At 36.1% G+C, this 144,179-nt stretch overlaps 1 protein-coding gene and 1 pseudogene across 1 annotated transcript; one reads left to right on the forward strand and one right to left on the reverse strand.

The window, feature by feature from the left end:
* The first annotated feature begins 1,706 nt into the window (after positions 1-1,706).
* Positions 1,707-99,103, forward strand: LOC145127723 (chaperone protein dnaJ 10-like; annotated as a pseudogene).
* An 18,131-nt stretch (positions 99,104-117,234) lies between these two features.
* On the reverse strand, positions 117,235-120,985 carry LOC145126218 (uncharacterized). Its single transcript, XM_079061621.1, has 6 exons — positions 120,686-120,985; positions 120,031-120,100; positions 119,874-119,939; positions 119,626-119,667; positions 118,514-118,570; positions 117,235-117,723 (listed from the first exon to the last, which is right to left on the reverse strand). The coding sequence occupies exons 1-6, from the start codon at positions 120,883-120,885 to the stop codon at positions 117,631-117,633; spliced, it is 528 nt and encodes a 175-aa protein (XP_078917747.1). The 5' UTR covers positions 120,886-120,985; the 3' UTR covers positions 117,235-117,630.
* Between the last annotated feature and the right edge of the window lie 23,194 nt (positions 120,986-144,179).

Consider the following 144,179-nt stretch of genomic DNA (forward strand, 5'->3'; position numbering starts at 1 on the left):
ATGAGCCAAAGTAGATCATAGATTTTTTTTTCTTTTCTGAAACAACGATTTTATAAATAAACGGCGGCATGTCTAGGAGAAAAAAGTAGGAAAAAACCAAACAACAAACAAACAAACAATTAGAATTATTAAAAGGACAACAAACCCCAGTCCAAATATAACTGCCCAAATTACCCCTATAAAACAACTAATTAAACACGATGTTTATAATGTAGTCCGCGGTCATGGTAGGAGAAATGTGCTTCTTATTGAAAATTATATCATTAGATAATAGTAAGTGTTAAAAGTAGGTTTACTACAAACAATTATACGATAATAAAAAGCGTCTAAAATTAGGTTTCCCACAAACAACTTTTAAGACTGAAAACGATGGATGTTCTTTCCCATATGATGAATGTCTACCTCGGTCTACATGACATAACATAAAGCTCAACTTTAACGGTTCATGGAGTTAATTGAATATTGATCCCAATCGATCACCTGAAAACTACTAATGATCAAGACGCATTCATATGCGATGGACCAGCCCTTACTTTCTATGAGGACCATGTGGAAGGCAAAAGTTATTAGTACTTTTTAAGTAGTTTTTGAATTATTTTCTATTTTATTGTACTGGCCAAGTAGTCAACAGCCTAGATTAATTTATGGGCTCGTCATTAAAACCCAACAAAGTGGTTTTAAAATGTCCCAAACGCCTAAGCTATAGTTTGTGATCCACTACAAAATGTAAAAAAAAAAAAAAAAAAAAAAAAAAAAAAAAAAAAAAAAAAAAAACCGTTAAATGGCTTATAGAAGCCGGTTTGTTATGGGACAGGTCTTATGCGAAAAGTTTAATGGGGTCCCAGTTTTTCCATCCAGGTCATATGAACTTAATAAGACGGTTTTTCATGCATAAAATCGGGTTCTTTTGTGCAATTATATATACATATAATTGTGGAATGCCAAATGAAAAGTAACCTTTGAGATTTAAGACTTTGACCACAATAATTTTCCATATTGGCAGTTTTGCTCTCTGCTTTGAAGATTTTTCTATTTTTTGGAGGTCCTGGTCATGGTAATGGCTAGTAGTGGTGCCAATAACGTGTCTTCCACTCATGATACACCTCCTACAACGTGTCGCTCCACCGCTTCTGCATCCAATTGCTTTCCTTCACCTCTATACCCTTCTTTAAGAAAACTATCGATGTCCGTAGTTTCTCTCCATAAACGTTGCCTACCACCACCACTATCGTTCCGACTGCTATCTCTTAACCTAACTTGATTTCGTGCCCTAATACTCACTCTATTTCGTTTTGGCATTGCGAATCCTTGGATTTGCGTCTTCAGGTTTGATTTCATGGCCTATTCCTCACTTTGTGTCTTGATTTGGATTTGCTTCGATGGCGACCCACCGTTACCAGAAATTGAGTGGGAAGGAGAAAGACGAACAGAAAGACTGAGGGTGAGTCGAACAAACCAAATTATGATGAATCTTTAAGCCGTTTGAAATCTCATCGAACTTGATTCCAGGTGCTATGTTCATATCATTATTTGAATTCGATAAGTACTATGCTCGGCTCTAAAGTTAGATATTTTTAAGGAGTATTTATCCAATTTTCTCTTAGGGTACATTCATATTGCACAAACAACACCAACTATGCAAAGTTTGATGACATCATTCCTTTTCTTCTTTTTAGCAACTTTACAAGAGTTGTGATCGCTGAAATATGGGGAAAGACACATAATATTACGATATCTTGGGAGTCAGTACTGATACATCTGCATCCGATACTAAAAAGGCCTACTATGTCATGGTATGTTTGCTTCTTATATCTTCTTCCAAACAAAATGCTTAACATCATAAAGAAGATTTGTAATTCCCTCTACAAATCATGTCACAAAGTGATTATTAAAGATATAGTAATTCTAAAAAATTTGTTTGACCATAGATATATATGTGTTGGATCTATATGATTAGAATCATTATTAAGTAATGTTGCTAATGACAGATGATCCTATAGGGTCACACCTTAATCAAGTTGGTACTTAGTGAATATTTATTAAGTAATTTGTTATTAATAAATAAATTCAACTCTTGTATTTAATTAGAGAATACTTATTATTTTATAAAAATAAAAACAAAAGAAACATCAAACTAGTCATTATATTATATGGTATGATATAATAAGTCATGTATATAGTTTTGGACACTTTGGTTAACCATGGTTAGTTAGTTAATTGATCTTTGGCTAAGTTAACTAGTTAAGACATTTTGTATTCTTTCTTTTGACCTAGTGGCCGAAAATTAGAAGAGGGCATGGAGGTTGCTTGTCAACCTCCATGTCATGCATCCATGCCTTATGTCCCTTACACTTATGCTTTATAATACTTTAAAGTATTATAATTAGAAGGATTTACCTTTCATGAGATATAAAAGGAGACTCTTTGCATGAAAAACTAGTTATTTTTTGGTCTTGCATTTCTACTCTTTCTCTCTAAAACTCGTGAGCATCATAGAGCTTGGAGCTCTCTTCTTTTTTGGTGCTTCGCTTTGTGTCTTCCTTTAGTGCTTAGTTGTTTAAACATGAAAGGCTTAAAGAACAAAGCATATAAGAAGGAATCTAGCAATTCTTGGTACCTTGCTCTTGGTGGTGGATTACTTATAAATAAGTTCAAGCTACTTGTTTTTGACATCTATGTTAGATTAGGTGTCTAAGCTCATAATTATAATTGGTATAAACTTGAATTGATAGCAACACCGTCCTTTTGGGTTGCCCTCAAACCTAGCAACTGGACATGATGATTTTTGGAGAGAGAGGTTAGTTTATTATTTGATTAATAATCTGAAATGTATGATTTATTCATGTATTATGAAAATAATATATTAATTATAAATCATATTATTTAATTAATAATTAATCAGAAATTAGTTGGACTTAATTTTAGGATTAATTGAATTAATTAAAAGTGCAAGGGCTGTTTAGCTATTTATTGATAGTTGAAGGAAAAGGCTCTTGAACCCCCTTGGAAGAGGTTGGACGAAAACTTCTAGGAAGGGCCTAGAATTTTCGTCCAAGGGCTATTGGATGGGGGCTCATAAGTTCCTTGGTCACTAAGCAAAAGGATTAGGGTTTCCTCCTTAAACCCTAGCTTTGGCTCTAAGCTACCCCACATATATAAAGGGCATCAACCCCTCATACTTTTGACCATCCTTTCCTCCAGAGAAATTTGAAATTCTCCTCCCTCCTCTCTCCTCCTCATCTTCATTGCTAGCTTGGGTGTGAACCATTAGAGGCATGACACTTGTGGTGCTTGCTTCCAAGAGTTATTTCAAGATGGTTCTGATTAGTTATTTACTACAATAACTAAAAGGTATGTAAATCCTAACTTATATATGATTTTCGAAAATACACTAGGGTTCCTAGGGTTCTTGTTTTCATCTTCATTGTTATAGATTCAATAGAGAAATCATAGACCCTTATTAGGGTTACATGCATACTTAATAGTTTAAGTTTATTTGTTTTGTATAAAAATCATCAGTGGTATCAGAGCTTAGGGTTTGTTTTCAATTGAACTGACTATAATTATTGAATTTGATCAAATTAGGGTTTATGGCAATTAAACCCTATAGGATACAAAATTTTAAAATTTAGGGTTTCTTCTTCCCTAAGTTTCAAATTTTGGAAAGGGTTTGAAACCTTTACGTTGTCCCCTAAGTTTTGATTTTTAGGGCAAGGGTTGCCTTGCTCCCTAATATCTTGAAATTTAAGGTAAGGATTGAAATCCTTACCTTCCTCCCCAAGCTAGTATTTTCAAAAATTGGTAAGAGTGGTTAGGGTTTCCTAATTTTGGTAATTGTTAGTTTATCTAATTAAATATGATAATTATAAAATTAGATAAGTCCTACACCCATTTTTTCGATAATAAGGGGTGAGGATTAAATTAAATTAATTGATTAATTTAATTAGATAATCCTTCATGATTAATTAAATGTTTAATTAATAGATAATTATTTGGTTTAATTTTAAATTTTAAATTAATTATTTAATTTTCGAAATTTAAATATAAACCTAGTATTTTGAAAAATTTTAAAATACACCTTATACTATATGTAAAATTAAAAGTTTAATTATTACTATATGTATAAGACTAAGTCAGTCGAACCGCTAGTATGCCTCATTCACGAAGCCATATAAGGGAAGTTTAAGGAAGCGACCAAAAAAATGACAGCCATTGGGTCATTCTTACCCACCGCTCTCTTGTATGGTGGAGGGTCGTTAGCCAAACGGGTTTGATAGGACAAATTAATTCTCATTAAAAGTATAATGATATTAAAAGTAACTAAACCCTTTTATTTAAAATCTCAATCTTAGTTACTTTAGGAAAAATGTGAATTTGTATGCTAATCCACGAAATTGCACATTACACTTTATAAGTCGTTAGTAGAGCGTGTGAGGTTAACCATCACACTAATGGGGAAAAAATAAAGGGTGGTAGTGGGCGTCTCGAAAATTATCGTTTATTAATGGAGCGTGTGTGGTTAACCTGCACATTAAAACGAGATGATAAATGATATCGAGAGTGCCAAGCTAATTTTCATGGTTGTTCACATCTCGTTTGTGATCCTCGGCATCCCAGTCACAAAAGTGAGAGCATAATCTAAGATTAAACATGCCATTGATTAGATTCAATGAATCTCAAAAGATTTAGGAGTTTCATAAGATTGAAATTGATAAAAGCCTTACCTACGTAAGATATATTCGAATTTGATTACGGCATCCCTCTTCAAAGTTCGAATCGAAAATATGGATCCTAACCTTAATTTAAATTTATGGGTTAATAATAAGGATTAAAATCAACTAACTTGAATTCTCTTTTCTCCATTTATAGATGTCAAGTCAAGACAACAATGGGCTTCCTTATTCTTATGGAAATGGTTTTCCTCTTTCTTCAGAAGCTGATCTTCCACTTTCAGATCGAAGTGAAAGTGTTTTTCTTCTTCGGAAAATTATGGAACTGGACGTCATGCTTCTCCAACTTTTCGTCCTCCTCCTCCAATAACTCTCCCCACGTCACGTTTTCTTCAAGTTCAAAGATACGAGACTACTTAAACCCTATTGGCATGTAAGCATCGAGATGGAAATTATGTGTGTACGCATTATCTGAAAATGAAATCATACATTGAAAAATTGGATAGGTTGGGTGTCATTTTCCCAAGGGAGCAAGCCATTAATTTGGTTCTCCTTTCGCTTTTTGAGTCATATAGTCAGTTTATTGAGAACTTTTATATGAGCAACCACGACGTGACCCTAATTGATCTGACCTAAATGTTGATTGATGCTGAGGCAGAAATGCTTAAATCAAATATGATTGAAGGGTCTAATTCCAAAGTTTTCATGGACATTGACAATGGTGACAATGGTGGTCCAAAAAAGATTTCTCTTCCCAATGGAAAGGGATCGACCATGGTCAAACTGCTTGATTGTATGGTAAAGAGAAAGGCTAGTTATGAGATAGTTCCATGTGCTAATCCTAAAGAGTCCATATGTTTCTATTTCCAATTCAAGGGACATTTCTTGCGAAGCTGCCCAGACTACTTGAAAGATCTTAGAGATGGTAAAGTCAAGTCGTGTGACCCTACTTCAGGTACATCCATTATCCAACTCCATTATCCTAACAAGTTCCTATTATAGACTCTTAATACATTATATGATGATCACATTTTGATGTTTTGTAGGATATAAAAGAAAGAAGGAAGCTTAATGTAGGGTCGAAATATATTGTAAACAGTCGAAGTCTGTTTATTGTACTCTTCGTATGTTTTGTTCACTTCGTATATTCTGTTATGTATTTGCTAAGGTGTCTTTTGTACGAAGCTTAACGTCTAAGCCTTAGTATTTTTTGTACTTCCTGTTTCCTATAAATAGGAGTTGAGCATTAAGTAGATAGTAAGAGTCGGAGAGTGATTGTAAGAGTTCACCCTTTTAACTATCATTTTGTACTTGTGTTCGTTGGAAGTAATAGAGCTGAAACCAGATTATATTTACTTCTCGTGTTCAAATTACATTTGTTTTACTCTGATTCGTTTCATACTCGATTCATCACTTCATCAATTGGTATCAGAGCAGGAATCATAATCTGCGATCTGATTTTCACTCTGATTCAAAAGGTTTTTAAATCAAATTCTGGTTCAAAAAGTTTCCGCACCTTTTGAAGTGAAAAGTGTTCTTGATCTTCAGTTGTGACTCGATTCTGCAACTGATTTGTTGAATCGAGTGTTCTACTTGAGTTTTCTGTTCAATTCAGCAATTTGCTTTCAAATTCTCTTTGATTTCTCAGAAAAATTCAATCCGTACATCAATGGCGAACTTCAACTTAAACTCAATGACTTCATACTCTCATCTTCTAGGATCTTCAACTAAGATTCCTATGCTCATTCCGGAATACTATGATCAGTGGTCTGATCGTATGCAAGACTACTTGAATGGAATCGATGAAGAGCTTTGGTCATGCATCTCAGGGAGTGTTACTCTTCCGATAAATCTTCAACCAATTGGTTCTTCATCTGGAACTACGAGTGTTGATGCTCAATCTGATCGTATGAAGAAACTTGAAAAACGATGCATAAGAGAGTTACGTGGTGCATTGCCTCCAGTTGTGTATAACTATGTCAGAAGTTGTACAACTGCAAAAGAAATCTGGAATAATCTCAAAGAAAAGTATCAAGGTAGTGAGAAGATGAAAATTAATTCGGTTAAGAACTATTTGATTGTACTAAAAGATTTCAAGCAAAAAGATGGTGAATCAATTGAAAGGTACTATGATAGGCTGAATGAGTTGATCTATAAATGTAATCGTCATGTCATTACAAGGACGACAATGGAATTCAATTTGACGTTCATCATGGGTCTAAGAAAAGAATGGAGGAATATTACTTTAATGGTGAAAACACAACAGAGTTTCGACACATGATCATTGAATGATTTGTATAATTTGCTAAAGACTCACGAAGGCAAGGTAAATGAGATGGTTGATGAATCAAAATTAAGCTTGGGTGGACCATTGGCTTTTGTTTCGAAAGTTTCAGAAAAGGAACAGGTTGAAGAAGAGAATTCTGATGAAGAAGGGTTTTTAATGAATTTGGATGATGAGGCAGTAGCTTTTTACTCAAACAACAGAGTTAAAAAGTTTTTCAAGAAACCGTTTAATCCGAAGATGAAGCAGAGTGAGGGAAAAGGACGTTTCGTGAACAAGTCTGCAGGAGAAGAGAAGAAGAAGTTTGAAAAGAATGTTGAGAAGTTAACTGAGGTTAAAAACGAGAAGAAACTGAAACGAGATTCAGGTGTTGACTGTCATTATTGCAATGGAGCAAATCATCTAGCAAATGATTGCATGCTTCGTAAGAAGGAGGAGAAAAAGAATAGGATAAAGGACGAAGCGTATTATGTGGAGAGATTGGAAGAGGTGCGTTCGAAGGCAAAAAATTTATCATTGGTGGCTAGAGGTGAACAGGAGGAAGAGGGCACATATCAGATCTGGTCTTTCGGGTCCGATGATGAAGAGATGCGTAATCCTACGCATAGTGCCATGTTATCGAAGCTGGAGGAAGATTCTGACGAAGAGGTGACTGGTCATTGCTTCATGACCAAAAGTGCTGATAAATCTCCAATGACCACCAAGGTACGATCTATTCTTTAATCTTTTAATATTCCTTTAAGTGCATATGATTCTGAATTAATTGCTTTTGATGATACTGTTGCTTATTTCGATGCTTTGGTTATCTCTGCTAGCAATGAGGCTAAGAAATCAACTTCTCAGTTGATAGAAGTACAGAAGCAGTTAGATGCCAAGAAAATAAGAATTGAGAGTTTAGAACTGCAAATTACAAACATCATGTGTGATAGGGATTCTTTAAGCAGTGATGTTAAAATGTTGTTAGCTCAAAGAAATATATATTGTAATTATGCAAAGCGTTTGTATGCGAAATTGACTGCTTTACATCATTCGTCTGATATTAGCAAAGAACAACATAGGAAGTTATTACCTTTTCTTGCTTTCGAAAGACAGAAAATTGATAGCGTGTCTTATGATTGTGAGAAAACCATAGCAGAATTCGATAAAGTGCCTAATAATCGATTTGCTTATGGTATTGTTAAAATAGATGAATATTTGAATGCTGATGAGATTGTTGAAATTGTGAATGATACCTTAACCAAGAATGAACAAATCAAAATTTTGAAAAGAACTGAGAATTTGAAACTTGACTCTCAATCCAATTTTGCTGATGTCGATGATAATTCTGATAGTTTCAGCGAAATCAGTGAAATTGAGGAAGAGGAAAGTGTCGATTGTTCACAGTTGTCTATCATTAATGTCACATCTAAGTCTAAAGGAAAAGAAAAATGTAATGATTCGTTGGTTAAGAATGACACTGACAAACCCTCAACTTCGAAAGTTTATGATTCGACAATGTGAGTGTCAGAGATAGTCAAACAGATAGTAGTGATGATGAGGATAAAGCCCAAGTTTCGAATGAATCTAAGCCTGACAAATCTGTTTCAAATGAACCAATTATTCCACGTGTTGTTGTTGATCAAGTGTTTGGGGACACTGAAAATTTCGACAAAGTTCTGTCTGAAAAAGGAGCCCATTATTTGGAAACAAATCAAGTGGTGTATCCAAATTTCAAGTGTACAGATGATGTTGTTTTTCCAAATCAAGTGTTTGTCACTACTGGAAATGTTGAAAACATTAAACCAGAATTCAACAAAATGGTCGAAAATGACAACAAGAAAACAACAAACGAAGGATTCTTTTCAAATCAAAGCACTGTCGAAAATAATCTAACAAAGAATTCGTATGTTTTTCAAAGACAAAAACCTCAACGAAAATGGGTTGAAAAACAAAAAGCTGAGAAAGAATTTTCAAAACAAGTTGTTGTGGAAAATGAAAGTGTTGTCAAATTAAATTCAAAAGAATTTAAAGAACAAATAGAAAAGTTTTCAAAAGAAAATGAAATTTCAAAAAGACAAGCACGAAAGAAAATTTTCTGGCAAACTGTTGAGTCTCGAAAGAAACAAAACGGTTTGACATTGAAAACATCTGAAAAATCCCGCTCATAAAGACTAAATCTGTTGAGAACAAGTCTTCAAATTCAGCATCTTATTCAGACCAAAAGAAAAATCCCGCTCAATCAAACAACACAAAATCTGAATTTTATCCAAAAACAAATTCTTCGAAAGTTCAAAATACAACAACGTTTTCCACAAATATCAAAAATACTTCAAAGAGCTTTCAAAATCAACCCTCAACACAACGATTTTCTTCTAATCAACAACAAAGATTTTCTCAAAAACGAAAAATTTCACAATCGATTTTCTCAAAATACAAGCGTTGGAAATAATGTTGGAAGTCGATATGCCATGGCATTTCGTCCTAAATCAAATGTTTATTTCGTTCCACAAAAACCGAATTTTCCAAATCCGTCTAGGAAGCAGAATTCGAAAGTGTCATATACAAAGGGTTCGTCAAGTGTGAAGAATATCGATCATTGCCTTGAAGGACAAGGGAAGATGTTTCAATCTCGTCAGTATTCCCAACAACAGATTCACGAAGCATATGAGCAATATTTGAATGATTCTTCAAATGGAAGTTCTTCTTCCAAATAATCAAATATTCCTGTGAAAACATAGAAACCAGTTTCGAAAGATAAAACTGAGAACAAAAAGGCGAATGTCAGTGACAAATCTAAACCTTTGAAAACTTATGTTTCTGCTCCTTTACCTAATGATGTTAACTTAACTGACTCTTTCAAATCCAAAGTTTGTAATTGGGTTTTAGGTTCTTCATTTCATTCGGTTTTCAAAGCTAATAACCAAGGACCCAAACAGAGTTGGGTACCTAAATTCTTTCATTAATTGCAGGTTTTATGTGACGAGCGATATGATGAGAAATGGTACATTGATAGTGGTTGATCTCGTCACATGACTGACGAAAGGAGAATTTAAGAGATTATCGAAGTTTGGAAAATGCTGGAGTTGTGAAGTTCGGGAACAATCACAAGTGTCAGGTGAAAGGATATGGCAAAGTCACAAATGGAAAGTTCACTGTCAATCGTTTTGCTTATGTTGAAGGTCTTCAACATAACTTGATAAGTGTTTCACAACTTGTTGTGGGCACTGGAAATCAAGTGGTGTTTAACGAAGCAGGTAGCATCATTTCGAATGTTGAAACTAACGAAGTTTTGCTCAAATCCAAACGACATGGTGACATGTTTACGCTTGATATCAAACCAATCATCGGCAAACCCTCAGTGTGCTTACTTTCGAAAGCTTCCTCTAAAGTCAGCTGGCTATGGCATCGACGTTTATCACATTTAAACTTTCGAAATTTAAATAAATTGGTCGTTGATGATCTTGTTCGAGGTTTACCTATACTAAAGTTTGATAATGATACTTTGTGTGCAGCTTGTGAACAAGGAAAACAGCATCGCAAAGGTCATCCAATTGTCATAGATTCGAAAATTATTGAACCGTTGGAACTTCTTCGTATTGACCTTTGTGGACCATCAACTGTTGAAACCCTCAACAAGAAACGATACATTTTGGTTATAGTTGATGATTTTTCACGATTCACATGGGTGTATTTTCTCAGGTTAAAATCTGAAGTCGCTCAAACAATGATCGAATTTATCAAGAAAATTGAGTTGATTCTAAAGAAGAACGTTCGAAAAATCAAAAGTGATAATGGTTCGGAGTTTAAAAATAATATGCTCGATTCGTTCTTAACTGAAAAAGGAATTTCGCATAATTTTTCATCGCCATATACACCACAACAAAATGGTGTGGTTGAAAGGAGGAATATTTCACTTTGCGAAGAAGCAAGAACTATGTTGACATATGCGAATCTTCCTCAATATCTTTGGGCAGAAGCAGTTTCGACAACATGTTTCAGTCAAAATCGATCTTTTATTCATCGTCGATTTAATATCACTCCGTATGAAATCATCAATAACCAAAAACCTAATGTCAAATTCTTTCATGTTTTTGGTTGCAGGTGTTTTATCATGAATCTCAAAGATAATCTTTCGAAATTTCAAGCTAAGGCTGATGAAGGAATATTTTTGGGATATTCGACAAATTCGGTTGCATACAGAGTGTTAAATAAACGAACTCGTAAAGTAGAGGATACGTTTAATATGACTTTTGATGATTACTTCGTGAAACAAGTAGCAAAACAATTTGAACAAAAACCAATTCTTACTGAATCAAATGATGAGTCTGAAAGTTCTAATTCATCAGATTTTGATTATGATTTAATTTTTGGTGTTCCAGACAGGGCAGTTGATGCTGAAGTAAATGTTGCTGATAATAAAACTCCTGAATCTTCGAAACATACTTATGATTCGACAATAACAACCGATACAACTGCTGATGGCGAAAGCATGCGAGAAGCTCAAGTGGAGGGGGAGCACTTGAATATTCCTTCAAATGTTGAGGGGGAGCATCCTTTCGAGGGGGAGAAGAGCAGTTTGAATGATGTTGTCGAGGGGGAGCATCAGAATGACAATGACAATTATTTCGAGGGGGAGCATAATGAAACTGAAACAATAAATCTTGATCAAAATGATGAATTTCATGAATTTCATGATCTAAATGATAATGTTTCTGTTGCAGGATCTGAAAATGAAGAGATGTACGAAGATGCACCTTTGGACTTTGATCCAGCATATCCACCGTTAGAGAAATGGACAAGGAATCATCCGAAAGATCAAGTCATTGGGAATCCACAAGATGGAGTTTTGACTAGAGCTCAAATTCATGCAAAGAATGAGGTATTAAGTACTCATCAAGAATTTTGCATGTTTAATGTTTTCATCTCAAAAATTGAACCAAAGACAGTGAAGGTTGCAATGGAACACTCAGATTGGGTTGTTGCAATGCAATCTGAACTGGCTGAATTCGATAGAAACAAGGTTTGGAGATTAATTCCTAAACCTGAAAATGTTTCAATTGTCGGGTTAAAATGGATTTACAAAAACAAAACCGACAAGGATGGAAATATTGTACGAAATAAAGCACGATTAGTCGTAAAAGGATATTCGCAACAAGAAGGTATCGATTATGAAGAAACCTTTGCCCCTGTCGCAAGACTCGAAGCTGTTCGAATATTTTTGGCTTATGCAGCTCACAAAGATTTCGATGTTTATCAAATGGATGTGAAATGTGCTTTTCTCAATGGTAAACTCGAAGAAACAGTTTACGTTGAACAACCTCCAGGTTTCGTAAATGAAATGCATCCTAATCATGTGTACATTTTAGATAAAGTTGTATATGGGTTAAAACAAGCACCAAGAGCATGGTATGCAAATCTTACCAGTTTCTTAAAACAGTCGAAATTTAAACAAGGATCAATTGACGCCACATTATTTCGAAAGAAAGTAGGGAATCATCTAATGCTTGTTCAAATATATGTTGATGATATTATTTTTGGCTCTACTGACCCTGCTTTGTCTAGTGAATTCGAAAACTTGATGAAAAGCCAATTCGAAATGAGCATGATGGGTAAAATCAATAATTTTCTTGGCTTAAACATTTATCAAAGCAGAGAAGGCATTTTCATCAATCAGGAAAAATATACAAGGAATTTGCTCAAAAAATTTGGAATGAAAAATAGCACGAAGTTAAGAGTACCAATGGCGGTTGGAACAAGGCTAACACCTTCGTTAGAAACACCTGCGGTTGATCTTACCTTATACAGGAGTATGATAGGTTCATTGCTTTATCTTCCTGCAAGTATACCTGATATCATGTTTTTTGTATGTAATTGTGCTAGGTATCAAGCAAATCCACGAGAATCACACTTAACTGCTGTGAAAAATATCTTTCGTTATCTCAAGGGAACAATTTCGTTAGGATTGTGGTATCCTTCGAAATCAGGATTTTTTATTCAGGCATTTTCAGATGCAGATCTAGGAGGATGTACTTTGGATCGAAAAAGCACAAGTGGGGGATGTCAATTTCTGGATGGAAAGTTGGTTAGTTGGCAGTCGAAGAAGCAAACGTGTGTTTCGATTTCTACTGCTGAAGCTGAATATGTTGCAGATGTTGCTTGTACTTCACAAATTATTTGGATCCAGAGTCAGTTGCGAGATTATGCCACTAATATGAAAAAGATTCCATTGTACTGTGATTCACAAAGTGTTATACGTATTTGTCATAATCCAGTACAACATTCGAAAACAAAACATATTGCTCTTCGTTATCATTTTATCAAAGATCATGTTGAAGATGGCAACATTGAAGTCCATTTTGTAAAAACAACTAATCAGTTTGTTGATATTTTTACAAAAGCTTTGGATGAAAAATCATTTGTTCGAATTTTGACAGGTTTGGGAATGATCGAAGCAAGTTCAGTTCCAGGAATGATTTCGAATGTATGACAAAGAAGTGTTATACAAATGTGTCCATTCAGAGGCAATAATGGTTCATTCAGAGGCTGATAGTATTAACCATTCAGAGGTTACTGTTCACATTCAGCGCTTCGACACGCTTCGAATTCGACACATTGCGGATTTTGGTTTTGGGGTACAAATTTTTGTTAGTTTGTCAAATTTTCGTTAGTTTGTCAAATTTTCGTTAGTTTTTCAAATTTTCGTAAGTTTAACAAATTTTCGTTAGTTTTTCAAATTTTCGTTAGTTACTAAAATAGCTTTATTTTCGAAAAATCAAAAACTTTAAAAAGATTTTATTTTTGTTTTGTCGTTTTATTTTCGAAAAATCAAAAACTTCAAAAAAATTTTATTTTTGTTTTGTCGTTTTATTTTCGAAAAATCAAAAACTTCAAAAAGATTTTATTTTTGTTTTGTCATTTTATTTTCGAAAAATCAAAAATTCCAAAAAGATTTTCTTTTGTTAATTTTTTTCTTTTTCGAAAAAAACTTACAAAAATACAAAAATATTTTCTTTCTTTTCGAAAAATCAAAAATATCAAAAAGATTTTTGTTATTTTGTTCTTTGTCTTTCCTTTGTACAGATTTCACGAAAGGTTTACAAGGGTCATGCTTGCATTTCTATGGGAAGGTAAAAATTTCGACAACTTTGTACTAGTTAGACTGTCCCTAGAAGCATGCTGCAGCATGTCGACCCAAGCCTCTATTGACTCAATGTGTGATTTCGAAAGCCTTAATGAAATTTTTCGTACAAAAATTTCTTCCCAATCAGGCTTGCATTCACATTATTCTCCTGAGCTACCTTACTCTTCTCAAATGAGTTAAGTGTTGTCTGTTTGGTCCAATCATAACAGAGGTACAATTGATTTCGTGAACCAATCTTTTTCATCTCAATGTTCTAACACATTTCACACATAATGACATATGTCCGTGAGGTCATTGATCAAACCAATCATGACTTAGGCATATCAAACTTCTGTGTTAATGATCTAACATCATGAGACCATGATGAAAGTGAAACCCAATCTTACGAACTCATTTAAGGAATTGACGGGGAAATATATTCCAGCTTTAACGAAACAGTAGTTTATGTACCAATTTTCGAAACTCCAAATCATATTCAATTCGTTTGAGTGGTCTTGATCAAATATTCGAATCCCACAATATTTGTTACCCAACAAGATCCAACACACAAATTTTATTTTCTTGAATGTGATTTTCGTGTGAGTTTCATTTGCTTTCTAAGTCACATGCAAAATAATTCAAAGCATACTTATCACTGACTACAGTGGTCAAACAGGTAATTTCGGTTACACTTACTCACCTTATGTTTAGGTTGATATGTAACGAAATTGTAAACTACCCACGAAGCCTTACAAAAGAAGCCCTTCGATACTTCTCTATAAGTATTCGATTGAAATTCACGGGAACATACACAAGCAGTTGATTATCTCTCTTGATAATTAACGAAGCAACCTTTGCCCGGGGTTTATCTGCTTTTGTGTTGAAAATTTGTTTTTCGACATCACAGTTCCAAAATTTTCGTTAATTTGTTTCTTATCTTATCTTTGGCACACTACACTCACGAAATCCTTGAGGTTCTGAGTACTACCAACTCAGGCTGATAATTTTGAAAGTCTAGCAAATGACTTCGTTTCTAAACCCAAAGACAAAAGAGCTTTACCTCCATCTAAAGGTTTGTGGCGGTTACACTTCTATTGGGAGAAACGAACAGACTGTTTGACAAGACGTTTTGTATTCAGTCTAGGTTTCAAGGCGATGTGACAGTTACTTTTTGACGCATGACTACTTTATCGGCAGAGTGGTGCGAGTTTCAAGATGCCACGTCGGATCTCATTTAATGCTTATCCCGTGTTAAATTCAAATTCCAGGGATACATATAAAAGGGGATTCAAGGATTGTTTATCAGTTTACGCTCACAAAATAAAAATTCCCAAATTGTCTCTGTTCTTCAAAGCTTCAAAACCCTAATCATGGCTGCTCCTGCTGGTGTTGATTCTTCATCCCAAACAACTGAAGATATCACTTCCCAACCGATTATGAAGATTCAAAGCACTAATTATCAAGTTGAGGGGGATGTTTCACTGTATCCAGAAGAGTTGAAGATGTTGGTTGTCGCATTGAAAAACTCTGTTCTTTCTATTGCCATGTTCAACTCGTTTGCTGTTCCTCTATCCTGGTTGTCCATAGCAGGATCTAATGCATCATACAGCAAAGCTCTGGATGTTATTACGTTTAATCTGGTAAACGATAAGAAGGTTCGATTATCCAAGAAGTTATTATGTCAGATTCTTGAAATTCCTAATTCTCCACCGTACACTGATCTTTCGTTTGCTTAAGTCATAAATATGTTCAATGATATTCCAGTTGATTATTCTACTCAGATGTGGAAGGAATTTCAGAAAAGTGTGGAGAACACCAATGTGGTTCAAGGAATATCTTGTGCAAGATACTGGAGTTTGATTCTTCGTTATGTGTATGACAAAGAAGGGATTGAAGTACCAGCAGAAGAAGAAAAAGCTGAGTTTTTGAAGTATCACTTTCCAAAGGAGATTACAGATAATGCTGAAGAGTTTCCCAACATTGCTCGAATTCCTGATGCAATGTTAAAACGTGTTGATCCGCTGAATCCTGTTTTGATAGAATATTTGAAGACTATTAATCCTGATAACGAAACTGGAAAATTGTTATCAAAAGACGATGCTGGTCCTTCTAAGAAATCGAAACGTTCGAAGAAGGATGCAAAGGCTACTCCTGAGAAGCATGTGCAAGAACCTAAGCCAAAGGGAGAATGGAAGTGTATGCCATGGTTGCTGGTCTGTACTATGATATTCCAGTTGATTATTCTACTCAGATGTGGAAGGAATTTCAGAAAAGTGTGGAGAACACCAATGTGGTTCAAGGAATATCTTGTGCAAGATACTGGAGTTTGATTCTTCGTTATGTGTATGACAAAGAAGGGATTGAAGTACCAGCAGAAGAAGAAAAAGCTGAGTTTTTGAAGTATCACTTTCCAAAGGAGATTACAGATAATGCTGAAGAGTTTCCCAACATTGCTCGAATTCCTGATGCAATGTTAAAACGTGTTGATCCGCTGAATCCTGTTTTGATAGAATATTTGAAGACTATTAATCCTGATAATGAAACTGGAAAATTGTTATCAAAAGACGATGCTGGTCCTTCTAAGAAATCGAAACGTTCGAAGAAGGATGCAAAGGCTACTCCTGAGAAGCCTGTGTAAGAACCTAAGCCAAAGAAATCTCCAAAGAAACAGTCTACGACAGAGGAACAAGTTTCGCATGTTGTGACAAAGCCTGTTGAGCCTGTTTTTGATGATCAAGTTAAGGAAACAATTCCATTGAAGTCTGGTGTTTTTTGACGAATAAAGCAACAAGTTCGTGGTTCACGAAAGTCTACAGATGGATCTTCTAGGTTTTCTCCTACCATGGTTCATAAACCACATCTAAATCACCAAGGGGTCCTTATTCGTGAGGTTCCAGCTCCTGTTTCTCCTTCATCAAAGAAACGAAGAGCTGAAGATGTGGCCAAACATATTTCCAAGAAGAAGATTAAGAAAAGAAAGTTGGTTCTTCAAGAGGAATCGTCCGAAGGTGAGAAAGTTCCTGAAACACCTGAAGCTACTATTCTCAAACCAACATCGACTCCTGAGCAGACTGAGGTCATACCACCCGAAGTTTCGTTAACCAAGTCAGTTCCTGAGGAGGTTCGAACTTCAGACATCACTACACACGTATCTGATACGAATGTACATGTCAACATGGGTGAAGGAGATTCGCATAAAGAGGGTTCAATATCAGTTCAAGGTATTCCTATATTATCTTCTATGGATACTTCTGTTTCATTACCACCTTATATCATCCCTGTTTCAAACACAACAAACTCATCTACTTTTGAGCATGTTATCCAAAATCCATTTACCACACTTTTCTCATCCCAATCCACTGATCCACAGAATCTATCGAGGAACCTGAAACTGATACTGACGAAGGAGGTTTTTTTATGATTTGGAGTTTGATGATGAGGAAGAAAATTTTCCTGATCATATGTTAATGTCTATGAAGCAATTCAAGATTCTTAACAAGAAGTTGAATTCGATTATTCAATCTCAAGCTGATATGGGGGGAAGCAGTTCGGTGTCAAGTATGGAGGTTGATGGTCTGCTAAAAGCTGTCGAAGCCAGAATGATTTCCAAATGTTCTGGATTGATTAACGAATCTGAATTCCATCTCATGGAGAAGTTGGATCAGAATGATAAGAATAATGAGTTACGTGTGAAGTTTCAATCTTCGAATTTTCAGGGAGAAGTTAAAGATTTGAAGCGCATAGCTAAGGAACTACATGTTTTGTTCGTTCAAGATGTGAAGAAGGTCAGGGAGGATGTTAATTTGCAAATTCTAGAACTTTGTGAAGACACGATGAAAGAGATTGCTAGTGTTCAGAAAGACTATGCGTCTCTCAATCAGAAGATGGATATTATTTGTGATGCAGTCACAAAATTTGTCAAATTGTACGAAAGTTTGAGTCCTCAAATTACTCAACTTTCTACGAATGATAGTAAAAGCTTTGTGGAAGTTCTTTGTTTGTTAAAGGAGTTGAAAGAACTCGTGGTCAAGCCTGCTCCATCTTCGATCATTACTCCTGAGTTCCTGTCCCAGAAGTTTATTCAATTTGAAGTTGTTCTGCATAAACAATTGGCCCCATTGTCAAGAATTTCGAATTTATTACCAACAGATGCCCCGCCTGTTGTCACAGGGTTGCAAGGGGGAGAAAAGAAGGTTATTGATGGAGTTTCGCATGAAGAAGTGAAGGTTTTTGGAAAAGATTTCCCAACGAAAATTCCAACAACAAAGCCAACTGTTTCTACTGCTGCTCCGGTGACTTCGACAGTAGTAACTACAAAGCCAATTGCCAAAGGCATTGTGATTGATTCTTCTGGTGAAGGTGGTAGTAGTTCAAAACAAACGAAGGTTGTTTATGACTTTTCGAAACAAGACAAAGGGAAATCAATTGTTGTGGAGAAGTCAAAAGAAGAAAAGAAAGCAGAAGTCGAAGCTGAAATGGAGAAACAAAGGGTGATTCAGAGCATTATGAGACTTCGTGCAAGTGATCCACCAGGAATGAACAAGGGTGATCCAAGCAAGCATTACAACTATGAAACGATCGAAGTGAAAGTTGCATATAATCATATGTATGCCTTTCTGAAGAAGCCGAAACAAAGCTATGCTGTTGTTAATTCAGACATGAACCAACTGGATTTCCCTGTGAATGAGATGATGTTCATCATGGCTCAATACAGAATTGCTGAAAAGTTTGATAATGAAGATGAATACACGTATATGAAACTTAGGTTTCATGCTGTTCTTGGGAAACTTCCAGAGGAGATTTGGTCTTTGATAAAGATAAAGAAAGTGATCAGTATTACAAGGGATGTTTTATTCGAAAATATGATGCAAAATTTCCGCTTTCATGTTGCAAGGGCAAATGGTCAAATCTGCAATTTCTCTGTAGCAGATTTTCCTCTAATGAAGTTGTATGATCTTATACAAGTTGCATTACTTTTGAAAGATAAGAACGCTTCGCATCTTCAAGGAACGGACCCAAAAGTGTTTAGACTTGGTCTTGCCCACATCAAAATATTCATAGATAATTACTATGAGTGTTTGGCCCTAATTGATGTGGAGTTGGCTACTGCGAAGGGGTTGGAAGTGAAAGTTCTGATGGAAGTCTCAAAGACTCAAGCTGAGTTGAAAAAGTTTGTAGATTGGGAGATCTGCTTAAAGCCATTTGGAATGGTCTTCGCAGGAAAGGACAAAAATGGGAAGGCTAAAAGATTTTTGTTCCAGGAAAACGAAGTAGAGAGGTACACTACATCACAGTATACGAACTTTATTGTTCTTATGAACTACTGTTCGAAAAACAATCTTGGGGATAAGAAGGAGTTGAAGAAGATTATCTTATGGTATACGGAGATACAAAGAGTAATGTTGTTTGTTGCACAGATTCTCTCAACTTGAGAAGTTCGACTTGTTTACAAAGGGGGAGAATGTAGGGTCGAAATATATTGTAAACAGTCGAAGTCTGTTTGTTGTACTCTTCGTATGTTTTGTTCACTTCGTATATTCTATTATGTATTTGCTAAGGTGTCTTTTGTACGAAGCTTAACGTCTAAGCCTTAGTATTTTTTGTACTTCCTGTTTCCTAGAAATAGGAGCTGAGCATTAAGTAGATAGTAAGAGTCTGAGAGTGATTGTAAGAGTTCACCCTTTTTACTATCATTTTGTACTTGTGTTCATCGGAAGTAATAGAGCTGAAACCAGATTATATTTACTTCTCGTTTTCAAATTACATTTGTTTTACTCTGATTCGTTTCATACTCGCTTCATCACTTCATCACTTAAGAAGAATGAGCTGAATCTGATCGTGAGATATGGATTTCGGTTGCATGGTTTGATGATCAGATTTTGGAAGCTACTGCTTAGGAGTTATGATAATTTAATAGATTGGTTAGGAGATATCTAGAAACATAGTTTTCATTTTTGCATTGTAAGGACAAGTTCCAATTTTTCGTTTATTATTAATAAAAGTGAAATTTTGGTTTATCCAGTTGGTTTACTTGATATTTCCTTGAAATGGCACTTGTGAAAGTGTTGATTACATTTCTAATATTAGCAATATTAATTGTGGATTTGATTCTTGTTATATCTCTTGTGGTAATGTCATAATTTACTAAGTAATAAAGAATTCTCATCACCCAAGTTTCAATTGGATAGAAGGTGGGAGTCATGCAGTTTGAATTGCGTGATGTATGAGAATCTTGATCGTTGGAAGATTATAGCTAATTCTTTTATCACACGTTTATGTGAGTTAAGTGAAGGACTAATGGATCTAGTACATGTTAATATGGACTATTCATATCCACCACAAAGGATAATAACTTTCTTCGTTATAATATACTGATGTTTCAGTAAACATAGTTGTGTTTATAAGATTAAACATAATTCTGATACTTTGAAAAGTTTCAAAGAGTAGCAGAACGAATACGAAGAATCTATTATGCAGAAAGATAAAGGTTTCTCCAATATGAAAGGAAAGGAGAGTACTTAAGTATTGTGTTTTATGATCATCTTAATGATTGTGGAAATATGTCTCAATTAATCCTCGAAGAACATCTTAGTGCAATTGTTTGACTAAGAAGAGAAATTAGATATTGTTGAAATGGTTTAATCGAGAGATGGGTCATACTTCGTTTCTAATAAAGTTTTAGAGCAATGCTCTAGTTACTTCGAGTCGTATCTTGAAACTTATCTCATACTAAGTAGGTTTATAACACCTCAAGAAATGTGGAGTAATAATGTTTTCTTACTCTAGCACATTTGGAATTGGAAGTCGTGATGTTGTGGTTAAAACAAGGATGAACTAAGGCCAATTCCATGAAGTGTTTCTTGTCAAGAATCCACACTAACTTTTGAATATTTGTTTTGCTCATCAAGGAATGTTCCTTGAGAGAGAAACGTATATGTCAAGAAGTCAGTGGGAGTCTTAATGATCTTGAAGAGTTTCAGTAGTCAATCAAGAATATACATTTTAGTTATCTCTAGCACACGACCTGAGGTTGATAACCTATCGTGTTAAGTTGACACATTCTTGTTTCTGTGCACCTTCCAGTTGGGTTGGCAATGCTTATGAGTTCTATGGTTCTCATTTGACTACAAAAGGTGTTGGATTAATGTCTAAGTCCATAACTATATTTGGTATGTACTTGACCCGACCCGGCATGGTCCATTTGGGTTGCACTTCACCGGCACAATTTATATGGATAGTCTTTTGAGAATAGTATATTTATGATTTATATTAATATATTATAAGTTCTAATATATTAATATGGAATCATATTATTTAATTAGTATTGATCAAGAATTAATTTAGAATTAATTAAGTGATCAAAAAGAACTAATTAAATATGGACTCTTATATATATGGAATGGGCCAAGTTCATTTAGGTTGGGCTAAGCTTTCATGGATGGTCCATGGAGCTTTTAACCCATGGATCCTATGTAAATGAAAGGTCATGGGTATTAGGGTTTACATGGATGTAACCCTAATCCTCCATAATATATAAAAGGGTCCTTGGCTCACAAAATTGGCACAAGTGTGTGAAAATAAGAGTGGGCCGATTTTAGTGTGCATACATATTCTCTCAAGTTCTTCCAAGGTGTTTTGGTGATTTGTGATTCCATTTGAGGTTTCCACACTATTGGGGCTAAGCTCTTAAAGCTTGAAGACATCAAGCTACATCAAAAGGTATGTCATCTAACTAGAACTTTGTAGTATAGGTGCTTCATAATATGCTAGTTAGGATGAAACCTTGGAATAGTTAATATTTGCATGTATAATAGAGAAAACATAGATCCAAGGTTTATAGGGTTGCATGTACACCATAGGAGTGTTAGAATGCTCAAAACCCAACAAAAGGCAGAGCACGTTGGTTAGTGAAAGTACATTGATCAATATGGGTGAACTGCTTAACAACATGGAAGCACTGGTAGGCCCTTGTGCTACTAGATGGCAAGAAATTAAGAATAAGCAACGTTCAGTCCATGAAAGCTAAATTTCAATTTGGTTTTGTGATGAACCTTTTCTTATGATAGTAGGTTGGAAATGATAGATTCGCATGGATGGGAACATGTACACCATAAAATCTAGGTGGCAAAAGGTTTCACTCTAATTCATGAGAATGATTATGAGGAAACACTTTTGCTAGTAGATTTTAAAGATATGATAAATATCATTATGGTTAGTAGTTGTGTTAATTGCATTATCAAATTCGCAATATTGTTACAACATCCCTTTTCATAGTTCGAATTGTGATAGATGGAAAGGAATTATTTGAACTTTCAGGACATATAGCTGTAAGTTCTGAAAGGGTTTAAACACACACACATATGCTATCTAATGAAGGTGTATAAGCTTAAGAAGTCTAGTTGGAGACTTATCGAAGCATCACGTATCATAAATCTTCACTTTAGTAAGAAAGTCAAGAGAATTGATTTCTAGAAGTCTAGTTGATTTCTGGATACATGTCAAAGCCAGTGGGAGCATAATTGTTATGCAAGTGAGAGCATAAGTGTTATGCTAGTGGGAGCATAATGTTATGCTAAGTGTTGTAAGTTGTCAATAATATTTGTAGGAAACAAGTTTAAAAATTTGCAAGTTGCAAAGTTTGGAAATTGTTTCGGTATGGTTAGACTTAAGGGAGAGGGCACTCATACTTTGTTTCGAATCTAAAAGTTTAGATTGAAGGTTTTAATATAACTTAGTCATGGAAATATATGAATATCATGCTGAAATGATTCAACATAGGATATTCAATATATGGTAATATTATAGCAAGAGATACAAGGTCCTTATGTAAGACATAATGAATCGAGTCCCATATGCTTCAGATATAGGATCGATTATATATGCTATAATATTCACTTGTTCTGATTTTTCCAAATGCGTTGGGCATTGAGAGGGAAAAGGACTAGAAATTTATGTAACTAAAGTTGTTAAACAACTGTTAAGAACATTATGAGGTTATACCCTAAGATTGTTTGCTTACAGACAGTTGGAAGTATAGTATGGTTAGAAGGATCATGGTGACATATTGATATAATTCTGGATTGTGATGATTATTGATCAAAATTGATGGTCATATGGGAATATGGAAATGTTTCCATAGAGGTAATTAATTATTAAAATCTACATGTGAGTTGGAAACTTTAATGCAAGGAAGGTGTTCAAGGAGTGTACCTTGAATTTGAGACTTTGTTAACATGAAAATGTTTTTATTAACAAAGTTCCAATGGAACATTATATAATATCGTTGGCAAAGTCTCTGTGACTTTGAAGCCTCGACATCACAAACGCACCATGCATGTAAGGTTGGAATTCTAACACATTTTTAGTAATGACAATCATTTGGAATTGTGAAATGAGCATAATTGGAATAGCATCCAGTCGATCTATTCACAAAGGAAGGACCATAGAGAAACATAGTATGCATGTTTATAACATAACATGACTGATGTTTAATTCAAGTGTTTAGTTGATTACTCGCAACATTACACAATGAATAAAGTCTTATTAATATGGTGATTAAATAATAAGGGTTTTATTTATATTCAATAGTTTTGAGACCATAGTTAATTAGGTTATTATTGTGTTTCACTTCGCATGTTTTACTTCCTGAATAATTTGATTATTTGAAATTCCACAGTCACTCGTACTTTTGGAAGTAAGTAGTGAATTAAGACTGTCATGAACTGGATTGTAGATTGTCTAAAGAGTTTTAGACATAGTAATAGTTTTGATACAATGTTCATAAGTACTTTGAAAATGGGGATTTTGAGTATTGGATAAACCCACGCTCAGAGAATTAGTTCATGGATTTTATCCCGAGTAATTTTGAGACGATAATATCTTATATTCTAGAAACGGATATATATGAGTTGTTGTTTACAAGTCAGTTGTGCATTGATAATACGTAAACACATCAGTCTCTTGATGTTGTATAACGTATTGTTGTGCATGATTTGATGAGTAAATAGTACAAGCATATAAGTCAAAATTTATTCTTTCCTTTTGCCCTAACGGGAAAAAGAGATATCTTTGGCCCCCCTCCCCCCGGATGATTTGTTGTCGACATCTGAAGTGCTTGGCCAAGCCTGGACTGAATTGATGTGTTTAATTGGTAGTCTAATTTCAGTAGTCATAAATCAGAAATCGGAAAACAAAACTTGGACCATGAGATTGATTATAATCCATGTCTCATGTCTCTAAGATATCTTGTAGAATGGAGGAATATTTGATCACTTATCTTAGGACACGTACCTGACTAGGTCAAAGTTCGACAACGGATTTTGGAAGCTACAATTTGCTGATCAGTTTAAAAGATTATACTAGTAGTTATAGTTATAGATTTATCCAAGTGGGAGACTGTTGGATTAGGTGTTTAAGACAATAACTATAATTGGTATAAACTTGAATTGATAACAACACAGTCCTTTTGGGTTGCCCTCCAACCTAGCAACTGGACAGGATGATTTTTAGAGAGAGAGGTTAATTTATTATTTGATTAATAAATTAAAATGTTTGATTTATTAATGTATTATGAAAATAATATATTAATTAGAAATCATATTATTTAATTAATAATTAATCAGAAGTTAATTGGAATTAATTTTGGGATTAATTGAATTAATTAAAAGTGTAGGTGCTTTTTGGCTATTTATTGATAGTTGAAGGAAAAGGATTTTGAATCCCCTTAGAAGAGGCTGGACGAAAACTTCTAGGAAGGGCCTAGAATTTTCGTCCAAGGGATCTTGGATGGGGGCTCATGAGTTGCTTGGTCACCAAGCAAAGGGATTAGGGTTTCCTCCTTAAACCCTAGATTTTGCTCTAAGCCACCTCACTTATATAAAGGGCATTAACCCCTCATAATTTCGGCTATCCTTTCCTCAAGAGAAATCTGAAATTGTCCTCTCTCCTCTCTCATCCTCATCTTCATTTCTAGCTTGGGTGTGACCCATTAGAGGCACGACACTTGTGGTGCTTGCTTCCAAGAGTTATTTCAAGAAGGTTCTGATTAGTTATTTACTACAATAACTAAAAGGTATGTAAATCCTAACTTATATGTGATTTTCGAAAATACACTAGGGTTCCTAGGGTTCTTGTTTAGATGTTCACTGTTATAGACATAATAAAGAAAACATAGATCTTTATTAGGGTTACATGCACAATTAAGAGTTTAAATTTATTTGTTTTGCATAAAACCCATCAATCTACACCAAGACCCCAAATCCAAGAGGGTCCAAAGGCTTCAAAGGTTGTCATACTCAAACACCCTATGGTTGTTTTATATCATTCTAAACTCTTTAAAATGATCCTTAATCGTTTTGGTTTTGTTATATACTTGGAATTTATTATAAATTTTTAAAGTTTATGTTGTTGGTCTTTGTGAAAAACTCACCATTTTATGTATGAAAACCTATCAATGGTATTAGTGATGGGATTTACATATAATAACGCGGATAAATCCTTAACACTTAAGGGTACATGCAACCTCAATATCTAAATTCATAACACTATTGAAGTAACATTCTATTGAACAGCAAGAATCCTATGAACCCTATGCTAATTTTGAAAATCATAAAAAAGTTAGGGTTTACATACCTTTTAGTTCTGGTAGTAAATAACTAATCAAAACCTTCTTGAAATACTCTTGGAAGAAAGCACCACAAGTGTCGTGCCTCTAATGGTTCACACTCAAACCCTAGCAACCAAGGAGACTTGAAGACAGAAGAGAGAGGAGGTAGTTTTTGAATTTGAGGCTCTTGAAGTCATTAATCCGAAAATCTAAACCTTTAAGGGTTTATATAGATGACTAGGAAGGTATTGGATAAGGTAATTTCCAAAGATAAGCCTTTATCCATTTTCTTCCTCCCTAAGGTATCCAAGGCTGCTTAATGCCCAAGGAAAACCCCAAAAGACTTTCTAGAATTCTTCCCCCACCTAGGGAGGTTCTAGAATTGCTCAAGTTTCAACTTTCGAACATTGTCACCTTTAGTCCTTCTATTTTTTATTAATCAAATTAATCCAAAAATTAATTCTAATTAATTTATATTTAGTTGTTAATTAAATAATACTCTTTCTAATTAATATATTATTTTCATAATATATTAATAAATCATTTATTGCTATTTATTAATCATATAATAAATCAATAAATCAGTCTCTCTCTCTCTCTCTCTCTCTCTCTCTCTCTAAAAGTCATCATATTCACTTACTAGGTTTGAGTGAAGCCCAAAAGGACTTTGTTAATAATTCAAGTAGATACCAATTTAGTTATTGGCTTAGACACCTAATCCAATAGTCTCCCACTTGGATAAGTCTATAACTAGAATTTCCAGTATATCTTCTAAATTATTAACAAAGGGTGCTTCCCAGAGCAACTCCAAACTCTGATCTGATCAGACATTAGTCCTAAGATAAGTGATCAAATATTCCTTCATTCTACAAGATATCATATGGACACGAGACATGGATTAAAATCAATCTTATTATCCAAAATTTTGTTTCCTAATTTCCTTATTTATGACGGCTGAATTCAAACTACTAATTGAACACAACAATTAAGTTCAGGCTCGGCCAAGCACTTCAGATGTTGACATCAAATCATCGAGGGGCCCAAAGATATCTGTTTTCCCGTCATGGCAAAAGGAACAAATTAATTTCGACTTATATGCTTGTATTTTTTACTCATCAAATCATGCATGACACTACGTTTTATAACATCATGTTAGTGATGCGTTTACATAACAACAATGCATAATCGACTTGTAAATTACAATTCATATATATCCATTTCAAGAATATAAGTAATTATCGTCTCAGAATTACTCATGATAGAATCCATGAAGTATTTCTCTAAGCGTAGATTTATCCAATACTTAAAATCTCCATTTCTAAGTAATCATGAACATTGTAGCAATCTTATTGCAATGTCTAATCCTTATAGACAATCTTACAATTCAGTTCATGACAATGTTAATTCATTACTTACTTCCAAAAGTATGAGCGACTGTATGACATCCCCAAAATCTCGGCCAGAAAAAACCGGTTTCATTTATGCTTTTAAATAAAATCAGAGTAACTTCGTAAGAAAAGTATTGCGGAATTTGTTCCCAAAACAAAATATGATATAAATTTTATCAAAGCATTTCTTAAAGAAATGTATTTCCATTATATTACAAAAACTCGGGATGTCAATCATCGATACAGACCATAAGCATAAACTAAAAAGAAATAAACATCTTAGGCCACAAAACACTATCTGGCCTCAAATCCGTAATCTCCCGTCAAATTATCCAACTATGCTTTTGCCACTACCTGTAATACAAGAAACTGAGTGGGTCAGGCTGGGGAGCCTGGTGAGCATATAGGGTTTTCAACTCACAATAATAAGTTCATTATTTATTTTCATCAAATTACTAACCCGATTACCCGTTCCCGTTATCCTCACTTTACGTCCCTAGAGCATCTATTATAAGGGACCTATCCTAAGGAATTACATCGGGATGGACACTACTGCTAAGGGGGTTCCTCAGCCATATGTGTCCGTAAGGCAACCATGGGGGGATGGAGTACACCGGTGAACACTTCGTTCACAAACACCTACAGGTTGCGAGCCTGCTAGCGTTCCACTGGACTTCCTAGAAAAGTCTGTGGTCGTCATCCATACTCCGCTAGATGACTGGAACAACGTCAACATTGAGGTCTTTCATCATTTTATTTCACCACACACCAACTATTTTATCTACCCATCTTCTACCCAACATATTTGTAGATATAAAATACATACATGGTCCAGATCTGTAAAATAAAGCTTACATCTTTTATCCAGCATAACGTTTAAAGCATAAAATACATATATAGTCCAGATCTAAAAAACAATGTTTACATCCTTCATCCAACATAACTTTCAAAGGATAAAATATTTATACGGTCTAGATCTAAAGAAAAAGTTCAGATCTGAAGGAAAGAAGTTCAAATCTTTCATCCAACATAGATCTCAAAGTATACAGTTTAGATTTGAAGAAAAAGTTTAGATCTGAGATGAAAAGGTGTAGATCTGAAGGAAAAAGTTTCAGATCTGAAAGAAAGAAGTTCAGATCTTTCATCCAACATAGATCTCAAAGTATACAATTTAGATATGAAGAAAAAGTTTAGATCTGAGATGAGAAAGTGTAGATCTGAAGGAAAAAGTTTCAGATCTGAAAGAAAGAAGTATAGATCTTTCATCCAGCAAACATCTCAGGTAAACAGATAACATATATATACACATAGCACATAATTTATATAAAATACTTCATATCTATGTGTAAGATGAAAGTGACTATACAGTCACTTGATCAGAAGATGATCGGACAGCACTACGATTTGTAGAAGTAGTATTCTTCGGTAGATCTGGAAGATCTTCACAAAAACCGGGCTTCTCGCTGGCAGAGCTTCGGCTCAGGAATTGCACTTCTCGGGATCTTCGGGGCTTCGGGACTTGCTTCGGGGCTCGGGAATGATATCGGGGCTTCGGGGTATAAGTTGCATGCAAAACGAGGTAAAAACGCGAGAGAAAGAAAGAAATGAGCAATAGAACTCGGCTGCACTCGACATCTATTTATAGGGGGCTGAAACCCCGAATTACGTTGGACGTAAATTAAGTTACGTTGGGCGTAATGTGGATAAGATGGCTGACTCCCCCCTTTGGATAATATCGGGTATTATTATATATATATTAAAATTGTGGAACAAAAGAATAGTAAACTTGGCCTCCTTTGTCCACCTTTGGTCCCTTCATTTACATATCCGGCCCCTATACTTTTGTTTGTTTGATTAAAATCAATACGTTCAATTTATTCCATTTAGATTCGTAGGCTACAACTCCAGTGTTTGCATGCATGCCATGCCATACACATATAAACCATGACATGTGATTTTATTAATTATGTAAGAGAAAAATGTATAAATAGTAAATACGTATGGCTACCAAACCTATTATTGAAACAATTAAAAAATTACGATGAAAAAATAAAATATAGAGGCATTATATTGTATGCTTACTTTTACATACAAAAATAACAATAACTTTGACGGAAGTATTAATAAGATTAAATTACTTATAAAACTAATGTATGTTTAGTTGAGTTTTACTTTCATAAATATATAGAAATGAATGATAAAGTTGGGATACTTTGTCCAGGTTTGGTCCCTTGATTTACATATCCGGTCCCTATACTTCTTTAATTAATTTATTCATGTCTTTTTGTTTGTGTTCCATTCAACTTCCCATTTTTTTGGCAGAATTGGTCCCTGTATTATTGTTGGAAGTTAGGAATACTAAATTTGGATGTTTTTTGGCAGCTTTGGTCATTATTCTTTACCTACTTTGACACTTTTGGTCCTTGCAATCAATATTTTTACACTTTTTTGGAATCTTTTAATATTTAAAGTTTGGCCACAAAACTTTAACGGTTTGACAACTTTGATCCCTTTTCTAAAAAGTTGCTAATTCATACCCCTTTAATTCTTTAGCCATTTTCACACTTCTGGTCCTTCCAGTCAAAATTTTTACATTTTTTGTCCGGGGCAAAGCCCGGACTTTTCATCCTTGCATTTTCTATGTCTGTCATATTTATCAATTCGGAAACAACATTGAAAGCTTCTGGCCCCCGCGTAGCGGGGGTAACCTTTCTAGTTTATAATTAAATTTAATATTTTAATTATTTAATAAACTTCAAAAATTCATATCTTCCTCATACGAACTCCGTTTTCGACGTTCTTTATATCCCCGCGTAGGTGAGACTACGCTCTACAACTTTCATTTAGACTCCGTCGGCTAATTTTAAGTGTATTTTAATTATTTATTTTTAGTAGGCCGTGACAGGAAAACTCCGTTATAAATTCATAACTTCTTCATCTGACGTCCGTTTTCGTCTGTCTTTTTATCGTTTCACTACAATTAACGAGATCTTCGATTCTCGTTTAGATTGTTTCGGCTAAAAACCGTTCGGTCTCAAATCGAGTATTCGGGCTGCATACTACTAAGTTGAAACTTAGAAAAATCATAACTTCCTCATACGAAGTCAGATTTGGGCATTCTTTTTTTGCATGCTCTTGGTTTAACGTATTCTATGACTTTCGTTTAGATTACTAAGGCTAGATATCGCTCTATCTTAAATTCGTATTTTACGTCCTTAAGCGTCGTGTCGGTTCCGTCGCGAAACTTCGACAGGTCATAACTTCTTCGTTATAACTCGGATTTCAGCATTCTTTATATATTCGGAAACCTCGTCACGACTACTACAACATTATCCATAGATATCGGCTTTATCTAACATTTCATTTTGACGCTTATTTTTATTCTTAATTCAATTAAGACACACAATTAAGCACAAAACACATAATACTCCATTAATACACTTTTATTATTTCAAAATGAGTTACAAGGGTTAACCTAGACTTTTACAACAATATTAATGCCTAGCCCAGAAACACGGACGTTACAATTCTCCCCACCTTAGAATGATTTCGTCCCCGGAATCACACATCCACGAACAAATGCGGATAACGACTCATCATGTCACTCTCCGTTTCCCAGGTGAGATTTGGCCCATTCGTATGTTTCCATCGGACAAGCACTAATTCGACCATCTTGCGTCGTAACTTCTTAGTCTTTCGGTCAACGATTGCCTCCGGTTCTTCAATTAGCCTTTTGTTCTCATCAATTCTTAACTCAGAAATTGGAATTATATCGGGAACTTCTCCCGTGAATTTCCTCAAATAACACACATGAAAGGTGTTATGAATACCATCGAGTTCTTCAGGCAATTCCAGCTTGTAAGCTTGGTTCCCAATCTTTTGAAGAACTTTGAACGGTCCAATAAACCTTGGACTTAGCTTTCCTCGTTTCCCGAATCTTATAAGTCCCTTCCACGGTGAGACCTTAAGCAAAATCGAATCCCCGACTTCGTAGGTCATCGGTCGTCTTTTCTTGTCAGCATAGCTCTTCTGACGATCCTGAGCTGCTAACATCCTTTCCCTAATCACCTTCAGCTTCTCATCAGTCTCATGGACTATCTCGGGGCCCATAAACAGCTTTTCTCCAGCCTCAAGCCAACAAGAAGGCGTACGACACTTTTGTCCGTACAAAGCTTGATAGGGTGCCATCTTGATGCTCGAGTGGAAACTGTTGTTGTAGGAAAATTCTACCAAAGGTAAGTGCTCATCCCAGTTACCTTGGAACTCGAGGGTACATGCTCTCAACATATCTTCAAGCGTTTGAATCGTTCTTTCGCTCTGACCATCAGTCTGCGGATGGTAAGTTGTACTCTGACACAACTTCGTACCGAGTTCCTCTTGTAGACTCCTCCAAAACCTTGACGTGAAACAACTATCACGATCCGATACAATTGTTAGAGAAACACCGTGAAGTCTCACAATTTCCTTCACGTAAGCATTTGCAAGCTTATCCATAGACCACCTTTCGTTGGCAGCTATGAAGTGTGCACTCTTTGTGAAACGATCCATGACCACCCAAATCATGTTGTGACCATTCTTCGTCCTGGGTAGTTTAGTCACAAAATCCATGGTGATGTCTTCCCATTTACCCATCGGTACAGGTAAAGGTTCTAAACTCCCGTATGGTTTCTGATGTTGTGCCTTAACTCTTGCACATGTTACACACTCGGCCACATACTTTGCAACATCGAGCTCCATCGCCGGCCACCAGTAGTAGGGTTTTAGGTCCCTATACATTTTAGTGCTACCGGGATGAATCGAGTACATGGTCTTGTGAGCTTCTTCCATCAGAAGATCTCTTATTCCTCCTGACTTAGGTACCCAAATACGATCTTGGAATACCTTCAGTCCATGACCGTTTGTACCAAACACTAACGTCCTTCCCAAACGTTCTTCCTTTCGGTCATTCTTTTCTGAAGCTTCTTCTTGAGCTTTCTTGATACTTTCCACAATTGTCGAGACAACTTCTATTCTCAACGCCCTTGGCCTTTTTCTTTCAAGATTGACTTTTCGACTTAGAGCATCAGCAACAACATTTGCTTTACCGGGGTGGTAAAGTATCTCACAGTCGTAGTCCTTGAGTAACTCTTGCCAGCGTCGTTGCCTCATGTTCAACTCCTTCTGATTAAAGAGATACTGGAGACTCTTATGATCAGTGAAAAGTTTGCACTTCGTTCCATAGAGGTAATGCCTCCATATCTTTAGAGCAAAAACTACCGCTGCCAACTCCAAATCGTGAGTGGGGTAGTTCTTTTCGTGCTCCTTCAATTGTCGAGATGCGTATGCTATCACCTTTTCTCTTTGGGTCAGAACACAACCCAACCCGACTCCAGATGCGTCACTGTAGACCGCGAAGTCTTCAACTCCATCGAGTAGAGAAAGAATCGGTGCTTCACATAACTCCTTTTTTAGCATCTCGAATGCTTCTTCGTGCTTCTCACTCCATGTATAAGTAGCTCCTTTGTGGGTCAAAGCTGTCAACGGAGCAGCTATCGAAGAAAAGCCTTGGATAAATCGTCGGTAGTATCCGGCTAATCCCAAAAAGCTTCGGACCTCCGTGGGACTTTTTGGTTGTTCCCACTTCATCACAGCTTCGATCTTTGCTGGATCAACCATTATCCCTTCTTGGTTGACCACGTGACCCAAGAATTGGACTTCTCGGATCCAAAAATCACATTTGGAGAACTTAGCATACAACTTCTCCTTCTTCAAGACTTCTAACACTTCACGCAAGTGTCTGCCATTCTCCTCTTGGCTTTTCGAATAAATCAGAATGTCGTCTATGAACACTATCACAGATTTATCGAGGAACGGATTACAAACCCTGTTCATTAAATCCATGAATGCTGCTGGAGCATTGGTTAGTCCGAACGACATAACCAAAAACTCGTAGTGTCCATATCGTGTTGTGAATGCAGTCTTCTCTATATCCTGCTCTCTTACCTTCAGCTGATGATATCCTGACCTTAGGTCGATCTTTGAAAAATAACTTGAACCTTGTAGTTGATCGAACAGGTCATCAATCCTCGGTAATGGATATCTATTCTTTATCGTTGCCTTATTCAGCTCTCTATAATCGATGCACATTCTCATGCTTCCATCTTTCTTCTTCACGAATAACACCGGAGCTCCCCAGGGTGATGAACTAGGTCTTATGAAGCCTTTGTCCAATAACTCCTGAAGTTGCATCATTAGCTCCTTTATCTCCGTCGGTGCTAATCGGTAAGGTGCTTTTGCTATTGGCGTGGTTCCTGGTAACAAGTCAATACGAAATTCTACTTGTCGATCAGGCGGTAATCCGGGAAGATCTTCGGGAAATTCTTCCGGATAATCACACACCACCGGAATGTTCTGCACCTCCTTTTTCTCCTTCTTAGCATCGATCACGAATGCCAAATATGATGTACATCCTTTGGCCAAACACTTTCTGGCTTTCATTAGCGAAATGATTCCTGAATTTACTCTGCGTTTGTCCCCATACACCATAAATGACTTTTTCCCTGGCGGGTTTACTTTTACTATCTTCTTCTTGCATAAAACCGCGGCGTCATTGGCGCTAAGCCAATCCATTCCAAGCACAATGTCGAAACCGTTAAGTTCGATAGGCAATAATTCCTCGTGAAACTTATTCCCATTCAAGTCGATTAAGATGTTTTTCATACGATGGCTAACAGGTATAAACTTGCCACTAGCAACTTCGACTAATAGAGCATTATCTAGTCTATCAACAGGCAAAGCTAGTTTTCTACCAAATTCATGCGATATAAAGGAGTAGTTGGCTCCTGAATCAAATAAAATTTGGGCAGGCAAATTGTTTACGAGAAAGGTACCTGAAGCGACATCAGCTTCTTCCTTGGCAGCTTCCAGTTTCATCTGGAAGGCTCTTGCCTTCGGCTATGGCGGAATGTTGGGTTTTGCTGCCTTCTTCTTTTTCGGACAATCCCTCGAGATGTGCCCCTCCTCCCCACACCCATAACAGACTTTCTTGGTATGGGTGCATTCGTTGGCATAGTGCCCTGGCTTTCCACATTTGAAGCATGTGACTTCCCCGTCACATTTCCCATGATGCTTCTTCTTGCATTTTTCACACCACTTCGCTTCGCCTCCTCCTCCTCTCGAACTAGACTTCGAGAATTTCTTTTTCTTGTTGGACCCTGAAGGCCCATCCAACTTCCTCTTCTCACCAACCTCTGATCTCTCCAGACCCTTCTCCCTGATCTGAGTCTCAACATTCTTAGCAGCCCAGATGGCGGCTTTCAATGTGGTTGCTTGCTTAACCATTGGACCATAGTCCGCTGGTAGTCCGAGGGCAAACTTATTGACATTTGAGAGTTCTGTTGGAACTAGGTATGGGATAAGCTTCATCTTTTCTGTGAAACTTGCAGCGTATTCGGTAACGCTCAATTTTCCCTTCTTCAAATTCTGAAACTCATTATTGATTTCCAGAAGGTCCTGCTCAGAGCAGTATTGCAATTTGAGTTGCACCACGAAGTCTTCCCAAGACATTTTGCTCGCTTCTCCCTTGGGCATAGAGTCAGCTAACAGCTTCCACCAACTCAACACGCCAGATTTCAACAAAGGGATCGCAAGAGCGGTCTTCTGCCTTTTGCTGCATTCGCAACTTTCAAACATTGTCTCCATTTCGGAGATCCAGTCCATAACTTGCACCGGCATCGGGCTTCCAGAGAGACATGGTGGTTTAGATGCCATAAAATCCTTGTATTTACATCCTCTTCCATCATTTCCTCCATCACGATTGTTTTGCCTAACAATCGGTGGGTTGGCTTGACCAACAGTCCCACTGAAGTTTCCTCCTTCCAACGGCCCTCCATTCACTTCGGGCTCTTCAACTTGAATTGAAAGTTCTTCACGATTTTGTTGAAGCAGACGTCTAGTTTCTTCCATCTGACGATACAACATCGTCTGAATCATCAATTGTACACCAGCCATTGTCACCGGCTCAGGTGCAGCAGCTACAACAATAATTTGCTCGATTACAGGTGGTCGATTCCTGTTCTCGTTCGCGTTTCCAACTCTGCTTCTTGTTCTTGCCATTCTTGATCTATACACCGAATAAGGTGAATTTAGATCCTCAATCATGATAGAAATCAAATCGTCCTTATCACTCCGAAACGTTTATATGCTAGTTCTAATACCGTCGTTATACGCTTAGAATCCTAAACACATAAGGTTTCCAGATCCGGTTGGCAACAAACCATAGATCCGAACAATTAATATCACATATGGCAAACATATAACATTTATCACATAAAAGCATTTTAGGCAACTCTCCTAAAATAAACTAGTGCTCGTGTCTTAAATATGACAGACACACACCTCACGATCATCACTTAGCATTCTAAGTTTAAGTCTAGAAACCCTAAAAATTTCTAGTTCGCTTAAACTAATGCTCTGATACCAACTATGACATCCCCAAAATCTCGGCCAGAAAAGACCGGTTTCATTTATGCTTTTAAATAAAATCAGAGTAACTTCTTAAGAAAAGTATTGCGGAATTTGTTCCCAAAACAAAATATGATATAAATTTTATCAAAGCATTTCTTAAAGAAATGTATTTCCATTATATTACAAAACCTCGGGATGTCAATCATCGATACAGACCATAAGCATAAACTAAAAAGAAATAAACATCTTAGGCCACAAAACACTATCTGGCCTCAAATTCGTAATCTCTCGTCAAATTATCCAACTATGCTTTTGCCACTACCTGTAATACAAGAAACTGAGTGGGTCAGGCTGGGGAGCCTGGTGAGCATATAGGGTTTTCAACTCACAATAATAAGTTCATTATTTATTTTCATCAAATTACTAACCCGATTACCCGTTCTCGTTATCCTCACTTTACGTCCCTAGAGCATCTATTATAAGGGACCTATCCTAAGGAATTACATCGGGATGGACACTACTGCTAAGGGGGTTCCTCAGCCATATGTGTCCGTAAGGCAACCATGGGGGGATGGAGTACACCGGTGAACACTTCGTTCACAAACACCTACAGGTTGCGAGCCTGCTAGCGTTCCACTGGACTTCCTAGAAAAGTCCGTGGTCGTCATCCATACTCCGCTAGATGACTGGAACAACGTCAACATTGAGGTCTCTCATCATTTTATTTCACCACACACCAACTATTTTATCTACCCATCTTCTACCCAACATATTTGTAGATATAAAATACATACATGGTCCAGATCTGTAAAATAAAGCTTACATCTTTTATCCAGCATAACTTTTAAAGCATAAAATACATATATAGTCCAGATCGGAAAAACAATGTTTACATCCTTCATCCAACATAACTTTCAAAGCATAAAATATTTATACGGTCTAGATCTAAAGAAAAAGTTCAGATCTGAAGGAAAGAAGTTCAGATCTTTCATCCAACATAGATCTCAAAGTATACAGTTTAGATTTGAAGAAAAAGTTTAGATCTGAGATGAAAAGGTGTAGATCTGAAGGAAAAAGTTTCAGATCTGAAAGAAAGAAGTTCAGATCTTTCATCCAAGATAGATCTCAAAGTATACAGTTTAGATATGAAGAAAAAGTTTAGATCTGAGATGAGAAAGTGTAGATCTGAAGGAAAAATTTTCAGATCTGAAAGAAAGAAGTATAGATCTTTCATCCAGCAAACATCTCAGGTAAACAGATAACATATATATACACATAGCACATAATTTATATAAAATACTTCATATCTATGTGTAAGATGAAAGTGACTATACACTCACTTGATTAGAAGATGATCGGACAGCCCTACGACTTGTAGAAGTAGTATTCTTCGGTAGATCTGGAAGATCTTCACAAAAACCGGGCTTCTCGCGGGCAGAGCTTCGGCTCAGGATCTGCACTTCTCGGGATCTTCGGGGATTCGGGACTTGCTTCGTGGCTCGGGAATGATACCGGGGCTTCAGGGTATAAGTTGCACGCAAAACGAGGTAAAAACGCGAGAGAAAGAAAGAAATGAGCAATAGAACTCGGCTGCACTCGACATCTATTTATAGGGGGCTGAAACCCCGAATTACGTTGGGCGTAAATTTAGTTACGCTGGGCGTAATGTGGATAAGATCGCTGACTCTCCCCTTTGGATAATATCGGGTATTTATAATTAAATTTAATATTTTAATTATTTAATAAACTTCAAAAATTCAAATCTTCCTCATACGAACTCCGTTTTCGACGTTCTGTATATCCCCGCGTAGGTGAGACTACGCTCTACAACTTTCGTTTACACTCCGTCGGCTAATTTTGAATGTATTTTAATTATTTATTTTTAGTAGGCCGGGACAGGAAAACTCCGTTATAAATTCATAACTTCTTCATCTGACGTCCGTTTTCGTCTGTCTTTTTATCGTTTCACTACAATTAACGAGATCTTCGATTCTCGTTTAGATTGTTTCGGCTAAAAACCGCTCGGTCTCAAATCGAGTATTCGGGCTCCATACTACTAAGTTGAAACTTAGAAAAATCATAACTTTCTCATACGAAGTCAGATTTGGACATTCTTTTTATGCATGCTCTTGGTTTAACGTATTCTACGACTTTCGTTTAGATTACTAAGGCTAGATATCGCTCTATCTTAAATTCGTATTTTACGTCCTTCAGCGTCGTGCCGGTTCCGTCGCGAAACTTCGACAGGTCATAACTTCTTCGTTATAACTCGGATTTCAGCATTCTTTATACATTCGGAAACTTCGTCACGACTACTACAACATTATCCATAGATATCGGCTTTATCTAACATTTCATTTTGACGCTTATTTTTATTCTTAATTCTATTAAGACACACAATTAAGCACAAAACACATAATACTCAATTAATACACTTTTATTATTTCAAAATGAGTTACAAGGGTTAACTAGACTTTTACAACAATATTAATGCCTAGCCCAGAAACACGGACGTTACAATTCTCCCCACCTTAGAATGATTCCGTCGCCGGAATCACACGTCCACGAACAAATGCGGATAGCGACTCATCATGTCACTCTCCGTTTCCCAGGTGAGATTTGGCTCATTCGTATGTTTCCATCGGACAAGCACTAATTCGACCATCTTGCGTCATAACTTCTTAGTCTTTCGGTCAACGATTGCCTCCGGTTCTTCAATTGGCCTTTTGTTCTCATCAATTCTTAACTCAGAAATTGGAATTATATCGGGAACTCCTCCCGTGAATTTCCTCAAATAACACACATGGAAGGTGTTTTGAATACCATCGAGTTCTTCGGGCAATTCCAGCTTGTAAGCTTGGTTCCCAATCTTCTGAAGAACTTTGAACGGTCCAATAAACCTTGGACTTAGCTTTCCTCGTTTCCCGAATCTTGTAAGTCCCTTCCACGATGAGACCTTAAGCAAAACCGAATCCCCAACTTCGAAGGTCATCGGTCGTCTTTTCTTGTCAGCATAGCTCTTCTCACGATCCTGAGCTGCTAACATCCTTTCCCTAATCACCTTCAGCTTCTCAGCAGTCTCATGGACTATCTCGGGGCCCATAAACTGCTTTTCACCAGCCTCAAGCCAACAAGAAGGCGTACGACACTTTTGTCCGTACAAAGCTTGATAGGGTGCCATCTTGATGCTCAAGTGGAAACTTTTGTTGTAGGAAAATTCTACCAAAGGTAAGTGTTTATCCCAGTTACTTTGGAACTCGAGGGTACATGCTCTCAACATATCTTCAAGCGTTTGAATCGTTCTTTCGCTCTGACCATCAGTCTGCGGATGGTAAGCTGTACTCAGACACAACTTCGTACCCAGTTCCTCTTGTAGACTCCTCCAAAACCTTGACGTGAAACGACTATCACGATCCGATACAATTGTTAGAGGAACACCGTGAAGTCTCACAATTTCCTTCACGTAAGCATTTGCAAGCTTATCCATAGACCACCTTTCGTTGGCAGCTATGAAGTGTGCACTCTTTGTGAAACGATCCACGACCACCCAAATCATGTCATGACCGTTCTTCGTCCTGGGTAGTTTAGTCACAAAATCCATGGTGATGTCTTCCCATTTACCCATCGGTACAGGTAAAGGTTCTAAACTCCCGTATGGTTTCTGATGTTGTGCCTTAACTCTTGCACATGTTACACACTCGGCCACATACTTTGCAACATCGACCTTCATCGTCGGCCACCAGTAATAGGGTTTTAGGTCCCTATACATTTTAGTGCTACCGGGATGAATCGAGTACATGGAGTTGTGAGCTTCTTCCATCAGAAGATCTCTTATTCCTCCCGACTTAGGTACCCAAATACGATCTTGGAATACCTTCAGCCCATGACCGTTTGTACCAAACACCAACGTCCTTCCCAAACGTTCTTCCTTTTGGTCATTCTTTTCTGAAGCTTATTCTTGAGCTTTCTTGATACTTTCCACAATTGTCGAGACAACTTCTATTCTCAACGCCCTTGGCCTTTTTCTTTCAAGATTGACTTTTCGACTTAGAGCATCAGCAACAACATTTGCTTTACCGGGGTGTAAAGTATCTCACAGTCGTAGTCCTTGAGTAACTCTAGCCAGCGTCGTTGCGTCATGTTCAACTCCTTCTGATTAAAGAGATACTGGAGACTCTTGTGATCAGTGAAAAGTTTGCACTTCGTTCCATAGAGGTAATGCCTCCATATCTTTTGAGCAAAAACTACCGCTGCCAACTCCAAATCGTGAGTGGGGTAGTTCTTTTCGTGCTCCTTCAATTGTCGAGATGCGTATGCTATCACCTTTTTGTGACATCCGCCTAAAATGGATTCGGGTCAACCCAACCCAATTGGAAATTTAATAAACCCTACTCAAGATTACTTGACGCTAATAGGATCAAAACCCATACACTACGATATAAATTGACGTTAATAGCAACATAGTATAGTACAACGTTATAACTATAATCAAATTAAATTATGATACCATATTAAAATCAAATCAAAGTATAATGTTCTAATTAAATTAAAAGAATCAAACTTGAATGCTATAATTAAACTTCAAATCAAAGTAGATTGTTATAATCAAATGATAACCTATCTTTTATAAAACTCCATTTTTATAAACTTTACATTAAATTTTATAAAACTCTATTTTTATAAACTTTACTTTAAATTTTATAAAACTCTTATATTAATTATGTAAAAGATGTTTGTGTTAGTGGGAAATTATGAAGACCACCAAAAGCAAAAAGATTATTCCCATGGTCTCCCACTCACACCTCCCATCCACTTTCCTTCCTTTTTCTCCCAACACATTATTCTCTTCACCACTTAAACCTTCTCTATTCTTTCTCTCACTCTCAATCTCGAAATTCATCCAAGAAATACTCATATTCCAGCCAAGAACAATCTATTATACTCAAATCTTCATCCCTCTTGAAGCATTCATCAAGGTATGTTGTTAAAAGTTTCAAATTCATACAAGAAACAAATTAAATCCACCAAACTATCTAAAACTCATTTTATGCATAAACCTGATTTTTCTCAGAATCCCATCAATAAAATAAGAAGTTTTGGAAATTTTCAGAAAATAACTTATTTTTATTGAATTACTATAATTATTGCAATAAAGTAGGGCAATAATTCACATAAAATACTTTTTGCATTCAATAAATTCTGAGAAAATTCTGGGATGACCAATATATTGATTAAACATAATTTATGAAGTTTCATGCATTTATATTACTGTTTACTATTATTTATGATTTTATTGATTAATTAATAATGAAATATATAAAAAATACTTCCCATAGTCACAAATATCCGAAACTTATACAATGGGCTCTATATCATGTTATAAAACTATGGTTAATTTTACAGAATTTTTGGGAATCATTTATTATTTTTCCCGGATTTTGTTGTTGTTTAATCATTAAAGTATTAAATAAATACTAAAACAGTTCAGAAAAATATAAAACTTTTACAGTAATTAATATTGTATGAAATAATGATTTCCTAATAATTTCATAATTTTTCAATACTGTTTACTATTTAAAACCATTTTCCTAAGTATTTAAGCATGTAAATATGCATTTTAATGATTATTTCATATAAATAATTGTTAAAATCTGTAAATAATTATAATTGGGCAAGTTATTATTTTAATAAGAAATTATTAAAATCTGGCCTAAATTGAAAATATAAATTAATTATGCAAAGTAATTAATTCAATTTAAAATTCATTTAACAAATGAATATCTTAATATTCTAATCAAAATGAATTATTGTTAATTCATCTAATATAAGAATATGTGTTTAATTATTTGTATTAATACTCCATTCTCGTTTAGCAGTTCCTAAACCAAAACTATTAATTATATTAGGTTCTACGCCATTTTGACCCGAACCGTCTATCGTACGACACACGCATTTCGTTTTGGGACTAATGTGAGTAATCTACCCCATATTTTATAATTTTCAATACTTTGGGGTGTATCATGTGGTTCTAATATGTTCCAACTTCATTTTATTTTTTTATCACAATTGAGACATTGTTGGGACATTTATATGTGAGTCATTAATTGTATAACTATTGTTTGTTTACGCTACATGTACTTGTAGTGCATTATCATTTTTAGTCTAATCTCCATGACTATGCCCGTATTCTTGAGGTACGTTATGGACAATAATAGCGCTCTTGGGTTGACCACCCCGCCTTGGGACGCTAAGGTGATTGATCGCACGTGGTTGAGTGTGTTTGATGATTAGATGCTCCATCCTATATATATTTATATATATATATATATATATATATATATATATATATATATATATATATATATATATATATATAGGGTGAGGACTTATTGTTGTTGTTATCATTTGTTAATCAATTTTTGATTTATAAACCGTTATCTCAAATACAATTGTTTGCCGACTTCAAAAGAAAACAAATTTCAAATTATAAATGTTTCAACTTCACAATTTTCTCTACTAAAATTAGATTACTCACCAACTCTCGTAGTTGACCTGTTTTTACCCATGATGCAGATTTGAAGAATGAAGTTGATGAAAAATAGGTTGTGCCTTAGAAATCCACAAGACTATTTAAATTTGATGTAATAAATGTTGTTCGTATTTGGATTTGTATTTGTATGTTGTGGATCTTGTTTGCATACTTAGTACTTAATTGAATCTAATCATATTATAACATAGTTGTCATGAGACTTTGAACAATATATCACGCCTTGATCGATTCCGACAAGGATCGGGGTGTGACACTTTTCTCTTTGGGTCAGAACACAACCCAACCCGACTCCAGATGCGTCACTGTAGACCGCGAAGTCTTCAACTCCATCGGATAGAGAAAGAATCGGTGCTTCACATAACTTCTTCTTTATCTTCTCGAATGCTTCTTCGTGCTTCTCACTCCATGTATAAGTAGCTCCTTTGTGGGTCAAAGCTGTCAACGGAGCAGCTATCGAAGAAAAGCCTTGGATAAATCGTCGGTAGTATCTGGCTAATCCCAAAAAGCTTCGGACCTCCGTGGGACTTTTTGGTTGTTCCCACTTCATCACAGCTTCAATCTTTGCTGGATCAACCATTATCCCTTCTTGGTTGACCACGTGACCCAAGAATTGGACTTCTTGGATCCAAAAATCACATTTGGAGAACTTAGCATACAACTTCTCCTTCTTCAAGACTTCAAACACTTCGCGCAAGTGTCTGCCATGCTCCTCTTGGCTTTTCGAATAAATCAGAATGTCGTCTATGAACACTATCACAGATTTATCGAGGAACGGATTACAAACCATGTTCATTAAATCTATGAATGCTGCTGGAGCATTGCTTAGTCCGAACGACATAACCAAAAACTCGTAGTGTCCATATCGTGTTCTGAATGCAGTCTTCTCTATATCCTGCTCTCTTACCTTCAGCTGATGATATCCTGACCTTAGGTCGATCTTTGAAAAATAAATTGAACCTTGTAGTTGATCGAACAGGTCATCAATCCTCGGCAATGGATATCTATTCTTTATCGTTGCCTTATTCAGCTCTCTGTAATCGATGCACATTCTCATGCTTCCATCTTTCTTCTTCACGAATAACACTGGAGCTCCCCAGGGTGATGAACTAGGTCTTATGAAGGCTTTGTCCAATAACTCCTGAAGTTGCATCATTAGCTCCTTCATCTCCGTCGGTGCTAATCGGTAAGGTGCTTTTGCTATTGGCGTGGTTCCTGGTAACAAGTCAATACGGAATTCTACTTGTCGATCAGGCGGTAATCCGGGAAGATCTTCGGGAAATACTTCCGGATAATCACACACCACCGGAATGTTCTGCACCTCCTTTTTCTCCTTCTTAGCATCGATCACGAATTCCAAATATGATGTACATCCTTTGGCCAAACACTTTCTGGCTTTCATTAGCGAAATGATTCCAGAATTTACTCTGCGTTTGTCCCCATACACCATAAATGACTCTTTCTCTGGCGGGTTTACTTTTACTATCTTCTTCTTGCATAAAATCGCGGCGTCATTGGCGCTAAGCCAATCCATTCCAAGCACGATGTTGAAACCGTTAAGTTCGATAGGCAATAATTCCTCGTGAAACTTATTCCCATTCAAGTCGATTAAGATGTTTTTCATACGATGGCTAACAGGTATAAACTTGCCACTAGCAACTTCGACTAATAGAGCATTATCTAGTCTATCAACAGGCAAAGCTAGTTTTCTACCAAATTCATGCGATATAAAGGAGTAGTTGGCTCCTGAATCAAATAAAATTTGGGCAGGCAAATTGTTTACGAGAAAGGTACCTGAAGCGACATCAGCTTCTTCCTTGGCAGCTTCCAGTGTCATCTGGAAGGCTCTCGCCTTCGGCTTTGGCGGAATGTTGGGTTTTGCTGCCTCCTTCTTTTTCGGACAATCCCTCGAGATGTGCCCCTCCTCCCCACACCCATAACAGACTTTCTTGGTATGGGTGCATTCGTTGGCATAGTGCCCTGGCTTTCCACATTTGAAGCATGTGACTTCCCCGTCACATCTCCCATGATGCTTCTTCTTGCATTTGTCGCACCACTTCGCTTCGCCTCCTCCTCCTCTCGAACTAGACTTCAAGAATTTCTTTTTCTTGTTGGACCCTGAAGGCCTATCCAACTTCCTCTTCTCACCAACCTCTGATCTCTCCAGACCCTTCTCCCTGATCTGAGTCTCAACATTCTTAGCAGCCCAGATGGCGGCTTTCAATGTGGTTGCTTGCTTAACCATTGGACCATAGTCCGCTGGTAGTCCGAGGGCAAACTTATTGACCTTTGAGAGTTCTGTTGGAACTAGGTATGGGATAAGCTTCATCTTTTCTGTGAAACTTGCAGCGTATTCGGTAACGCTCAATTTTCCCTTCTTCAAATTCTGAAACTCATTATTGATTTCCAGAAGGTCCTGCTCAGAGCAGTATTGCAATTTGAGTTGCACCACGAAGTCTTCCCAAGACATTTTGCTCGCTTCTCCCTTGGGCATAGAGTCAGCTAACAGCTTCCACCAACTCAACACGCCAGATTTCAACAAAGGGATCGCAAGAGCGGTCTTCTGCCTGTTGCTGTATTCGCAACTTTCAAACATTGTCTCCATTTCGGAGATCCAGTCCATAACTTGCACCGGCGTCGGGCTTCCGGATAGACATGGTGGTTTAGATACCATAAAATCCTTGTATTTACATCCTCTTCCATCATTTCCTCCATCACGATTGTTTTGCCTAACAATCGGTGGGTTGGCTTGACCAACAGTCCCACTGAAGTTTCCTCCTTCTGACGGCCCTCCATTCACTTCGGGCTCTTCAACTTGAATTGAAAGTTCTTCACGATTTTGTTGAAGCAGACGTCTAGTTTCTTCCATCTGACGATCCAACATCGTATGAATCATCAATTGTACACCAGCCATTGTCACCGGCTCAGGTGCAGCAGCTACAACAGGTATTTGCTCGATTGCAGGTGGTCGATTCCTGTTCTCGTTCGCATTTCCAACTCCGCTTCTTGTTCATGCCATTCTTGATCTATACACCGAATAAGGTGAATTTAGATCCTCAATCACGATAGAAATCAAATTGTCCTTATCACTCCGAAACGTTTATATGCTAGTTCTAATACGGTCGTTATACGCTTAGAATCCTAAACACATAAGGTTTCCAGATCCGGTTGGCAACAAACCATAGATCCGAACAATTAATATCACATATGGCAAACATATAACATTTACCACATAAAAGCATTTTAGGCAACTCTCCTAAAATAAACTAGTGCTCGTGTCTTAAATATGACAGACACACACCTCACGATCATCACTTAGCATTCTAAGTTTAAGTCTAGAAACCCTAAAAATTTCTAGTTTGCTTAAACTAATGCTCTGATACCAACTATGACATCCCCAAAATCTCGGCCAGAAAAGACCGGTTTCATTTATGCTTTTAAATAAAATCAGAGTAACTTCTTAAGAAAAGTATTGCGGAATTTGTTCCCAAAACAAAATATGATATAAATTTTATCAAAGCATTTCTTAAAGAAATGTATTTCCATTATATTACAAAAACTCGGGATGTCAATCATCGATACAGACCATAACCATAAACTAAAAAGAAATAAACATCTTAGGCCACAAAACACTATCTGGCCTCAAATCCGTAATCTCTCGTCAAATTATCCAACTATGCTTTTGTCACTACCTGTAATACAAGAAACTGAGTGGGTCAGGCTGGGGAGCCTGGTGAGCATATAGGGTTTTCAACTCACAATAATAAGTTCATTATTTATTTTCATCAAATTACTAACCCGCTTACTCGTTCCCGTTATCCTCACTTTACATCCCTAGAGCATCTATTATAAGGGACCTATCCTAAGGAATTACATCGGGATGGACACTACTGCTAAGGGGGTTCCTCAGCCATATGTGTCCGTAAGGCAACCATGGGGGGGATGGAGTACACCGGTGAACACTTCGTTCACAAACACCTACAGGTTGCGAGCCTGCTAGCGTTCCACTGGACTTCCTAGAAAAGTCCGTGGTCGTCATCCATACTCCACTAGATGACTGGAACAACGTCAACATTGAGGCCTCTCATCATTTTATTTCACCACACACCAACTATTTTATCTACCCATGTTCTACCCAATATTTTTGTAGATATAAAATACATACATGGTCCAGATCTGTAAAATAAAGCTTACATCTTTTATCCAGCATAACTTTTAAAGCATAAAAGAAATATATAGTCCAGATCTGAAAAACAATGTTTACATCCTTCATCCAACATAACTTTCAAAGGATAAAATATTTATACGGTCTAGATCTAAAGAAAAAGTTCAGATCTGAAGGAAAGAAGTTCAGATCTTTCATCCAACATAGATCTCAAAGTATACAGTTTAGATCTGAAGAAAAAGTTTAGATCTGAGATGAAAAGGTGTAGATCTGAAGGAAAAAGTTTCAGATCTGAAAGAAAGAAGTTCAGATCTTTCATCCAACATAGATCTCAAAGTATACAGTTTAGATATGAAGAAAAAGTTTAGATCTGAGATGAGAAAGTGTAGATCTGAAGGAAAAAGTTTCAGATCTGAAAGAAAGAAGTATAGATCTTTCATCCAGCAAACATCTCAGGTAAACAGATAACATATATACACACATAGCACATAATTTATATAAAATACTTCATATCTATGTGTAAGATGAAAGTGAATATACACTCACTTGATCAGAAGATGATCGGACAGCACTACGACTTGTAGAAGTAGTATTCTTCGGTAGATCTGGAAGATCTTCACAAAAACCGGGCTTCTCGCGGGCAGAGCTTCGGCTCAGGAATTGCACTTCTCGGGATCTCCGGGGCTTCGGGACTTGCTTCGGGGCTCGGGAATGATACCGGGGCTTCGGGGAATAAGTTGCATGCAAAACGAGGTAAAAACGCGAGAGAAAGAAAGAAATGAGCAATAGAACTCGGCTGCACTCGACATCTATTTATAGGGGGCTGAAACCCCGAATTACGCTGGGCGTAATGTGGATAAGATCGCTGACTCCCCCCTTTGGATAATATCGGGTATTTATAATTAAATTTAATATTTTAATTATTTAATAAACTTCAAAAATTCATATCTTCCTCATACGAACTCCGTTTTCGACATTCTTTATATCCCCGCGTAGGTGAGACTACGCTCTACAACTTTCGTTTAGACTCCGTCGGCTAATTTTGAATTTATTTTTATTATTTATTTTTAGTAGGCCAGGAGAGGAAAACTCCGTTATAAATTCATAACTTCTTCATCTGACGTCCGTTTTCGTCTGTCTTTTTATCGTTTCACTACAATTAACGAGATCTTCAATTCTCGTTTAGATTGTTTCGGCTAAAAACTGCTCGGTCTCAAATCGAGTATTCGGGCTGCATACTGCTAAGCTGAAACTTAGAAAAATCATAACTTCCTCATACGAAGTCAGATTTGGGCATTCTTTTTATGCATGCTCTTGGTTTAACGTATTCTACGACTTTCGTTTAGTTTACTAAGGCTAAATATCGCTCTATCTTAAATTCGTATTTTACGTCCTTCAGCGTCGTGCCGGTTCCGTCGCGAAACTTCGACAGGTCATAACTTCTTCGTTATAACTCGGATTTCAGCATTCTTTATATATTCGGAAACCTCGTCACGACTACTACAACATTATCCATAGATATCGGCTTTATCTAACATTTCATTTTGACGCTTATTTTTATTCTTAATTCAATTAAGACACACAATTAAGCACAAAACACATGATACTCAATTAATACACTTTTATTATTTCAAAATGAGTTACAAGGGTTAACTACGAATTTATTCATTGTATAATGTTTCGAGTAATCAACTAACCACTTGAATTAAATAACATTAATTATGTCATGTTATGAGCATGCATACTATGCCTCTCGATGGTCCTTCCTTTGTGAATAGATCGACTACCAATGATGCTCATTTCACAATTCAAAGATCTTATCACTGTCTAAAATGTATTGTAATTCCAACCTTACATGCATTAACCTTCTGTGACGTCGAGGTTTTAAAGTCACCGAGACTGAGCCAACAATACTACAAAATATCCTATAGGAACTTTGTTCCTAGAAACATATCCATGGAAATGAAGATTCTAATTCAAGGTATACTCCTTGAACACTTCTCTTACATTAAAGTTTCCAACTCACATGTAGACTTTTCAAGTATCTCCTATTATGGAAACATTTCCATATTCTCATACGACCGTCAATTTTGACCAAGAATCATCTCAATCTAAAACATGTCACTATGGTCCATCCAAATAAACATCATACTTCTAACTGTACACAAGCTACCAGTCTTTTGGTATAACTTTTTAATGTTCTTGACAGTCCTTTAATAACTTTAATCATACAAAATTCTAGTCCTTTTCCTCTCAATAATCAAGGAAATCAAAAAAAATTAGAATACGTGAATATTACATCATATGCAGTTGATCCTATATTCGAAGTATATGAGACTCGATTCATTATATCTGATATCTTTTCAATCTCTTGCTATAATATTTTCATATATGGAATTTCCTATGTCGAACCATTTCAACATGATATTCATATATGTCTATGACTAAGTTCTATTAAGATATGCAATCTAAACCATTATATTTGAAAAGAATTATGTGTTCCCTCTCCTTTAGGCCTACTATAGCGAAACAATTCTCAAACATTGCAATTTGCAAATTTGGAAACATTGTTCCCTACGAACAGTATTGTCAACATGCAATACTAGCATAACAATTATGCTCCCACTAGCATAACAATTATGCTCCCACTAGCTTTGACATTTACCCAGAAATCAAATGGACTTCTAGAAATCAATACCCTTGACTTTGTTACTGAAGTATAAATTTTGGTTACGTGATGCTTTGATAAGCACATACACCTTGATGGATAGAATATATGTATTCTTAAACCCTTTCAAAACTTATAGATATACGTCATGAAAGTTCAAAAAATTTCTTGTCATTCCTCACAATTCGAAATATGAAGAGGGATGCCGTAATAATATTGTGAATTTGAGGATGCAATTAACACAATAAATATCCGTACTGATCTTTACCAGACCCTTTAAAATCTACTAGCAAAAGTGTTTCCTCATAATCATTCTCATGAATTAGAGTGAATCCTTTACCAACTAGATTTTATGGTGCATACATTCCTATCCATGTGAATCTATCATTTCTAACCTACAATAAAAAGACAAGCTTTAGGACAAAAATCCAAATTCAAATTTAGTTTTCCTACATGGACTGAACCTCGCCATTCTAAATTTCTTTCCCTCTGGCAGCTCAAGGCCTACAAATGCTTCCATGTTGTTAGCAGCTCAAACATATTGATCAATGCACTTTCACTGACCATCGTGATTTGCTTTTGTAGTTAAATGGAAAACATAGAACTCATAAGCATTTCCAAGGAACATTCCTTGACAAGCTAAAAAAATATTCAAAAGTTCATGTGGATTCCCGACAAGAAAACACTTTATAGAATTGGTCTCAGTTTATCTTTTGTTTCTTGATTAACGAAAACATCACAACTCCATTTCTATATGTGCTAGAGTAAGAAAACATTTTTTTACTCCACATATTCCGAGGTGTTTTTCAACCTTTTTGGTTATGAAAAGAGTTTCAAGATACGATTTGTACTTACTAGAGTAAGAATCTAAAACTTGATTTGAACAAAGTATGACTCATATGTTATTGACCCATTTCCAACAATGTTCGATTCCTCTTCTTAGTCATACAATTGCACTAAGAGGTTCTTCGAGGATTAATTGCGGTATAAAACCACAATCACTTAGATGATAATAAAACGTGATACTAAAGCATTCTCCTTTCTTATCAGATTTGAGAATCTTTTATCTTTCTGACCTAATAGATTCTTGTTAATTGTTCTGCTACTCTTTGAATCTTTTCAAAGTATTAGAATTATGCTTAATCTTATAAACAAAACCATATTTACTGAAACATCAGTAAATCATGACGAATATATTTATCGTCCTTTGTGGTGGATTTGAATAGTCCATATCAACATGTACTAGATCTATTAGTCCTTCACTTGACTCATATAAACATGTGATCAATGAATTAGTCACAATTTTACAATGAACAAGATTCTTATACACTATACAATGCGAATTGTATAACACCAAGTATTTGTTCAGTTGGTGATGAAATTTCCTTTAACTTGGTCAATTATGACAATATCACAAGCAATATCTTAAGAATGAAATCCACAATTAATATTGCTAATATCCCAAATGTAACCAACAATTTCATAAATGTCACTGCAAGGAAATATATAAAATGAGGCAACTAGATAAACCAAAATTTCACTTTTATTGAAAATAAACGAAAAATTGGAACTTGTCCTTTAGACACATAGCATGAAAACTATGTTTTAGACATCTCCGAAGAGTAATATCAATTTATTAAATTATCCTAACTCCTTAGTAGTAGCTCCAAATTCTAATCATTGAACCATGTGACCAAAGTCCATTTCTCATGATCAGATTTAGCTGACCATGCTCAAGATTCCTTCTTTCTCTTCGCTCCTTTAACACTATCAAAATGTGATCATCAGATCATGTATTAAGAGTTTAAGAATAGGAACCTATAAAACAATGGAGTTAGATAATGGATGTATATGATGTAGATTCACACGACTTGACTTTACTATCTCCAAGATCTTTTAGGTATTTTGGCCAGCTTTGTTTCTAATGTCCTTTCAATTAGTAGTAAAACAAAATGGATTCTTTGGGGTCAACACATGGAACGATCACAGAACTAGCCATTTCTCTTTACGGTACCATAGGATCAAACAGTTTGATCTTGGATAACCCATTTCAGTTAGGAAGAGAAATCTTTTCTGGACCACCATTGTCGCCAATGTCAATGTCCATGGAAACCTTGGAATTAGACCCAATAAGCATTTCTGCTTTAGACGTGTTCTTAAAAATTTATGCTTCAACATTTAGGCCATATCAATTAGGGTCATGTCTATATCCCTTATATAAAAGTTCTCAAAGAACTGATCATATGACTTTGGTAACAAGAGAAGAACCTAGTCAATGGCTTGCTCCTTAGGAAAACGACAGATAATCTATCCAACTTGTCAATGTACGATTTCTTTTCAGAACATGCGTACACACAAAATTTCCATCTTGATGTTTACATGCCAATAGGGATTGAGTTGTTTTATATCTTTTAAATTGCTAATAACGTGAAGTTGGGAGAGTAACGGGATGAGGAGGTGGAAGAGATGAAGAAGCATGATGTCCAGTTCCACCAATTCTTGAAGAAGGAAAAACATTTTACCGTGAGAAGAATATGGAAGATCATCTTTAGAAGGAAGAGGAAGACCATTTCTAAAATTAGGAGAAAAGAGGAGAATTCAAGTTAGTTGATTTTAATCCTTAATTATTAACCCATAAATTTAAAATAAGGCCAGGACCCATATTTTCGATTCAAACTTTGAAGAGGGATGTCGTAATCAATTTTGAATCTATTTTAGGTAGGTAAGGCTTTTACCATTTCCATTATTATGAAACTCCTAGATCTTTTGAGATTAATTGAATCTTATCAATGACATGTTTAATATCGAATTATGCTCTTACTTTTGTGACTGGGATGCCAAGGATCACAAACGAGATGTGACTAACCATGCAAACTGGCTTGGAAACCTCGATATCATTTATTATCTCACATTGATGTGCCGGTTAACCACACACCCTCCATCAACAACGATAATTCTCGAGATGCCCATCATATCTCTTTATAGTCCCTATTAGTATGTATGTTAACCACACACGGTGCACTAACAACATATAAAGCATGATGTGTGTTTTCATGGATTAGCATACTTTTCACATTTTCCTAAAGTAACTCGAGTGGGATTTTATAAAAGGTTTAGTTACTTTATGTCATTATACTTATTAATGAGATTATGTCTTATCAAATATGTTCGGCTGACGACACTCCACCATACAAGAGAGCGGTGGGTGAGAGTGGACACCCAATGACGGTCATTTTATAGGCCGCTTCCTTAAACTCTTCTTATAATATGGCTTCGTGAATGAGGCGTACTAGCGATTTGACTGACTGATTCTTATACATATAGTAATTAATCTTTATATATATATATATATATATATATATATATATATATATATATATATATATATATAAGGGTGTGTTTTAAAACATTTCAAAATACAAGGTTTAATATTTTATAAACTAAACATCATAATTTAATTGAATTTAAATCAATTTATGGATTTATTAATTATCTTTTAATTAATCATTTAATTAAATTAATAATAAAATCCATAAGGATAATATTAATTAATCGTATAATCAATCATTATCTAGTCTAAGAATATCTCCTAACATATAGGGTCTTATCTAATTATCTTTTAATTAATCATTTAATTAAATTAACTAATTCATAAGGATAATTCACAAATTCAAGATATAGGAAATCAAATTACGATGTTTAATATTCAGGTTTTAAACAATTAAAATAATATTAACTAGAGTAATTATTCTAATCAATTGTGAATTAAACAAACAAATTGTTGATCAGAGGTTCACTACATCGTGGCAATCAATTGCCACGTCATGGTAGAACGAAGAAACACGTGGATATGAAAATCACCACGACGTGGCGCAGTGACAGAATTTCGATTCTGTCTTTCCTACAAGTTGGGTTTTGTTTAAGTTAAATCAATGTACATTCAATTGTTAGACAACCATATGCTCTGATACCACTGATGGGATTTACATGTAATAACGTGGATAAATCCTTAACACTTAAGGGTACATGCATCCTAAAGATCTAAGTCATAACACTAATGAAGTAACATTCTATTGAACAAAAAGAACCCTATGAACCCTATGCTAATTTAGAAAATCATAAACAAGTTAGGGTTTACATACCTTTTAGTTATTGTAGTAAATAACTGTGACATCCCCAATTTCACGGCCAGAAAAGACCCATTTGTTTATGCTTTATCTGAAAATCAAAGTATACTTTTGAAGAAATATTTGTTGAGATTGTTCCAAAAAATATAATAAAGAATTTATCAAAGCATTTCTGAAGAAATTTATTTTCATTATATTAAAAACCTCGGGATGTCATTGTCAATACAGATCAAAAGCATAAACAGAAACAATATATGCCTTACAACATCTATTATTCTAATGGCCTATAATCCATTGATCTCTCATCAGATCATCAACCTGTGCTCTCTTGCCACTACCTGTATACAAGAAACTGAGTGGGTCAGGCTTGGAAGCCTGGTGAGCACATAGAGTTTTCAACCCACAATAATTAAGTTTATTAATTTCATCAATCAATCAACCCGATTACACGTTCCCGTTATCCTCACTTTCTGTACCTAAAGCATCTAATTCAAGGGACCTAGCCTAAGGGTTTTCATCGGGATGACAACACTGCTTTGGGGATTCCTCAGCAATATATCTCAAATAAGGCAACCACAGGGGGGTGGGATGGAGAACTGCTGGTGAACACTTAATTTAAAAACACCTACATGTTGCGATCCTGCTAGCGTTCCCCTACACTGTCTAGAATAGTCTGTGGTCGTCATCTATACTCCGCTAGATGACTGGATCATCTTAGACATCGAGGTCTCTCGTTATTTATTTAATCATCTATATCATCTACCCATCTTTACCCATCATAATTATATGTATAAAATACATATACAATTTAAATCAAGTAAAACATGTATATTTTGTTCATCCAACATAAATATCAAGTACACAGATAATATTCACACATAGCATGTAATTTATAATAAATACTTCATATCTATGTGTAAGATAAAAGTAACTATGCACTCACTTGTTAAAGGGATGGCTCCAAACTCGGGCAGCGCTTCGCTTCTAGCAATTTTATTTTCCTTCGACGAAACCTATTATTATTTCCACTAGATTTTAGTATAATATTTATTGCGACTATTTACGAGCAATATTGTTTTATAAGTGTTAAACAACACTCTTCAACCACTATGTACATACAAGGGTCAGACATGAAACATCGGAGGGTAGGACCATTTTGGCATTTAAGCTGTTCTGAAATCCAATAACCCTATGTGGCCCTTCAAACAAAATTCCTCTTACCGCGTGTAGTTAAAATATAGGGTAAATTACACGATTTGTACCTCGTGCAGGTGCAAAAAGACACGTTTAGTCCCTATTTCTAAAATTAACTCGGGTCGTCCCTCATATATTTAAAACTTGCAGGCTTCATCCCTCATTAGTTTGAATTTCCATGTTATATCCTTTGGCAGACATAAAAAGACTATTTTGTCCTCACTATTTTATTTTTAATTAAACTTGTATTAAAATAAAAATAAAATAAAATAAAATACCCCACCCCTTCCCTTTCCCTTTCTCCATTTCCTTCTTCATTCCCTGTAAATCACAATTCACCGGACCACCACCACTCTTTTCACCTCTGAGGTTCCCACCAGCACCTCTCTATTCACCTCCAACCACCACCACTCTAAACGTTGTCAGAGAAGAAAATCGAGAACCTACATGTCCCAGAGAAGAAAAAAGATTCAAATCGGAACACCGAACGCCACCAACACCTCACCGACTTCATCTTCCTCATGCGAACATCACCTCTTTGACCTCATCTTCCTCCGATGTGCATCAAAAACTATTCTCTTCTCTGAAACATCGACACCAGCACATAAACACAGACTCTCAATCTCCCTTAACTTCGCCGAACAACTCACATCGTTTTCACCTCCTAAACTCTCTATGATCCACCATCCTATCTCCCAAAATCAAACCCCATAACTTAAAGTTACACACAAACCCCACCACCCCATCGATGGTTTTGGTGGTTGTAGAATCCATTGGAAACCAACTCCATCTCCGTCGGAAACAAGCTCCTCCTTCCCTTTCCGGAGACAACATCTTCATCACCACCAACGTTATCATCTCTTGTCCCACCCCTTTTATCTATCCTTCTCTCTTTTAAACCAAATCTCCAAGACTACAACCTTAAGCTTTGTTATTCACAGTGACAATGATTGAAACATTGTAAATTTCCAAACCACAAATCGGACTAAGAAGAGGAGAGATCGGAGAAATTGAGTTCCAAACCACAAATAGACCTAAGGGGATCGACACTAACTACTTGTCGCCTTCGTGGGGGTGATTGTCGCCATCGACGACTCTATTTCTTCCGCACCAGCATACACAAATTGAGCATCGATGTGGATGGTTTGTTCAAGGGGATTTAATCTGAAATCGGTTTTCATTAGAGTTTAATCCACGTGATGTCGCTGCAATTTAAGGTTTGCTTAGGGTTTATTCCATGCGATTTAGGTTTGTTCCAGTGAAGCAACAGAAGTTGAGAGAAAGGAAGAGGTGCAGCGGCGGTAGAAGCTTCGATAGTAAGATGAAAATGTAGCCACATTAAGATGTCGCTAGTGGATCAAGATGATACTGATCCAAAATAGGGACTAAAAACAAAAGGGGAGTTGTAAGGGGTTGTCCACTTTTTTAACTTATTATTTTTAAGTCTAATTATTAAAAAATCTAAAAACTGATAAAGAAATAAAAAAATGAAAAAAGAAACTATTAAGGATAAAATAGTCATTACATGTCAATAGGGACTAAGCATGCAAGAAAAAATAAACACAGGGACTGTCTAAGTTAATTTTCGAAAATAGGGACTAAACGTGCGTTTTGGCACCTGCACGAGGGACAAATGGTGTAATTTATCCTAAAAGATATTATAATAACACTTTACATTTTATAATAATTATATTTTTATAGGTTCATAATAAGGATATTAAAATTAAACATAAGCTATACTTAAAGTAGGGTAAACATAACTCACTTATAAGGGGGTTTGGCTAGGAACCGGGCTCTGCGGGGGCAGAACTTCCGAGTCGAAAGCTCTTCTTTTCGGAGCCTTCTTGCGCTCCGGGACTCGCCTCTAACACTTAGGAAGTGCTAGGGAAGGGGAGGTATAGTTTTGGAGTATTGAGAGAGAAAGAAGAGTTTAGGTGTGAAGAAATGAGGGTGCCCTCACAACTATTTATAGGAGCTGGCTTCGGACTATGCTGGGCGTAGCTTTGGAGTACGCAACGCGTACGAGGGCCAGCTGTCGAGATCCGAATGGGAGACCATAGGGAGAAAGCAAGGGTCCGGATAGCGCCACGAGGAGAAAGCTGGGACCACGTATGCGAGTGTGCAGGACGTAATGCCAGCTGCGCGAGGCGTACACGTGTCACCCTCGCATCCATCCATAAATTAACAAGCTTCTAAATTCCATAACTTTCGCATACGAGATCTGTTTTTGACGTTCTTTATATCCAAGCGTAGGTGGCGACGTAATCTAGGACTTTCGTTTAGACTCCGTCGGCTAATTTCGACTTTATTTTTAAAGTTACATTTTAACAGGATTAGACATATAAAGTCCGTTAAAATTTCATAAATTTGTCATTCGACGTCTGTTTTTGTCTGTCTTTATATCGTTGAGTTCTTATTAACGAGATCTTCAATTCTCATTTAGATTGTGTCGGCTAAAAATCGATTGATCTAATATTTGAATTATAGGCTGTGCACTGTTATGCTAAATCTTAAAAAAATCGTAACTTCCTCATACGCAGTTAGATTTGGACGTTCTTTTTATACACGCTCTTGGTTTAACGTATACTACGACTTTCATTTAGATCGCTAAGGGTAAAAAGTATTTTATCGAAACTCACTTTTTACGATTCCCAGTGTCGTGCCGGTTTTGCCGCAATACTTCGACATGTCATAACTTCTTCGTTATAAGTCGGATTTCAGCGTTCCTTATATCCCTGAAATCCTTGTTACGACTACTTCAACTTTCTTCATAGATACTAAGTCTATCAATTATTTTATTTTTTACGCTTATTTTTTTATTATTTTATTACATTGTTAATAGCAAGTATATTGCACATAAAATCACATAATTCACATAATACTGAAATAATTCCTCTTTATTACTTCAAAATAGATTATAATTGTTGACCTAACTATTACATCATTATAATTCTTAGCCTAGAAAAACGGGCATTGCAATTCTCTACTCCTTAGGATGATTCCGTCTTGGAATCATGCATCAGCAAACAAATGTGGATAGCGACTCATCATGTCACTCTCTGTTTCCTAGGTGAGGTTCGGCCCATTCGTATGTTTCCATTGCACAAGCACCAAGTTGACCATCTTGGGTCATAATTTCTTGGTCTTACGGTCAATAATTTCATCAGGCTCTTCGATTAACCTTTTATTTTCATTCATCCTCAACTCCGAAAGTGGAATTATATAGGGAACTTATCCCTTACACTTCCTTAAGTAACAGACATGGAAAGTGCTATGAATACCATCTACTTATTCTGGCAATTCCAGCTTGTAAGCTTGGTTCCCAATCCTCTGAAGAATCTGTCACGCCCCCGAACCTAGACGGCGGAAACGTCTGGGGGTGGATGACTTCGTGTACAGTATCATAACAATTGAATATGAATGAAACATAGCAACCAAACATCATACATTGAAGATACACGCTTACATAGTTTACATATTGAATTTGTTCATCAGTTACACAAAAGTAAGAAAGTAAAATTTCTTGAAGTTGCACCACTTGACCTCCTAGTCGAACTTATTACCTGCTACTGGATCCCTGAGAATACAAGTCGTTTTGAAAAGCGTCAACTAAAAAGTTGGTGAGTTCATAAGCATTTTTGTATAAAATGGTTTTGTACTTGTTTAGAGTAGTTCTCTTAGTGTTTTTAGAAAATCCGATATTTTCTATAAAATAGTTTGTAAGTCTCGTTCTAAAACTGGGAATATATGCATGTATGACCTTTGTTATCTTTTGTTTGTAAAAGTAAAGCGAACGTTCCCAGAAAATCCGATATTTTCTAAAAATAAATGGTTTGAAATGTTTGTGTCCGTTCTTGTATTAATGCATGTGTGTTAATGTTTGCGAAAATAGAAAGAAAATGATTCCAAACAACCCGATGTTGTCTGCGTAAGAGAGTGCTGGAATCTCAACCCTCGTGGTTAAGTACCAGTGCGTATAGATTACCGTTTTATCAAAAAGAAGGTTTCCCGTTTTATCCAAAAAGAACATAGAATGGTTTCCCGTAAATTTTATAATGTTAAATCCTCTAAGTGAGCCGTTATAACCATACTAAATAATGACAATTTCGCCTGTCTTGGCGTCTTTGGGACGCCGACGGAACAAGGTACGGTTTGTCACCCTATACTGGCCTAGTCTAACTGTAGCGAACAGCTCAGGTGTGGGGCATCACCCCCGTATAGATTTATACACAAACTCACGCTCTCCATCCAAGAGACTCTAATTATAACTACAGGCTACGATCGCATACTCAATAGGTGTCAACCGACACGTCTCACTACATCCTTAATCAAATTTTACGCGGAAAAAGAAGAAAAACATATAAAACTCATTCCTAGGCCCAATGAACCATGTAATAGAACCATTAAGGCATCGCTAAACATGTAAGTCATTTGAAGGCCCGATAGGAATGAGATTATATAACATGGGCCCAAAATATATGTAAAAGGACCACTAAGGCCCATTTCACATGTAAGGTATTTATAGGCCCAAATAGCACGCAAATAGAATCCAAGGTCCGTCGCACATGTTAATGGGTCAGTGAGGCCCAATAAACATATAAATAGTATTCAGGACCTATCAAACATATTAATGGGTTACTAAGGCCCAATAAACATGAAAATAACCTAATTAGCCCGTTTGTTATTATATTGCTAGTTTTAGCTCGACTATTTACTAAATTGATATAAAAAGCCCACTTTTTGTAAAAATGACACTCTTGGCCCAATAAGCCACAAATTTTCAATTAAGGCCCAATATTAGTAAAAATAACACTTTAGTCCCCATTCTGTTCAAAACTTGTATTTATGGCTAGTTTTTGGTAAAAATAATATTTTAAACACATTATTGTCAAAAATATCATTTTTGACTTGATTTTTGTGAAAATACACATTTTTCTGGTTTTTGGCTTTTCTGACCCGGTTGTTGGAAATTTGTAGAAATATCATCGTACGTCGAAATTGGATCCGTAAATTCTGGAAGTTTGGAAATTTTGTCTACTTTGTTCACAATTTTTCTCATAATTTCTAATGGCCTCAAACAAGTGTGAAATTGTTCACCTTCACAGGCTGGTCCGAAATTATTTCAAATATGATAGGCAGTTTTGTAATATTCGCCAAAAATAGTAGAAAAACCGTATGAAAACGTGAGGGTAGTCATTTTAAAGGTATAAACCTGAACGTTTTGCATGTAATATAGTTTTGAAAAATATTATCATTAAGTTGATCAAAATAGTCCGAGATTGGACCAAAGCTTTTCTGTCAAGGGCTGATTTATGAGTTTAGTTTATAGATCTTTGAGCACAACACTCATTTTTGCTATTTTAAGTGTATAAATCCCAGATCTACAAGCTTACATGTAATATCTGTGATAACACATACTTTTCTCCAGGTTCTCATGTAGATCCAAGTGATAAACTTATTATTCTTAACATATTTTTAGATTTAGGAAGTAAATAATACATAATCAACAAATAAGTCATGAGAAACACACATATTCATGCATATACACATAGATCTACACATTTTACTTGTATTCTCCCCCAAAAATCATGTAAAAACCGAAAACAAAGGGGGTATGAACTCACCTTTTGGTTTTTGAGATGTTGAAGAAGATGAAGAAGACGCTTAAGTCTAGCTTGTGTTCTTGGTGAAACTTTTGAAATGATGGTTGTTCAAGGGATGGAAACTTGAATAAAAATCCTCTTGAAAACATACACACAACTCACGATTTTTGGGGTAGTGTAATGAAGGAATTCTTTGAGAATTGAGAGGAGATAAATGAACTTTGTAATGAAAAATGGTGGTGGGGGAGAGTGGTGAATTCGGCCAAGATAAGGAGGAGAGAGGGAGAGAAAATCATGGATGTTTGTTGGATAATATTACTAGCCTAGATTTATGTTAGATAATACATGGATATATGTTGTAGAATATTCAGGTGTCACAATGTTTATTCACCAACCTTAATCTTATATATATATATATATATATATATATATATATATATATATATATATATATATATATATATATATATGGGCTAACTGATTTTGGAGAGGTATTCGGCCCAAGGTTGGCCCAAGAGATTAATTCCGACTTTTGGTTAGCCCAAAAAAGGATTTTCGGCCCATCAAAGTTTAACAAATGGGTTTTGTTTTCAAAGGGCCCAAAAATAATAATTATCGGCCCAACTAAGGTCCTAGTATATGTTTTCGGCCCAAAAGGCCCAATAAGAATGTCTTGGTCCAATAAGGGTTTTAGGTTGAGAATTTATGGGTTAAGGCCCAAAAATGATTGGGCTTGGCTTATTGGATCGAGTTCTGGGCTTATACAAGGAGATTATATTGTTTAAGAATTCACATCTTGACCTAATTTTGCCAGTTGTGACATCATCCCCCCGTTAGAGGGAATTTCGTCCCGAAATTCGTTCTAAAGCAGCATCCCAAGTACTAAGGAAAAGGTGTAGGTATCTTGGTTCGCTTTTTTATGCTTTTCCAAAATGTAATATCACTTTCCAAATAGGGCTTTTAGTAGTACATGATCACTAACTTGGGATTCCAAGGACTTCTATCACTTACTTGCGTAGTTCTTTTGTCAATTTCTAGATGACTCTTGTCGTGCTTGAATTTGGGTAATCTCTTCGGTTGTCTCTCTGATGATTTCGGGGTTGGTGACAGCGTCGTAGGGTACTTGCCCTTTGGCTAACTGGGTGTTGATCATCTCAGCCCAACACAGAGGTATTCTGACCTTGCGTCCTGTATGGTGAAGTGAAAGGGGTGGTTATGTCTATTGATGATTTGTGTACTTGATGACCCAAAAGTAGTGTCTCTAAACCTTAAGGCGAACACTGTTGTCACCAAGTTAAGGTTATGTGCGGTATAGTTGGCCTCATACTTCTTAAGTTGGCATGGGAGTTTCTTACTACCTGATCCCGAACTAGTGGGAGGTCGGTATTTGCTTGTTCCTGAGGGCAGGTCGAGTAAGTCTTTGATTCGGGTTAGGGGATATCGATCCTTGAGGATGGTTTCGTTTGGTTCTTAGTAGTCAGTGGTCCTATGGACACTTAGCCTTTCCTATTTATGAGTTATATAGGCATTCCCTAAGGTTCAAGTCTTGGTTTGATAGCTCTCATACTTACTGGGTCGTTCCGTCGACCGGATACCTTCAATGTTTATGTTGGTGCTAAGTGGCCTTGGTGGTCTGGCTACGAGAATGGCTCCATGAGTTGAGTCGATCTCTGAACTCAACTTGGCATGTTGGTGATATTTCTGAAAGGGTTTTGGAAACATCTTAAGGGAGGTTATGAATCTCTAGGCTACCCTAGGTATCCTTTGCTCCTTGTTTCCTATCCCTATTAAGAGTTAGGAAACAGTGTGGTATTACTTGCACGGGTACCTAAGGGTCTAGATGTCCGAGATAGTTTGGGGATTGTCGTTACAAGTTGTAGGGGTTTTGTTAATTGACTGGTTAAGGCAAAAAACCTCGTTGGCACATGAATTTCATATGGTGAGGATCAACTCAACCCATGTCGATTGACACTGTTGGGCTCCTTATTGTAATAGATGTTGGATTGATATGAAAGGGATGGTTGTTCAAAATGATAGTGTGTTCTATGTACACGTTTGTAATGTTACCAGTTTCGTCCTCGGTATTGTTATTGTGGTTATTTCGTTTTGAATTTTTGGGTGTCCTAGCAATACGAGTACCTTGGTATAAACGATGTGATTTTGTAGTCTGATTTCTATTAGACCTCTCTATGATGGTTTGATGTAGTCTTGTCGTACATAATTTAAGATTGAAAAGATTGTAGACTGAGTGGTCATGTCCTAAATCCACAGCCAGCCAAGGAATAAGAATTAAGGCGGGTCCACGTACTCTAAGTTTGTAGAATATTAATTACACACGGCCTTACGTTTACACTAAGTTATCATAACTTTCGCAAGGATCTTTAGTTTTCCTACGAAGGATATGATTAGTTCGGGTGAGGGAGTACTTTATGATTATGATTTTTAATTGGCAAAAATTTTGTGAAAATGTGATGCTTAATTTTTGTTGTTTTGAAACGTACCGGTAATCCCAGTAGGGTTCCTTGTTGCTTCATCATGTCCTGTTGTTAAACCCCTTCCACTCCCCCGTCATTCCTCTCTGTTGGGCAATCTCTCTTGAAATGCCCTATTTCACTGCATGTGTGGCATACTGGACTCACTTCTGGGTTGGGGGTTGGAGTGATGCATGGGGACGGGGTCCTACAGTAATGGGAGGTGTGTCCCTTCTTGTTGCACCTTTTGCAATGCATTTCCTGACAGACTCCCTGATGATGGTAGTTGCACTTGCTGCAGGGCGGGAGGTTTCCACGATATGGTCTTCTCGGTGCTGAGGTAGGAGGGCTAGTGGGAGTATGGACTGCTACCGCTTGTTGTCTTTTGGTAGGCCCTTGAGTTGAACCGCTTCCTTTCTTGTTCCCTAGTTTTCGCTTCATCCTCTTAGGTTTGGAGTTTGAGGTGTCTTGACAAGTTGTCCCTCGTTGGTTTCCTTGGTTGTTACTACGGTTGGAATTGCTGACACCATTTCCATTTCCATTTGAGTTGTTGGCGTTGAGTTGTGCCATGACGGCTGTCACAGCAGCTGTTACAGCGGCTTGGAAAGTTGCAGGTTCCATCCGTAGAACTGGTGTTTCGTCGGCTAGCTGGTTGTTTCCATGGAAAGACATGATTCTGTTGTGTGATGAGAAACAGGTTCATGAGTAACTATGGTTATTTCTACTCATATCTCATCTATGATTATAGATATGAACTTATGCAAGTACGCGTATAAATCACATGTTTTTGTTGCACGATTCTCGTTGTTTCGACCTACATCCCTATGATGTATTAATGGTAGTATGTAGAAATAAGTATTGTACAAATGTTAGGTTACTCTAATAGATTATAGATATCAGATCCTTAAGTTGGCTTAGGTTACATGAGTTCTTGTAGGGCGTACCTCTCTTGATTTACTACTACTAGTTGTGACGAATTACATGGTAAACCTAGGACTTAATGAGAATAGTGTGATGACTCTCATATGCCTAAATAGCGTAAAGGTGTCCAACCATTTCGCTCATTTCACGAGTGGCCTCTTCCGCTCTCTACTCTGCTAAGGTTGCCCTAGCCTCGGATTTAATGAGTTGTTGCCTTAGGGTGGTCACCTCCACTTCTAAGGGGCGGAGATGATTGGTAAGGTCTTCCTGTTCTGCGTGTTGGTTTGGTATTGCTTCCGAGGGGTAAGGCTCGCTAAGGATCTCTCCGGCGCCTTCATCCATGTCTGACTCCTCATCAGAATCCTCTCCGTCGTGGTCCATCTCTTGGTATTCTTCAAGACCCATTTCTGGGTTCTCCCTTTGCACTTCCTCCGGTTCTCCCTCGATCCATTCGTTGGCTATTACCGTAGGGTAGTAAGGGTCTTCGGGGTGAAGCTCAGTCATGTTGTCTTCACGAGAGTAGAGGTATCAGATATATGTAGAAGATTTAAGTGTGGAGGTCATATGGTATTCTAAAATGCTACTATAGTGTTACATGTTTGATTCTAGGGCTTTCTGATATACGAAATCGATACTTTTTAGACTTTTTGTTATTGTTTAGTATCATAAAATACTCCTATAGTATTTTTTTAAACCTTAGGTTTGTCTCTAATGCTCCTTTACATGTAAGGTCGGTAAGTTTTAGACTCGTTGCAACGCTACCCTCACTCCCAAGCACATGTTGGTCGTATCTCGAATAAATACAGTTGATCAGGCTCTATTTATTCCAGATATGATTACATAACTGCCCAGGTTTGACTGTAGTGTTCAACATCTAAATACTTTTGTTTTGTTCTTATTATGATACGGTTCTAGCAAGAATGTATACTTTTAGAAGATACTTATATTCTTAAGGTATACTTTTAGTCAGAGTGTTTTTAGTCCCATTGTATTTATAGTTGTATATCTTGTATGGTTAGATATACTAGTTCACTATAAACAATGCTCTGATACCAACCTGTCACACCCCCGAACCTGGACGACGGAAACGTCCGGGGGAGGATGACTTCGTGTACAGTATCATAACAATTGAATATGAATGAAACATAGCAACCAAACATCATACATTGAAGATACACGCTTACATAGTTTCCATATTGAATTTGTTCATCAGTTACACAAAAGTAAGAAAGTAAAATTTCTTGAAGTTGCACCACTTGACCTCCTAGTCGAACTTATTACCTGCTACTGGATCCCTGAGAATACAAGTCGTTTTGAAAAGCGTCAACTAAAAAGTTGGTGAGTTCATAAGCATTTTTGTATAAAATGGTTTTGTACTTGTTTAGAGTAGTTCTCTTAGTGTTTTTAGAAAATCCTATATTTTCTATAAAATAGTTTGTAGGTCTCGTTCTAAAACTGGGAATATATGCATGTATGACCTTTGTTATCTTTTATTTGTAAAAGTAAAGCGAACGTTCCAGAAAATCCGATATATTCTAAAAAGAAATGGTTTGAAATGTTTGTATCCGCTCTTGTATTAATGCATGTGTGTTAATGTTTGCGAAAATAGAAAGAAAATGATTCCAAACAACCCGATGTTGTCTGCATAAGAGAATGCTGGAATCTCAACCCCCGTGGTTGAGTACCAGTGCGTATAGATTACCGTTTTATCAAAAATAAGGTTTCCCGTTTTATCCAAAAAGAGCATAGAATGGTTTCCCGCAAATTTTATAATGTTAATTCCTCTAAGTGAGCCGTTATAACCATACTAAATAATGACAATTTCGCCTGTCTTGGCGTCTATGGGACGCCGACGGAACAAGGTACGGTTTGTCACCCTAGACTGGCCTAGTCTAACTGTAGCGAACAGCTCAGGTGTGGGGCGTCACCCCCGTATAGATCTATACACAAACTCACGTTCTCCCTCCAAGAGACTCTGATTATAACTACAGGCTACGATCGTACACTCAATAGGTGTCAACCGACACGTCTCACTAGATCCTTAATCAAAGTTTACGCGGAAAAAGAAGAAAAACATATAAAACTCATTCCCAGGCCCAATGAACCATGTAAGTGAACCATTAAGGCATCGCTAAACATGTAAGTCATTTGAAGGCCCGATAGGAATGAGATTATATAACATGGGCCCAAAATATATGTAAAAGGACCACTAAGGCCCATTTCACATGTAAGGTATTTATAGGCCCAAATAGCACGCAAATAGAATCCAAGGTCCGTCGCACATGTTAATGGGTCAGTGAGGCCCAATAAACATATAAATAGTATTCAGCCCACTTTTTGTAAAAATGACACTCTTGGCCCAATAAGCCACAAATTTTCAATTAAGGCCCAATATTAGTAAAAATAACACTTTAGTCTCCATTCTGTTCAAAACTTGTATTTATGGCTAGTTTTTGGTAAAAATAATATTTTAAACACATTTTTGTCAAAAATATCATTTTTGGCTTGATTTTTGTGAAAATACACATTTTTCTGGTTTTTGGCTTTTCTGACCCGGTTGTTGGAAATTTGAAGAAATATCATCGTACGTCGAAATTGGATCCGTAAATTCTGGAAGTTTGGAAATTTTGTCTACTTTGTTCACAATTTTTCTCATAATTTCTAATGGCCTCAAACAAGTGTGAAATTGTTCACCTTCACAGGCTGGTCCGAAATTATTTCAAAAATGATAGGCAGTTTTGTAATATTCGCCAAAAATAGTAGAAAAACCGTATGAAAACGTGATGGTAGTCATTTTAAAGGTATAAACCTGAACGTTTTGCATGTAATATAGTTTTGAAAAATATTATCATTAAGTTGATCAAAATAGTCCGAGATTGGACCAAAGCTTTTCTGTCAAGGGCTGATTTATGAGTTTAGTTTATAGATCTTTGAGCACAACACTCATTTTTGCTATTTTAAGTGTATAAATCCCAGATCTACAAGCTTACATGTAATATCTGTGATAACACATACTTTTCTCCAGGTTCTCATGTAGATCCAAGTGATAAACTTATTATTCTTAACATATTTTTAGATTTAGGAAGTAAATAATACATAATCAACAAATAAGTCATGAGAAACACACATATTCATGCATATACACATAGATCTACACATTTTACTTGTATTCTCCCCCAAAAATCATGTAAAAACCGAAAACAAAGGGGGTATGAACTCACCTTTTGGTTTTTGAGATGTTGAAGAAGATGAAGAAGACGCTTAAGTCTAGCTTGTGTTCTTGGTGAAACTTTTGAAATGATGGTTGTTCAAGGGATGGAAACTTGAATAAAAATCCTCTTGAAAACATACACACAACTCACGATTTTTGGGGTAGTGTAATGAAGGAATTCTTTGAGAATTGAGAGGAGATAAATGAACTTTGTAATGAAAAATGGTGGTGGGGGAGAGTGGTGAATTCGGCCAAGATAAGGAGGAGAGAGGGAGAGAAAATCATGGATGTTTGTTGGATAATATTACTAGCCTAGATTTATGTTAGATAATACATGGATATATGTTGTAGAATATTCAGGTGTCACAATGTTTATTCACCAACCTTAATCTTATATATATATATATATATATATATATATATATATATATATATATATATATATATATGGGCTAACTGATTTTGGAGAGGTATTCGGCCCAAGGTTGGCCCAAGAGATTAATTCCGACTTTTGGTTAGCCCAAATAAGGATTTTCGGCCCATCAAAGTTTAACAAATGGGTTTTGTTTTCAAAGGGCCCAAAAATAATAATTATCGGCCCAACTAAGGTCCTAGTATATGTTTTCGGCCCAAAAGGCCCAATAAGAATGTCTTGGTCCAATAAGGGTTTTAGGTTGAGAATTTATGGGTTAAGGCCCAAAAATGATTGGGCTTGGCTTATTGGATCGAGTTCTGGGCTTATACAAGGAGATTATATTGTTTAAGAATTCACATCTTGACCTAATTTTGCCAGTTGTGACATCATCCCCCCGTTAGAGGGAATTTCGTCCCGAAATTCGTTCTAAAGCAGCATCCCAAGTACTAAGGAAAAGGTGTAGGTATCTTGGTTCGCTTTTCTATGCTTTTCCAAAATGTAATATCACTTTCCAAATAGGGCTTTTAGTAGTACATGATCACTAACTTGGGATTCCAAGGACTTCTATCACTTACTTGCGTAGTTCTTTTGTCAATTTCTAGATGACTCTTGTCGTGCTTGAATTTGGGTAATCTCTTCGGTTGTCTCTCTGATGATTTCGGGGTTGGTGACAGCGTCGTATGGTACTTGCCCTTTGGCTAACTGGGTGTTGATCATCTCAGCCCAACACAGAGGTATTCTGACCTTGCGTCCTGTATGGTGAAGTGAAAGGGGTGGTTATGTCTATTGATGAAAGGGGTAGTCATTTTAAAGGTATAAACCTGAAATTTTTGCATGTAAAACAGTTTTGAAAAATATTATCATTAAGTTGATCAAAATAGTCCGAGATTGGACCAAAGCTTTTCTGTCAAGGGCTGATTTATGAGTTTAGTTTATAGATCTTTGAACACAACACTCATTTTTGCTATTTTAAGTGTATAAATCCCAGATTTACAAGCTTACATGTAATATATGTGATAACACATACTTTTCTCCAGGTTCTCATGTAGATGCAAGTGATAAACTTAATATTCTTAACATATTTTTAGATTTAGGAAGTAAATAATACATAATCAACAAATAAGTCATGAGAAACACACATATTCATGCATATACACATAGATCTACACATTTTACTTGTATTCTCCCCCAAAAATCATGTAAAAACCGAAAGCAAAGGGGGTATGAACTCCCCTTTTTGTTTTTGAGATGTTGAGGAAGATGAAGAAGAAGCTTGAGTCTAGCTTGTGTTCTTGGTGAAACTTTTGAAATGATGGTTGTTCAAGGGATGGAAACTTGAAGAAAAATCCTCTTGAAAACACACACACAACTCACGATTTTTGGGGTAGTGTAATGAAGGAATTCTTTGAGAATTGAGAGGAGATAAATGAACTTTGTAATGAAAAATGGTGGTGGGGGGGAGTGGTGAATTCGGCCAAGATAAGGAGGAGAGAGGGAGAGAAAATCATGGATGTTTGTTGGATAATAATACTAGCCTAGATGTATGTTAGATAATACATGGATATATGTTGTAGAATATTGAGGTGTCACAATGCTTATCCACCCCCCATTAATCTTTTATACATATATATATATATATATATATATATATATATATATATATATATATATATATATATATATATATATATGGGCTAACTAATTTTGGAGAGGTATTCGGCCCAAGGTTGGCCCAAGAGATTAATTCCGACTTTTGGTTAGCCCAAAAAAGGATTTTCGGCCCATCAAAGTTTAACAAATGGGTTTTGTTTTCAAAGGGCCCAAAAATAATAATTATCGGCCCAACTAAGGTCCTAGTATATGTTTTCGGCCCAAAAGGCCCAAAAGGCCCAACTAAGGTCCTAGGGTACATGCTCTTAACATAATTTCCAATGTTTCAATTGTTCTTTCGCTCTGACCATGAGTCTGCGGATGGTTGGTTGTACTTAAACACAACTTCGTACCCATTTCCTCTTGTAGACTCCTCCAAAAACTTGATGTGAAACGACTATCACGATCTGATACAATCGTTAAAGGAGCACCGTGAAGTCTTACTACCTCCTTCACCTAAGCATTTGCAAGCTTGTCCATAGACCACCTTCATTGGCTGCTATGAAGTGTGCACTCTTTGTGAACCGATCCATGACTACCCAAATCATGTCGTGACCGTTCTTCGTCCTGGGCAGTTTAGTTACAAAATACATGGTGATGTCTTCCCATTTACCCATGGCTACGGGTAAAGGTTCTAAACTCGCATACGGTTTCTGATGTTGTGCTTTAACTCTCACACATGTTACACAATCTGCCAGATAATTTGCAACATCGAGCTTTATCGTCGGCCACCAGTAGTAAGGTTTCAGATCCCTATACATCTTAGTGCTGCCGGGATGAATCGAGTACATGGTCTTATGCGCTTCTTCCATCAGAAGATCTCTTATTCCTCTTATCTTAGGCAGCCAAATCCTATCTTGGAATACCTTCAATCTTTGACTATTTGTACCGAATACCAACGTTCTACCTAAACGTTCTTCCTTTCGGTCATTTTTCTCCAAAGCTTCTTCCTGAGCTTTCTTGATGCTTTCCACAATCGTTGAGACAACTTCTACTCTTAACACTCTTGACCTTTTTCTTTCCAAGTTTACTTTTCGACTTAGAGCATCAGCTACGACATTTTCCTTACGAGGGTAGTAAAGTATCTTATAGTCATAATCCTTGAGCAACTCTAGCCAGCGTCGTTGCCTCATATTCAATTTCGTTTGATCAAAGAGATACCGGAGTCTTTTATGATCAGTGAAGAGCTTGCACTTCGTGCCATAAAGATAATGCCTCCATATCTTCTATATGAATACTACCGTTGCCAAATCCAGATCATGAGTAGGGTAGCTCTTCTCATGCTCTTTCAATTGTCGAGATGCATATGCTATCACTTTATGTCTCTGGGTCAGAACACAACCTAACTTAGCTCCAGATGTATCGCTATAGAATGCGAAGTCTTCAACTCCGTCAGGTAAAGAAAGAATTGGTGCTTCACATAACTTTTTCTTTAATTTCCCGAATGCTTCTTCATGTTTCTCACTCGATGTATATCTAGCTGCTTTATGGGTCAAAGTTGTCAATGGAGAATCTATCGAAGAAAATCCTAGGATAAACCTTAAATAATATCCAGCTAATCCCAGAAAGCTTCGAAACTCAGTGGGACTTTTTGGTCGTTCCCATTTCATCATAGCTTCAATATGTGCTGGTTCAACCATTATTCCCTCTTGGTTAACCACGTGACTCAAGAATTGGACTTCTCGAATCCAAAAATCAGATTTTGAGAACTTTGCATATAACTTCTCCTTCTTTAGAACTTCTAATACTTCTCGTAGGTGCTTTCCATCCTCCTGCTGGCTCTTTGAGTAAATCAGAATGTCGTCTATGAACATTATCGCGGATTTATCGAGGAATGGTTTACAAACCTTGTTCATAAAATCCATATATGCTATTGGAGCATTGGTTAGTCCAAAAGAAATAACCAAGAACTTATAGTGTCTGTATCTCGTTCTGAATGCGGTTTTCTCAATATCTTGCTCTCTCACCTTCAGCTGATGATATCCTGAGTTGAGATTGATCTTTGAGAAATAGCTCGAACCTTGAAGCTGATCAAACAGGTCATCAATCCTTGGCAATGGATACTTGTTTTTCACTGTTGCTTTTTTCAGCTCTTTGTAATCTATGCACATCCTCATGCTTCCATCCTTCTTCTTCATGAATAACACCGGAGCTCCCTAGGGTGATAAACTAGGTCTAATAAAACCGTTGTACAACAGCTCCCGAAGTTGCATCATAAGCTCCTTCATCTCTGTCGGTTCTAACAGGTATAGGGCTTTTGCTATTGGTGTCGATCCTGGCAACAAGTCTATTCGAAACTCCACTAGTCTATCAGGGGGCAATCTAGGAAGATCTTCAGGAAAGACTTACGGATAGTCACACACCACTGGTATTCTTTGTATCTCTTTCTTTTCCTTCTTTGCATCAATCACAAATGCCAAGTATGATGGGCATCCTTTGGACAAATATTTTATGGCTTTCATCAAGGAAATGATTCCAGAATTTACTCTGTGTTTGTCCCCGTACCCCACAAATGACTCTCTTCCAGGTGGGTTTACTCTCACCATCTTCTTTTTGCATAGTATCTCAACATCGTTTGTACTAAGCCAATCCATTCCCAGTATGATGTCGAAACCGTTCAACTCAATGGGCAACAACTCCTCGTAGAATTTATTCCCGTTCAAGTCGATGACGATGTTTTTAATGCAATCGCTAACAGGTTTGAATTTGCCATTGGCAACTTCTACAACTAGAGCATTATCAAGTTTATCTACAGGCAATGCTAGTCTTCCACCAAATTTATGCGATATAAAGGAGTAATTTGCTCCAGAGTCAAAAAATATATTGGCCGACAATCCATTTACATGAAAGGTACCTGAAGCGACATCTGTTGCATCCTTTGTTTCTTCCAGGGTCATATGGAATGCTCTTGCCTTTGGCCTTGGTGGAACATTAGGCGTTGCTACCTCTTTCTTTTTCCGGCAATCCTTAGCAATAGGCCCCTATTCATTGAACCCATAACATACCCTCTTACTGGCTATACACTCATTAGCGTAATGCCCAGTCTTCCCACACTTGTAACTGTTGGATTAATGTCTAAGTCCATAACTATATTTGGTATGTACTTGACCCGACCCGGCATGGTTCATTTGGGTTGCACTTCACCGGCACAATTTATATGGATAGTCTTTTGAGAATAGTATATTTATGATTTATATTAATATATTATAAGTTCTAATATATTAATATGGAATCATATTATTTAATTAGTATTGATCAAGAATTAATTTAGAATTAATTAAGTGATCAAAAAGGAACTAATTAAATATGGACTCTTAGATATATATATGTGTAGTGGGCCAAGTTCATTTAGGTTGGGCTAAGTCTTCATGGATAGTCCATGGAGCTTTAACCCATGGATCCTAGGAAATGAAAGGTCATGGGTATTAGGGTTTAACCCTAATCCTCCACACTATATAAAGGGTCTTATGGTTCATGAAATTATGCTAGTGGCTAGTGTGGATACACTAAAGAGGGCAATAACTGATTTCATAGTGTGAGCCAAGTATACATATTCTCTAAAGGTTTTCCAAGGTGTTTTGGTGATTTGTGATTCCACTTGAGGCTTCCACATTATTGGGGCTAAGCTCTTAAAGCTTGAAGACATCAAGCTACATCAAAAGGTATGTCATCTAACTAGAACTTTGTAGTATAGGTGCTTCATCATAATATGCTAGTTCCGATGAAACCTTGGAATATTTAATATTTGCATGTATAATAGAGAAAACATAGATCCAAGGTTTATAGGGTTGCATGTACACCATAGGAGTGTTAGAATGCTCAAAACCCAACAGTGGTATCAGTGCCATGGGTTGTTTTCTGTTATATTGATGCAAATGTTTTATTTTCAAAGTTGGAAAAAAAAAAAAGAAAAAAAACATGACGTTTGTCAAATTTTAAGATAATTACTTGTTTTTGTGAAAAACTAATTATTTGTAAAATTTGAATCATTTGCTATATGAGTTGAATTAGGTCAAATTTAGTAAAAGATAAAATGATATGATTATTTTATTAGTTTTAAAAGTTTGATCTAAAGAGTTTTTTGAAACCTCCATAAGTTATGGATATGAAAAGGTTTTAAAAAAATTGATTCAAAGTTTTTTATGGAGTTACAAAACTTAGTCTTAATGTTTTAAAGAATTCCATAACTTGTTCTTAAGTTATGGAACATGAAAAGTTTCATCATAAAACAAGTATTTAACTCCATAAGTTATGGAATCCAAAAGTTTTCAAGAGTTACAAAACTTGCCCTCAAGTTTTGGAATTTGGAAAAAGTTTTTTTATGATAAAAAAAAAGAATTGAATTCTAAAACTCTTGGGTTCATAACTTAAACAATTAATTAAATGGTTTAATTTTGAATTTAATAATTGGAATTATGATGTTTTTATTGAATAATTCAATTAACTCTTATGGACTTTATTAATAGATAATTAAAGTGTTTAATTAAAAGAGAATTAATAATTCCATAATGACATGGTTTAAATTTAATTAAATTAAGAGTATAGTTTAATTAATAGATTAAACCACCAAGTATTTTAAATGTCTAAAATACACCCTTATACTATTATAATATTAAAAGTTTAATATATTATATGTATAAGAGCAAGTCGTCTTACCATTAGTAGACCCCATTCACGAAGCCGGTCTATAAGGGGGGTATAAGGTTACTACCTATAAAATGGCAGTTTAATGGGTGTCCACTCTCACCCACCGCTTCCTTGACTGGTGGAGGGTCGTTAGCCGAACAGGTAGGACAAGGACTATAATTCTCCCTTCATTAAAAGTATTAATGATAAATACTAAGTAACTAAACCTTTTATAAATTCTCAATCTTAGTTACTTAGGAAAATGTGAATAAGGTGTTAATCCATGAAATTACACTTTGCACTTTGTTTAAGCTGTTAGTGGAGCGTGTGTGGTTAACCGGCACACTAACCTGGACTTAACAAGGTAGGCAAAGGGTAACTTAATGTTTATCATAGTATCGTTGGAGCGTGTGTGGTTAACCGACACATCGATTGAGGGGTAAATATTAAGGGTACCAAGTATATTTGCATGGTTACTTCACACCTTGTTTTGTGATCCTCGGCATCCCAGTCACAAAACCTGAAGGGCACACTCGAGATTGAAACATGCCATTGAAAAGTTCAATGAATCTCAAAAGAATCTAGGAGTTTCAAAACCAATTAAAACCTAATAATACATTTCGTTTATCTTGGTGGAAATTGGTGAATCGTCATTCACCTACCTTCAAATATTTTATAGCTTGGATTACGGCATCCCTCTTCCAAGTTATAAAATAGTTTGTTGGGTCCTAGCCTTAATATATCATATTAGGTGTTATATTAAGGACTTAAATCAACTTTACGTGAATTTCTCCCATTGTTGATGTCTGGTTTAAACAACAATGATCTTCCCAAACCAAGCTTTCCTAATGAATATGACTTCCCGAGTTTGGCTCATGGAAGTCATACTTCTCTTCCTCCACCTCCTCCAATTATTCTCCCTAACCCACAAGTTCAAGGTCACTCAAGCCCTAATGGCAAGCAAGGTCTATGTGTGATCACATCTTAGAGATGAAGTCACATATTGACAAGCCGGGAGAGTTGGGTGTCAAAGTCTTGAGAAAGTTGGATGTTTAATCACTTTCTAAGTCACATAGTGAGTTCCTTTGGGACTACTATGAAACAGACTATGGCATGAACCTTAATGATCATATCTATTTGCTTGGTGCTGCTGAATCAGCAATGATTTGGAACGATAGTAAAGCAAATTTGATTAGAAGATCAACTTCCCAAAAACTTTATGGACAGTGACAATGGTGACACTGGAAATCCAGAAAAAGCATTCTCTTCCCAATGGAAAGGGATTGACCATAGTCAACCCGGTTGACCAAATGGTAAAGAGAAAGGCTAAGTCTGAGATAGTCCCATTACCAAAGGGTCCATATGTTTATTTTGCCAAAGGAAGGGGCGTTGATTGCAAAGCTGCCAAATTTACCTAAGGATGTTAAAGTCAATAAGTTTGACTCTACATCAGGTAGAGCCCATTATCTAACTCTGTTAAGTTCTATTATGAGATCCTCATTACATGATGTGACTGGGTCACATGTTGATGTTTTAAGAATCAAAGAATAGAGAGAAATCTTAAAGGAAGTATATGCTGATTCTGATCGCAAAGGTGGATTTCGATCGCATCAGAATTTTGAGCAGTTGCTTAAAAAGTTATGATATATTGCTAAGGAATAGATAACAACAATTTTCCATGTGGATTGTAAGGATAAGTTTTTCCGCAAAGTTTTAAAATAAAAGAAAATTGTTTAATTTTATTTATTTGAAGTATCCTTACAATGACATTTGTGGAAAATTGTTGCTTATATGATTCCACTGACAGCAATATTGGAAAATGGATTTGATTCTTTCATTTGTGGTAGTGTCTAAATTTACCAAATCAGGAAAGTTCCTCATCACCCAAGTTTCAATTGGACCGAAACTTGGAATCATGCAAGTTGAATAGTATGATGAATGAGAACTTTCAAGCATTGGAAAATCAAGACTAATTACTTGTTCACATGGATGTGTGAGTCAAGTGAAGGACTAAAGGGATCGAGTACACATTCTTGTGCACTGGTCATGTCCACCACAAAGCTCGTTAAGACTATTTGATTTACTAAAGTTTAGTAAATATGGTTATACTTACAAGTTTAAGTATAATTCTGAAACATTGGAAAAGTCTCAATGTATGGCAGAACGAATGGGAAGAATCAAATTAGGCAGAAAGATAAAAATTTCTCAAATCTGAAAAGATGGGAGAGTACTTTAGTATCATGTTTGTGATCATCTTAATGATTTAGAAATCATATCACAATTAGTCCTCTAAAGGTCATCTTAGTGCATTCTTATGACTAAGAAGAGGAGTCATGAATTGTTGAAATGGTTAGATCAGGAAGATGAGTCATACTTCGTTCCAAAACAATTCTTAGAGTCATACTCCAAGATTGTAACTTGAGTGACATATCTTAAAGAAAGGTTTAAAACACTTGTCAAATGTAAGAGTAAAATTGTCCTACTCTTGTACATTTGAAATTAGTAAGTTGTGATGTTTTGGATCAAACAAAGACCAACTAAGGCCAATTGTGTGAAGTGTTTGTCTTGATAAAGAATCCGCACTATCTCTTGAATATTTGGCAAGATAGTCTTATATGTCAAGAGGATAGTGGGAGTCTTAAAGATCCTAAAAAGAATTTCAAGAACTAATCAAGAATAAAACCTGAGGTTCTTCACTAGCACACGACTTGAGGTTTATAACCTATCGTGTTGACATATTCTGTGCCCATTCCAGTTAAAGTTGGCTTTGCATAGGAGTTCTGAAAGTTCTCAATTGGTTGCATAACAACTTGGAAGCAATGGCAGGCCATGTGCTGCCAGGTGGCAAGAAGTTAAGATTGCATAAGTTCAGTCCATATGAGTTTGGATTTGTCATTATCCTTGTCTTGTGATAGGGTTTTGACGATTCACATGGATAAGAACACATACACCATAAAATCTAAGGGTCATAAGGTTTCTCTCCGATTCATGAAAATGATGGTGAGGAAACACTTCCACCAAGTAGATTTGAAGCAGATGGCAAAAGGTCTAAACAATTGAGACTATGATTACGGCATCCCTTTTCATAGTTCTGAAATTGTTTAGACACACATGCATGCTATCTAAGGAAAGGTGTATGATTTTGATAAAGTTTTATCAAAGCATCTCGTATCAGAAATCTGAACTTTGGTAAGAAAGTCAATAAAGTATTGATTTCTAGAAGTCCAACTGATTTCTGAGTACATGTCAAAGCTAGTGGGAGCATAAGTGTTATGCTAATAATCATCATGTTAGTGGGAGCATGATAATTATTGTTAGTGTTGCAAGTTAGCAATGTTAATTATAGTTCATTTCAGTTCGTGAGGCTGCAGGGATTGAAAAAGTTGTTTTGTTATAATTAAGGGAGAGGATATACTTCATTTCAGTTCTAAAGGCTTAGATTGAGACCTTAATCATCTTTAGTCAAGAATATATATATGAATTTCATGTTGGATTGATTCAACTTAAGGAAATTCTATATATTGCGTTCTCAAAATTCGATTATGATTACGGCATCCCTCTTCATAGTCAAATTTTGAAAAAATGGCAAATAAAAATATTGTAGCAAAAGACTGGTCTAGAATCATGTCTTTATGTGAGACATCATGAATCGTGTACCATTTGCTTTGGGTACAGGATCGATTGCATGTGCTATAATATTTGTCATTTCTAAATTTTTCCAAATGCCCAGAGGCATTAAGAAGGGAAAAGGTCTAGAATTGGATATGACAAAAATGATTAAGCAATTGTCGACGACAATCTGGGGTTTACCAAAGATTGGTTGCTCAGGGACAGTTGGAAGTATAGTGCTAATTTTGGAAGGACCATATTGACATATTCTGAAAAGAGGCATCTCTTATTCAGAAGTGATAGTCAAAATGAGAATATGGAGTTGTCTCCATAGGTGGAAGTTATCTGTGTAAGATTAGAAAACTTAATGCAAGAAGCATGTCCAAAGCAATGTACTTTGAATATGAGACTTAGTTTCCATGGAGTTGATATCCATTGGAATACCTTATAATGACTGTTGACAAGTCTTTGTGACTTTGTACATATTCATTACAGGAGGGTCAGTGCATATAAGTTTAAAATCTAAACAGATTTCGATAAATGATAGGAATTTGAAATTCTCACATTTTTCGATATGAGTCGAAGTTATTATGAACAAGCCATATGAGTCGAAGTTATCCATTCCTTTTACCTTTGGGATAAAAGCAATATCTGTGGGCCCCTCGATGATTTAGCGATGACACATGTGAGTGCTTGGCTAAGCCAGGACTGATTTGATTTGTTCAATCAGTCAGTCATCATAAATCAAAAATCGGGAAACAGCAAATAGACAGAGAGAATGATTATAATCCATGTCTCAGTCCATATGATATCTAGAATGGAGGAATATATGATCCCTTATCTAATGGACAAGTCATTGACAAGGTCAGAGTTCGACAGCGGCTTTAAGAGCTACAATTGCCAGTTAGGTTTTGAAGTCATACTCAATAATAGTTTTAGACTTATCCAAGTGGGAGACTGTTGGATTAATGTCTAAGTCCATCACTATATTTGGTATGTACTTGACCCGACCCAGCATGGTCCATTTGGGTTGCACTTCACCGGCACAATTTATATGGATAGTCTTTTGAGAATAGTATATATATGATTTATATTAATATATTATAAGTTCTAATATATTAATATGGAATCATATTATTTAATTAGTATTGATCAAGAATTAATTTAGAATTAATTAAGTGATCAAAAAGGAACTAATTAAATATGGACTCTTAGATATATATATGTGTAGTGGGCCAAGTTCATTTAGGTTGGGCTAAGTCTTCATGGATAGTCCATGGAGCTTTAACCCATGGATCCTAGGAAATGAAAGGTCATGGGTATTAGGGTTTAACCCTAATCCTCCACACTATATAAAGGGTCTTATGGTTCATGAAATTATGCTAGTGGCTAGTGTGGATACACTAAAGAGGGCAATAACCGATTTCATAGTGTGAGCCAAGTATCCATATTTTCTAAAGGTTTTCCAAGGTGTTTTGGTGATTTGTGATTCCACTTGAGGCTTCCACACTATTGGGGCTAAGCTCTTAAAGCTTGAAGACATCAAGCTACATCAAAAGGTATGTCATCTAACTAGAACTTTGTAGTATAGGTGCTTCATAATATGCTAGTTAGGATGAAACCTTGGAATATTTAATATTTGCATGTATAATAGAGAAAACATAGATCCAAGGTTTATAGGGTTGCATGTACACCATAGGAGTGTTAGAATGCTCAAAACCCAACAGTAACAAGTCACTTCCCTGTCACATTTTCCAAAGTGCTTCTTTTTGCACTTCTCGCACCATCTTGCTTCACCTCCTCCTCCTCCGAACATCTTAGAACCAGACTTCGAGAATTTGGTTTTCTTGTTGGACCTTGAAGATCCGTCAAACTTCTTTTTCTCGCCAACCTTAGCTCTCTCCAGACCATTTTCTCTTATCTGGGTCTCAACATTCTTAGTTGCCTAGATGGCGATTTTCAAAGTGGTTTGCTTGCTTGACCATCGGACCAAAGTCCGTTGGCAATCCATTAGCAAACTTGTTGACCTTGGAGATTTCAGTCAGAATTGGGTAAGGAACAAGCTTCATCTTCTCCGTAAAACTTGCATCATACTCGGTGACGCTCATTATTCCCTTCTTTAGGTTCTGAAACTCGTTGTTGATCTCCAGAAGATCCTGCTCAAAGTAGTACTGCGTTCTCAGTTGCACCAAAAAGTTTTCCCAAGACATCTTGCTAGCTTCTCCATTGGGCATGGTATCAGCTAGTAGCTTCCACCAACTCAATACTCCTGACTTTAATAGTGTAACCGCAAGGGCGGTTTTCTGTTTGTTGCTGCAGTCGCAACTTTCAAACATCATCTCCATCTCGAAGATCTAATCCATGACTTCCACTGGTTTTGGGCTCCCAGAAAGACTCGGTGGTTTGGATGCCATGAAATCCTTATACTTGCACCCACGTCCATCATTTCCTCCATTGGGGTGGTTTCTTCTACCCACTTGTGGCTCAGCTTGACTAACATTCTGACTATAGTTTCCTTCATCTGATTGTTCAAGGTTCAGTTTAGGTTGCTCAACAGGCAAAATAGGTTCATCCCTATCATACAACATCTGTTTCATCTCCTCTCTTTGTTCGGCCATCATAGCCCTAATCATTGCTTGGACTCCTGACATTGTGATTGGCTTAGGTGAAACTGCTACTTCCGATGCACCATCAATCACAGGTCGCTGATTAGCATTTCCATTAGCGTTTTCGAATCTGATTCGGGTTCTTTCCATGTTGATCTATACACCAAAGTAGGAGAACTTAGATCTTTGTTTATGATTGACGTTTAGTCCTCCTTATCATTCCAAAAAGTTACATGCTAGTTCTAATACTGTAATTATACGTTTAGAATTCTGAACACATAAAGTTTCCAGATCTGGTCGGCAACAGACCATAGATCCGATCAAATATAAGGCATCTTTGTAGCTATAACATAAATCATTTAGCACATATAAGAATTTTAGGCATCCTTCCTAAACTAAGCTAGTGCTCGTGTCTAAAATATAGTAGACACTCATCTCACAATCATCGCTTAACATTCTAAGTTTAAGTCTAGAAATCCTACAAATTCCTAGTTCGCTTAAACTAATGCTACCAACTGTGATATCCCCAATTTTACAGCCAGAAAAGACCGATTTGTTTACGCTTTATTTCAAAATCAGAGTATACTTTTGAAGAAATATTTGCGGAATTTGTTCCCAAAAATATGATATAGAATTTATGAAAGCATTTCCACAGAAATGCATTTTCATTATATTAAAAACCTCGGGATGTCATTGTCAATACAGATCAAAAGCATACACAGAAACAACATAGGCCTTACAACATCTATTATTCTAGTGGCCTATAATCCATTGATCTCTCATCAGATCATTACTCATGTGCTCTCTTGCCACTAACTATATATAAGAAACTGAGTAGGTCAGGCTTGGGAGCCTGATAAGCACATAGGGTTTTCAACCCACAATAATTAAGTTTATTAATTTCATCAATCAATCAACCCAATTACCCGTTCCCATAATCCTCACTTTCTGTCCCTAAAGCATCTAATTTAAGGGACCTAGCATACGGATTTTCATCGGGATGACAACACTGATTAGGGGATTCCTCAGCAATATTTGTCAAATAAGGAAGCCATGAGGGGGATGGAGTACACCTGGTGAAGACTAAGTTCAAAAACACCTACAGGATGCGAGCCTGCCAGCGTTCCACTAGACTGTCTAGAATAGTCTGTGGTCGTCATCTATACTCCGCTAGATGACTGGATCATCTTAGACATCGAGGAATCTCATCATTTATTTCATCATCTATATCATCTACCCTTCTTTACCATCATATTTATAGGTATAAAATACATATACAGTTTAAATCAAGTAAAACATGTATATTTTGTTCATCCTACATAAATATCAAGTACACAGATAATATGCACACATAGCACGTAATTTATAATAAATACTTCATATCTATGTGTAAGATGAAAGTAACTATGCACTCACTTGTTAAAGTGATGGCTCCAAACTCGGGCAGTGCTTCGCTTCTAGCGATGTTATTTTCCTTCGACGAAACCTAGTATTATTACCACTAGATTTTAGTCTAATATTTATTGCGGCTATTTACGAGTAATATTGTTTTATAAGTGTTAAACAATACTTTTCAACCACTATGTACAGACAGGGGCCAGACATGATGTTGGATTAGGTGTCTAAGCCCATAATTATATTTGGTATGTATTTGACCCGATTGTAGAATGGTCCTTTTGGGTTGCCTTCACCAAAGCAACTTGACGGGAAGAATAACGGAGAAAGAGGATAAAAGTGAATTATTAATATATTATATGAATAATATATTAAAAGAGAAATCTTATTATTTAATTAACATTGGTCAAGAATTAATTTAGAATTAATTTTGTGGTCAAAAGAGATTAGTTGAATTAATGGGACTAATATTGTAATTATGTGATAATTGCAATATGGGCTGAGGAACCCTAAGGATAGGGGTGGACGAAATCCTTGTGGAAGCCCACTGGATTTCGTCCATGGTAGGGATTCTGGAAGATTCGTGTGGGCTGCTTAGGGCTTAAGCAACCTGATTAGGTATTTGACTGAAACCCTAATTCTTCAGCTATATAAGGACACCCTTGGCATCCCAAAATCGGCCACTTGAAACCCTAGAAGGATCACCAGCCGATTTTGAGCCTCCTCCTCTCTCTCTAATATTCTCCAATTGCTTGTGGTGTTTGTGATCGATTAGATGTATTACATTTGTGATACTAAGCTCTCAAAGGCAAGGATCTTCAAGCTACAATTGAAAGGTAACATTCTTACTTGTTTATTTATGTTGATTTCGATTTTTGTATGTTAGAGTTAGGGTTTATAAGCTTTGGATGATTATTGCATGTACAACTAGAAAAACCTAGATCCAAAGCTTTAGGGTTTGCATGTGCACCATAGGATTGATGTTTTGCTCATAACCCAACACATGAAACACCGGAGGGCATGACCATTTTGGCATTTAAGCTGTTCTGAAATCCAACAACCCTATGCGGCCCTTCAAACCAGATTCCCCGTACCGTGATTAGTTAAAAGATATTATAATAACACTTTATATTTTATAATACTTATATTGTTTATAGGTTCATAATAACGATATTAAACTTAAACATAAGCTATACTTAAAGTAGGGTAAGCATAACTCACTTACAAGGGGGCTTGGCTAGGAACTAGGCTCTGCGGGGGGACAACTTCTGAGTCGAAAGCTCTTCTTCTCGGAGCCTTCTCGTGCTTCGGGACTCGCCTCTAACACTTAGGAAGTGCTAGGGAAAGGGAGGGATAGTTTTGGATTATTGAGAGAGAAAGAAGGGTTGAGGTGTGAAGAAATGAGGGTGCCCTCGCATCTATTTATAGGAGCTGGCTTCGGACTACGATGGGCGTAGCTTCGTAGTACATCGCGTGTACGAGGGACTACGCTGTGCGTACGAGGGTGAGCTGTCAAGATTCAAATGTGAGACTGCGGGGAGAAAGAAAGGGTCCGGATGGCACCACGTGGAGAAAGTTGGGACCACGTATGTGAGTGCGCGCAGCGTAATGCCAGCTGCGCGGAGCATACACGTGTCACCCTCGCATCCATCCATAAATTAATAAACTTCTAAACTCTGTAACTTTCGCATATGAGCTCTATTTTTGATGTTCTTTATATCCACAGGTAGGTGGCGACGTAATCTACGACTTTCGTTTAGATTCTATCGGCTAATTTTGACTTTATTTTTAAAGTTACATTTTAATAGGCTTAGACAAATAAAGTCCGTTAAAATTTCATAACTTTGTCATCCGACGTCCGTTGTCATCTGTCTTTATATTAATGAGTTCTTATTAATGAGATCTTCAATTCTCGTCTAGATTGTGTCGATTAAAAATCGGTCTATCCAAAATTCGAATTACGGGTTGTGCACTACTTTGCTAAATCTTAGAAAAATCATAACTTCCTCATACGAAGTCAGATTTGGACGTTCTTTTTATGTACGCTATCGGTTTAATGTATACTATAACTTTTGTTTAGATCGCTAAGTTTAAACAGTATTTTATCGCAAACTCACTTTTTACGATTCCCGATGTCGTGCCAGTTTTGTCGCAAAACTTCGACAGGTCATAACTTATTCGTTATAAGTCGGATTTCAGTGTTCCTTATATCCCCGAAATCATTGTTATGACTACTTCAACTTTATTTATAGATATTGGGTCTATATATTATTTTATTTTTGACGCTTATTTTTATTATTTCATTATATTGTTAATAGCAAGTATAATGCACATAAAATCACATAATTCACATAATACACAAATAATTCCTATTTATTACTTCAATATATATTACAATTGTTGACCCTAACTATTACATCATTATAATGTTTAGCCTAGAAACACGGGCGTTGCAATAACTAATCAAAACCTTCTTGAAATAATCTTAGAAGCAAGCACCACAAGTGTCGTGCCTCTGATGGTTCACACCCAAACTCTAGCAACCAAGGAGACTTGAAGAGACAAGAGAGAGGAGATAATTTTTGAATTTGAGGCTCTTGAATTCATTATTCTGAAAATCTAAACCCGTAGGGGTTTACATAGGTGACTAGGAAGGTATTGGACAAGGCAATATCCTACGATAAGCCTTTATCCCTTTTCTTCCTCCCTAAGGTATCCAAGGCTGCTTAATGCCAAGGAACACCCTAGAAGACTTTCTAGATTTCATCCCCCACCTAGGGAGGTTCTAGAATTGATCAGCGTTCAACTTTTGAAAATTGTCACCTTTAGTCCTTCTACTTTTTATTAATCCAATTAATCTAAAATTTAATTATAATTAATTTCTGATTAATTATTAATTAAATAATACTATTTTTAATCAATATATTATTTTCATAATATATTAATAAATCATTTATTGCTATTTATTATTCATATAATAAATCAATCACTCTCTCTAAAAGTCATCTTATTCAATTATTAGGTTTGAGGGTAACCAAAAATGACTTTGTTAATAATTCATGTATATACCAATTTAGTTATTGGCCTAGACACCTAATCCAACAATCAGAGCTATCTTTTAAATGTTAGAATGCTTATTCATGTTATGATAATCCTTGGTTTTTAGAAAACAAGTATGGATTTCTTTTTGGCTAAAGAAATATCCATATTTGTTTTCTTTGACAACTTGTTGTTAAAAGTGATTATTTTTATATAACCATTTTTCCATGCATTTTGGTTATATAAAAGTTGTCTTAGAAAAAACAAAGAGTTGGTTTTTGATATGTTTGATATGTTTGTTGTGTATAAACAAGTCATTAGGACATTTGTGGTTGTTATTTTTTTATTCAGAAGATGATGTAATAGATAAATAGGTATTATTTCATTTGTTTATTTTTGTATGTAACAAATTAGTTTTTAGACTACTTGTATTTTATATTTCATAAAAATGTAACAAGATGTAGCATGAAGATCTTATGAAGACATGGAGCCTTTTGAATACCTTGAAGTGTCCTATTAAGTCCTTTAGGAAATGACTTAATATTTTTTGTGATAGCTCACAATAAATATTAGTAGACAAATGGCTTTGTTTATATACTTCAAAATACATGCTTGTGATGTTTATTTTTGGTTGTTATAAAATGTTGTATGTATGTAAATGTGTTTGACATGCTAAAAACAGTTCACAAAAATAACATCAAACATGGGGTTTAGAGTTTTAAACAAAAGTTTCAAACATAAGATGTCAGAAATTGAGTTTTTGTTAAAAATAGTTTTAATTTTTTAGAACTTTTAAATTGCCAAACTTTTAAAGATATAAAAAGTTTTAAATGATTTTTAAACTTAATCTAAACTCCATAACTCTATAATAAAAGGTTGTTTTATTAAAATGATAAAACCGGTTCTAATAGTTATAACATCGAATTAAAACTAAATATAAAATTTAACCGGTAAAATTGAATGTAAAATAAATTCAAAGTTTATAAATTTTGGAACACTTTAAATGTATCATGTAATATTTTATGTGTGAAATATTAATGATACAAGATATTTTAAAATGCTAGAATAATAAAATATTTATAAAAGCCCTTATTTCAAAACTTCAAATTTTTGCAATCCACTTAAAAACCACTTAGCATTTTTGTGCAATTCTTGTGGATTTTAGGGTCAACTTATTCATTTGGGTTGTCAAAAATGACCAATGTGTTTTCTACTATTTATGGGATAAAGGTCACCTAACCATTTGTGAAATATAATTCACAAGTTTTTTAAATGGATGATTTGATCAATTTCTTATGTGATAAATGTCACCTAAGCATAAGAGTTTTAAGGCATAGATGGGATGAAAATTCCATTAAAAACAAAGTAATGTTTTTTGGATCCCATTAATATAAGAATTACATAAGAGTTGTAATTGGTTATCTCAACCTACCGATTAACAAAATCATTTGTGTTGTGGGTCACCGCCTCAAGTCATTTTGGGTGATGTGGATCTTAGCGTTTCAATTTTAATTTAAAGGGTAATTAACTTTAAAATAAATTATATTAAAGATACTAAAAATGAATCTTATTTCTTTGTAGATGACTACCCCATCTGTAACCACCTCATCACTCACCATCCGATCCATCCTTGAAAAAGAAAAAAGTGAGCGAACCCAACTTTATTGGTTGGTTGAGACAACTGAGAATTGTCCTCAAGCTTGAGAAAAAGGAATATGTCCTTGATGAACCTATCCCGGAAGAGCTCGCAGACAATGCTGCCAAAGCATTGAAAGATACTCGGGCAAAACATATAAATCATTCGACCGATGTGGCTTGCATCATGCTTAGAACTATGACTCCTGAGCTTCAGAAAACTTTTGAGTTTCATGAAGCATTTGAAATGATTGAGCATCTTAGAATCATGTTTGAACTTTAGGCTAAGCAATAGAGTTTTGAGACCTTGAATGCTTTCATTGGTTGCAGGATGGTTGAGGGATCTTCTGTGAGTGCAGATGTACTCAAAATGAAAGTTTATGTTGAGCAGCTTGCCCGCCTCGGATTCTAATTTGGGAATGAGCTAGCAACCGATGTCATCCTAGCCTCATTGCCTCATCATTCAACCAATTTGTGATGAATTTTACAATGAATGACTGGGATAGGAGCATCAATGAGCTTCATAACATGCTCAAGAATGCCGATGCAAAAATCAAGAAATATGGGAACAATCAAGTGCTGATGATCCGCGAGGGTCAAATCTCCGAGAAGAAAACCGGTAATAATATCGGTAAGGGGAAAAGAAAAGCGGCCAAGAAAGGAAAGGGCAGAGTAAAGGGTCAAGGGAAGCCTTCTTCTACCAACCCAACTCATATGCCCAAACTTGCTGCTGACTCTAGTTGTTTTCACTACAATGAAAGGGGACATTGGAAACGTAACTATCCCAAGTACCTACAGGAAGTTAAGAAAAAAAATGCCAACCAGGTTGGCACCTCAATATATATATATATATATATATATATATATATATATATATATATATATATATGATTGAATTATATGCATTCCGTACTAATTCTTGCGTATTCGATACTGGAAGTGGTACTAACATCCGCAATGATTTACAGGGACTAAAGAATGTTAAAGAACTCAAAGATGGCGATTTGGAACTCCATGTGGGCAATGGAACTCGAGTAGTTTTAAAAGACATAAGACAATATCATATTTTGCTTCCACATGGTCTTAATCTTATTTTGAATAATCGTTGTTATGTACCTATTATAACTAGGAATATTATCTCTACTTCTCGTTTGTATGAACAAGGTTTTCATAATGAATTTGACTTTTGAATCTACAAACATCTCTGTGTTTAAAGATAATGTGTTCTATTTTGAGACTAGACCCAATAATGGAATATATGAAATCGATTTATATGGTTCATACCAAAAGGACACTTCAATGTACAACTTAAATAAGAAAACAAATTTGGACTTTAATAAAACTTATTTATGGAATTGACGACTTGGGCACATAAACAAAACTCGCATTGCTAAGCTCTAAAAGGATGGAATCTTAGAGTTAACAGGCTCATAGTCTTTTGGTGTATGTGAATCATGTCTATGTGTCAAGATGACCAAAGCATCTTTTAGTGGTGTTGGTGTAAGAGCTTCAGATCTATTAGGAGTCATACATATTGATGTATGTGGACCTTTTAGGACAATGACAAGAAACAGTGAAAGATACTTCATTACATTTACTGATGAATTTAGTAGATTTAGATATGTGTATCTCATGAAACATAAACATGAGCATTCAATATCTTCAAGATATTCCAAAATGAAGTACAGAATCAACTTGGTAAAAAGATTAAAACCATAAGATCTTATTATGGTGGTGAAAATCTAAGTTATGAGTTTGATGAACATCTTAAAAATTGTAGCATAGTGTCACAACTCACTCCACTAGGAGCACCTCAGCATAATGGTGTTTCGGAAAAGAGATATGGTACTCTACTTGATATGGTATGATCGATGATGAGTAATACTTCCCTTCCTTATTCGTTTCGGCGTTATGCCCTCAATACTACATCTCGAATTTTAAACATGGTCCCAACTAAAAAGGTTAGTAAGACTCCTTGTGAGTAATGGCATGGAAAACTTCCATCAATGTCTTACTTAAAGATATGGGGTGGTGAAGCATATGTTAAAAAAAGACTTCTAAAAAGATTGACCCTAGATCTCAAAAGTGTATCTTTGTGGGATACCTAAAAGAAACCATGGGTTATTACTTCTTCTAGAAAGAAGAGAACCGAGTGTTCATGGAAAGCAGTGTTTCTTGAAGATGACTATATATTGCATAAAGCAAGTGTGATCCCCATTGATCTCGAAGAAATTCGAGAGAAACAACCTTTAGTTGAAAATGATAATTAACCAAGTATTGTTGAAGCTGAAATTACCATTCAGAAGTTAGAAACCACACCAACTATACGACGCTCCAGTAGACCTCGTCAGCAACCTGACATATTTGGATTTGTCATTCATCAAGAGGAAGTCGTCTTGATGGATCAATATGAGTCAATCAGTTACAAGGCAGCTGCTACAGACCTAGAGTCTGATAAATGGCCGAAGCCATGAGAGCTGAAATTTAGTCCATGAACGACAATCAAGTTGTAGCATCCGGATTTTCAGGGACATTATTGTGTATGTTAATCTTGAGATTTAAGGAGGGACTCGACGAGTTGAGGGACCAACTCGCTGAGTCGAGTCGAGATTGCCGCGTGGATTTAATGAATGGACTCGACGAGTCAGAGGAGGGACTCGTCGAGTAGGTGCTGGGCAGAGAAACCCTAATTTCCCAGTTTTGGGACCTATTTAAAGGCATTTGTAGCCTCAATTGCAGCTACCTTCCCCTAAGAGAAAACCCTATTTGCTATTGTAGCTAGAGAGTGAGAGAGAAGCTCATATTGTGGTTCTTGGTGCATTTCTATGGAGAAGGATGAAGAGCTTCTTGATGGGGAACAAAGGAAGGCAGTGGATCTGTGGTATTGAGTGTTTCAGCTGCTAAGAGAAGGTACAAAGTTCTCATCTTGTTCATTCCTTGTACTAGATCTCATTTTGGGATTTTTAGGGCTTTGCTTCCATTATTTTGAATCTATGAGTCGAATGAGACTTGGTTGTGGTTGGAAACCTCATATCCGGACCTCCTAAGGTCCTTAGAGTCTAGATGTCTCAGCTTTAGTGGTCCAAATGAGGGTAGATGAGCAAAAACCTTCATGAAGAGCATGTATTGGCATTTTGAAGCAATAGCATCATGAATGAACGTAAAGATCTAAGCTTTACGTAATTATTGAGCCTTGGGATGATAGATCTATAGTTTAGAGTGATAGATCTGGTTGAAATCGTCTGAATGAGAAATCAGATCAAAGGGACTCGCCGAGTCCATGACCTGACTCGACGAGTCAGCAAGGGTTTGTCCCGATGGATTGATTGTGCGATAACTCGGCGAGTTGGGGGTCAACTCGACGATTTGAGCTGGACTTTTGAGACTTCTGAGGATACGAGGGGACTCGACGAGTCGCAGGAGTGCACTCGACGAGTCGGGTCAAACTTGGACTGTTGACTCGAGTTTGACTTCTGTTGACCATGGGGTTTTGGTCAACATATGTGATGTAGACCTTGGAGGGAATGGTCTTTTACCCACTTTAATGAGTTAGAAAGAGAAAGACCCGCCTTCGATTATCTGAGTTGTGAGAAGAGTATTAATAAGAGATATTCATCCTTTGTGATAGGAGGAGACTAGTTCGAGATCCGAGCGCGAGGTTATTTGCTCACCTGCTAGCCGAGGTGAGTCTTCTCACTATACATTACCTAGAGTGGTATCTATGTGTAGACCGAAGGGTCTTGTGTGCTATGTGTATGTATAGGATTATGTGCATTGTGATATATGTATGCAATGTGTTGTATAGACCGGACCGGAGGGTCCAACGATATAGACCGGACCGAAGGGTCCAACGATATAGACCGGACCGAAGGGTCCAACGAGCTATGACCGGACCAGAGGGTCCAACGAGCTACGGGACTGGAGGGTCCCGTTGAGACACATCGACCGGAGGGTCGTACTGTAGCCTCGAGTGGCGTATGTGTTGTATGTGGTATTTTGGGGAACTCACTAAGCATTTATGCTTACCGTGTTATGTGATATGTGTTTCAGGTATCAGCGAGGGTCGCGGGAAGGCGCCGGCATGATTTGTACACACTGGCAGAAGATTTTGTGTTGAGATTCTGGGATATGTTTTATTGTGATGACATTGATACATGAGATTTTGAGAATATTATATGAGATTTATTATGTTTGAAAAATGAAAATTTGTTTTAAAATTTATGTCGTTACAAGTTGGTATCAGAACCTTGGTTTGAGGGATTCGGATGCACTTTCGGGCGTATCTGAACTCAAACTGAGGATTTGAGGGAATTTTCATAAAAGAAACAATTTTTCTAAAAAGAGTAAAAGATTTTTGAGAAAATCAGAACATAGCAGTGTGTACGATCAACCAGTGCCCGAACGGTGATTTCCCAAAATACCCTTACATTATGTGTTGATATTATGTGATATGCTATGCATGCTAGAGATAGGCTAGGTATTCATATTTTAGGACTAGAGTGGCCTGATTTGTGATGCCTTAGCCTAGGAGTTGCTGTTATATGTGATGTGCCTTCGAGTATCTGCTGAGTATGAGTATCCAGCAGGAACCCTTTTAGAGAGGGATCTGAGTAGAGGAGTAATCTAGGAGAGATACCTAGATGAGCATTTGAGGAGTCTACTTAGAGAGTAGTCAGATGCCCGTGTGGGGTAAAGTTGCTTGAGTTCGGTGATATCCTTTGAGTATGAGGAGAGTAAGTGGGTAATAACCTAGAGTGGTTTTACATGTTGGTAGAAATTATTCGATGCCCGAATGCTGCTTGCTTCGTGCTTTGTGGAACTCTTGATGATGGGAGTCACCTACTAAGTGAATATGACGATATTCAGGAGGTAGATGGTTGGCATCATAAGGAGTTCTTCAGCAACTGATGGCGGAGAAGTGTGAGAACCTAGGAAGAGCCTAGGAAAGGGTGACCCTAGTCAGATGAGTACGCTGACAAGAGTAGAGCATTTTGCAGAGGAGCGAACACACGTGACAGGATTGGTGATCGAGAAGGTTGAGCAGCTACTTAGGAACTCGGGGATGGTCTGTGCAAAAAGTATGGGTAGATGTGGCAGGTAGTATGGGCCCGCATTACTGAAAGCTGAGGACCCATACTCGATACAGGGAACATTCCGGAGGATCTAAGTAGCAGATCGAGAGGTGATTTCATGGTTCGAGTACCATGATTTGTAGCAGAACGAGAGGTGATTTCATGGTTCGAGTACCATGATTTGTAGCAGAACGAGAGGTGATTTCATGGTTCGAGTATCATGATTTGTAGCAGGTTGAGAAGGGAGAACATGGTTCGAGTACCATGATTCGTAACGGATTGAGAAAAGACAACGTGGTTCGGGTACCATGATTCATAGCAGATCAAGAGGTGGCCACATGGTTCGAGTACCCTGACTCGTGGCGGTTAGTGCTTCTGGTTTACCAGTTATTCTGTGGTGATTGTCTAGACTGAGATCAGATATGAAAGAGTATGGGGCCAGAGGGCCATGATGAACGAGTTTTAGTGGAGCATCCCTTGAAAGGGGAATCGAGTTAGCTCCGAGGGATTTTTGGTGAGATGCCAGTTGGATTCGCAAGACTCAGGGATGAGTAGGGATGGTGCGTTATTGGAGAATACGGTCTGGGCTGAGCGACCGGACGATAGTGGAGATGTCATTTTCTGTGACCTGAGTGCTGCTTTTTATGTTCCAGTGGGAAACAGGAGAGATATTGAGATTTTCGGTTTCTGAGGTTGGGGGTGAGCCCTATGGGGTAGTTTTGGTTACGATCTTTCATCAGAGTATCTGGGCAGTATGTCTGTCGCGAGGTAAGGATATAGCATGAGTAGGTTGTCAGTGGGGACTGAGATGGTCAAGGACCAGGATACACCCTATTTGAGCATAGTAGGGCATGTGTTAGCTGCAGCAACGGATGGTCAAGAGGAGTATATCGGAGCGGTGGCTCTTATTGTCTATGACGGGTATCGAGTGTTGAAATGAGGTCTCTTCTCTTATGATAATTCATGTGATGGGACGTCAGTTGAGGAGTCGAGGATGAGGAGCATGTTAGTTCATTATTTTCAGACTGAGGGTCAGTATTACTACTGGACAGTTGATATGTCCGGTAGTGGGATGGTACGAGATTCTGAATGACTAGAGGCAGTCATGATGAGAAGTTTCTGAGGATTTCATCTGAGATTCGGGGTAGTTGGAGTTGTTTGATCTCCATCGGGGAGATCATCGAGCATTGTGTATCACCTTCCAAGGGTAGGTACGATGTTACTGGTAAAAACAGTCTGTGGGATAGATTGTTGGTGAACCAATTGGTGATGGTTCGAACCCTAAGTGGGGGAGAACCGGGTACTTTTGAGGAGATTAGCGGTTGTTCAAGAGTGGTTGGAGAACTGGATATAGAGATCTGCGGTGCGGATTCCTGAGACCAGGGTTATTGGTGGTCAAGGCGAAGTGCAGAGCGAGATAGTGCATGTGGTATGTGTTAAGGAAAGGATGAGTGTCTCCACGGCAGGTGGCTGTCGATCGAAGACCGTGTGTGGTATGAAAATTAGTGGTGAATCCTGAAGGAACGCATTGTTGTATCTGTGTATGATGCGGTAAGTAGGAGATCAGTGGTTGAGACAGGACATCATGAGGTTATGTGATGGTGTACCGAGGTATCCGAGTATGATGTTCTAAATTTCGGATTATTTTGAGACTTGAGTTATGGGATGACGAGTGGTGTATCAGGTGTCTACGGTTCCAGTGGGAGCCCTTTCAGCTAGTTGACATCAAACGGGATTATTCGAGAATGTGGATTGCAGCAGGGAAAGGTGTTATGTTATGGCAGATGTCGTCAGAAATAGCAATGCATAATTTGGGTAAGTATGTACACCTATGGTTGGTCCGCAGGGCATGAGTTAATGATCGCAGTGTGGCGTCGACCTGAGGATGAGATTGTGAAGTGGTAAGAGCAAGGGTGGTGATGCTACGGGGAGCCGTAGTACTCACTATTTAGTGAGAGGTTGTGTTGATGCTATAGGGAGCCGTAGTAGTCACTATTCAGTGAGAGGTTGTGGTGATGCTGCGCGGAGCCGTAGTACTCACTATTCAGTGAGAGGTTGTGGTGATGCTGCGGGGAGCTGTAGTACTCACTATTTAGTGAGAGGTTGTGGTGATGCTGCGGGGAGCCATAGTACTCATTATTCAGTGAAAGGTTGTGGTGATGCTGCGGGGAGCCGTAGTACTCACTATTCAGTGAGAGGTTGTGGTGATGTTGCGGGGAGCCGTAGTACTCACTATTCAGTGAGAGGTTGTGGTGATGCTACGGGGAGCCGTAGTACTCACTATTCAGTGAGAGGTTGTGGTGAAGCTACGGGGAGCCGTAGTACTCACTATTCAGTGAGAGATTGTGGTGATGCTACGGGGAGCCGTAGTACTCACTATTCAGTGAGAGGTTGTGGTGATGCTACGGGGAGCCGTAGTACTCACTATTCAGTGAGAGGTTGTGGTGATGCTCCGGGGAGCCGTAGTACTCATTATTCAGTGAGAGGTTGTGGTGATGTTGCGGGGAGCCGTAGTACTCACTATTCAGTGAAAGGTTGTTGTGATGCTGCGGGGAGCCGTAGTACTCACTATTCAGTGAGAGGTTGTTGTGATACTGCGGGGAGCCGGAGTACCCACTAGTCAGCAAGAGAATGTTGCGACGAAGTACTCTCTGATCAGAGCGTGAGACAGAGGAGTTTTGGGCTTGGGTAGCCCTAATATTTGAGTTTTGTGGGAGCCTAGTGGTCGAATCAGGGGTGAGATTGGGATCTCCATAATTGTCGGGAGTTGTTATATTCTGAATTGAGTAATGGTTGTCGCAACCAAAGGGAAGTGGATAAGTGAAGAACGCATTAGTTGCGGGTCATGAGTCATGAGTTGAGTGGTTCGTTGGGACGAGTGGTTCCAATTCTGTGCCGGATCAGACTCTCAAGTTGAGTTCGATTCTAGTAGTGTATCGAGTAGACAGAATGAGATTCCAGATTCAGAGATGCATTTCATTTGGAAGGGGGTATTGTTCCATATGGTGTCTTAGACCGGAGTGGGTCAATTCGTTGGTATGAGAAAACCGTGAAACGCATGGAACTAATGAGTAGTTGACGACAGAGATTGAGAGTGAGTCAAATTCAGTATTCGCTTGAGGTATAGCGAACTCCGTGACTGGTGTGTGTCACACTGGGCCGAGATAGTTGTTGTGGAAAGGAAGTAGACGAGACGTTTTGGGACATGCAAGGGGTAACCTTTAGAGGTTCAGCTGCTGGGTCGGGTGAGGACCCGGTGCTCAGTTTTGAGACAGGAGCTGAGGTTTATGTTTGTTAGATGTCGGAGGACGCTTCAGAACAAGCATGATCATTATCTGTGTTTGAGGTCAGGGTGTTGAGGATTCGTTGTTCAGATGGATTTGATTACAGTACAGTGGATGAGTCCCTGGTGTGATGTGATCCTTCCATTCCTTGGTATATGATCTGGGTTGTTTATCATGTCTGGGACGAGTGATCGGTAGCCAGTTTTGGGCATGGACTTGTTTTTATTGGTCCCCACCAGAGAATCAGAGGTGCAGTTTGCTATCAGGGTTTATTATTCGGGGAGCGAATAACGAGGTGACACCTGAAGAGAGCGGTCTGGCTGTGTATCGAGATACTAGAGTTTCCAGACTCTTGAGAGTCAGGAGCGGTAGCGTAGTGGCAGTGAGTCTGTCCTTTTCCAGGGAGGAGTTCCTGTTGGATTCAGGTGCCCAGAGAGAAAGATAGCTGTGTGGTATGAGATCCTTTGGATGGTGCTGTTCGATTATTGGATTAGATCTATATGTTGTTGACAAGCGATTTCGAGGGCGAAATCTAATTCAAGTGGGGGAGAATTGTAGCATCCGGATTTTCAGGGACATTATTGTGTATGTTAATCTTGAGATTTAAGGAGGGACTCGACGAGTTTAGGGACCAACTCGCCGAGTCGAGTCGAGATTGCCGTGTAGATTTAATGAATGGACTCGACGAGTCAGAGGAGGGACTCTTCGAGTAGGTGCTGGGCAGAGAAACCCTAATTTCTCGGGTTTGGGACCTATTTAAAGGCATTTGTAGTCTCAATTGCGGCTACCTTCCCCTGAGAGCAAACCCTATTTGCTATTGTAGCTAGAGAGTGAGAGAGAAGCTCATATTGTGGTTCTTGGTGCATTTCTATGGATAAGGATGAAGAGCTTCTTGATGGGGAACTAAGGAAGGCAGTGGATCTGTGGTATTGAGTGTTTCAGCTGCTAAGAGAAGGTACAAAGTTCTCATCTTGTTCATTCCTTGTACTAGATCTCATTTTGGGAGTTTTAGGGCTTTGCTTCCATTCTTTTGAATCTATGAGTCGAATGAGACCTGGTTGTGGTTGGAAACCTCAGATCCGGACCTCCTAAGGTCCTTAGAGTCTAGATGTCTCAGCTTTAGTGGTCCAAATGAGGGTAGATGAGCAAAAACCTTCATGAAGAGCATGTATTGGCATTTTGAAGCAATAGCATCATGAATGAACGTAAAGATCTAAGCTTTACGTAATTATTGAGCCTTGGGATGATAGATCTATAGTTTAGAGTGATAGATCTGGTTTAAATCGTCTGAATGAGAAATCAGATCAAAGGGACTCACCGAGTCCATGACCTGACTCGACGAGTCAGCAAGGGTTTGTCCCGATGGATTGATTGTGCGATAACTCGGCAAGTTGGGGGTCAACTCGACGATTTGAGCTGGACTTTTGAGACTTCTGAGGATACGAGGGGACTCGACGAGTCGCAGGAGTGCACTCGACAAGTCGGGTCAAACTTGGACTGTTGACTCGAGTTTGACTTCTGTTGACCATGGGGTTTTGGTCAACATATGTGATGTAGACCTTGGAGGGGGTAAAATGGTCTTTTACCCACTTTAATGAGTTAGAAAGAGAAAGACCCGCCTTCGATTATCTGAGTTGTGAGAAGAGTATTAATAAGAGATATTCATCCTTTGTGTTAGGAGGAGACTAGTTCGAGATCCGAGCGCGAGGTTATTTGCTCACCTGCTAGCCGAGGTGAGTCTTCTCACTATACATTACCTAGAGTGGTATCTATGTGTAGACCGAAGGGTCTTGTGTGCTATGTGTATGTATGAGATTATGTGCATTGTGATATATGTATGCAATGTGTTGTATAGACCGGACCGGAGGGTCCAACGATATAGACCGGACCGAAGGGTCCAACGATATAGACCGTACCGAAGGGTCCAACGATATAGACCGGACCGAAGGGTCCAACGATACAGACTGGACCGAAGGGTCCAACGAGCTATGACCGGACCAGAGGGTCCAACGAGCTACGGGACTGGAGGGTCCCGCTGAGACACATCGACCGGAGGGTCGTACTATAGCCTCAAGTGGCGTATGTGTTGTATGTGGTATTTTAGGGAACTCACTAAGCATTTATGCTTACCGTGTTATGTGATATGTGTTTCAGGTATCAGCGAGGGTCGCGGGAAGGCGCCGGCATGATTTGTACACACTGGCAGAAGATTCTGTGTTGAGATTCTGGGATATGTTTTATTTTGATGACATTGATACATGAGATTTTGAGAATATTATATGAGATTTATTATGTTTGAAAAATGAAAAATTGTTTTAAAATTTACGTCGTTACACAAGTATGGGACTTGGTTGACTTACCTCCTAATAGCAAAGCTGTTGGAAGCAATTGGATCCTCATGAAGAAAATCGACATGGACAGAAATGTACAAACTTTCAAAGCACGACTTGTAGCGAAAGGGTATACTCAAATTCAAGGAGTTGACTATGAAGAACCTTCTCGCCAGTGTCTAAGATCAAATCTACTAGGATTATGACGGCCATAAATGCAAATTACGACTATGAGATATTGAAAAAGGATGTCAAAACCATTTTCCTTAATAGATATCTTGAGGAAGATGTATATATGGAACAACCCGAAGGTTTTGTAAAACCAGATGGCCTGAAGAAGGTGTGCAAGTGGGAGGCAGACTATTTTTTCTAATTCTATATGTTGATGACATATTGTTGATCGGAAAAGATATCCCAACATTGAAGGAGACTAAGGCCTATCTTATCAATTCATTTCAAATGAAAGATCTAGGGGATGCGGCATACTCGGTATTAGGATCTGTAGAGATATGTCCCAAAGATTTATCAGTTTGAGTCAGAGTGCATACATTGATAAATTCTTAAAACGCTTTTCAATAGATAACCTAAAACGAGGAATTGTAACCATACTACCTGGCACCATTATTTTTAATGGTGGCAATGCTAGTACTGAAGATGAGATCAAGAATGAGTCGCATACCCTATGCTTTAGCAGTAGGTTCAATTGTGTATACTATAGCATGTACAAGGTCGGGTGTAGCTTATGTTGTTAGTCTAACTAGTAGGTATCAAGCTAATCTTGGTGAAAAACAATAGGTGGCAGTTAAGAGCATACATAAGTACTTAAGAAGGCATAAAGACATGTTACTGGTTTATCGAGGAGTTGAAGAAGAGCTTACTATAAGAAGTTACACTGATGTTGGTTTCAACACTGATCGAGATAATTCACGATCACATTCGGGATATGTGTTCCCACTTAATGGATGAGCCATTTCCTAGAAAAGTTCAAAGAAATAAGTGGTCACACTTTCTACAACAGAATTAGAGTATATAGTTACGTGTGAGTCAGCTCAAGAAGTTGATTGGATGAAGAAATTCATCGGTGATTTGGATGTTGTTCCAAGCCTCAAAAATTCCGTTAAGATGTTTTGTTACAACACAGGTGCTATCGCTATTGCAAGAGACCTGATGGTTACTAACAAGACTAGACACATTTAACGAAAATTAAATTTCATTCTCCAGGAGTTTGAATTGGGAAATATACACATTGATATGGTTCATACATATGATAATCCAGTAGATCCATTCACGAAGGCTCTTTCTCAAAACAAGTTTGAGAGTTAAGAGTTATTTAATTGATCTTTGGTTAAGTTAACTAGTTAAGACTTTTTGTCTTCTTCCTTTTGACCTAGTGGTCGGAAGTTAGAAGAGAGCATGGAGGTTGCTTGTCAACCTCAATGTCTTGCATCCATGCCTTGTCTCCCTTAACTTCATGCTTTATAATATTTTAAAGTATTATAATGAAAAGGATTTATCTTGCATGGGATATAAAAGGAGACTATTTGAATGAAAAACTAGCTAGTTTGGTCTTACATTTCTAATCTTTCTCTCTAAAAGTTGTGAGTATCATAGAGCTCGAAGCTCTCTCCCTTTTGAAGTTCTTACTTGGCTTTTGGTACTTCAATTTGTGTCTTCCTTTAGTGAATAGTTGTTTAAGAACTTAAGGGTTAAAGAACAATGCATACAGGAAGGAATATAGCAATTATTGGTACCTTAATTTTGGTGGTGGATTACTTATAGAGAAGTTCAAGCTACTTGTTCTTGCCATCTACACCAACACCCAAAATCCAAGAGGGTCCAAAGGCTTCAGAGGTTGTCATACTAAAACACACTATTCCTGTTTTATATCACTCTAACCTCTTTAAAAGGATCCTTTATGGTTTTCATTTTGTTATATACTTGAAAATTACTAGAAATTGTTAAAGCTTATATTGGCAGTTTTTGTGAAAAACTCACCATTTTATGTATCAAAATCCATCAATATGCCACAGTTGACTTATGATATAGTGATAGGAAGTATGAAACATCTATTAGTTATAAGGGTTACATGTGGAAATTAAAAATTAAGATCCTTTTTCTCTTATTTAACTATATAATAATGCTTCCTAATGTTATCTTCAAGGCAAGGAAAGTTCACCCTGATAAAAATATTGATGATCTGAAAGCTGCCCAAAATTTTCAGGCTTGGTTTCTGATTTCAGTCCTTAATCATTCAAAGTTTCTCAATTGTGAATCTTGAGTATCAATTAAAGAAAATTAATTATATTTTTTTCATGCACAAGGTGCTTGAAGAGGCGTATGAAGTTCTAAATGATCTTGAAAAACATGTAGCATATGACAAAAATGGAAAAGAAGGAGTATCTGAGTAATTATGAATGATGCATTAGTTTTCTTTAACTAATAATTGTGTTTCTTTTGTATTTAATAAGAGTTTATAGCTAACTTCTTTCAGTCATACAATAGTGGATCCTGAAGCTATTTTTGGCATGTTATTTGGTAGTGATTTATTTGAGGATCATGTTGGGCAACTTTACATGGCTGTTATAAAGTCAGCAGAACTTGAAGAGGAAGTACAGGTGCCATAATTCCACAAAATGAAAGTCCAAGAGAGGATGCGGGTATATATTTTTCACTCCAATTTTGAAATTTATAATAAGTTGCCTATATTTTTTTGTTAAATTTCACTTTTTTATTTCTTTTTATTGGAATTTCGAAAGGAGAGGGAAACCAAACTCATCACAATTCTCAAGAATCGCATTCACCCGTTTGTTGAAGGACAAACAACAAAATTTTTAATTGGGTAAGAAAAGAAGCTCATCAACTCTCTAAAGCTGGTATTTTTTTTATTACGAACATGTTATTTATGAAAAAGCATATATTTTTGTTTTATAATAAAGATTTGTGATAAAATTTCAGCTTTTGGTGAGGCTATGTGTAACATCCCGTTATTTTTCTATCTTGTAAAGCCAATAAATTCAATCAAAAGTCAGACTTGTATCTGTTAACTTTTAGCTTTGTTAAGGGTCTGTTTGAGAGTTCTAAGCCTAGTACACTCAAGGAATGTGTGTTAGGAAGTATTAACTTGAGTTCATTGAGTTGCAACTGAGCCGGAAACACCTTCACACAGAGTTCACGGCCGCAAACTAGGGTTTACGGCAGTGAACCCATCATGGCTGTGAACTCTTCATCATAAGTATGATATTCCTTCATTATTCTTCATTTCTCACATCTTCAAGTCTAGAACTCTCAAAATTCTCTCAAGTATCATCAAGAACACTCTCCTTTCTTTTCAAAATCGTAAGTGATTCTATCATATTCAATTGATATCCTTCTTATTCACAAGAAACTCTTTGATTTCATCCATGGATTCAACACTTTTGGTATAGATCCTCAAATCATCATCCTTTACATCAAGAACACCAAGAACACACACTTGTTCTTGGGCCGTAAACTCCCTAAAAGACTTCCAAAATGTGAGTAACTCTTCTAACATCTTATTATACAATAGAAACACTTGATTCTAACGAAGAAACAAACACCCAAATGCATGATCTTCAAGAGTTCACGGCCGTGAACCCTTCATCCATGGCCGTGAACCCTTCATATGATCTTGAGGTGGCCGTAAGCCCTTCATAAGATCAACATGTGGCCGTAAACCCTTCATAAGAACAAGTTTTGGCCGTAAACACTTCATGTGTGTGGTCGTAAACACCTCTATGGCCGTAAACACTTAGTGTGGTCGTGAACCCCTTTCTTTCAATCACATGTGATGGTAACACTTCATTTTAAGTGTTTCCCAACACCTAAGGTTGTTTACCTTACATGATTAGTTGTTATATACACTAATTATACACATATATGTGTTATTATATGCTTAATAGGATCCAATTGTGTTCAAGACGTCACTTGGCATTCTTAACATCCTGTATCGATCTTTCATTTGAATCACCCTCCAAAAGGTGAGTTCATACCCCCGTATTTTCATAGTTTTTACTGTTTTAAGTGGGGGGGGGGGATACAAGTCTAACACAAAGATTTTTGTGTTATAAACAAATGGTTTCAAATATCTTATCAAAATGGATTTCAGTTATCATCAAATCAAATGGTTTCAAAGATTGTGACATCAAGTCACCAAAAGTATTTCAAAATATTAAACTTCTTTTAAATGGTTTTATAAACTTATATTTTTTCCCAGAAATCATATATATATATATATATATATATATATATATATATACATATATATATATATATATACATATATATATATATATAAGGTTTAAAAGGCTTAGAACTGATAGCTCACTTTGGTTCCTTTTCCTTGTTTGGATGTGGGATTATAAGTATCGGTTATTTGTTCGAATGTCGTTTAAATTTTACTTATATATATTTGTATATGTATATAAATATAAAAGTTATTTCATTCAGTTCAAATGCCCTTTGTAAAATGTTGAGCAAGGGGTTGCATTCATGAACAGTTACTATCAATTCAGAAAGTACACATAAATTATAATAGGTATAATTTATGATTCATAGAACATTAATTCACGATTCAAGTATACTAAAGTACACTGTTTTACAAGAACAAAGGTTTGATTCAAAACTAATCAAGAGTATACATTTTTCATATACTGATTCAGGGGCATACTGTCAATCATTCATTTCAGAATGATTGGGTTTTCATAACTATTATACATGTAACGCCTATATGCCTTTTATGAGTCATTTGATTCAGGTTGTTTAATTCATTTAAAGAATATAGTCAAAGTCCTGACATTATAACCAGAATCGCCAGTCGGGGATCGAAACAATGTGTGTATAGATCTATATTGGGATTGACAACCCCGCACTCAGACTGCTAGTTACAGTCAGGCATACATGCCTACGAGTGACCGTTGTTATCAATAGTTTTAACGCATTCACAGTGTTGGGTCAGGCCATCTAGTCAGTATGGTTATAATAACTCATTAAAAAGATATTAAGAATACGTTAGTGTATAATTAACTAAACATAAGTACATTTTCAAAGTACTTGTTTACAAGATACAATTTACAGTATTACATTACAATAACAGTTGGTGGAACCAGGCACACTCACAGTTACAAGTTTTACAAAAAGGAATACAAATACAGAACATTGGTTTACAAATAGAACGGTTTTATGAGATTAAAACTACTTTCATATACAGCAGAAAATATAGGATTTCAGGAACAATTTACATATTCAAGAAACAGAAAACATTCTTTCAAACATAAATACTTATGCACTCACTCAACTTTATGTTGATACTCTCTTTTCATATTACTTGTATTCTCATGGAATCAGTAGACATGTACTCCCCGAGCTTTTGAGAAGATGGAGCTATTTTGAGTCATGTCTTCTTCTTTTGAATAACTATTTTGGTTTCAATGTACAATGATTGAACAAATGTAAATACTTATACTTTTTAAATACAATGGTTGTTTGTACTTTGATTACTATGATGCATGTGTTGTGATACTACAAATGAAGTCATCCACCCCCGGACGTTTCCGCCGTCTGGTTTGGGGGTGTGACAGTTTGGTATCAGAGAATTGTTTATAGTGAACTCAGTATGTCAATCCATAAAAGATATACAAACTATAAATACATTGGGGCTAAGAACTATGACTACAAGTATACTTTTTTAAAATTGAAGTATTTTTACAAGAAGTATACTAACACTCATACCTACAAGTACAGTATCACAGTCATAAGAACTTAAAAGTATTTGAATGTTGGACATTGCAGTCAAACCTGGGCAGTTATGTAATCATATCTGGGATTAATATAGCCTGATCAACTATATTTGTTTGAGATATGACCAACATGTGTTTGGGAGTGATGGTAGTGTTGCGACATGTCTAAAACTTACCAACTATACATATACAGAAGAACTCTAGAACAGAACATAAAGATTAAAATACGATAGGAGTATTTTAAGCATTATATACTAATAACAAACATGTGAAAACAAAAGAATCATTGTTGGTAGAACTATAAATATTAAGGGCATATTACAGTTACATATAATTTAAGTTATATACACTTAGAATATGTGATCTAGCTTCATTTCCTGTTCCTTGTTTGGTTGTGGATTTAGAGCCGGATCATTTAATCGAAGGTCGATTATACCCAAGTTATATATAATTAGTATACACTTTGTAGTTATAGTAATACCCAAAACAAGTCATACATAATACATTACTTGTTAACTGTAAGTTTCTCTCGTAGAAACTTGTATTTGCAATCTATCGTTACTAATTATATTCTATATCTCTTATCCCTATTCTCGCTTAGATATCAATGGTTGGATTTCATCTACCCGGAGACCCGTACTTCCCCAATCAGGAAAATGGAGGATGGCTTGAGGATGAGCCAGAAGAGAATCATGAAATCCCCTTAGATGATGATTTTGCAGAAAATTTTCCTGAAGATACTGATTTCGAATCAGAAGCCTATAATCTACCACCGGTTGCCCAGAATCCTAATCCACAACAAAATTTCCAAGGCCCGACGCCTTCGTGGGCTGAGAACTTGGGTAGGTGGAGCCGGGAGCAGGGTCAACCCTTACCCTACAACGGAGACCGAAGCTTCTACAACTTAAGTGAGGGAGGATCTGCAGACAGAATTCTTCCCATCTTGGTTCGCCGAGTGGCTCGAAATGTTGAGCTAGGAATGACAGTCATTCAACAAAACGTGGAGCTTGATGCGGACACGAACGCCAATACGGATCGTATTCGCAATATTGAATTTGCTCATGGGAGATCTATGAGAGAAAATGAGGCTCTGCAGCAAGAGCTAGCTGCAACTAGAGCTGAAGTCATAGAGCTCCGAGCACGCCAAACAGTGTATGAAAGACACCTGCTTGATGTGGAGCGTCAGCTGGCAGAATTAAGGGTTCATCTGAGTGGTGCCCATAGCCAGTAGGAGATGCTCTACTCATCCTTTCTTTTGGTTTAAGAAATAGATTATACTCTATTCGCCCTCCGTTTACTCTTTTGGTTATAGTTAAGTCTGCGGATATGTTCTAGCGTTATTTTTCATGTTTTTCAGTACGACTGCGAAAATTTCATTTTCGGTAGGTCGGTTTGATGTTGATGTTTTTCCAGTAATTTGGTGTATTGTAGACCTGTTTAGGGTCAAGTTTTCCAGACTTTATATATTCAATATGCCAATATAATCGACATACATTTTCATACTCTTTGAAAAATAACCACTCAATTTCATATTATCTTGTTGCAAGTTGTACATGTAATAGACTTCTATTTCCAATTCATTACAATATTCATGTTGAACTAAATGTTTTAGTTCAGAGATATCACATTCATATTCATTCTTGATATCTCACCATCTTTTCATCTTTTAACTTTTATAGTAAAAGATGCCTCCTCGGAGAAACCCAAGGCGTGTCAATGTTAATGAAGCGCCAACACCACCTCCGCCACCACCTCCTCAATTTGACGCTGCCATGTTTCAGGCGGTAGTCACGGCAGCTGTTGCAGCTGCTATGTCTCATATAAACACCCCTGGTGCAAGTGGATCAGGAACTGGTGCGCATCCTTCTAACCACGGCGAGAATCACGGGCACTCACGAGAGTGTACCTATAATAATTTCTCGAACGCCAAACCCAGGACATGTAACGGGACTGGAGGAGTGATGGCGCTAAGACAATGGATTGAGAAGACAGAGGCAATTTTCGAAATCTGCTCCTGTCCGGAGAGTAGCAAGGTCAAATTCGCTGTTTGTACCTTTGCTGATAGAGCCCTAACATGGTGGAACGGCCATGTTAAGTCACTGACCCTGGTAGTGGCTATTTCTATAAGTTGGGAGTACTTGAAAACCATGTTGATGCGGGAGTACTGTCCGCGAGGGTAAATTCAGAAACTTGAGCAAGAGCTCTGGGGTCTTACTATGGTTGGTTCAGATATAACAACCTACACAAATAGATTCTGTGACTTAGCGATACTTTGTCCAGAAATGGTTGCTCTGGGGAGCAAAAAGATAGAGAGGTATATTTGGGGGCTGTCACCCCAGATTCAAGTAAGTGTCATAGCTTCCAGGCCTGTTACCTCTGACAGTGCCAAGGAGATCGTCAAAACTCTGTGGTTGCTGCCCCAGAACAACCTAAGGGAAACAACAACAACAGCAAGAAGAAAGGTTGGAATAAGAGGAAGGGCAAATCTTCTCAGGAACCCTCAAAGAAGCAACAATTAGTGGCAGTCCATGCTGCTACTGTACCTGCTGATGTTCCTGCTAACCCTGCACCAGCTAAGCCTTATGCTGGTAATCTCCCCAAATGCAACAAGTGCAATTTTCATCACAACAGAAATTACCGGGAAATGCAGTGTCGGAACTGCAACAAAAAAGGGCATATTGCCCGATTCTGTAGATCACCACCCCAACCGATTAACCAAGTACATGTTGCTGGAGTAGGTCAATCATGCTACCAATGCGGTGATGTGGGGCATTTCAAGAGAGATTGTCCGAAAGCTAGAAATGTTGGTGGAGTTGGGAGGATTCTAGCACTGGGTCACGAAGAAGCAATGGCAGACCCTGCGGTGGTCACGGGTACGCTCCTTCTCAACAATACTTATGCATGCATTCAATTTGATTGTGGTGATGAGAAGAGTTTCGTGAGCCATAATTTCAAACACCTACTAAATCAAAACTCCCAACCACTAAATGAAACTTTCACAATCGAAATGGCTAACGGGAAATCCGAATACACCAACGATATATACATAGGGTGTACCCTTACCTTGAATAACTTTTCATTTCCAATAGACCTTATGCTGGTCTCTATCAAAAGTTTCGACATCATAATAGGTATGGATTGGTTGTGCCCTAACCATGATGACATCCTATGCTATGAAAGAGCCATTCGCCTGAATTTGCCAACTAACGAAACTCTTATTATCTACGGCGACAAACCCGGAACGAACCTTCAGATCATTTCTTGCATCAAGGCACAGAGGTACCTTCGCAAGGAGTACTGTGATTTCTTAGCTCACGTGGTAGACAAAAAGCAAGAAGTGAAAGACATCGCGAGCATTCCTGAGGTCTGCAACTTTCCCGACATTTTTCCCGACGATCTTCCAGGAGTGCCTCCCGAACGACAAGTCGAATTCAGAATCGACTTAATCCCTGAAATGCAGGAATTATCCAGCCAGCTTAACAAACTCCTTAGCAAGGGTTTCAAAAGACCAAGCTTCTCACCCTGGGGAGCACCGGTTTTGTTCGTAAAGAAGAAGGATGGATCATTCCGTATGTGCATAGACTACCGCGAGCTGAATAAACTTACCATCAAGAATCGATATCCACTGTCTCGCATTGACTATCTGTTCGACCAACTTCAAGGTGCGAGCTACTTCTCGAAAATAGACTTAAGATCCGGGTATCACCAGTTCCGGATTTTGGAGGAGGACATTCCCAAAACTGCGTTCAGAACTCGTTATGGTCATTACGAGTTCATAGTGATGCCTTTCGGATTGACGAATGCACCTATTGTGTTCATGGATTTAATGAACAAAGTGTGTCATCCTTTCCTGGACAAATTCGCCATAGTCTTCATTGACGATATCCTTATCTACTCAAGAAGTGAAGAAGAGCACGGCCAACATCTTCGTCAAGTATTGCAAACTCTTAGAACATAGAAACTCTATGCGAAGTTCTCAAAGTGTGAGTTTTGGATCAGGAAGGTTGATTTCCTAGGTCACGTGGTCAGTTCTTAAGGAATACATGTGGACCCTTCCAAAATCAAGGCAATCGAGAACTGGCCAGCACCCAAAACACCTACAGAAATCCATCAATTCTTAGGTCTTGCTGGCTACTATCGCAGATTCATCCAGAATTTCTCCCGAGTTGCTAAACCTCTTACCACCCTGACGTAAAAGGGTGTAACTTTTAGCTGGGGAGAGAAGCAAGAAACAGCGTTCCAAACGCTGAAGCGAGCTCTGTGCAGCGCACCGATCCTGTCTCTTCCTGAAGGGACAGAGGATTTCGTAGTGTACTATGATGCTTCTAATCAAGGGCTTGGATGTGTTCTTATGCAAAGAGGAAAGGTCATATCCTACGCCTCAAGACAGCTTAAGACACATGAGGTGAACTATACAACACATGACCTTGAACTAGGAGCAGTGGTTTTTGCCTTGAAGATCTGGAGGCATTACCTGTATGGTACAAAGTGCACAATCTTTACTGATCTTAAAATCCTTCAACATATCTTTGATCAGAAAGAACTCAACATGAGGCAACGACGATGGGTGGAGCTACTGAACGACTACGAATGTGAGATTGTTTATCACCCCGCTAAGGCCAATGTAGTAGCTGACGCCCTTAGCAGAAAAGAATACTCAGGACGCCGAGTAAAGTCATTGACCATGAAAATCCATTCACATCTGTCCACACATATCAGAGAGGCTCAACTCGAAGCCTTAAAACCCGAAAATATGGCAGGTGAAACCTTGAGAGGAATGGATAAGAACTTCGAAGTCAGGGATGATGAAGTCTATTGTTTCATGAACCGGATCTAGACACCAAAGTTCGGTGGTTACAGAGACGTGGTTATGAATGACGCACACAAAACCCGATACTCCATTCATCCAGGTTCAGACAAGATGTATCTGGACCTCAACAAACTGTACTGGTGGCCTAACATGAAGGCCGAAATCGCTACCTTTGTGGGCAAGTGCCTTACTTGTGCTAAAGTCAAGGTAGAGATCTTAGACAGGGAAGTAAAGAGAACCAAACAAAGCCGTATCCCGATAGTGAAGGTTCGCTCGAATGCAAAACAGAGACCTGAATTCACTTGGGAGCGGGAGGATCAAATGCAACAGAAGTATCCACATCTTTTTCCCTAGTCTTTATGCATCTCTTTAATCCAATTTTCGGGACGAAATTATCTCTAACGGGGGGATAATGTAACATCCCATTATTTTTCTATCTTGTAAAGCCAATAAATTCAATCAAAACTCAGACTTGTATCTGTTAACTTTTAGCTTTGTTAAGGGTCTGTTTGAGAGTTCTAAGCCTAGTACACTCAAGGAATGTGTGTTAGGAAGTATTAACTTGAGTTCATTGAGTTGCAATTGAGCCGGAAACACCTTCACACATAGTTCACGACCGCAAACTAGGGTTTACGGCCGTGAACCCATCATGGCCGTGAACTCTTCATCATAAGTATGATATTCCTTCATTATTCTTCATTTCTCACATCTTCAAGTCTAGAACTCTCAAAATTCTCTCAAGTATCATCAAGAACACTCTCCTTTCTCTTCAAAATCATAAGTGATTCTATCATATTCACTTGATATCCTTCTTATTCACAAGAAACTCTTTGATTTCATCCATCAATTCAACACTTTTGGTATAGATCTTCAAATCATCATCCTTTACATCAAGAACTCCAAGAACACATACTTGTTCTTGGGCCGTAAACTCCCTAAAAGACTTCCAAAATGTGAGTAACTCTTCTAAAATCTTGTTATACAATACAAACACTTGATTCTAACCAAGAAACAAACACACAAATGCATGATATTCAAGAGTTCACGGCCGTGAACCCTTCATCTATGGTCGTGAACCTTCCATATGATCTTGAGGTGGCCGTAAACCCTTCATAAGATCATCATGTGGCCGTAAACCCTTCATAAGAACAAGTCTTGGCCGTAAACACTTCATGTGTGCAGCCGTAAACACCTCTATGGCCGTAAACACTTATAGTGTGGCCGTGAACTCCTTTCTTTCAATCACATGTGATGGTAACACTTCATTTTAAGTGTTTCCTAACACCTAAGGTTGTTTACCTTACATGATTAGTTTTTATATACACTAATTATACACATATATTTGTTATTATTTGCTTAATAGGATCCAATTGTGTTCAAGACGTCACTTCGCATTCTTAACATCCTATATCGATCTTTCATTTGAATCACCCTCCAAAAGGTGAGTTCATACCCCCGGATTTTCATAGTTTTTACTGTTTTAAGGGGGAAGGGGGGAATACAAGTATAACACAAAGATTTTTGTGTTATAAACAAATGGTTTCAAATATCTTATCAAAATGGATTTCAGTTATCATCAAATCAAATGGTTTCAAAGATTGTGACATCAAGTCACCAAAAGTTTTTCAAAATATTAAACTTCTTTTAAATGGTTTTATAAACTTATATTTTTCCCCAGAAATCATATATATATATATATATATATATATATATATATATATATATATATATATATAAGGTTTAAAAGGCTTAGAACTGATAGCTCGCTTTGGTTCCTTTTCCTTGTTTGGATGTGGGATTATAAGTATCGGTTATTTGTCCGAATGTCATTTAAATTTTACTTATATATATTTGTATATGTATATAAATATAAAAGTTATTTCATTCAGTTCAAATACCCTTTGTAACATGTTGAGCAAGGGGTTGCATTCATGAACAGTTAGTATCAATTCAGAAAGTACACATAAATTATAATAGGTATAATTTATGATTCATAGAACATTAATTCACGATTCAAGTATACTAAAGTACATTGTTTTACAAGAACAAAGGTTTGATTCAAAACTAATCAAGAGTATACATTTTTCATATACTAATTCAGGGGCATACTGTCAATCATTCATTTCAGAATGATTGAGTTTTCATAACTATTATACATGTAACGTCTATATGCTTTTTATGAGTCATTTGATTCAGATTCAAGTGGGGGAGAATTGTAACATCTGGATTCTTGGAGGTATTTAATTTTAATGTATTTTGGATTTTGGGAGTGTCCACGTCATGGTAGAGGCATCCCACGACATGGCGATCCTAGAAGTTTCGTGGATCATTTAATGATCCCCACAACGTAGCATCTATTGGCCACGATGTGGCGACCCTCTGACGTGTTAACCCTAATTTTTCGGGTATTTAAAGGAAAGTGTGGTGGCTAGGGTTTCCCATCTTAAGCCTCCATCACTCTCCAACCCCAGCAACCTAACCTTAACCCACCTTGAAGCTTTTGAGCTAATTTTCAATTCTTCTTGGGGATTTTGTAGGAAGTAGAAGAAGATAGAGTGCAAGAAGCAAGCAAGCAACACTCTCCAATCTCAGGAATCATCTTGATGGATCATTTGTAAGGATCTTTAATCTAGCTTTTCATCTTTTCTCTATGGATCTAGAGTTATCTTGCATGATTGAACTCTTTAATGGATTTCGAGTGAAGCAAAGTGATAAAGTTTGCAACTTTATGACTCTTTGGAGTCCCAGACACTATACTTTGTAGATCTGAGAAATGGTTGTGATTTGGGATCCTTGCATGAGTTTAGGTCCCTCTTCTACTCTTTTGACCTAGATTTGATGGAGGGCATGCATGGGGAATGCATGTCCATAAAGTTTACATTTTTAGGGATCAATAGGACCCCTAGATGCTATCTGAAAATTTTGGGCAAAAGGCTTTACGGATTAAGGACCTTGGAAAGAATTCTTCCTTCAGACGTTCTCCCATAACGTGGAAGTAGGGTACCACGATGTGGCGATGGGGTTTTCAACGACTGTTTTAAGACTGTCTCTGCCACGACGTGGTGCTTTGGGTTATGGCGTGGCTATGTATTTTGGTACGTATATGGGTTTATCCGAGACCGGGTTCAGATCGAGTTGAACCCATCAGCCATGAAGTAGCTGAAGGATGGCCACGACGTGGAGGTCAACTGAGGTCGACTTTGACTTTGATTGTTGACTTTGACTTTTGACTTGCATTGACTTTTGGTCAAACCCCTGGTTTTGGAAGGAAAGTTAAGGTTGTACTTTGTACAGCTTTATAGGTGGTTTATAGAACATGCATTCGCGGTAGTAGGAGCAGTAGCAATTGATCATCATTTATTTGGTGAGTCTTTTCACTGTACTCGAGGGTCGAAAGCACTAATTTCGGCCCACTAGTTTATGTTTGTAGGATGATAGTTGTCTTTGTGACACTTGTTGGTATGTCTGTATGTGCTTGTTGTCTTTGTGACTCTTGTTGATATGATTGTATGCTTAGTTGTAGGGGTGAAATAGACCCAGTACCGGTTGAAAGATATCGAATGGGGTGAAATAGACCCAGTACCGGTTGAAAGATACCAAAGGGGATGAAATAGACCCAGTGTCGGTTGAAAGATACCAAAGGGGGTGAAATAGACCAAGTTTAGCTTAAAGATTTTATGTATGTTCGATGTGTGGTATTTTGGGGAAACTCATTAAGCTTTGTGCTTACAGTTTTATGTTTATGGTTTAAAGTACTTATGGTTCAAAAGGGAAGGGCCCGACATGATCGCACCACATCCACCAGCATTCGGCATTTTATGACATGATTTGTACTCTGATAACTATTTTATACATTATCACATTTTGATGGATTTTGGAATGAAATAATGATGTTTCTGTTAGTTTTAAATAAAAATTTTACATATTAATTTTTGGGACATTAAATCAAGTTCATATGATAATTTAAATGTAAATATAAAAAGTAAAAGGTAGTTTATAAAAACAATTTACCACGTATATGGAACATGAAAAAAATATATATAAATGATATAAATTTAAAATTTGAGTAGTATGATATTTAAAAAAAAATTGAGTTGTTTAAACTCATTAATTTAACTCATAAAAACAAATAAACCTTAAATTGGGTTATAGTCAATGCTACTAAAACTTATAAGAGCAACACGACATGTAATAATATATATCATAATTCTCTGATCTGAATTTTACAAATAGGATCATGCTAAAACCATTTTGGAAGGACAAAAACAATGAAAATACGAAATATGAGAGAATATTAATTTACAATTTTTAAAGGTCTCGACTTACGATTAATAATGCACGATCGATCATGTGTTCATGTACATATATAAAGAGTCTTCCACTTTAATTCTTATTGATTTCGTTTCTGTTATCATGAATCTTATTGATAATTCTTTAGATGTAGTAAATTATTCGCACAAAAGAACTAATAGCCTCTAAAAACTAATTTCTGAAAAAACTATTCGCACACGTCGGTTGGCGCGGGTAAATGGCTTGTGTGTGTGTGTCTATATATATATATATATATATATATATATATATATATATATATATAGTTAGGTTCAAATGAGACCAATTGTTTAATTGAGAATGCGAGAACAAATCTAGACCACATATTTCTTTTTGCCGTAAAACCCTCAAGCGTACGGACAGAGGTGTTGTTGACGATGACGGATATTCATATATAAATAAGTATATTCATATATAATTAAGTATGTGTCTATTCTCAAGTGATTATTCATCTATGAATATTATATGTTCCGTCACGCCGGTACGCGGGAGGATTTTGCGACAAAAAGAAATAGGTGGCCTAGATTTGTTCTCGCGTTCTCGATTTCATAATTGTTCTCATTTGAACCTTCCATCTCTCTCTCTCTCTCTCTCTCTCTATATATATATATATATATATATATATATATATATATATATATATATATATATAGAGAGAGAGAGAGAGAGAGATATATATATATATATATATATATATATATATATATATAGGTTTAAGTATTCTAAATAAGTATTGTGTGGATGTAAGAATGATTGTGAGCCAATCATTCCAAAAGGGTAATTTGGTAATGTTAGCAATAATTATTTTTGGTAATTGTTAAATGAATTGATAACCTCTTTAATTGGAAAATCAATTTTTAATCACTGATTGTTCATCCCTTATTAACCCTACGCGTCTAGAAGAAGATCATTCATCACTCCGCCACCAGCCGCTAGAGCCTCCACCTCGTCTGCAGCAGCCGTGCAACCAAACCCCCTATTTTCAGTTGATGGATCTGTTATAGATCCTTAAAGCCCTTCGTGTTTGCATCGTTCCTCTGAATGGCTTTTACAGACACGAATCCCTTCGTGTTTTGGTCTTCCCTCCACTGAAACTGTAACGAAAATTCCACGTTGATTTCACACCTGCTGACCCGCCCTGCCCTACACCAGACCTATGGCCCTAACCCCAAATCCCCCATTATATATACACATACACGTTATGTGCAATCTGCTATATCGCATAATAGAGATCAATTCTAGAAAATATAGCATCGATCAGCGAGAGGGAGAGAGATGGATAAAGCCATTAACAGACAGAGGATTTTGCTTCAGCACCTTCAGCCTACTTCTTCATCTAATCAAAGCCATGAATCTACAATCTCAGTAAGTTTTGAGTGTTTTTAATCGAATCTTTATGAGTTTAATTGGTTTTACATGTAAATTTATATGTATTTGTATGCTCTAATCAGACCGATGAATTGTTTGTCTGTATTTACCAACTTATTCCAACCAAGTAGTCGATGTTTGGGAATTTTATTGCTTTTGCACGTTATCTATGATCTATAGGGTTTCTTTCTTCTTGAAAACCTTCTCCCAAGCCTCTTAAAATAGAAACAGCGATTACGATTTACGACCATAACCAGTCAATAAACTACCTCATTTTATATAATTATTCATGTTTTTGACATAAAAGGTTAAATATATAATTACATGTGAAGTATTCATGAATGAGGAATGATCCCTACACAGAGCTTCTCTTTAATTCTTGATGTCACTTATCTTCTTCTAAAATGGGGATGGCTACCTATTTGTTAGTTAATGTTCTAGATATTTTTTTGTTTCAGACTATGATAAAGCAATTCAGTGCGAGTGGGTATGAGCATTCAGATGTGGTGATTATTGATGAGATGGAGATGCAAAGACACCAACAGTTGGAGAAGTTCTACAGATTAACTCGTCTATGAAAGGTAAACATCGAAATGTAATTCACTCTATCTATTATCCATTCAATGCTTGATTTATTCTTAGAAACCATGTCTCTTATGCTGCTTTTAACTATTCTGTCTGGCCTTAACTGGATTGTGGTGTTGAATATTCTATGTCTACCTATAGTTTCGGATTTTCTTTGCTCCTCGTATCTAGGTTTTTTGTTAACTACTCTTATATTTGTATCTTTTACTTATGGATGTAGTACCTTCTTTGTTTCTGTACACTGGGCTTTGCTTTAACTCTTGATGTCATTTATCTACATCTAGAATGTAGATGGCTATCTATCAGTTTGTTAATATTCTAGATATTTTTTTGTTTCAGGCTGTGATAAAGCAATTCAGTGTGTGGGTTAGTGTAGGAAGCTGAGACCGAAAATTACATATTTTGCAAGGGCGCATTTCTGCATTTCTGACAGCAATTCTGCCGGAATGAAATCTCGAATTCCATTTCCGTCAGAATGGAAGAACTATTAGTCGTTATATTCTGATAGAATAATCTACAATAGAATGATAGGACTATATGTAATAATATATTCCGCTAGAATATTCAGGTGGAATAATATACATGTTTTTGTTTGTTATTAGTGAGTATTTCATTGTCGTAGAATATTATATAAAGTTTTTATTTTTTAAGAAGGTAATGAAAATTTTAAGTTGTATCCAAAAATTTGTTATTAGTCAGTGTTCCCATTCTTATAGAATTTCATTATAACAGAAATATGTATCCTGACATTCCTAGAGAATATGATTCTATCAGAATGTTATTCCGACAGAATAAAATCGGGTTTAATTAAAAATTAAAAATTATGTTATAGTTAAAATTGAATTAATTAAAAAAATCAGAATTTTAAAATCAAGAGAATTAATTATCCCTAAAAATATGGAATTTTCCTTTTTTAAATTGATCTCAATTGTCTAAAATACCCTTATAGTGAAAATACATGGTATCTTTTAATTATCTTTAATTTAATAATATGTATTAATCACTTTCTTAAAATAAGTAAAATGATTGGCCCACAATCATTCCTACATCCACACAATAATTAGTTAGAATAGAATAACCTAAGCATATATATATATATATATATATATATATATATATATGTGTGTGTGTGTGTGTATTAGTATGTTCTAAATGCAAGTTCTTTTGTTAAAAACCTATTTTGATGTTACAATTTGATTATGGAATGGAAATAATAAGTTGGAATGAAAGAGTACAAGTCTTGGCGCATTACGTGGCACGTATAGCATATGAACGCTATGGTACTTGAGGCAAGGATTGAGTTGCATAAAATGAATAGTGGCAGCAACGTACTTTGGTTAAGCGTAGCTCGTCGACCTTACTTGCACTATGCGTATGAAAGTAGATTGGTACTAATTATTAGTGCGATTATTAGAAACAAAAGTGAAAAGCGTTGTAAATAAACATTGAACGCAATGCTTAGAAGAGTGGTATGCAGCGCGTACGCAAAAATTGATTAAAATTAAGAAACGACCTTAAGTTGGTCATTTCCGTCCTTCGCTCTCAAAAACACAGATGATGTGCGATTTCATCTACTAACACCTAATGGAAGCTTACAGGAAGGAGATTACTAGGTTTAACCCTTAATTTCATTTAATCAAGATAAGTTACCTTCAATTATTCATCTTAGTTATGCTGTGTCTTGTGAAATTGGAAGATATGGTTAAACCCTAAGTACAATCCGAAAATTTAGAACGAATTCCTAATTTTGAGTGTTGTAATAGCTCTAATGAACCCATTACTATGTGTATATATGATTTTGTTGGTGGATTAAAAGGGTTGCTGATAAACCTAACTTAGTAAGTTCTTGGATAATAGAATTAAGTTCACAACTAAACGGATTAAGTCGTTTAGGGTGATTTAGAGTGGAAAATAACTCATAAGTGGAAGTATTAAGTTATATGAATAAAGTGGACATCATTATGCATCAAGGTGTTGTACCTTGTGCATTAGTGGGTTATATTTGTACATAAAGAGACGTTATCTTAATTTACTAAGCCACATAAATGACTTGCTCATTCGGTAAAATTGAAATAAATGATGAGAACCATGAATTGGTTAATAGAAAAAGGAACTTGCTTATGTGTTATAAGTAAGATAGTAAGTTAGATGTTAACACATATATACATGTATATATGTTTTAGTAATTGGATAAGAAGGGCCAAGCTAGGGAGTTGGAATATTGAAGTCTCGCCCATATAAACCTTAACAAGGTGAGTAACTCTTAAACTATTTTGGTACTAATGAAACGCCTTAGGGAGGAGGGAGTCGTTCCCTCCCAACCCACCGAACTCACTGCCACATCAATTTTTGTCTCTTCTTTTTCTTCAACTTTCCCAACCCACAACACACGGAAATCCTATCTTTTTGAATCCACTCAACCCACTCAATTAAAAAAAATACAAAACAACTAAGGTACAAACTTTAAAACACATGGTACAAGAGAAAATAAGAAAGAGAAAGTAGAAAGAGATGATGAAGTGGGTTAGTGAAACCAATCAACCCACTCGTTGAAGCGGGAGTGGTACCGCCGATAACTCTATTGCTAATTAAGATTTTACATTTGATTGTTTTGTATTTTTTTTTTTAATTGAGTGGGTTGAGTGGGTTCAAAAAGATAGAGTTTCCGTGTGTTGTGCGTTCGGAAAGATGAAGAAAAAATAAAAGAGAAAAAGTGATGTGGCAGTAGGTTCAGTGGGTTAGGAGGGAATGACTCCCTCCTCCCTTAGTATGCATTTGTGTATGTATAATCTTAGAATGATGAATAAATCGTGTGTATGGTTTGGTATTAACCTTGGATGGTGTATATGAAGGGGGTGTATCTTATTTTGGTGATTTCATTGGTGAGCCTTATAAGGTGCTTTTAAGGCCATACACATTTGATGTTAATTATTATTGATGATTAATGGTGAGCCTTATAAGGTGTAATAATGCAATAACCATTTGTGTAAAATGATTTTGGTGATGTTGGTGAGTCTCATATGGTGTCATGAGACAATATCCATTTGGTGTAAATATGTTAACAATAATGTGATATGTTACGGTGTTATATGTTTTATAAACTGGTGATGAATGTATTTTTAAGGTTACACTTGTTGGTGATATATGTTATACGGTCTGAAACCCAATACGGAATGGGTTAGCCCGATTAACTTCACTATTGTTTTAGAGATATTGGTCATTTAGCAAAAAAAATGGTTATTTTCTTAAAGTTGGTATAAACATTTGATTATTTTAATCAATTTCTCTTCTTTTAATTAACTAAAAAAATCTATTGAACTAACTTTTTTAAAAATAAAATAAAATAGTAAACAATAAACATACTTGATAATTAAAAGCTCTCATGCTCTTAAAAGAGTAACACATACTTGACAATTAAAAGCTTGCTAAATGGCTTAGATCCATACTCCTAAAATTTTAAACAGAAGACATACTTGACAATTGAAAGCTCCGCTCATTCGATATTTTTTTGCTTAAATATATTCCCCATAAATGGCTTAGATCCATGCTCTTAAAATTCTAAAAAGTAGACATACTTGACCATTGAAAGCTCTGTTCATTCGATATTTTTTTTTTGCTTAAATATATTCCCCATTTTACATCCCTTCGCCGAATTTCAAAAGTAATTTTCATATTTTGCAAATCTCGAATGTAAAATACTCCCTCCGTCCCAAAATTATTGTCCACCTTACTATTTTAGTTTGTCCCAAAATTATTGTCCACTACCAAAAGTAGATATACACTTTTACCATATTACCCTAACATTTAATAAAGTAAACTTGAATAATTAGAAATGCATATTTCTCATTGGTTTTAGAAAAAGGCAAGAGGGTCATTTGACTCAAAAAAGACAAAACTAATGATTGTTTTTCTTAATCTATGTGTTTTTTGTCTGTGGACAATAATTTTGGGACGGATGGAGTATTAATTTTTGGAACCATTTACAATTTTTCTTTTATTTTTTCCTAAACTTCTATTACATTGGAAATGAAATATTGTTAAAAATGATATATTATAGAATGTTTCTTTTATATTTGATAAAATGGTGGAGTGGTCTTTCTTCACTTCGATTAAATGGTGGATTAGTTTTTCTTCAGTTCAATATAGAAAAAGAAAATTGTCAAACCATTACCCATTTAGTCATTAGTCATTTTACCCATACAGAACTTACCACGTTATTAAAAGGAAACAAGTATAGGAAAAGAAAATTGTCAAACCATTACCCATTTAGTCATTAGTCATTTTACCCATACAAAACTTAACACGTTATTAAAAGGAAACAAGTAAATAAAAAGGAAAAAGCTTTTGAGGGCTACTTTCATTGAGGGCATTCCCATATTTCGTTCCATAAAAAAAAAAATTACAATTTTTGTCCTATTATATCAATACTTGTACTAGTTCTAGTTGTATTACAAATTTTGTCCTATTATATCAATACTTGTACTAGTTCTAGTAGTAGTTCCAGCCCAATGCATACAATCCAATACACACAAAAGACAGTATAAGATCATTAATATGTTGATTTAAACAGGCCATAAAGACTAGTCAAACCATATCACCAAATCAAACTACCAAAAACTTCAGAACTTGTGATAAATACCCACAATTAAGCCAAAATGAAGGAACAAAAAATGGTTTATAGATAAAGAGTAGACCACATCCACATTCACCAGTCACCACATCATCAGTCATAACTGGCGTTCAAGAATTTCAACAGCTGGTTCCGATTATTTTCTGCCTTCTTATCCTCTTTCGTCTTGTCCACTTTTAACAAAATCTACCAATCCAATCACAAAAAAAAAAAAAAAATAAATAATAAAAAAGGCAATGTACTTTGTAAAGTTTCCTACAAGTATAGCTCAATTGACGATCACTATAAGATTAGAGTAAATTATAAATTTGGTCCTTGTCCTTTACCTAAAATCACTTACTCAGTCCAAATTTTGAAATTTTCCCAATATCCATAAATTAGGTTTTTTTTTTGGGATAATCTTTAAAAAAAAAAAAAAAAAAAAAAAAAACATTATATTTTGTGTTTTTTCCGGATTAAACCTCAAATTTAATTTTTGCCTGAAAAAAACCTTGTATTTTTTCATTTTTTCCGAAATAGCCCTCAACTTTGTATTATTTCCAAAAAAAACCCTCAACCTTCTAAATGCTTCCAAATAAACCCTAAACCTTTTTAGTTTTTCTCGAAAATAAACCCTCACATTTTACCATTTTTTTGGGAAAAAAATGTCTAAAAGGGCCAGATAAAAAAAATTGAAAAAATACAAGGTCTTTTTCAGGCAAAAAAAATTTGAGGTTTAATCCGGATAAAACACAAAATATAAGGTCTCTTTTGAGATTAACCCTTTTTTTGCAGATATGGTCCCTGATGACTTCAAAACTTGGACTAAACTTGGATGTTGGTAAGATACACAAGGACCATATCTGTAACAAAATGCAAACTTGAAAACGATATTGGGACAATTTCAAATTTTGGACTGAAGTTGATATTTAGAGTGAAGCGTAGGGACCAAATTTGTAATTTACTATTGGGGATTAAAAATATATCAACAACTCACCTTTTTGCCAGAAACTGCACTACGACGTACACCATCATCTTTGTCACGGCCCAGAAACTGCAGGTGGAAGATGAGTCAGATTGATATAAATTAAACCAGTTTTCGTGCACATATTTTTTTATTTTTTTAACTTTGGATTGTTGTTTATTATATGGATTAAACCATTATACGTTTTTTAATCGTTAAAGAAAATCATTTTTCATGTTTACCTGGTTTTGAAAAAAAATAATGAAAATAGTCGCTAAACGATAAGAATTATAAAAAAGGTAATAGTTCAATGGCAAAAATGATAGAAAGTAAAAGTTTTGTGGCTAAATCGATAAAAAGATGAAAGAGCATTTGTGTTTTTTTTTTTTTTTGTATTTTGCCATGCTAATGAAATCGGGGTAAGGGTAACTATAGAAAATGGGCTCTTTTACATGATAAAAACATATAGTGGTTTAATCCTTACAAAAAGAATAGTTAAATGGCTAAATCGATAAAATGTAATAGTTGAGTGGCTAAAATCAATAAATACATTAGTTCAATGGCTAAATTGGTAAAATGATATAAGTATGACGCAGTTGTTTGTATTCTATCATGATATCAAAACCAGGTAAAAGAAAAAAGAAAAAATGGTTTTTCTAAATGGTCAAAAGAAGAAGAATATTTTAATCACTACATAAAATAGTTAAAGTAGCTAAAAACCTAAAACGATAAATAAGAGAGAAAAAGACAAATCATGCTAATCCAGTTATCCACTTTCCAAGATTTTCACAGGTTTTACCTGTGAAAATCGAAGTTTACTTGCAAAGAAATTAAAAAACAAAAAAAAAAATCATGTTTTTTAAAGTTGTGTTAGAAATCTTGAAAAACCATTTCCACAGCAAAAGTGTAATAGTTTAGTGGCTAAATCTATAAAATAAAAAAATAAAAAATAAAAGTTCAGTGGCTTTAAATCGTTTAAAAAATTGCTCAATGCTATAATTTGTATATTTTTGCTTTAGTAACAAAAACTCTAAATGTACAATGATGTCATAGAAATAAATGAAAACAAAATGACATAATGCATAAATAAATAAAATCACATTGCTATTTCTTGTATTTATTTAATCCTTTGAAAGAAAACTAACCTTAGAGAGTTGAACAGGGCTGCTACTACCATCCTGCTGGTTCTATAAAATCTCCCATTGCCAGGACAAAATCCAACATTCAGACATGCCAAATAAGCACCCATTCATCATGTCACAGACCCCAGCTCCAATTTCAAAGAGCCAATTCATGAACAAAAAAAAAGGCAGAAAATATTATAAGCACCATTCTAATTTGTTCTAAATAAACAATAATTAAGTATCAAACTAATATTTACACAGTGTCCTACCTCCTTCACTTTATGTTTATCGCGTTTGTGGTGATGCCTAGCCTTCCCCTTGTCTTTATCTTTTTGCTGAAACAGAAAATTAAAAAAGAAGAAAAAAAAAAGTCAAACATAGTGACACAATGGTTGACCATATGTTGCTAGTTTGATAGATGCCAACCTTTTTGTGTCTATGTTCATCTTTATGTTTGCTTGAGCGATTCGATGGTCCATCTTCACTGCTAGATGAACTGTAACAAGCAAAATCCATCTTTAATCTTTAAGACTTAAGCCAGGAATCATTAATGTCTGTATTCTATGTAGATATAGAAAGCTTAATCGACTTAAAAGGGTACAAGACTTAATATGATAAGCTATATATGAGTGTTTATCAATACAATGGGTAAATCTTCTTCCGTTATAACTTACAGAAAAACAGATTTATAATAGTAAGCTATGAAATCTCACTTTTATGAAGAGCAAGAGTTGGTTCATTAGGTGTAAGTCCTGTTCTATTTAATAAATTCGAAACACATAGAATAGGTTAATGGCTTTGCAGCAGCTGCAACCTTCAACATTTACAAAAGTTTTAATAAAATCGATTCATTCGGAAGGCGAATCGCATGATAAAATTTGATTTTCACATCTAAATCCATGTAATGCACCATACACCCTGATTAACGATGGAAAAATGTTCGATATCCAAGCAATCAAGGATGTAATCCTTTTTACATATATGTGAAATTAACCATGAACTCCAATAGAAAACAGTACAAAAGGATAAATAATCTGATTCAATTTAGGATACCGACGATAAGAATAGTAACTGAGAATACCTGTAGTCCTCGGATGACGAAGACGAGGGACTACGCCTACGACGACGTTTCGTATGCGGACGGCTTTTCTTGCTGATCTTAAGAGAGTTCTTTTTGTGTTTATCGAGGTTTTTATCTTTACGGCGGCGGGAGCGACGGTCCCGATCGGAGGATGAAGATAGATCGGAGGATGATGAGGTAGTTGACGTTGAGGCAGGCATGGATGAGGAAGAAGGGTTGCTCGGTAAAGGAGGCTAAAGCGTGAAACAAAGCTGATTTCGTTTCTAATATGATTATACAAACCCTCGAGTCGCATGATGTCGAGTTTAGATACCGGATTCGTTAATTAAATATGGTGCTTGTTTTTCCTACAAATCTTTAATTGAAGAGTGTCATTCTCTCTAATATATTCTAATTTAATTTACCAAATGTTATTTTAGGTTGATTTTATGAGTTTTTTTATTTTATTAAATTTCACATAATATTTTAATAAATGGATATCAATTCCATTAATAAACATACCTTTCAAACAAAACTTCAAAAATGGTTACTGTGGTTTCCGGAAATCTGAAGTTTAGTCCCTAATTTTTAAAAACCTCACGGATGGTCCCTGTGGTTTCAAAACTTTAAACAAATGGTCCTTTTTGCTAACTCCGTTAGCTTTTGGTCGTTAAGTGAAGGGCATTTCTGTCATTTCACTACGACATTGACCATTTATAAAGTTTTGCCTTATTTTAAAAAAAAATAATTATTTAATATTAAAGGGTCTCTCTCTCTTTCTCTCTCTCTCTCTCTCCCTCTCTCTCTCACACACACACACACAAAAAGCAAGTTAAACAACTGGTTGGATGCATCCATTTCAATGCACCACTTGAACCTCAAAATCCAATTACGAGTCGATTATCGATGAAATTGATTGTACTACACCCAGTTTCGCAAATTGTAGATCATTCAAACTCTAAAAAATAAAAACCATCTTTGTTTCTTACTTTTTGATCTGTAGATCGAATAGGGTATTTTATGACAATGGAAGAATAGGGTATTTTATGACAATGGAAGGGACGGGAGAGATTGAAGAGAGGGAAATGATAGATCATACAACACCTGAGGAAAACGATGACGATGGCTCAGTTAAAAGGATGTCGCTATGGAACAAGCACATCACGATTCGAGGATTGCTTACTAGCTTAAATTTACGATTTCAGTAGGTGGATTTGGATCGTAGATTGTGATCATCTTCTTTGGAACGGTGTTGCCTAGGAAATCGATCATTTTTGATGATGTTGTAAAAAATTCTTATTTTTGGGTCACGAATAGATGTAGTAAAGCTAATATCTCTTGGAATTCATGGCTTCATGATCCTGCCATTTCTTGTAATTTATTGTAATTTCCTTTTTCTAGCTTCTTGCTAGTTTTTTTTAATAAAATTTCGTCGTTCCAAAAAAAAAATCTTCTTCCTCGAAATCAGAACAATAACAATAAGCTAATGCCAAAAGCTTTGAGAGCTAAATCGATTTCATGTGGTCCGGTAACTTAAGTTGCAACTGATTTAGCCATCTGATGATATCTCTTTTGTTGTTCCTCCCTTTTTCCCCATTAGCCCTTTCGTCAACACCACCAGGAGTGTTTACAATTCCATCCATATCATGAATATTATTTTCATCTTGATCCTGGTTTCTTCGACCAACAACTGGTTCAATTACTATCATATAACTAAATTATGTATTGTTCCTTGCTTGTTGTCATCGTTGGCGTTGTTTAGACCTAGTTTTAACAGCTTCAAGTTGCCTAATTCAATCTTTGTTTCTGCCATGTGTGGTCTCAAGTTCGTTTAGAAAAGGACCAGAACCAAAAGGCAGAGGTGATGGAGTGTCCCTTTTAAACCAGATCGATGACTTACACCCATCAGTAGACCGGATCGATGACTTACACCCATTAACACAGGTGATCGATGATGGATTTGGATTTACATTTTTATAGGGATACAATAAGCTTCGTCCTAGAGGCATTACATTAGGAACATATTTAATTTTCAGTTTGTGAATAGTTTGAACAAAACTTTTTTTTTGTTCTAAAATTTTGTTTTTCGATTGGATTTGTTGTACATATTGTAAACCCAAATGTACATATCGATGCTCTGCAACATCATACAAGAAGCCATGGAGGGGAGGTGGAGAGGTTGGTAGAAAAACAGAGAATAAAGGGAGGGTAAGAGCATATCAGAAACAACACATCAGGTGGGGGTTCGTGGGTTTGCTCAGCAACCGAGGGGAGGTGGAGAGGTTGACAACTGGTTTTTCTGGTGGGCTCTCTTCCTCGACTGTTAGCTTATCTCACCGGAGCTGTGGCTTCGGGGGAAAGCAGGGGCCGAGCAAAACAACAGGAGGAGGAAGGAAGGGACAACAATGGTGGAAGGCAGCCTCTTTCCTTGGTCAACGGTGAAGAAAAACAAGAGAGAGAGAGAGAGAGAGAGAGACCCTTTGAATAAGAGAGAGAGAAAGAGAGAGAGACCCTTTGAATATTTAAATAATTATATTTTTTTCTTATTTTTGTAAATAACAAAAAACTTCATAAATTGTCCATGTGGTAGTGAAATGACAGAAATGCCCTTCGCTTAACGACCAAAAACTAACGGAGTTAGCGAAAAGGACCATTTGTTAAAAGTTTTGAAACCACAAGGACCATCTGTGAGGTTTTTAAAAATTAAGGACTAAACTTCAGATTTTCGAAAACCACATGGACCATTTTTTAAGTTTTGTCTACCTTTTAATTTCAAAATTCTCAAAATTAAAGCTTGTTAGTTTATTTTATTTATTTAAATTATTTGTTTAAATTTAAAAAATAAAAAACGTATTTATTATAATAATTCATTATTTTTCTTATTTTCTTATAAATTCTAAGTTCTCAAATATTTTGACATTTATATTTAACTTTTGTTTTTAATCTAACTCATGTAATACATGGGTCTCACAACTAGTGTGTAATATTTAATGCTCATTTAATAAAATTTAATACTATTTTAGTATACTAATATGCCACAAGAATGATTGGTAGGAACAAAAAGTAAGAGTTAAAAACTAACTAATTCGATCTATGTTAATAAAAACTATTTACATATTTTAAATATAAAATAAAGAAAAAACATCATAAATGGTCCCTATGGTTTCCCCCTGAAGTTTAGTCTTTGTGGTTTAAAAACATCATAGATGGTCCTTATGCTTTCAAAACTTTTGACGATTGGTCCTTATTGCTAACTCCGTTAAGTTTTTGTTCGTTAACTGAATGACATTTTTGTCATTTCACTAACACAAGGAACATTTATGATGTTTTCTCTTATTTTTAAAAAAATGAAATAATATGCAAAGGGGGCCTCGTGTACGTTGAGCGTACCTCCGGAGTACGCCCCGCATACACGACAATTTTGGTCCTTTTCGTTTTGGGTTTCGATTTTGGGCTCGGATTGTCTTGGGCCATGTTGGGCCACCTGGATTTTATGGTTTGGGCTTTTGTTTTGTTGGACTTTCTTGGGTAAAGGCTCACGAAAGGAATTGGGCCCAATTTGGAAAATTTGGCCATATTTTGGCCTTAGATATTTGTTTTGGATTTTAGGCCTTTGGTCATCTAGTTTGGGCCTTAGATTTGGGCCAAGCTTGAGAAGGGTAAAAATGTCTTTTACCCTAATTTGGACTCATAACGTGAGTCAGGGGCTAGAGGTTGATGGGTTATCCTTATGGTATTTGATAGCGCGTGGATCATAGCGGATCTGCAATCAGAGATTATTCGTGGGACCTGCTGTGATGAGGTGTTGTCTTGATATTGGCGGTTCGGGGATTTGGCAGCTAGCAGCCAGGGATCGTCTTTATAATCTGCAGTGCAAGGTGAGTCTTCCTCACTATACTTTCGGTTCAAAGGCACCAAGGCCGGTCCTTTGGTTTGATAACCTGATATTGTTGATATGCTGAGTATGGAATAGATATGCATGAGTGTGCTAGTTATTGATATGCTAGTCTGGTAGATTTGTAGGACTACCTATGATTCTGTCTACATGATTATCTGTTATGTTGTTATCTGTCGGCATATTGTGTTGGGTTGAGGTTGTACTGCTTCATGGTGTAGCCAAAAAACCCTGGAGCATTCCAGATATGAGTTGAGGGCCAGGCAGGGCATGCCAGACTCATACTGAGGGCTCAGTAGCATTCCAGATACGAGTTGCGGACCCGGTTGGTTTTCCATACTCATACTGAGGGCTTGAGGGTATTAGAGCAATCCAGATATGAGCTGAGGGTCGGGCAAGGCATGCCAGAATCATACTGAGAGCTCAGTAGCATTCTAGATACGAGCTGTGGACTGGTTGGTATGCCAGACTTGTACTGAGGGATGAACATTGGTATTCTAGTCTGAAGACTGATTGAGTTGGGAGCAAGCCAGACATAAGCTGTGGGCCCCGGGGGCAAGCCAGACTTATGTTGTGGGCTCAAGAGCAGGCCAGATATGAGTTGTGGGCCGGATAGGTAAGCCAGACTCATACTGTGTGCTCAGGGGTAATCCATTCTTTTAGCTGTGGACCCAGTACATGTTGTTGTTATTTATCTGCTAGTTGTTTGTGCGGTGGTATTTCAGGGGAAATCACTAAGCTTCGTGCTTACAGTTTGTTATGGTTTCAGGTTCTTCAGATGATTCATGGCAAGGCGAAGGCGTGACCGTACACATCCTCGGTTTTACAACAGATTGGATATTGGGAGACTCTGATTTTAAATCATGTTTTGGAGACAATGTTTTTGTAAACACTTTTGTTAATAAATTGGTTGTTTTGAAAATTTTAAATTTGTTGAAATTTTTGTGATGTTACACACGAAAAATATAACATATACTAAAAACTAGTTTATTTAATGAATATTTTATCAAATATAACACAACAAACACGATAAACACGATAAAGAACTGCTAAATCGTGTTAATTTCGTGTCGAATTTTGAACACGAAAAGTTATACATAATAAATTAAGCAATAAACTAAACAAAAATGTATAACATAAAATTACGAATGAAATTTTAAATAAACTGCATTATAGAAAAATATCGGTTGTCAAAATATCATTAGATCTTCTATTATTCAAATTTACTTTTTTAAGTTTTCTTTTCTTTTTAGCATCGTTAGATAATGGACTTTTAATAATAAATTGTAAGTAAATTGAAAAGTTGTATGTTGATATCTATATGATGTATTTGAGTTGATATTTTCCTTGTCAACGAAAACATATTTAGAATTATTTTAATATCTTAAATGTTGTTGACGATATCTTACGCTTGCTATATAAAAGTAACAATAATGAATAAGAAAATGTATTGTTAATGTGACATGGAAAATTGATATGATATAAAACAATATTTTTATAAGAAAATTTAAATTAAAAAAAAGGAATGACAATAAAATTAATTTGATTTGTAGATAAACAATTACAAATTCTTATGATAAACATAACATTAGATTTTATATTATCCATAAGTAATTTTCTTTGTATTTGTATGTCTCTAAGGTATTTGTATTTGTATGTCTGTAGGGTATCCATATGGTATTGGAATCTAAAAAAAATATTAATTATTTTAATATAATTGTAATGAAAAAGTATTAATTTTTTTTTACCAATTAACTTAGTGGAATGGAAATATTACAAAGTAATATGTGTAGATACTAAAAATAATGTTAATATGTGAAAATTTTGAATTTGCATAACCAAAGCCTAAAATGCTAAATCATATATATTTTTATATTACATGTATATTAAAAATATTTACGAATTAAATGTCATATAATATAAATAATATAGATATTTTCTAATATAGATATTGAATAGAGAAGTATAATATAATCGTATTTTATCATGTAAATGGAATAACTATTATTTTGAAAGGTATTCATCATATCTTGATTTTAGTTTAATCATATTTATTATTGTAATTAAAAAGCATATACTCCTTAAATAGCGCTGACATTTAGCAAATTAAATAAGGAATTAACGGAATTATTATCGGCATTGCCATTTCCATTTTCATTTCGATAATTAATATCGTGATGTAGCAATTAAATAAAAATAAAAACACTCGGAATTGACATTGACAAGTGGGGAAAAAATAATTTTTAAATTCCTACAAAATGGCATTGTAATTAGTGTTAGGGTGCAAAGTCACTCTTGGATGTATTTGTGCTTTACTCCTTTGTATGTGTAAATGAGTTGTCTTTCCTATAAATAGGAAGTGAGTGACATTCATATCAAGAAGGAACCATTTGGAGTGTTAGACTAGAGAGAGAAATTGTGTACAAACCCATTTTGTATATCCTTTCTAGATCTAATATGAGCTTACAAAGATTTATTTACTCCTTGTGTTCTTGAGTTTACATGATGATTCACTAGATCTTTTCTTATTCCGCACATGTCATCATAATCAACACCACTACAATTGGTATCAGAGCGGGTGTTCTTGATTGGATCAAGAATTGATCCTTGATAGCTTTCTAGATTTGGTGATTCTTCAATTGTGTTTTGATCTTCGTGTTTTAGAGAGTTTTTGGATTCTAGAAATCGAATTCATCTTTGATTCTATTCAAAATTCGATTTTCTTCACTAAAATTCAAGTGATCTTCGTGTTTTAGAGAGTTTTTGGATTCTAGACTTTTTCTCTCTAGAAATCTTCAAGTTTTTGTGATCATGGTGAATTTGTTGTATAATTCTTGGATTGTGATCGTTGAAGTCAAATACAAAGTCAATAAAAATCAATATTATGGGTTGGTGTTAAACAAGTTGATTACATGGGGAACTATGGTTTCTTATGGAGGATTGAAGGATGATCATGGAAGCTTGATATTTCAACCACTTTGTGAGATTAAATGGTTGGCTGAAATTACATGGTCCATATCAACACGTAGTTGTGATAAGAATGGAGAAGAAAAATATTTGTTCAATAAGAAATATGTTTCTCTTATTGAAGACCCAAATGATCTTCATGCTCTTAAGTTTGTTGAAGTTAAAGACAATGGAGTTCAATGTGATGTTCTTGAAGTTCATGATAAGAAGATTCAAGTTGATTTTCATGATGAAAAAGTTTTTTGCTCGATTGGAGTTCAAACCGATGATATTTTGTGTTCTTGTGATTCGTTTGAAGGAATGATTCCTTATCGGAAGCCGGTGATCCAAGAAATTCACAAGTATCAAACTCCAAAAGATTTGATTCAAACTCAAGAAGTTGTGGAAAGTGGGTTTGTTCATGAAATCAAGTCTTCAAGATGCAAAAAGATGAGAAAGAAAAAGAAGAAGAAGATTAATCGGAAGAACAAGCGGGTTTATTCACAAAAATCATCAAATGTTGTGAAGCGGAAATCTGTGAAGCAAATTTGGGTTCCAAAACAACAATCGCCAAGTGTTGCATTGAAATTGAAGTCAAAACCCAAAAGTGTTGATGGTTCTTTTGAAGATGTTCTTGGATCGACGAAGAACACGAAGAACGAGTTGTACAACACGCATCGTGGGTGGTACAATGTTCAAATTGGAGATTTTCTCGTTCCGACAAAAGAACCAAGATCTTCTAAATTTGATTCGTTCGTTGAAAATGGATCTCGATTCGTCAAAAAAGTATCTCAAATTCTTAAATGGATTCCAAAACGTCCATGATTTCGATTCATACTTTACGTTTTTCATTTTTGATCAATTTGCCTCATTGGATCTATTTCGTTTCAATCCCAATTATTGATCCAATTATTTTTAGATCAAAATTCCAACAATCAAAATCATTTTATCAAATTCGAAATTCACTATTCATCATTTCTTTTATTTTAAAATTCACTGTTCATTGTTTAATCCAAGCCCAAATAATAATCGATTGATACTGTTCATCAATGTATTCTATTGAGCCCAAATTCGTTTGACTTCATTATTGTTTTAATTCTCGATATTTCATCCGATATTCACAATTGAACATTCCATCTGATTTTGACTTTTGGAGTCAATATTAGTTCATGAACCGTCTGATCAAATTCGTTGATTCATAATAACTGATTTCTTTGATTGTCTTTATGTGATATCGATTTTGATTTGTTCATTTCTTTTGTTCTTAGTCGATACCATATATGAATTGTGAAATTCGTTTTGAGTTCTCGATTTCATATGATAGTCATTTGATTTGTGTGTCGATCTGGATCTGCTTGAAATCGAAAATCAAACTTTAAATCAAAGTCAGTTTTTGTTCGTGGTTCAGTAACAAAACTCAAAATTGACTGAAGAATTCGAGTTTGAATGTGGAATCATATGTTCAAGAGTCAAAAATTAAAACTTCATAGTCGAAAGATGGAATTGTATGATTTCGATTGGTTTAATTGAGAGATTGGATATCGAATTTTACTAGTTTTTGAAGCCGACGGGAATGAATTGAGAACTGTTGGAATCAACTGGAGTCAAACTCGTATTAGATTGACTTTGATGGTCAAAACTTTTTGCTTGACATCGAATTCGTCTTATGTACCTTCTGTTCGTTTGGTGAAATCGAATTATGGTGAATTCGATTTGGGTTGGAAGGTCCTTTACATGGTATCAATATCTTGGAGACTAATCGATTTCGAAGGGTTGGAGGGTCCTTATGTGAAATTGATTTCAAAGGCTTGATGTATTGATGTTGATTTTGGTCGATACTTGGTTATTGATATCAATAGTTGATTTGGGAACGAATCGTGAAAGGACAATGATTCGATTTACGATTGATAGCCTTGAGAAGTCGATTGGTAACAAATGTGATGATTTTGTTTCAATTTCGATTCCTGAAAGTCGATATCGAGTTTGGCGTGTTTGGAGATTATCAGTCGAATGTTTTGAATGGTTTTGGGAAGTCAATTGACGACGAATTGTTTTGGATTGGGTGATTGAATCTAACGAACGGGGAGGAGAAAAGTTTTCGTTAAAATGGTGTTGAAATTTTTTTCGTTAGAATGGGCTATGGATTTCGTGATCAGAACTATCGAAGTGAAGAAGAACAAATTTTCGTTAAAACGATGCAGAGGAAATGTTTTCGTTGATATGGTGATGTTCGTTAACTGAGAATTTTCATTAGAATTGGGGAAGAAGAAACTCAAATGTTTCGATATTAGTCCCTAAAGTTTCGACAATTTGACACATTTTACAAATTTCGACAATTGGGCAATTTTTCGTTAGTTTTGAAGAAGAATGAAGAAGTTTCGAAAACAGTCCCTGAAATTTCGACAGTTTGGCACAATATAACCAACTTCGACGGTGTTTTTCGACATTTTGGGACAAAAACAGAACTTTTCGAAAACAGTCCCTGGAGTTTCAAAAAATTGGCAGTTTTTGCCCAGTTTCGAAAATGGACTGATTTTCTAAGAAATTGAAGAATATGCATTTCAGGCCCCTACAGTTTGTGCGATATGACATTTTCTACCCAGTTTCGCAAACGGGGGAGAATTTCACATATTTGGTTGTTTTTGGCGCAACGGGTCCCTGCAGAATTCAGAAAGTGACGATTTTTACCCGAATTTTTGAAAATCTTGCAATTTTCACCCAAAAGGTCAAAAAATTTCACAAATTGGAAAATTTTTGAGGTTTTTTCGTGATTGTTTTTCCGTGCAAGATTTTTGGTGATTCATTTTTGGTACACATCAAGGGGGAGCATTGTGAAGTTTATTCATCGGGCGCTTCTCACCCTTAATGGGTTTTGTAATCATTTTTTGATTATAAAAAGGGGGAGAATGATGGGTATTCGAAGCGACTTTTTCGGGTATTCTTTGCGGATTTGAAGACCGGTGTTACTTCGAGGGGGAGTTTGGTCTTGATCGCGCGATCTCGTTGGATATTGAAGTCGGACATCCAATCCTAACTTTGAGGGGGAGAATCTTAGGGTGCAAAGTCACTCTTGGATGTATTTGCGCTTTACTCCTTTGTATGTGTAAATGAGTTGTCTTTCCTATAAATAGGAAGTGAGTGACACTCATATCAAGAAGGAACCATTTGGAGTGTTAGACTAGAGAGAGAAATTGTGTACAAACCCATTTTGTATATCCTTTCTAGATCTAATATGAGCTTACAAAGATTTATTTACTCCTTGTGTTCTTGAGTTTACATGATGATTCACTAGATCTTTTCTTATTCCGCACATGTCATCATAATCAACACCACTACAATTGATATAAGAGCGGGTGTTCTTGATTGGATCAAGAATTGATCCTTGATGGCTTTCTAGATTTGGTGATTCTTCAATTGTGTTTTGATCTTCGTGTTTTAGAGAGTTTTTGGATTCTAGAAATCGAATTCATCTTTGATTCTATTCAAAATTCGATTTTCTTCACTAAAATTCAAGTGATTTTTGCTTTCTCTCTCTAGAAAACCCATTCAAAATCACTTTCTCTCTCTAGAAATCTTCAAGTTTTTGTGATCATGGTGAATTTGCTGTATAATTCTTGGATTGTGATCGTTGAAGTCAAATACAAAGTCAATAAAAATCAATATTATGGGTTGGTGTTAAACAAGTTGATTACATGGGGAACTATGGTTTCTTATGGAGGATTGAAGGATGATCATGGAAGCTTGATATTTCAACCACTTTGTGAGATTAAATGGTTGGCTGAAATTACATGGTCCATATCAACACGTAGTTGTGATAAGAATGGAGAAGAAAAATATTTGTTCAATAAGAAATATGTTTCTCTTATTGAAGACCCAAATGATCTTCATGCTCTTAAGTTTGTTGAAGTTAAAGACAATGGAGTTCAATGTGATGTTCTTGAAGTTCATGATAAGAAGATTCAAGTTGATTTTCATGATGAAAAAGTTTTTTGCTCGATTGGAGTTCAAACCGATGATATTTTGTGTTCTTGTGATTCGTTTGAAGGAATGATTCCTTATCGGAAGCCGGTGATCCAAGAAATTCACAAGTATCAAACTCCAAAAGATTTGATTCAAACTCAAGAAGTTGTGGAAAGTGGGTTTGTTCATGAAATCAAGTCTTCAAGATGCCAAAAGATGAGAAAGAAAAAGAAGAAGAAGATTAATCGGAAGAACAAGCGGGTTTATTCACAAAAATCATCAAATGTTGTGAAGCCGAAATCTGTGAAGCAAATTTGGGTTCCAAAACAACAATCGCCAAGTGTTGCATTGAAATTGAAGTCAAAACCCAAAAGTGTTGATGGTTCTTTTGAAGATGTTCTTGGATCGACGAAGAACACGAAGAACGAGTTGTACAACACGCATCGTGGGTGGTACAATGTTCAAATTGGAGATTTTCTCGTTCCGACAAAAGAACCAAGATCTTCTAAATTTCATTCGTTCGTTGCAAATGGATCTCGATTCGTCAAAAAGGTATCTCAAATTCTTAAATGGATTCCAAAACGTCCATGATTTCGATTCATACTTTACGTTTTTCATTTTTGATCAATTTGCCTCATTGAATCTATTTCGTTTCAATCCCAATTATTAATCCAATTATTTTTAGATCAAAATTCCAACAATCAAAATCATTTTATCAAATTCGAAATTCACTATTCATCATTTCTTTTATTTTAAAATTCACTGTTCATTGTTTAATCCAAGCCCAAATAATAATCGATTGATACTGTTCATCAATGTATTCTATTGAGCCCAAATTCGTTTGACTTCATTATTGTTTTAATTCTCAATATTTCATCCGATATTCACAATTGAACATTCCATCTGATTTTGACTTTTAGAGTCAATATTAGTTCATGAACCGTATGATCAAATTCGTTGATTCATAATAACTGATTTCTTTGATTGTCTTTATGTGATATCGATTTTGATTTGTTCATTTCTTTTGTTCTTAGTCGATACCATATATGAATTGTGAAATTCGTTTTGAGTTCTCGATTTCATATGATAGTCATTTGATTTGTGTGTCGATCTGGATCTGCTTGAAATCGAAAGTCAAACTATAAATCAAAGTCAGTTTTTGTTCGTGGTTCAGTAACAAAACTCAAAATTGACTGAGGAATTCGAGTTTGAATGTGGAATCATATGTTCAAGAGTCAAAAATTAAAAACTTCATAGTCGAAAGATGGAATTGTATGATTTCGATTGGTTTAATTGAGAGATTGGAGATCGAATTTTACTAGTTTTTGAAGCCGACGGGAATGAATTGAGAACTGTTGGAATCAATTAGAGTCAAACTCGTATTAGATTGACTTTGATGGTCAAAACTTTTTGCTTGACATCGAATTCGTCTTATGTACCTTCTGTTTGTTTGGTGAAATCGAATTATGGTGAATTCGATTTGGGTTTGAAGGTCCTTTACATGGTATCAATATCTTGGAGACTAATCGATTTCGAAGGGTTGGAGGGTCCTTATGTGAAATCGATTTCAAAGGCTTGATGTATTGATGTTGATTTTGGTCGATACTTGGTTATTGATATCAATAGTTGATTTGGGAACGAATCGTGAAAGGACAATGATTCGATTTACGATTGATTGCCTTGAGAAGTCGATTGGTAACGAATGTGATGATTTTGTTTCAATTTCGATTCCTGAAAGTCGATATTGAGTTTGGCGTGTTTGGAGATTATCAGTCGAATGTTTTGAATGGTTTTGGGAAGTCAATTGACGACGAATTGTTTTGGATTGGGTGATTGAATCTAACGAACGGGGAGGAGAAAAGTTTTCGTTAAAATGGTGTTGAAAATTTTTTCGTTAGAATGGGCTATGGATTTCGTGATCAGAACTATCGAAGTGAAGAAGAACAAATTTTCGTTAAAACGATGCAGAGGAAATGTTTTCGTTGATATGGTGATGTTCGTTAACTGAGAATTTTCATTAGAATTGGGGAAGAAGAAACTCAAATGTTTCGATATTAGTCCCTAAAGTTTCGACAATTTGACACATTTTACAAATTTCGACAATTGGGCAATTTTTCGTTAGTTTTGAAGAAGAATGAAGAAGTTTCGAAAACAGTCCCTGAAATTTCGACAGTTTGGCACAATATAACCAACTTCGACGGTGTTTTTCGACATTTTGGGACAAAAACAGAACTTTTCGAAAACAGTCCCTGGAGTTTCAAAAAATTGGGAGTTTTTGCCCAGTTTCGAAAATGGACTGATTTTCTAAGAAATTGAAGAATATACATTTCAGGCCCCTACAGTTTGTGCGATATGACATTTTCTACCCAGTTTCGCAAACGGGGGAGAATTTCACATATTTGGTTGTTTTTGGCGCAACGGGTCCCTGCAGAATTCAGAAAGTGACGATTTTTACCCGAATTTTTGAAAATCTTGCAATTTTCACCCAAAAGGTCAAAAATTTTCACAAATTGGAAAATTTTTGAGGTTTTTTCGTGATTGTTTTTCCATGCAAGATTTTTGGTGATTCATTTTTGGTACACATCAAGGGGGAGCATTGTGAAGTTTATTCATCGGGCGCTTCTCACCCTTAATGGGTTTTGTAATCATTTTTTGATTATAAAAAGGGGGAGAATGATGGGTATTCGAAGCGACTTTTTCGGGTATTCTTTGCGGATTTGAAGACCGGTGTTACTTCGAGGGGGAGTTTGGTCTTGATCGCGCGATCTCGTTGGATATTGAAGTCGGACATCCAATCCTAACTTTGAGGGGGAGAATGTTAGGGTGCAAAGTCACTCTTGGATGTATTTGCGCTTTACTCCTTTGTATGTGTAAATGAGTTGTCTTTCCTATAAATAGGAAGTGAGTGACACTCATATCAAGAAGGAACCATTTGGAGTGTTAGACTAGAGAGAGAAATTGTGTACAAACCCATTTTGTATATCCTTTCTAGATCTAATATGAGCTTACAAAGATTTATTTACTCCTTGTGTTCTTGAGTTTACATGATGATTCACTAGATCTTTTCTTATTCCGCACATGTCATCATAATCAACACCACTACAATTGATATAAGAGCGGGTGTTCTTGATTGGATCAAGAATTGATCCTTGATGGCTTTCTAGATTTGGTGATTCTTCAATTGTGTTTTGATCTTCGTGTTTTAGAGAGTTTTTGGATTCTAGAAATCGAATTCATCTTTGATTCTATTCAAAATTCGATTTTCTTCACTAAAATTCAAGTGATTTTTGCTTTCTCTCTCTAGAAAACCCATTCAAAATCACTTTCTCTCTCTAGAAATCTTCAAGTTTTTGTGATCATGGTGAATTTGCTGTATAATTCTTGGATTGTGATCGTTGAAGTCAAATACAAAGTCAATAAAAATCAATATTATGGGTTGGTGTTAAACAAGTTGATTACATGGGGAACTATGGTTTCTTATGGAGGATTGAAGGATGATCATGGAAGCTTGATATTTCAACCACTTTGTGAGATTAAATGGTTGGCTGAAATTACATGGTCCATATCAACACGTAGTTGTGATAAGAATGGAGAAGAAAAATATTTGTTCAATAAGAAATATGTTTCTCTTATTGAAGACCCAAATGATCTTCATGCTCTTAAGTTTGTTGAAGTTAAAGACAATGGAGTTCAATGTGATGTTCTTGAAGTTCATGATAAGAAGATTCAAGTTGATTTTCATGATGAAAAAGTTTTTTGCTCGATTGGAGTTCAAACCGATGATATTTTGTGTTCTTGTGATTCGTTTGAAGGAATGATTCCTTATCGGAAGCCGGTGATCCAAGAAATTCACAAGTATCAAACTCCAAAAGATTTGATTCAAACTCAAGAAGTTGTGGAAAGTGGGTTTGTTCATGAAATCAAGTCTTCAAGATGCCAAAAGATGAGAAAGAAAAAGAAGAAGAAGATTAATCGGAAGAACAAGCGGGTTTATTCACAAAAATCATCAAATGTTGTGAAGCCGAAATCTGTGAAGCAAATTTGGGTTCCAAAACAACAATCGCCAAGTGTTGCATTGAAATTGAAGTCAAAACCCAAAAGTGTTGATGGTTCTTTTGAAGATGATCTTGGATCGACGAAGAACACGAAGAACGAGTTGTACAACACGCATCGTGGGTGGTACAATGTTCAAATTGGAGATTTTCTCGTTCCGACAAAAGAACCAAGATCTTCTAAATTTGATTCGTTCGTTGCAAATGGATCTCGATTCGTCAAAAAGGTATCTCAAATTCTTAAATGGATTCCAAAACGTCCATGATTTCGATTCATACTTTACGTTTTTCATTTTTGATCAATTTGCCTCATTGGATCTATTTCGTTTCAATCCCGGTTATTGATCAAAATCATTTTATCAAATTCGAAATTCACTATTCATCATTTCTTTTATTTTAAAATTCACTGTTCATTGTTTAATCCAAGCCCAAATAATAATCGATTGATATTGTTCATCAATGTATTCTATTGAGCCCAAATTCGTTTGACTTCATTATTGTTTTAATTCTCGATATTTCATCCGATATTCACAATTGAACATTCCATATGATTTTGACTTTTAGAGTCAATATTAGTTCATGAACCGTCTGATCAAATTCGTTGATTCATAATAACTGATTTCTTTGATTGTCTTTATGTGATATCGATTTTGATTTGTTCATTTCTTTTGTTCTTAGTCGATACCATATATGAATTGTGAAATTCGTTTTGAGTTCTCGATTTCATATGATAGTCATTTGATTTGTGTGTCGATCTGGATCTGCTTGAAATCGAAAGTCAAACTATAAATCAAAGTCAGTTTTTGTTCGTGGTTCAGTAACAAAACTCAAAATTGACTGAGGAATTTGAGTTTGAATGTGGAATCATATGTTCAAGAGTCAAAAATTAAAACTTCATAGTCGAAAGATGGAATTGTATGATTTCGATTGGTTTAATTGAGAGATTGGAGATCGAATTTTACTAGTTTTTGAAGCCGACGGGAATGAATTGAGAACTGTTGGAATCAATTGGAGTCAAACTCGTATTAGATTGACTTTGATGGTCAAAACTTTTTGCTTGACATCGAATTCGTCTTATGTACCTTCTGTTTGTTTGGTGAAATCGAATTATGGTGAATTCGATTTGGGTTTGAAGGTCCTTTACATGGTATCAATATCTTGGAGACTAATCGATTTCGAAGGGTTGGAGGGTCCTTATGTGAAATCGATTTCAAAGGCTTGATGTATTGATGTTGATTTTGGTCGATACTTGGTTATTGATATCAATAGTTGATTTGGGAACGAATCGTGAAAGGACAATGATTCGATTTACGATTGATTGCCTTGAGAAGTCGATTGGTAACGAATGTGATGATTTTGTTTCAATTTCGATTCCTGAAAGTCGATATTGAGTTTGGCGTGTTTGGAGATTATCAGTCGAATGTTTTGAATGGTTTTGGGAAGTCAATTGACGACGAATTGTTTTGGATTGGGTGATTGAATCTAACGAACGGGGAGGAGAAAAGTTTTCGTTAAAATGGTGTTGAAATTTTTTTCGTTAGAATGGGCTATGGATTTCGTGATCAGAACTATCGAAGTGAAGAAGAACAAATTTTCGTTAAAACGATGCAGAGGAAATGTTTTCGTTGATATGGTGATGTTCGTTAACTGAGAATTTTCATTAGAATTGGGGAAGAAGAAACTCAAATGTTTCGATATTAGTCCCTAAAGTTTCGACAATTTGACACATTTTACAAATTTCGACAATTGGGCAATTTTTCGTTAGTTTTGAAGAAGAATGAAGAAGTTTCGAAAACAGTCCCTGAAATTTCGACAGTTTGGCACAATATAACCAACTTCGACGGTGTTTTTTGACATTTTGGGACAAAAACAGAACTTTTCGAAAACAGTCCCTAGAGTTTCAAAAAATTTGCAGTTTTTGCCCAGTTTCGAAAATGGACTGATTTTCTAAGAAATTGAAGAATATACATTTCAGGCCCCTACAGTTTGTGCGATATGACATTTTCTACCCAGTTTCGCAAACGGGGGAGAATTTCACATATTTGGTTGTTTTTGGCGCAACGGGTCCCTGCAGAATTCAGAAAGTGACGATTTTTACCCGAATTTTTGAAAATCTTGCAATTTTCACCCAAAAGGTCAAAAAATTTCACAAATTGGAAAATTTTTGAGGTTTTTTCGTGATTGTTTTTCCGTGCAAGATTTTTGGTGATTCATTTTTGGTACACATCAAGGGGGAGCATTGTGAAGTTTATTCATCGGGCGCTTCTCACCCTTAATGGGTTTTGTAATCATTTTTTGATTATAAAAAGGGAGAGAATGATGGGTATTCGAAGCGACTTTTTCGGGTATTCTTTGCGGATTTGAAGACCGGTGTTACTTCGAGGGGGAGTTTGGTCTTGATCGCGCGATCTCGTTGGATATTGAAGTCGGACATCCAATCCTAACTTTGAGGGGGAGAATGTTAGGGTGCAAAGTCACTCTTGGATGTATTTGCGCTTTACTCCTTTGTATGTGTAAATGAGTTGTCTTTCCTATAAATAGGAAGTGAGTGACACTCATATCAAGAAGGAACCATTTGGAGTGTTAGACTAGAGAGAGAAATTGTGTACAAACCCATTTTGTATATCCTTTCTAGATCTAATATGAGCTTACAAAGATTTATTTACTCCTTGTGTTCTTGAGTTTACATGATGATTCACTAGATCTTTTCTTATTCCGCACATGTCATCATAATCAACACCACTACAATTGATATAAGAGCGGGTGTTCTTGATTGGATCAAAAATTGATCCTTGATGGCTTTCTAGATTTGATGATTCTTCAATTGTGTTTTGATCTTCGTGTTTTAGAGAGTTTTTGGATTCTAGAAATCGAATTCATCTTTGATTCTATTCAAAATTCGATTTTCTTCACTAAAATTCAAGTGATTTTTGCTTTCTCTCTCTAGAAAACCCATTCAAAATCACTTTCTCTCTCTAGAAATCTTCAAGTTTTTGTGATCATGGTGAATTTGCTGTATAATTCTTGGATTGTGATCGTTGAAGTCAAATACAAAGTCAATAAAAATCAATATTATGGGTTGGTGTTAAACAAGTTGATTACATGGGGAACTATGGTTTCTTATGGAGGATTGAAGGATGATCATGGAAGCTTGATATTTCAACCACTTTGTGAGATTAAATGGTTGGCTGAAATTACATGGTCCATATCAACACGTAGTTGTGATAAGAATGGAGAAGAAAAATATTTGTTCAATAAGAAATATGTTTCTCTTATTGAAGACCCAAATGATCTTCATGCTCTTAAGTTTGTTGAAGTTAAAGACAATGGAGTTCAATGTGATGTTCTTGAAGTTCATGATAAGAAGATTCAAGTTGATTTTCATGATGAAAAAGTTTTTTGCTCGATTGGAGTTCAAACCGATGATATTTTGTGTTCTTGTGATTCGTTTGAAGGAATGATTCCTTATCGGAAGCCGGTGATCCAAGAAATTCACAAGTATCAAACTCCAAAAGATTTGATTCAAACTCAAGAAGTTGTGGAAAGTGGGTTTGTTCATGAAATCAAGTCTTCAAGATGCCAAAAGATGAGAAAGAAAAAGAAGAAGAAGATTAATCGGAAGAACAAGCGGGTTTATTCACAAAAATCATCAAATGTTGTGAAGCCGAAATCTGTGAAGCAAATTTGGGTTCCAAAACAACAATCGCCAAGTGTTGCATTGAAATTGAAGTCAAAACCCAAAAGTGTTGATGGTTCTTTTGAAGATGTTCTTGGATCGACGAAGAACACGAAGAACGAGTTGTACAACACGCATCGTGGGTGGTACAATGTTCAAATTGGAGATTTTCTCGTTCCGACAAAAGAACCAAGATCTTCTAAATTTGATTCGTTCGTTGCAAATGGATCTCGATTCGTCAAAAAGGTATCTCAAATTCTTAAATGGATTCCAAAACGTCCATGATTTCGATTCATACTTTACGTTTTTCATTTTTGATCAATTTGCCTCATTGGATCTATTTCGTTTCAATCCCAATTATTGATCCAATTATTTTTAGATCAAAATTCCAACAATCAAAATCATTTTATCAAATTCGAAATTCACTATTCATCATTTCTTTTATTTTAAAATTCACTGTTCATTGTTTAATCCAAGCCCAAATAATAATCGATTGATACTGTTCATCAATGTATTCTATTGAGCCCAAATTCGTTTGACTTCATTATTGTTTTAATTCTCGATATTTCATCCGATATTCACAATTGAACATTCCATCTGATTTTGACTTTTAGAGTCAATATTAGTTCATGAACCGTATGATCAAATTCGTTGATTCATAATAACTGATTTCTTTGATTGTCTTTATGTGATATCGATTTTGATTTGTTCATTTCTTTTGTTCTTAGTCGATACCATATATGAATTGTGAAATTCGTTTTGAGTTCTCGATTTCATATGATAGTCATTTGATTTGTGTGTCGATCTGGATCTGCTTGAAATCGAAAGTCAAACTATAAATCAAAGTCAGTTTTTGTTCGTGGTTCAGTAACAAAACTCAAAATTGACTGAGGAATTCGAGTTTGAATGTGGAATCATATGTTCAAGAGTCAAAAATTAAAACTTCATAGTCGAAAGATGGAATTGTATGATTTCGATTGGTTTAATTGAGAGATTGGAGATCGAATTTTACTAGTTTTTGAAGCCGACGGGAATGAATTGAGAACTGTTGGAATCAATTGGAGTCAAACTCGTATTAGATTGACTTTGATGGTCAAAACTTTTTGCTTGACATCGAATTCGTCTTATGTACCTTCTGTTTGTTTGGTGAAATCGAATTATGGTGAATTCGATTTGGGTTTGAAGGTCCTTTACATGGTATCAATATCTTGGAGACTAATCGATTTCGAAGGGTTGGAGGGTCCTTATGTGAAATCGATTTCAAAGGCTTGATGTATTGATGTTGATTTTGGTCGATACTTGGTTATTGATATCAATAGTTGATTTGGGAACGAATCGTGAAAGGACAATGATTCGATTTACGATTGATTGCCTTGAGAAGTCGATTGGTAACGAATGTGATGATTTTGTTTCAATTTCGATTCCTGAAAGTCGATATTGAGTTTGGCGTGTTTGGAGATTATCAGTCGAATGTTTTGAATGGTTTTGGGAAGTCAATTGACGACGAATTGTTTTGGATTGGGTGATTGAATCTAACGAACGGGGAGGAGAAAAGTTTTCGTTAAAATGGTGTTGAAATTTTTTTCGTTAGAATGGGCTATGGATTTCGTGATCAGAACTATCGAAGTGAAGAAGAACAAATTTTCGTTAAAACGATGCAGAGGAAATGTTTTCGTTGATATGGTGATGTTCGTTAACTGAGAATTTTCATTAGAATTGGGGAAGAAGAAACTCAAATGTTTCGATATTAGTCCCTAAAGTTTCGACAATTTGACACATTTTACAAATTTCGACAATTGGGCAATTTTTCGTTAGTTTTGAAGAAGAATGAAGAAGTTTCGAAAACAGTTCCTGAAATTTCGACAGTTTGGCACAATATAACCAACTTCGACGGTGTTTTTCGACATTTTGGGACAAAAACAGAACTTTTCGAAAACAGTCCCTGGAGTTTCAAAAAATTGGGAGTTTTTGCCCAGTTTCGAAAATGGACTGATTTTCTAAGAAATTGAAGAATATACATTTCAGGCCCCTACAGTTTGTGCGATATGACATTTTCTACCCAGTTTCGCAAACGGGGGAGAATTTCACATATTTGGTTGTTTTTGGCGCAACGGGTCCCTGCAGAATTCAGAAAGTGACGATTTTTACCCGAATTTTTGAAAATCTTGCAATTTTCACCCAAAAGGTCAAAAAATTTCACAAATTGGAAAATTTTTGAGGTTTTTTCGTGATTGTTTTTCCATGCAAGATTTTTGGTGATTCATTTTTGGTACACATCAAGGGGGAGCATTGTGAAGTTTATTCATCGGGCGCTTCTCACCCTTAATGGGTTTTGTAATCATTTTTTGATTATAAAAAGGGGGAGAATGATGGGTATTCGAAGCGACTTTTTCGGGTATTCTTTGCGGATTTGAAGACCGGTGTTACTTCGAGGGGGAGTTTGGTCTTGATCGCGCGATCTCGTTGGATATTGAAGTCGGACATCCAATCCTAACTTTGAGGGGGAGAATCTTAGGGTGCAAAGTCACTCTTGGATGTATTTGCGCTTTACTCCTTTGTATGTGTAAATGAGTTGTCTTTCCTATAAATAGGAAGTGAGTGACACTCATATCAAGAAGGAACCATTTGGAGTGTTAGACTAGAGAGAGAAATTGTGTACAAACCCATTTTGTATATCCTTTCTAGATCTAATATGAGCTTACAAAGATTTATTTACTCCTTGTGTTCTTGAGTTTACATGATGATTCACTAGATCTTTTCTTATTCCGCACATGTCATAATAATCAACACCACTACAATTGGTATCAGAGCGGGTGTTCTTGATTGGATCAAGAATTGATCCTTGATGGCTTTCTAGATTTGGTGATTCTTCAATTGTGTTTTGATCTTCGTGTTTTAGAGAGTTTTTGGATTCTAGAAATCGAATTCATCTTTGATTCTATTCAAAATTCGATTTTCTTCACTAAAATTCAAGTGATTTTTGCTTTCTCTCTCTAGAAAACCCATTCAAAATCACTTTCTCTCTCTAGAAATCTTCAAGTTTTTGTGATCATGGTGAATTTGCTGTATAATTCTTGGATTGTGATCGTTGAAGTCAAATACAAAGTCAATAAAAATCAATATTATGGGTTGGTGTTAAACAAGTTGATTACATGGGGAACTATGGTTTCTTATGGAGGATTGAAGGATGATCATGGAAGCTTGATATTTCAACCACTTTGTGAGATTAAATGGTTGGCTGAAATTACATGGTCCATATCAACACGTAGTTGTGATAAGAATGGAGAAGAAAAATATTTGTTCAATAAGAAATATGTTTCTCTTATTGAAGACCCAAATGATCTTCATGCTCTTAAGTTTGTTGAAGTTAAAGACAATGGAGTTCAATGTGATGTTCTTGAAGTTCATGATAAGAAGATTCAAGTTGATTTTCATGATGAAAAAGTTTTTTGCTCGATTGGAGTTCAAACCGATGATATTTTGTGTTCTTGTGATTCGTTTGAAGGAATGATTCCTTATCGGAAGCCGGTGATCCAAGAAATTCACAAGTATCAAACTCCAAAAGATTTGATTCAAACTCAAGAAGTTGTGGAAAGTGGGTTTGTTCATGAAATCAAGTCTTCAAGATGCCAAAAGATGAGAAAGAAAAAGAAGAAGAAGATTAATCGGAAGAACAAGCGGGTTTATTCACAAAAATCATCAAATGTTGTGAAGCCGAAATCTGTGAAGCAAATTTGGGTTCCAAAACAACAATCGCCAAGTGTTGCATTGAAATTGAAGTCAAAACCCAAAAGTGTTGATGGTTCTTTTGAAGATGTTCTTGGATCGACGAAGAACACGAAGAACGAGTTGTACAACACGCATCGTGGGTGGTACAATGTTCAAATTGGAGATTTTCTCGTTCCGACAAAAGAACCAAGATCTTCTAAATTTGATTCGTTCGTTGCAAATGGATCTCGATTCGTCAAAAAGGTATCTCAAATTCTTAAATGGATTCCAAAACGTCCATGATTTCGATTCATACTTTACGTTTTTCATTTTTGATCAATTTGCCTCATTGGATCTATTTCGTTTCAATCCCAATTATTGATCCAATTATTTTTAGATCAAAATTCCAACAATCAAAATCATTTTATCAAATTCGAAATTCACTATTCATCATTTCTTTTATTTTAAAATTCACTGTTCATTGTTTAATCCAAGCCCAAATAATAATCGATTGATACTGTTCATCAATGTATTCTATTGAGCCCAAATTCGTTTGACTTCATTATTGTTTTAATTCTCGATATTTCATCCGATATTCACAATTGACCATTCCATCTGATTTTAACTTTTAGAGTCAATATTAGTTCATGAACCGTCTGATCAAATTCGTTGATTCATAATAACTGATTTCTTTGATTGTCTTTATGTGATATCGATTTTGATTTGTTCATTTCTTTTGTTCTTAGTCGATACCATATATGAATTGTGAAATTCGTTTTGAGTTCTCGATTTCATATGATAGTCATTTGATTTGTGTGTCGATCTGGATCTGCTTGAAATCGAAAGTCAAACTATAAATCAAAGTCAGTTTTTGTTCGTGGTTCAGTAACAAAACTCAAAATTGACTGAGGAATTCGAGTTTGAATGTGGAATCATATGTTCAAGAGTCAAAAATTAAAACTTCATAGTCGAAAGATGGAATTGTATGATTTCGATTGGTTTAATTGAGAGATTGGAGATCGAATTTTACTAGTTTTTGAAGCCGACGGGAATGAATTGAGAACTGTTGGAATCAATTGGAGTCAAACTCGTATTAGATTGACTTTGATGGTCAAAACTTTTTGCTTGACATCGAATTCGTCTTATGTACCTTCTGTTCGTTTGGTGAAATCGAATTATGGTGAATTCGATTTGGGTTTGAAGGTCCTTTACATGGTATCAATATCTTGGAGACTAATCGATTTCGAAGGGTTGGAGGGTCCTTATGTGAAATCGATT

This window comes from Lactuca virosa, chromosome 7, assembly GCF_052849685.1.
Source record: "Lactuca virosa cultivar CGN04683 chromosome 7, Lactuca_virosa_CGN04683_v6, whole genome shotgun sequence".
In the NCBI taxonomy this organism is placed as follows: Eukaryota; Viridiplantae; Streptophyta; class Magnoliopsida; order Asterales; family Asteraceae; genus Lactuca; species Lactuca virosa.

Excerpts from the sequence above, each read along its gene's own strand:
- LOC145126218 (XM_079061621.1), bottom strand. The coding sequence starts at position 120,885 with ATGCCTGCCTCAACGTCAACTACCTCATCATCCTCCGATCTATCTTCA. Across the intron at positions 119,668-119,873 it reads ATAAACATAAAGTGAAGGAG|AACCAGCAGGATGGTAGTAG; the intron begins GTAGGACACTGT and ends GAGATTTTATAG. Across the intron at positions 117,724-118,513 it reads GTGCAGTTTCTGGCAAAAAG|ATTTTGTTAAAAGTGGACAA; the intron begins GTGAGTTGTTGA and ends TTGGATTGGTAG.